The 117818-nt window shown below is 33.3% G+C and overlaps 15 protein-coding genes and 1 pseudogene across 19 annotated transcripts; 9 read left to right on the top strand and 7 right to left on the bottom strand.

The window, feature by feature from the left end:
- The first annotated feature begins 1971 nt into the window (after positions 1–1971).
- LOC122585767 lies at positions 1972–8011 on the top strand. The gene is made up of 10 exons (XM_043757890.1): positions 1972–2039; positions 2275–2509; positions 3920–4027; positions 4202–4371; positions 4505–4638; positions 5128–5305; positions 5404–5962; positions 6782–6894; positions 7254–7494; positions 7596–8011. The coding sequence occupies exons 1-10, from the start codon at positions 1972–1974 to the stop codon at positions 7851–7853; spliced, it is 2064 nt and encodes a 687-aa protein (XP_043613825.1). The 3' UTR covers positions 7854–8011.
- A 1594-nt stretch (positions 8012–9605) lies between these two features.
- On the top strand, positions 9606–14439 carry LOC122584888 (protein RRP6-like 1). Its single transcript, XM_043756962.1, has 13 exons — positions 9606–10243; positions 10882–11037; positions 11253–11411; positions 11495–11578; positions 11665–11744; positions 12205–12255; positions 12335–12443; positions 12547–12629; positions 12756–12801; positions 12900–12987; positions 13325–13494; positions 13581–13706; positions 13866–14439. Exons 1-13 carry the CDS (start codon positions 9620–9622, stop codon positions 14166–14168), a joined length of 2079 nt encoding a protein of 692 aa, XP_043612897.1. The 5' UTR covers positions 9606–9619; the 3' UTR covers positions 14169–14439.
- A 9002-nt stretch (positions 14440–23441) lies between these two features.
- Positions 23442–27179, top strand: LOC122585319 (probable inactive leucine-rich repeat receptor-like protein kinase At3g03770). Its single transcript, XM_043757447.1, has 7 exons — positions 23442–23606; positions 24035–25414; positions 25534–25667; positions 25871–26111; positions 26189–26394; positions 26478–26527; positions 26624–27179. The coding sequence occupies exons 2-7, from the start codon at positions 24064–24066 to the stop codon at positions 26991–26993; spliced, it is 2352 nt and encodes a 783-aa protein (XP_043613382.1). The 5' UTR covers positions 23442–23606; positions 24035–24063; the 3' UTR covers positions 26994–27179.
- A 1098-nt stretch (positions 27180–28277) lies between these two features.
- On the top strand, positions 28278–29176 carry LOC122585321 (LOB domain-containing protein 20-like). The gene is made up of 2 exons (XM_043757449.1): positions 28278–28655; positions 28793–29176. The coding sequence occupies exons 1-2, from the start codon at positions 28278–28280 to the stop codon at positions 29132–29134; spliced, it is 720 nt and encodes a 239-aa protein (XP_043613384.1). The 3' UTR covers positions 29135–29176.
- Positions 29177–29382: 206 nt separating this feature from the next.
- LOC122585320 (probable zinc metalloprotease EGY1, chloroplastic) lies at positions 29383–36083 on the bottom strand. Of its 2 annotated transcripts, XM_043757448.1 has the most exons (10): positions 35307–35965; positions 33923–34384; positions 31971–32111; positions 31641–31742; positions 31334–31545; positions 31154–31204; positions 30459–30528; positions 30286–30354; positions 29749–29799; positions 29383–29610 (listed from the first exon to the last, which is right to left on the bottom strand). In XM_043757448.1, the coding sequence occupies exons 1-10, from the start codon at positions 35715–35717 to the stop codon at positions 29452–29454; spliced, it is 1728 nt and encodes a 575-aa protein (XP_043613383.1). In that variant the 5' UTR covers positions 35718–35965; the 3' UTR covers positions 29383–29451. The 2 variants fall into 2 exon arrangements, 1 of the variants encoding a protein (XP_043613383.1); XR_006321690.1 differs by lacking the exons at positions 29383–29610; positions 29749–29799 and having other exon boundaries at positions 30335–30354; positions 31149–31204; positions 35307–36083.
- Positions 36084–37289: 1206 nt separating this feature from the next.
- On the top strand, positions 37290–42870 carry LOC122580086 (cationic amino acid transporter 4, vacuolar-like). Of its 2 annotated transcripts, XM_043752359.1 has the most exons (14): positions 37312–37706; positions 37803–38004; positions 38549–38633; positions 38730–38864; positions 38970–39088; positions 39178–39274; positions 39361–39533; positions 39619–39685; positions 40136–40294; positions 40425–40626; positions 40730–40838; positions 40907–41019; positions 42353–42428; positions 42560–42870. In XM_043752359.1, exons 1-14 carry the CDS (start codon positions 37556–37558, stop codon positions 42708–42710), a joined length of 1839 nt encoding a protein of 612 aa, XP_043608294.1. In that variant the 5' UTR covers positions 37312–37555; the 3' UTR covers positions 42711–42870. The 2 variants fall into 2 exon arrangements, with proteins under 2 accessions (XP_043608302.1, XP_043608294.1); XM_043752367.1 differs by lacking the exon at positions 42560–42870 and having other exon boundaries at positions 37290–37706; positions 40936–41019.
- Positions 42871–46273: 3403 nt separating this feature from the next.
- Positions 46274–48144, top strand: LOC122583403 (cation/calcium exchanger 1-like). The gene has a single exon (XM_043755812.1). The coding sequence runs from the start codon at positions 46319–46321 to the stop codon at positions 48011–48013; it is 1695 nt and encodes a 564-aa protein (XP_043611747.1). The 5' UTR covers positions 46274–46318; the 3' UTR covers positions 48014–48144.
- Positions 48145–62209: 14065 nt separating this feature from the next.
- Positions 62210–68390, top strand: LOC122595401 (annotated as a pseudogene).
- A 6593-nt stretch (positions 68391–74983) lies between these two features.
- LOC122608275 (THO complex subunit 4A-like) lies at positions 74984–78277 on the bottom strand. 2 transcript variants are annotated; one of them, XM_043781362.1, is made up of 5 exons: positions 77999–78277; positions 77323–77481; positions 75983–76051; positions 75709–75899; positions 74984–75395 (listed from the first exon to the last, which is right to left on the bottom strand). In XM_043781362.1, the coding sequence occupies exons 1-5, from the start codon at positions 78167–78169 to the stop codon at positions 75212–75214; spliced, it is 774 nt and encodes a 257-aa protein (XP_043637297.1). In that variant the 5' UTR covers positions 78170–78277; the 3' UTR covers positions 74984–75211. The 2 variants fall into 2 exon arrangements, with proteins under 2 accessions (XP_043637297.1, XP_043637306.1); XM_043781371.1 differs by having other exon boundaries at positions 77323–77478; positions 77999–78276.
- Positions 78278–79295: 1018 nt separating this feature from the next.
- LOC122595392 (putative receptor-like protein kinase At3g47110) lies at positions 79296–82536 on the bottom strand. The gene is made up of 2 exons (XM_043767746.1): positions 79926–82536; positions 79296–79684 (listed from the first exon to the last, which is right to left on the bottom strand). The coding sequence occupies exons 1-2, from the start codon at positions 82534–82536 to the stop codon at positions 79296–79298; spliced, it is 3000 nt and encodes a 999-aa protein (XP_043623681.1).
- A 6730-nt stretch (positions 82537–89266) lies between these two features.
- On the top strand, positions 89267–92026 carry LOC122583582 (short-chain dehydrogenase TIC 32 B, chloroplastic-like). Its single transcript, XM_043755973.1, has 8 exons — positions 89267–89446; positions 89660–89891; positions 90295–90374; positions 90458–90611; positions 91112–91190; positions 91267–91351; positions 91487–91533; positions 91682–92026. The coding sequence occupies exons 1-8, from the start codon at positions 89329–89331 to the stop codon at positions 91856–91858; spliced, it is 972 nt and encodes a 323-aa protein (XP_043611908.1). The 5' UTR covers positions 89267–89328; the 3' UTR covers positions 91859–92026.
- A 1839-nt stretch (positions 92027–93865) lies between these two features.
- LOC122585180 lies at positions 93866–96247 on the bottom strand. Its single transcript, XM_043757290.1, has 2 exons — positions 95912–96247; positions 93866–94357 (listed from the first exon to the last, which is right to left on the bottom strand). Exons 1-2 carry the CDS (start codon positions 96037–96039, stop codon positions 93940–93942), a joined length of 546 nt encoding a protein of 181 aa, XP_043613225.1. The 5' UTR covers positions 96040–96247; the 3' UTR covers positions 93866–93939.
- A 1362-nt stretch (positions 96248–97609) lies between these two features.
- Positions 97610–98149, bottom strand: LOC122586140. Its single transcript, XM_043758245.1, has one exon. It carries the CDS (start codon positions 98036–98038, stop codon positions 97646–97648), a length of 393 nt encoding a protein of 130 aa, XP_043614180.1. The 5' UTR covers positions 98039–98149; the 3' UTR covers positions 97610–97645.
- Positions 98150–98538: 389 nt separating this feature from the next.
- LOC122600743 (T-complex protein 1 subunit gamma) lies at positions 98539–104343 on the bottom strand. Its single transcript, XM_043773504.1, has 13 exons — positions 104174–104343; positions 103369–103430; positions 102681–102753; positions 102441–102508; positions 102138–102207; positions 101872–101940; positions 101719–101790; positions 101422–101495; positions 100475–101137; positions 99830–99955; positions 99615–99719; positions 99117–99191; positions 98539–99025 (listed from the first exon to the last, which is right to left on the bottom strand). The coding sequence occupies exons 1-13, from the start codon at positions 104196–104198 to the stop codon at positions 98837–98839; spliced, it is 1671 nt and encodes a 556-aa protein (XP_043629439.1). The 5' UTR covers positions 104199–104343; the 3' UTR covers positions 98539–98836.
- A 3273-nt stretch (positions 104344–107616) lies between these two features.
- Positions 107617–112234, top strand: LOC122606355. Of its 2 annotated transcripts, XM_043779298.1 has the most exons (3): positions 107617–108103; positions 110302–110779; positions 111617–112234. In XM_043779298.1, the coding sequence occupies exons 2-3, from the start codon at positions 110312–110314 to the stop codon at positions 112025–112027; spliced, it is 879 nt and encodes a 292-aa protein (XP_043635233.1). In that variant the 5' UTR covers positions 107617–108103; positions 110302–110311; the 3' UTR covers positions 112028–112234. The 2 variants fall into 2 exon arrangements, with proteins under 2 accessions (XP_043635233.1, XP_043635231.1); XM_043779296.1 differs by lacking the exon at positions 107617–108103 and having other exon boundaries at positions 109643–110779.
- Positions 112235–113126: 892 nt separating this feature from the next.
- On the bottom strand, positions 113127–117176 carry LOC122581442. Its single transcript, XM_043753678.1, has 2 exons — positions 116390–117176; positions 113127–113394 (listed from the first exon to the last, which is right to left on the bottom strand). The coding sequence occupies exons 1-2, from the start codon at positions 117064–117066 to the stop codon at positions 113388–113390; spliced, it is 684 nt and encodes a 227-aa protein (XP_043609613.1). The 5' UTR covers positions 117067–117176; the 3' UTR covers positions 113127–113387.
- Between the last annotated feature and the right edge of the window lie 642 nt (positions 117177–117818).

Genomic DNA, 117818 nt, shown 5'->3' with positions numbered 1-117818 from the left:
TCTTGAATTGTAGAATATAAAGTGTTCATTTATTTCTTGAGACAAACATGACATCAACTACATTTTACTTTCACAAAATATGAACAATTGCAAAACTGGAGCAACAAAACTCCATCTCTGACCCTCAATTTTTCATTTAAAAATTCAACCGTCAAATCCACAAATTCAACTTACCAAACCTTAGATCCACCAATCAACAATCTCTAACTCAAGCAATTTAAATCATTGTCAATATGATGATGATCGGAGGACTGGTGGGGTAGCGGCGGCGATGACGGTTGTGGCGAAGTAGTGACAACGATGAGGAGATAAGCAACACCTCAGATTGACGAAAAATGGACAATTTATGGTCGTTGCTATATGAATTCTGTTAGGGCTGTATATATGTTAACATATATATTGTAAGTGCATGTTTTGGTGTACAATTTATGGTCGTTGCTATATATCTGTTAACATATATATTGTAAGTGCATGTTTTTGTGTAAATTTTATGGTCGTTGCTATATGAATTCTGTTAGGGCTGAAATACGACCTCATGGATTTGCGAGGTCGTAATTAACATGCAAAATACGACCTGCATGTATAAATGCGAGGTTGTATAGCTGAAAGCCCAGGAAATTAAGAGCCCAATTCTTGTAGATTAGGGTTTATTGTGTCATATCATTATCAAGGTTGTAAATATCGCTTTTCGGTATCGTCTTGGTCGACCACCGATAAGCGATATATCATTTCGGTAGACCACCGATAAGCGATATATCGGGGATATATCGGTCGAGATAACCGAGATTTACAACCATGATCATTATAAATACTTGTATAGGTCTTAGGTTTGAGTTTGACGAGGTTAGGCAGAATTGGCATAGCAATAGCTATTGTATCGTCCAAGGATAGCAAGGTAGAGATCTATGCCTTGTTACTCTGCCACCATCATGTAATTTTTAATTAAGTCGTCACCATGTTTGTAATCCGTAAACATAGTGATGTAGTCATACGGATTCTATCTTTGTAATCATATGACTTATAATAATAGAGAATTACACTCATTATCATCTCGATTTTGTTGTATTTGTGTGTATATTGTTGCCTCATAATCAATGGGTATTTGTGGATTCCGCACATCTATATCCATAAAGATCTCGTGATTATGATCCTACTGTGACCTTTTCATATATATATATATATATATATATTCAAGATTGTAAATGGATAGAAACAATGATGACAAGAGAGAACGAAAGATAGACTCAAAGAGTGTGTAGGGTGGTCAACTAGAGAGGAAAAAGAACTTTTTAGTGCCTAAAATATAAAAATGGGTGAGCCACTGATGATTTGGGTGAGTCAGCTTCCATGTAAGCTTAAATGATCACGTTTTTAATTAACAAAAATAATAGTTGTAACCGGTTACCTATTTAGTAGGTCATTTGTTACATCAATTAAACTAAATAATAAGTTTATTACATTACATAGACACCCGAGTCAATTATTACATAATATAAACAATCAACCATGGTTCATTACACTTCAAAACACTAAAGCCTCTTGTATTTTATATGCCATGTTTATTGTGGTATTGGTAATGTAATTATTAAAAACAGTAAAACTGTTCAAATTTATGTTATATGTATGCACTTGTGACCTGATAGGTTGCTTCGACCCGTTTTATTTTTTTCTACGTCAACTAAATTGTTAAGGACCTACGTAATTTGAAATTACAACGCTAAAAACAAAAGTTAGGAAGGCTAAAAAAATTGAAATCATGCATGTCCGCCACGTGTTACCAATTTCGTATTACACACACCCACTCCTTCTGCAAACTGATCATCGTTTGCAAAATCTAATCGGTTACAGGATCCAAAATTCAAATATATCAAATCAAATCAAGCCAAACATATTTATGGATCTGTCTATCTAATTGAAATATAAATCGATAAAATTATCTATCTACATATATTCCCTCAACAAAATAATTAAATGGAGAGAACGAAGAAGATGCTTCATTTATCTACAATCGCTGACGATGTTCTCCAACGTTGCGCTCTGTACGTATAATATAACTAACCGATCCACATCTTTTTATAAATTTCAATCTATTTATTTAATACATTTTTGACCTAGCTAGATATATATATGTCTGGTTTCAAAATTTACTGTATTTGTTATATGCATTATACCTAAGCATTTTTAGTGCAAAAGTATATGTTACATGCGTTATAATTAAGTCGGTATTTGTTATATGCGTTATTTTGATTGATTGAAAATAAATTTAATTTACAGGAAACTAGAAAAGCCCGTGAGCGGTTTGGTGGAAGAGTTCGAAAAAGTATCGAAAGGGGAAATAAAAAGAGAAAATTATTCGAGGAAATTAGTGGAATTTTGTTGCTCAAAAACCTTGTATGAAGTTTGTAAAGATGTTGAACAATCGATCAGGGAAGGAACCTTTAGTCGGTTAACATTCGATATGATGCTCGCTTGGGAGACCCCCACTTCCCTCGATGCCCAATCTCATTCGGTACAATATACTACTCTTCAAATATTAGAGTTTATGTTAGTCACCATTTCGTCCAATATATTGTCATCCAATGCCATGTGTAATAGTGAACTGGCATCGCCACATCATAACAAAGTTACTTACATATGCATTTGTGACAGAATAAAAGCTTGTACATTGAAAGGTTACAAAAGATTAGGTTATTACATATAAGGACAATTTGGTGAATGTGCGTTACATCTTGGACCCATTGGTAAGGCCGTAGACCTTGGAGAAATCCATAAGGGTTCGAATCTCACTTCCTACTTTTGTAGGTTTGATTATTTTTGGGGGGGGGGGGGGGGGGTTCGAGAGTCCTGAGTTTCATCCCAGGCAAGCGGGGTTCGACATACTGCCCAATTATGGTGTATCGAATGCTAATTACTAACGACTAACTCGTTTTTCAAAAAACAAAAAAAATAGTTGATCTTTTGAATGATAAACTTTGAAGAATACAAAGTACAAAGTTTCAAAATTGTTGATTGCTTTTTGTTTGACAGTCTATACTAAATTAAACCCCTAAGTATGAGGTTACCGATTGAAGGAATGATGTTATATAGGTATATTGTAGCTAATGATGTTATTGGGAGAGTGGAAGCCCGGAAGGTGTGACTTTTTAGTTTATCACAAATCGAGGAGGAAGGAGGATTTGGTACTGTTGGATTTGATTGACTTTATACGAGTATACTAGTAGTTTGTGTTCTCCTTAACGTTTTTTGGCATCATATATTTTATAAGATATGGAAAGAAAGTTAGGTAAATGCTACTAGTAAACATATACATTAGGGAGCTTTACACTTTGGAGCTAAGATAGTGAATCTCAAAAAAATCATTATAATGGTGGTGAGGCAATGGCAATAAAGATGGTTTTAGCGTGGTTTCAATTCCTGACATGACATGAAAAGAAATGATTGTGGTTAAACTAGTTTGGGTCACAAAAGTGTCCATAGGTCTAATATGTATAATAAATGGAATGTTTTTGGTTGACCTTTATGGCGTGGCTAAAAATGTTTGAATACATCATATCCATCATGTACCTTTGATTATAGTATGTGGTAAACAAGTTAATACAATTAACCTATTTCTTGAATTTTTAACTTTTCTACACAATATACTAAATGGGTTGGATTAGGTTGGGATATCTAAAGTCGAAACCCATCAACATGCGTAGCTGAACTCGTCAACCTAAACATGATATGAAGTGGTCGCCCTAGGTTTTACCCATTTATTATCTTTGACCAACTGTTTTACATGCTTGACCGCTGCATCCTCAATATGTTTATGCTTTTATGTACCATTTAATAGTTTGCCATATTTTTTCTTAACTCATTTCAAATTTCTTTTTCTTTTTTCTTATATGAGTTTTTAACGTTTTCTTTTTCCAATGTCTAGGAATGTGTGGCGAAGGAGAAAGAAGAGAGGAAGCAACATGCAACAGCAAATACGTCAAACAAACAAGATGACATTCCCCTGTTTTATTCAGACATCATGCCCCTCCTTGTAAGACATGTTTTTGCATCCATATTCCACGTAGTGTTTCAAAAATTACTTTATTCATGTATTATATTCCCAACAGACAAGGCCATGTAATAGATGTAGTTGATCCAAGGCTTCCCATTTGCAAGTATCTATATGCATGTTATCCTTTGTAATCTATATATGTTGACTTGGTAGGTCAACAATAAACCGAGTGTTGGAGAACATGCGTTTGTATGGTTGGGATCATTGGTTCCTTTGGTGGCTGATTTTATCAATGGGAGATTTACTTTTGAGACACTAACAGCGTCTACAGAGAACCGCCTTCATTTCCCTGCTTACGACAAATTCCTTCAAGAGATTGACAAGTAATTCATCAACTTGTTGTTTTGATTCCAGATAAACTATTATGTGAAACAATTGGAAATATGCAAATTTGTAACAATGGACTTGATGATTAATGTAAACTTGGTTTTTCAATTTGTCTGGCCTTGTTATCAGATGTGTACAACATTTGCAAAAGCAAGCAACACCAAGGAATGTTGAAATGGCAGATGATGAGTTCATTCTACATGTTGAGGGGACTGCAAGTTCACAGAGAGTGATACGTCATATTGGGAAACAAAGTTGGCCTGGTTTGTGTTGGATTTATATGTTCCCTTTCTCTTTTGGCCCTTCTATATTCTGTTAATGATGTTGGCCCGTTTACTTATGAGGGGTCGATCTGGGTTTCTGTTTTATTTTTAGCAGGTCAATTAGGTGAATAGCAATATTAGCTAAAAGGGAAACGGGTCAAAATGGTAGAAAGTCACTCATCCCAAGTGTATGTTAATGAATACAACCTAGTACCTACGATATCATGTTAATGATTTTTTTAAAAAAAAATATCGTTATTGGATTCATATATTTTTATGATCATATATAACATAAAACTTCTCTGTTGATACTTCTAAATATGACTTGTGTTTCGGGCCAACCTTACCCAACCCAGCCGATAGTTTTTTCTTTTCATATTGCCTGTAGCCGACCTGCCCATTTTCTACCTATACCTCTACATAACTATATACATTTAGAAAGGTGAGATTATACGTCTTGTGCTACTCTCAGATAACTGATATTTGTAGGTAGGCTTACGTTAACAAATTATGCACTGTACTTTGAGGCATCGGGTTCAGTGTCATATGAAGATGCATTCAAACTTGACTTGTCAAAGGACATCAAACAGTCAATTAAACCAGCAGCCACAGGCCCTTTTGGTGCTCCTCTTTTCGACAAAGCCATTGCTTACGAGTCTGCTGAGCTGTGAGAATAGTTACTGCTTCAAACTGAATAATATGAGATTGATTACTTTAACAAAGCATTAACCTCTTGTAATTTTATATTTTCTTGAAATTATTCAGGGAAGACGGCTTCCAGATTGAGTTCCCAGAATTGACTAGCTCAACAAGACGCGACCATTGGCTTGCTCTTGTGAAAGAAATTCTGTTATTGCACAAGTTTTTAGCAAAATTTAAGGTGGAATCTCCCCTACAAGAGTGGGAGATGCATGCAAGGACCATATTAGGGATAATAAGACTCCATGCAGCCCGAGAAATGCTAAGAATTTCTCCACCGACTCCAAAAAGTTTTTTGATCTTTACACTTTTCGATGAGCTGCCTACAGGGAGCCATGTTTTAGAAGAACTCGCCGAGAGCCTAAAAACAGTTAGAAGTGGACACCCATGCAGTGCTAGCTCTATATTACGAAACTTGAATGTCTCGCATGCTTGTATCTCGTGTGCTGAATCAGAAATAGGGCCCGAACAATCTGAAATTGTAAGTAATCAACCCGAGAATATAGAGTCTTTGGAGACAGCTGTTGAACAAGTAAGAGAGGAAGCAAAAGAAATCAATACTGCTAAAGCTACTACCGATGAACTCAAAGATGATGGTATTGGTGACAGTGCTCTTGTATTAATGGTACTAATCTTAAAAATCTTATAATCATAATTCATGGCACTAGAGGTGGCAAAAGGGGTGGGCTAGACAATAGGCAACAAATGTGACATGTTTTTAGTACGGGGAGTTGAGGACGGGTCAAGTCAATCCGCTAACACCTATCTTTTCATTCTTTAAAAATAAATACTAGTAGCAAATATATGTTACTTTTTATTGTTGAAATGACATTATCTCAGTAATAATAGCTAGTTTAGGTGGCTCTATGCACTAATGATAGGATTTAGGCCACATTCAACTTGCCTGACCCATTTGACTTACTTCCGTTCTAGCGGGCCCTTTTGCCTTATTTAACATGATCCGCTTTAAATACAGCACAACCCTGGCTGACTCATTCATTAGTGAATTGGTTGGAGTTGCCTGCTCCACTTTCTAGTGGTTATTAGGTTTTGCTAGAGCATGTTGGCGTGCAAATTAGGTTGCAGTTTTTGTACCGTTTCTTTCTACAAAAAATCTATAACTTCACATCAACTTTCTTACAAACGGGTCAACATAGAGGGATCACTGTTCAGGTTACCCAATGAAAGTGAGCCTTTGACTCTTGACTCTTGAGGTACATGGCCTAACCGGTATTCCTATGGTCGTTTCCAGACTTTCTCCCCGTGGCCATCCCAAGATGTTTACCCTGTGAGGTTCAAACCTGGATCTCTTCTTAGACCATAAGAACGCCTTACCACTAGACCACCTTGGAGATAGTTTAGACATCAATTTCTTTTCCTTGTACATAAATAATGGTTATGTTTTTGAGGCGTTTGATTTTTCAATATAATTTTTGTTTTACAGGAGCTTATTAATCGATTCAAAAGTGTGTTGCCATGGTTTCAAGAGGTTATTGAGTGGGAAAGACCTGTAACCACCATTATGGTACTCGGCACTTCACTTCTCGTTGTCTACAAGTAAGTGACTGCAAGTAAACTCTCTAGAAGCTTAGGTAATGTTTAAAAATGGGCATTTTTTGATCGTGGTGGTTTTTTTTGACCCATAAAAATTATACAGTTCTTTTACTTGTATAAATAATTTGTTGCAAATTATGATTACAAGTTTCAGTGTGAAACTAAATCTATTAATTATATAAATCTTTTAGGAGGTTTATGTGCATTAACGTTACACTTTGGGTTGGTTTGACCCATTTGACTTGTTTCCATGGCCGTTACTTTCTATCTACCTGTTTGACATGCTATAAATAGAGCTTGACCCAAATTGACCGCTTTGTAAGAAAACGTGATTGCAGCTAAATGGTATCTTTTTTTGGCAGAGAGTGGGTTGGGAAGGCCATAGCTGCATCTTTATTGTGGATGGTTTTGAAGATGATTTGGGCAAGAAAAGACGAAGTAGGCAAACAAACCAAGTTTATTGTGCCCACTCCTCCAGACCAGACAACAATGGATAGTATAGTAGCCGCACAACATGCAATCAACAATACTTACAACATTATGCAGTTGATCAACATTTCACTACTCAAAGTATGGTCAATATGGCTTGCCAATGCCCCTAAGGTATAAAAACCACATCAATTAGTGACACACCCCTACTGTTACTTTTATCCAGCACTTTGACCTATTGTATGTGTCTTGCTATTGTATCGGATCCTATGCAGCACACAGATACGGTGATTACCACTATGCTTGGATGTGCAGTCGTATTAGTACTCATTCCTCTCAAATATATCATCATGACAGTTTTATTATCTACCTTTGCAATGACATTGAAATCAGGAGATCGTAGAGACAAGAAAAACAAAATGGGGAACCGGAGATTGAAAGGATGGTGGGACTCTATCCCAGTTATCCCAGTTGAAGTAGTTGTTCAGAAGATGGAAAAACCTCCTGAAGAATCAGAGAAGAAAAATGAGTAACTTTTTTAGTTTTTTCCGTCTAGACTCTAGTCCCACTTTATTTTGGAAATAGATATACTTATTAAGAATATACGGTTGTATTAATAAGGTTAATTAAGTGTAGGCATAGAAAATTGTTAAAAATTATAGGTAATATATTCGCATAATTTGTTTGGAAGTTAGCTTTTGTATATATGTATTGATCGTGTTGATATCTGAAAATGATGTTGTTGGTTGATTTCTTGGTCATTTCTTATGTTATATCATCAAATGTTAGACGGTGCATGACTTGTATATATATGTTTATATGGAATGATATACATACATAATCATTATTATTGCTCACTCACGTAGTCACGTATAATGCCCAATGTTGATGTTGTTTAATTACCAGACGTAGATGAAATCAGTTTTGATTGCTGATAAGGTGGTGATGTCTGTGGAGTCAAAGGGGGTTTCTTCCCCAAACAGAATCCAATCCCTACATAGACAGTTTTGACACTATTCAGAGATAGAGAGACTGTTTCGATCCCCGGCCAAATGATTAAAAAGCATGGGGTGTAAAGAGTTCGCTCAATCCATATATATTTATTTAAAAAATATTATGTTTTTTAATCAGTGTTATGGGTCAAAATATGAGATGCTATTATGCTAACTCTAACATTAGAAGTATATTCATAGCAATGAAACTTAAAAAGAGTACAATTGCTTAGACTCCAATATGGACAACCAACCGGATTAAGATTCTTTAAAGTTATCTCAATCCCAAATAAAGTTTAAGCCCCGGGACATTAGTAAGGCAATTTGAGAATAGTTATATGCCAATTATATTGAATGGTTGAATTGTATAAATAATGTTTGTATATATTAAGTAAAAAATAAGTATCTGACGGTTATTTTTGTTTATTAAATTTGACGTAAAGAATATATCAAGTAATTAATTACTATTAAATATGTTAAGTAAAAAAGAAACAATATCTAAATACAATATATTCACAAAATCAGAGAAGCAAATACATTTAAGTTATCTAAATGAGTTGATATATACCACTTAAAATAATAAATTTAAATATTTTAAATCAGTTTCACTATTTTTTTTTAGAACATTAGTTTCACTATTGATATACGGATTTTTACCTTTCATCTTTCATAATTTTTCACCTTAAATCTTGTCGTGCGTAGTAACTTTTAATCGAGATTTTACCACTTATTTATGGTAAAAAAAAAAAAAATTAACCCAAAATTAATCTATGCCTATCCCTTAAAATAATTGAAAATTAAATAAATTCAGTAACGCAAAACAATTTAACGCGTGATATGGTAAATCTCGAAAAAACTTCTGGCAAAAGGAAACTTACCATAAATATCACGCCTTATCCAAAATAACATGCAATTTAATTTTGAATTAATTGCGGATCAACTGAATTGTTTAGCAAGTTAAGGCAATAGGATACACACAAAATCTACAACTTTAACCAAAAAGTATGAAGTATTTATTGTGGTAAAATCTTTAATTTTCGATAAGTATGTATAAACTTTCATCTACTTTATACGATATTTTTTTACATATGTATACTTTGACTTCCCTATTCAACACATTGTGTTAACACATATTCTTCGTTTATCGAAACACTATAAAAGTCCTAAAACCCTTTCACAATTTTTCTTTTTTATCAATCCAGAAACCCAGTTTCGTTGATCGAAACACTATACACACCTTAAACCTTTTTCTTTCTTTTTTTTTTTTTTTTTATCATCGATCTAAGATTTTTTTAATTTTCTGAGTTATGATGATTTCATCATCGATTCAAGAAACCCATACCCATAATTTACCACTTGATTATAGTGATTATTTTTCAGGGTTCCCATGTAACAATAAGCCATGCAGCAGTTATAAAGATTTAACCTTTTTTCAAGATTTTATAAACCCTGTTCAAGAAAGTTATAAAAAGTCCCAATACGTTGTTGGGTGTGACAATATATGGGCAAATAATCTTCAGAATGATTATTTTGGCAACTTTAAAGATTTTGAATATCCTCCATATGTTTTCCAAACAACTAATTGTGTGTATGACAATACTACACAATTATTTCCAAACAACTATCTTGATAATCATGAAGCTTATAAGTATTGGTTGGCAAACCATATAAATTATAATCATGGGGGGAGTGGTGATCAGTTTGTTAGAAGAGATAAAGAGAAATTCATTAATCACCAAGATTTGGCAGTTGATCAAAATAAGGTTGATGATGATAATAATGGAACACAAAAGGTGAAAATGCCTTATCATATTGGCTCAATTCCAAAGCCACAAGATGAATATAAGATAGTGGTGAATAATGTGAATCAGCCTTTTGAGCATGTTTGGTTGCAAAGGAGTGAGGATGGATCAAGGCTCATACATCCATTGGTTAGTTTATTTTTTTCTTTATTTTGTAATGTGATGCTTTTGCTTTAGTGTTTTTTTTTTTTATGATTTTTAATCTATTAGAACAGCATGGTACAGACAGCGGTCTGGTGGTGGCGACCACGGGTGGTGATGGGTTGACGGTTGGTGCGGGGTTTAGGGTGGAAATTTATTCATTAAGGGCAAAATAGTCATTTTCAATTGGTACATTTTATCATGGGTGAAAAAATTTTATATAGTACTCCGTAGTATAGATGATGGGATGATAGATAATTAGATTAGAAACAAGAAAAAATCAAGAAATTGGTTGAAGTTTAACTTGTTATGTGTGATCAGCTTTGTCTTATCTCATTTACCGCTTCCGTGTAACCCTTAGGCGGTCGAAACACTTTATTGCGAAAGTGTTTATACGATTCAAAGGTTTATCCGGTTCTTCCTAAATCCCATTCACCTACAGAATTGAAGTTAAATATAACTTGTATGGTTTTAGCTTTAAAGATATGTCGATTTCTCGAAATCATGAGAGCAATTTGATGCATGCTTTAGAACAAGTTAAAAGTTGTTCTTTTTTTTTTCTGTGTTTTTGTTCTGTAATATATACATTTCTATATCTATGTTTTACTTTTTTCTGTATTTTATAGGAGAAGTTCTCGGTTTTCCACTTTATTGATAGAAATGTGAGCAAGCTCAAGCCTGTAAAGCCGCCTCCAGTTGAGACTATGCCATTCAAGTTTGTACAAGAAGAAAAAGACTTGAGGGAGCTCGTTCATAAGCTGCGTGTAGTCAATGAATTTGCGGTAATTCTGCTGGTCTGGCTTGTTACATTCAAACACACTACCTTTCTCTCTGAAATTCTGTTTGATTTTGTTATGAAGTCAAAACAATATGAACAATGCTAGAATTAATTAACCAAAATTGTTGTTGATAAATCTGATGGAAGTCATATGAATATTGACTTTGAGGAGTTAAGTTGTCTTGTCTTTGACTTTTATCATATGCTGTTTATTACTAGGTTGATTTGGAACACAACCAATATAGATCTTACCAAGGTTTGACTTGCCTGATGCAAATATCTACAAGAACCGAAGATTTTATTGTTGATACACTAAAACTTCAGGCTCATATTGGTCCATATCTTCGAGACCTTTTCAGAGATCCTACCAAAAGAAAGGTATTCTGCTTAGGAAACATAGCTTATACTATGTCAAATTTTCACCTGTTATAACAGTATCATGATATAGAATTATTTTTCAGGTCATGCATGGAGCAGATAAAGATATTTTGTGGCTCCAACGAGATTTTGGCATATATGTGTGCAACATGTTTGATACGGGACAGGTTTATTTGCACTGACTCTTCACATTTCAATTTGAAATCGCGATAGTTATCTATTCTCTTCATGCTGATTGTGCTTATTGTTTTAGGCATCACGGGTGTTGAAAATGGAGAGAAATTCTTTGGAGTATCTGTTGCTGTACTTTTGCGGGGTGCCTCTCAATAAAGAGTATGCATCTTCCCTCTTTTAAACATAAAGTTAAAGATTATATTCGTGTTCGGTCAATTTAAAATGTGGGACTAAACTCGATGTCAAAGTTTATGGCTCATTCTGTTCACTGTGCATGCACTTTTTGCTAAGAAACCAGATTTGATTACTAAATGTGTCTATGTTTAAAATACACTGCAATTACTAAGGGTGGTAAGATGGGTGGGTTGGGGAACTAGTTAAAATAAGTTTGGATAAAAAGTGTGAATTTTAATACTCACTTTTTCTATTTTTTTTATAAAATCATATGATCACATTAGTAATCTGCACCATTTTATGATATATGGCCATTTTAAGTTAAATTTTGGACACTTAAATCATTAATGATAATAAATATAGCCAAATCAACCTATTTGTATATAATTGGGAGATTAAATCAGTCTGCTACTTGTTTATTTAATTAGGAATTTCTTTGTTGCAGATACCAAAGAGCAGACTGGCGTTTGCGCCCGCTAACAAATGAAATGTTGAGGCACGTCCATCTCGATTCTTACTTGACTAGTTGACCAACATTTGTTTTTTTACTTATCTTTATGTTTCTTTTTTAACAGATATGCAAGAGAAGACACACATTATCTTTTGCATTTATATGATCTTATGAAAAGACGGTTGCTTTCATCGTCAACTGATCCAAAATATCCTGAAGCACTCCTTGTAGAAGTAAGATTAACATTTTATTCTTGGCGTAGATCATGAGAATTTGTCATTTTCTTCATACTTCAATGCTACTTTCAAAATATATTCTGATTATTGCTGCTTTCAGGTGTATCAACGCAGTTATGATGTGTGCATTCAGCTTTATCAGAAAGAAGTTGTTGATCAGTATTCGTATCTCAGTATATACGGGTATGCTGATTACGATAATACAGGAGTATATTTCCTTTTGTGTTATATTGTATATCTCTGTTTTTTTTTTTATAAAAAAAATTATAAAATATACTTATAGGCAACACTTGTCTTATGGTTATGTAGGTTACATGCTGCTGATCTTAGTGCTGAACAACTTTCCGTTGTTGCAGTAAGTCGTTATTCCCTGCAATTGTATAGAAGTTTCATAATCAAGTTATGTGGAAAAGTCTTGTAAATTTTAAGAGTTTTGTTCTAAATTGCATACAGGCCCTTTGTGAATGGAGAGACATTGTGGCACGGGCAGAAGATGAAAGTACCGGTTATGTATTGTCAAACAAATGCCTTATCGAGATTGGTAACTTCATATACATCCTCGTCTTTTTTGGCAGTTGAATTCAATTCTTTGCTAACATTGTTGCTTAAGGTGACAATTTCAACCTGGTTATAGGTAAATGGGCTGATCCAGGATATATTTTGTAATGGTTCTAAGTGTATCTTGACAAAGCATAAAACCTGAAATTTTTTTTTTTTTTTTAAATTGAGGTTGTGAACTTATAAGAATAAATTTTATTAGATCACTAGATTAACTATATATAAAATTCAAGAATAAGAAACGAAAAACAAATTACCTGTCCATTTTGCAATTTAATATAAACTTGTAACTTATATCCCTTTGTTATTATCTTGTGTAGCGAAGCAAATGCCCACTACAATCGGAGAACTGCGTAACCTGTTGAAAGTTTGGAACCCCCCTATTGAGCGCCGCTTTGATTTAATTATTAACATTGTTCAAATTTCTAGAAGAAATGCGGCTGCATTTGAAGCTGTTGCCAGGAAACTTAAACAAGAATGCATGGAAATTGTATGTTTTTCTTTTCATTTTCCTATTCTTTTCATGATAACCGTGAGATATGTCCCTCTAATTAATCTTTATATATCTGTTTTCAGGAAGCTTCACAAATTACAAAGAAAATGCCTGAAGAAGCCTCAAGTATGTCAATTGGTGGCAACAACATTGTCATGAATCAATCTGGAAATGCAGTAGAAAAGAGGAAACTTGGCCTTGATACAATGGTAAAGAATTGAAAAATAGGAATACTTCTTATTGTATTTCATTTTATGCTACACCCTTTTAACGAAATCGTAAGATTCTTGGAATTTTTCAGCATTAAATATGTTATACCTGAGGTTGCGTGTTAATATTCACTCATGATGGGTTTGTTTGGTTTTTAGGCGCCCATGAACATCAAGTTTGGTACTTTCAGCACAGAACCGGGATCACTGCTTCAGACCATGAAAGAACCTGCCAATGCTCGAAAAGTCCCAGATCTTAAAGAACCTAATGCAACATGTTCCAAGCCGTTGAATAGCGTCGTTGTGCAAAAAACTGTATCCACTGCAATGGTAGAAAAAGGAGGACGTGTGGGAGCTGCAAATGAAGGTGAAAAAACCTTGTCGAATCTGTCATCGACCTTCCAAAAGTGCTTACAGACCACTAAAGATCAGAATTTCACGAGCCAGGCTCGGGACTGCTGACCCTAATCGAGCTTTCTAGGACGGGGATCTTGCAGGGACTAGATATGTTTAGCAATAACAAAACTTGCCAGATATATATTTAGAGGAGAATTTTAAACCATTTGACTAAATATATATATTTTCATAAGTGTATGTGTAAAGTTATTGTAACTTTTAAAGTGACTTGCTTAACCAATAGTATTAGGAAATACAGTAATATACTGTAATAACGGATTTAGGATGGGGACACTTGCCCTCGTCCCACAAAGTTTTGAATACTGTAGTTTACATATTTGAATTTTAGTCAGTTTGCCACCATAAAGTATACCATAAGTTATGTGAGGCCCTTCTTATAGATGCGTCCACCCGCGTCCGATGCCAAACCAAAATCAGACGTTATTAGCACTGGGTGTGTCTATCCCGGCGTCCAAATCGTTTGTTCCACTTTTAGTTGGTTTTGTTTTGTAGGTCCAATGCTTGTTCTTTTCAAAACAAATAAGAATTTTGAAAATTAGTGAAAATTTTAAAATTTAAAATTGCATATGGATTCATCTTTTGAAAACAAAACAATTTTAAAATAACAATGAAAATATTTTGGTTTTCTATTTCTAATCTTTTAAAATATGCATATGGAAAGAGTTTTCCATCTTTAAAAAACATATGAAAATTTTAAAAACACGCACAAAATTAGAAAACATATTCTAATATATCTGATTAAGTGAGAGGTTGAGGTGCGGTGGGGCCGGGGGCGATAGATGACGAGGTGCAGGGGCGGGGCGGAGTGTAGCAAAAGAGTTATAATTTGAATTTTTTTTAAAATTTAGAAAATGAAAAGCAGAAAACAATAAAAAGTTAAAGTACTCAAATCTCTGGATCTGCCAATGATCACTACTATTCATCGTCACCACCATCACGCCGCCATTACCACTCTCGCCGCCACATCGTGCGGATATTCGTCTACTTTAATTTCCAATAAGGAAATAATTATATATTTTATGTAATTAATGTCGATAGATTACGAAAGGGAATCCATGTGGGTTCACATGCAATATTCTAAAAGCTATATATTGCATGCAAATGATGTAATGTCGATTGATTACGAAAGGCAATGAAAAAATCGTCCGTGTTGAGTTGTTTGCCACGCAAATAGCTAGTGTTAGTGTTATGAGACCGGACTAGCCGAACCAGGGTTTGATGGTTACAACGGTTTATCGAAGCTAGTTTGCAAATGATATATCCGGCAAACCAAAAGAGCAATTGTGTAAGACTCAATCACGTACAGTATTATAACAAATGGGTCATTTTTATTGTTATCGTGTTACGGGGAAAAAAAACCACTTCCGTATTAAACTTTAGTTCTTCTCTTACCACCCCGCTTTTACCTCGTCACTTCTCGACTCCGCCCCCTATGCCCTTGTCCCTTGCCCCCTGTCACCCCCGCCCCTAAACCCCCTCCCCATTCCATCGTAGATTAAAATATGTAATTTAATATGAAAATCAAATGACAATTATATAGTTTTATGTGATTTTTAAACTTTTCATTTGTTTTATAAAGATAGATACCTTTTCAATTTAAAAAAAAATTAAAATGAAAAATTAAAAAATATTTTCCGTGATTAAACGTGCCCAGTTTTTTATATTAAATGTATATAGTATTATGAATGTCCTTTTATATCGAGAAAGATATAAAATCAACATTATGCATGTACTTTAATATAAAGAAAAAGTCTTGGTAAAATCTAGTATAGTTAGATAGTTGTAGGTTAAAATAATAATGATTGGATATTGTAACTTATTGTATATTAAAATATTAAACTTAAAAATAAATGATTAAAAGGTAATGATGATAAAAAGATGAAACTGGTATCACATGAAAAAATGTAGATAAAATCATGAATAGTAATGATTTTATGGGTTAAGTCTTGTAAGAAATATATAGTTTATAATACGTATAAAATAACTTCCTTGAAAAAATAGTTTATTATCTGAAGAGTTATGACCATCGACTATCTCTTTGCCCGAATTGTGGCCCTATAGACGTTATGCCATTGGACCCACCTTGCTATGTACTTTCGACGAAAACGTTTTCTTATTATTTAAGCTATTTTTTTTTTCCTATGCAAAGTGACGCACACATAAATAAACAAACACACACCATATTTTTTTCTATATGTTTGTTTCGATTCTCAAATTTTTGATAAATGTTAAAAGGGTTAAGTACCTTGAAATAATGTAACTAACTATAATTAAATTTCTATTATAGGAACGAATTAAGGTTTTGAATATTGTATGTTAACAACTTAATAAATTATTCAAATTATGTAATATGACATACATGTCAACCCATATGAGCCGCTACGTGTAAGTTTTTGATTGGTCGGCTCATGCTTTGAACATTTTTACTAAGTTTTTAACACTAGACAATATCCAATCTCATAGTTGGTTCCCACTATAGACATTTTGTTAGTTACATTTAGACGCATTTAAACTAATGATAAAACATCAGTAGATGTTATTCATCATTCATGAACATGCCCAACAAAACTTTGGTTTGCTAAAATCGTTTCATACATCATTAAATTAAAATAAAGTAAGTTACAAATTTCCTCTGTCGTTGGTCAAAAATTACCGTTTTCATTTTTAGGTTTCGCAAGTTACCATTTCAGTCCAAAAAAATTTGTCTGGTCAACCATTTTGGTCCAAATTCCAAACGGATGTTAAAATTACCCATCACATGATCTACACGTGATGGACATTATTTATACCACAAGGACTAAAAACTGTAATGAACTTTTCTAGTAATAAACTTTTTAAATTAATTCCGGCTCATATATGAAAAAGGAAATGGTAATATAAAGCTGTTGGGTATTTAAATTTAGGTGTGGAACACTCGCATATTATTTTTTTAATCCATAAAATCTATAGGGGCCCAAATATTTATTTATTAATCAAAAATATTTAAAAATTTGTATGTGAGGGGTTTCACACCTAAGTTTACTTGTCGAACAACCTTATATTTACTTTTCCCTATGAAAATTATATATGTATATAAAACTGCTGCTGCTGCTATTGTTGCTAGGGTTTCAATTTTTTTTTTCCATCATATATATGTGCTTACAAATTCTGTCTCCTTATACCTTTCTTTTGTAGCTCTAACATCTTCAATATTTTTACTTTAAACAAACCTATTTCACCTCAAATTCATCAAAAATATTCAAACAAGGAATTTTGGAAAGATGAGGAACAAACAGATACATTGTGTGTAAAGTGTGGTGGCGGTAACGGATCTAAGATGGCGGTGGCCGGATATTAACGTGGCAGTACGGGTAGCAGATGTAGGATGGTGGTGGTGAGATCTAGGATGGTAGTGGTCAGATCTAGGATGGTAGTGGCCGGATCTAGGATGGTGATGGTCAGGCGGATCTCGTAGGCATGGATGGTGGCCGGATATGCACCACTATTTTCTTCATGATCATCATCACTATGTATACATACATAGACATGTATTTATGTGTAAGATTGAACAATAAGAGACAAATTGTTCTTTCCTTCGATTGATTAAAAAGTTTTCCTACAATGAAAAGCTTGGATAGAAAAAAGATAAAAACTCATCCATTTTTCTTCAATATCCTTCCATGTATTGCCACGTTAAATGGAATCATCGGTTCCACCATTTTTTCTTCTTCCACTTTTTCTTTGAGTTACACTTATATTTATATGTACTTTTTTTTTTTCTAGAAATTTGTTGTGATTTTTCTTTTGTCAATATTTCATTTCTTTATGTGACTTTGGTTGCTTATAAGTTTCTACCGTAAATGATTGGCTTGTTTGTTTTTATTTGTCAGCAAATAGCTTTTGCTTTGGTTGCTTATTAGTTCATGCACTAAGTTGTTTATTATTAAAGGAATTAAATTTAGAATAGATTAGTTGTCGTGGATTCAAATTGTTTAACTTCTGTGTATGAATGTATGTAGAGATTAGGAGATAAGAATGGAATGAATATGTTGTGCAGGTCAAAAGTAATTACACATTTACCTTGTGGTAAAAAAAAAAGACTAAAATATCCATCATGTATAGGTCACGTGAAGGGTAATTTAACATCCGTTTGGAATTTGGACAAAACCGTTGACGAGGCACATTTACTTGGAATAAAATGCTAATTTACGAAACTAGGGATGAAAACGGTAAATGTTGACCCACTACAGGGACGAAAATTGTAATTTACTCACTAAAATAAAGTAGTTTGTTGATGTCCGCACGGATACGATGTTGCACTCAAGTTTAAAAAACGCACAGAAATCTTTATTATCACAAGGCCCCACTCATCTTTGAGGTGCACTTTCCTTTTTTGTTGTACAATTGGCTACTTTTATTGTACCCTACCAGATGGGTATATGACTCAATATCTATGGCATCCTTTCCCTTTTCGTGTTTGTTGCGTTCTACCTTTCCTGCTATCAAAGAGAAGTTATTTTAAAAAAACATCTTTCACATAAGAAATTTTTTGCAAAGAAATTTTTTGCAAATTATTAGAATATACTCATAATATATTACTCCATAGGGGTAACACTTCGTAAGAACAATTTTAAAATAAGAACGATGAAAACACTTAAAAACATCATTTTGATGCATTAAAAGTTCATAAAACTAACATAGTGCATAACTAATTATCATTATTTAAGTGTTTAACAACACATTGATCCGTCAAAATCGGTAAAATCACGTTTTTTGTTGGATGCATAATTTTGATGAATGTGCATCCAAGATGGATGCACAAAACAAAAAAACATGATTTTCTCGATTTTGACATACCAATATGTTGTTAAACACTTAAATAATGATAATTAATTATACACTGTGTTAGTTTTATGGACTTTTAATGTATCAAAATGCAGTTTTTAAGTGTTCTCACCGGTTCTTATTTTAAAACTGTTTTTATTTGATTGTCCCCCTATATATATATATATATACACATACTATAATTATAAAGCAAATAGCCTTATTTAACATTTTAAGTTTCAACATTTCATCAATAACTTACACTACATCAAAAGAGATGGCTAGTAAGTGGTGGTGGTAGTAGTAGTGGTATAGAGAGACATATAGAAGAAAAGTGGTGGTGGTGGTTTGGCCGGTGGCACCAAGAATGATGAGATCTTATAAAAAAGAAAATGTTGTAATTACTAGATATAGATATTAATGTAGTATAAACTTTGAAAAGATGACAAGTTAAAGTAGAAAAGACTAACATGCCCTCATGCCCTCATGTGAGGGACATGTGATCTAGACTAACAAAGAAAACTGGACGGAATTATCCCAAAGGATGTAACATACAATAAAAGTATGAAATTTGGACCATTTCCACTAAAATTTTTGAAGAATAATGTAAACCACGAAAATATACGAACTACATAGACGAATCCTGCAATTAACTCTTTCTTTTATGAATACTTATATTTAGATAGATCATCGGAGTAATTTTTTCTCTATCATAAAACTCTTTTTTTTTTGACTTAATTCATGGAACTGTAAATTCTATTGGGAGATGATAGGGTCAGCTGGTTCTATCATTTGAAAAAGTGAATTGGATAACAAGCTGTTGTCATTTGTCAATTTGACTATATTATATTTACATAAGAAAAAAAAAAGAAAAATACTAAATGAAACCTTACGGCTTTATTTAACATAAATAAAAAACCTTATATATTTTCATATTAAAAGTTCATCCCTAAATTTAATGATAAATGTACAACTATTTAATGCACTTTAACGAAAGTCCTTATAACTTCGTTTAGCAAAACTCAATATATATATATATATATAAATGTAAACCTTAACGTTACAAATCTGTTATTACCTAAGTAAATTCTTTATATATCTTGGACTTACCTAAGTAAATTCTGTTATTCCATAACACCAACTTTAGGCGAAAAGATAAAATTAAAAAAAGATGTGTTACGTGTGATTGTTGCGTATCATCCGATATTCTTTTCTTCATTAATGCTCTTTGTAATTTAATATTGTCAACTTTTAATTAACCAAATTTTTATACAAGTAAATAATTTATTATAATTTAAAATTAACGTTAAAATTTAGCAATAAAATTCTACACATTATAAAGTTTTCCTATGTAATTACCGCAATTTATAAAGTGTTAGACTTAACGTTATTCAAGATTATCAATCAACCAAGAGATTTTTGTTTCTAACTTTTATTATAAACTTTATAAAAAAAAATTTTTTTTTATTATAAACAAATTATAAATATACTTAGATATTTGTGTGACTTAGAACACGCGAAACTAAGTGACCGTACATAAAAATTTTAAAATAACTATATACATATATTTTCTTGTAAGAACTGTATTATCAAGATGTTTTTTACACATGTTACATTTCTCATATGTTTATTCTTGGGTCAATTTTTGGTTTTTTCTTTAGGGAAAAAATATCTTTAAACAGTACAAAGATGGTCCCGGGTCCGATATATGTTTTATGCCACTCCCTCTTGAACATTTTTGTTTGATATATATCAACTATTCAACTTAGAAGAAAAAAAGCTAAAGATATTTGTTATTTAATATCTATCATGCTAATCAGATTCAACATTTTCTTTACCAAAACTACACACTTAGATGTTTTTTTACTTTTTATACATCAAATCATACATCAAGTGAAGTCATTTGGATTAGGGGTGTTGAAAATAACCAAACCCAAATAACCCGACCCAACCCAAATGGGTTTGGGTGATACGGGTTGGGTTATTTGGTTTGTGGGTCGTCATTTGGGTTAACCCAAATAATCCAAAGCTTAATTGGTTTAGGTTGTGGGTGAAAATGTTATAGTTTGGGTCAACCCAAATAAGATGCTTTTATATATATATATATATATATATACACACTAATATAACACATTAAATTTGTTTAAAGTATATATTATTTGAATATTAAATTTTCATTTATAAACAAAATCAGAAACGTGCAAAGTTAAATAATAATAGATGTTAAAAAATACACTAATAAAAGATGATAAAAATATGAATATAAAAAGAGTTATATATTGTCAAAATTTGTTTATTTAATATTAGTAGTTTCTATATTTTATATAGTTTGTAATTTATTTGTTTTGTCTATGACTTTTATTCTAATAATATTATCATTTTTTCATTCAAGAATTCAAAAAACGCATAATCAAAAGTGTTTCAACACATTTGAAAATAAAGAACTTAGTCTATATAAGTATCACTATTATTCAAGTTTTTGAAATTGAAATTATATTGTTGCAATATTGCGTAACTAATGCACGTAAATTCAATGACATTTTATTTGGGTTAACCAAAACCCGATCCAAAAAACCCGAACCCAAACAACCCAAACCCAAATAACCCAAATATTATTTGGTTTGGGTTACGGGTTAATTTATAATTCTTTGAAACCCGAATAACCCGAACTAAATAACCCAAAACCCAATTAACCCGACCCATCAACACCTCTAATTTGGATCCATAAACGTTTTGGCATATATGATGAACTTATAAACATATCATACACCACTTAATCTTAAAAAGAAAAGGTATGATTATCTACATCTCTACATTCCTAATATTTTTTTCGTAATTGTCTTTGTAAAAATTTAATATTATTAATGTTGTTGTATATTTATATATATATACTAAAAACCATATTACTTTATACGATTTTTTATGCCTAAGTTACAACCATACATGCATATAATTTTTACCTCTTGTTCTTCTAACCCCCTAAACTTTTAATCTTTTATATTTTTTTCAATCTTCACTTATTTACCTTTTAACTCCTAAACTTTTAATCTTTTACATTTTTTGCCATAAACTTTTACATCTACACCTTTTAACCCCTTAAAATTTTATATCTTTTACATTTTTGCATGTTAATAACTATATTTAACTTTGCTTCTTTACGTTTTTATAATAGGTTCTTATGTTTTTATCAAACAAATTTCATTTATATCTAACATGTGTTTGGTGTGAAGTTATTTTTGATCATTCTTTGCCTATATTGTTAGAGTGTCAAATTAATGTATGTTAGGGACTTTATCAAATAAAATTGTCATCTAAAAAAACAATCTACTTGAGTCCCGCTGCAAGGTGTATGATATAATCTGCGACAACGTGTGGAATACACAACTACTACGTTTAAGCTTAATGAACACTTATCCGCGATGTTACTATAAAACCCCGCGGCAACGCGCGGGTGTTTATTTCTAGTTATATGCTAATACTAATGTCTAAGAAAAAAGTATGAGAAAATATAGACAAAAGAGGTGGATAGAACATAGAAAAACATGTCACACTTGACTTGATTATTGAAAGAAAACCTATAGCTGTCCAGATTATGACACCCAAGTCATATATATAATGTACCAACAAAAACATTCTGTCCTAATTTTAACCATTAACTAACATGTAATAAATATACAACAAATAAAACATGAATTATTAAAACAACTAATGAAATGCATGCCTAATGGTCGCTCTTTCTTGACTTTTTAAGTGATGTGAAACTATGTAAAATACACATCCAATTGATCACATAGACTTAGAATATACATGATTGTAACATCAATTGATGTAATGACACATTAATTATACGTAAGTTGTATTCCTTAAAAATATTTTATGTTTTGTTTTGATTATAAATCAAACAACAATAATTACAAAATAGAAAAACCCTGTTCAGAAACAGAGACACATGGATACTTTATACAACCTCTTTATCTTTACAAGTTAAGTTTAAATAAAAACGATATATATTATATACACACACAATGTGTATCTTGCAGCCTTTCTGGAGGTGCATTAAAAACACACACACACACACATGTAGAGGTGAAGGTGGATTTAAAGGTGCAAGAATCTTGAAAATTACACTTTTTTTCTTTCTTTTTTTTTCACCTCTCCCTGCCATCACCATTCCATTACCTCCATTAAAGCTTGCAACTTTTTCAACAATACGTTACTATATATATATTACTTTCTTTTCCATCTTTCTCTACCATAGTCTACATTGAAGATAGATAAAGCTCATAAATTTTTCAAGAATGTCACTATGTGTATGTATTAGTATGTGTGTGAGAGAAAACACTGATTAAAATGTTGAATTTGGAAACCCCAACAAAAGTTTGTCATTTTAGGGTGAAATTGAAGTAAAATAATTGATAATTTGACTTCATTTTTGTAACTTCAATTTAAAGACACCCTGTATACCTTTTTTTACTCCCTCTGTTTTCATATTCTGCTAAGTTGTTATTGTCTTTGTGTGTTTGAGTGAGCACATGAAATCATGTGTGCTTAATTTGGTTTCTATCTTAATCTTCCTAAAAATAGAATTCATATTTTGAGTTGGTCCTGCTAAGCTTCTTCTTCATACTTCATATCTCCATTTGGGAAAAGCTTTGCTTCTTGTACACTCAAATTCAGGAGGTAATCCTTCATTTTAATCTACTTATATTCTATTCATATATATATCTATACGAGTATTTCTTTCTTAAAGTATTTTGCATTTTATCATATTGGTGTTTGGTAATTATCTTGTATATGTCACTATGGTGTATGCTAACTGCTAACTCTTAACTACTAACTCGCTGTTAAACAAAATTATCTTGCATATGTGTTTCAGTGTTTTTGCAAACATCTTGCATATGTTAAATTGTTAATTATTGTTTTATATATGTGCATGATGTTTGACATAAAGTATGAATATTTGACCTTTACAATTTTTGTATATGATAGTTGTATGTAATTTAAAGCTAACCCATTTCATCAATTATTGTTTGTTGAAATGGGTAAGTGTTAAATTCTTTACTTTAATATAAAAATAAGGTTTGATAAAAACTTGTTCTTGTTTTTAGGAACTTGATATGTTTTAAAGACAAAGACAATGGCCTGGACTTCTATTAATTGGCAACTACAAGTTGTAATCTTTGCTGTTCTGTTTTTGCCAATTCTATGTGTCGAACAACATAACGTGTCTCAAGAACAAACCCTTTTAAGAATTCAACATCTTTTGTATTATCCGGTTGTTCTTAGTAGCTGGAACAATGCCACCGATTTCTGCAATGCTGTTCAAAGTTCATCAGTTACTGTTGTCTGCTATGAAGATATAGTAACACAACTTCATATAATCAATAGCGATAAAGCCCCTCCGTTGCCAAAAGATTTCTTGATAGACACGTTTTTTACGACACTTGTGCAGCTTCCGAGCTTGAAAGTCCTCACATTAGTTTCTTTAGGCCTATGGGGAGAGTTACCGGCGACAATAACCCATTTATCGTCACTAGAAATACTTAACATTACATCAAACCACTTCACTGGTGCCATCCCATCTGAAATCACATCTTTGGCTGATCTTCAATCACTTGTACTCGATGACAACAAGTTCACGGGATGGATTCCGAAACGCATGGGTTTCTTGTCCCGTTTGTCGGTTTTGAGTATGAAGAACAATTCACTAAATGGGGTGTTGCCCAAGTCTTTAGGGAGTTTGGTTGATCTCCGGGTTCTTGCGCTTTCTCACAACAATTTGACGGGCCAAGTGCCCGATCTTCATAGTTTGAGTAACCTCCAAGTTCTTGAACTGGAAGATAATTCTCTAGGGACTGAGTTCCCTCGGGTCAGTGGTAGAATCATCTCTATCGTGTTGCGGGATAACAAGTTCACCAATGGTCTACCAGAAGAACTGCATTTATTTTACCAACTTAGAAAGCTAGACATAGCTTTAAACCGATTTGTGGGGCCTTTTCCGACTTCTGTGCTATCTTTACCATCAATAACTCATCTAGATATCGATGGGAATAGGTTTACAGGTATGCTGTCTGAGGATCTTGCTTGCAGTCCGCAGCTTCAGTTTGTTGACTTGTCTGCTAATCTTTTAACTGGGAGATTGCCAAGTTGCCTTGCATCTTCAATGGCCCGAAATGTGGTCTATGAAGACAATTGTTTAATTGCAAATGATGGGAATGAAGTTAAAAGTCAAAAACCAATCTCGTTTTGTAGAACTGAAGCTTTGGCTGTTGGAATCATCCCGAGACATCACCAGACCAGTAAGGGCTCAAAAGCAGCCCTTGTTATTGGGATCACCGGAGGGATCATTGGAGGGATCTTATTGGTTGGTTTAGCATTCTTGATTTTCAGGCATGTACATGCTAAGAAGAGTGTTAAAAGTCCTCTACCAAAGCCTATAGCGGAAAATGCTACCACTTCCTACACTTCAAAGTTGCTTTCAGATGCAAGTAAGTTTTCTCTCTTGACAGAGTGTTTGGTCTTGCGTTTTGTGAAACACATCTTTGTGCTTCGACTGTTAAATCAAACTAATTGTGCGTTGTTTCACGACTAATGTTTTATCTTGAAGGATATGTTACTAGAGTAATGAAGTTAGGAACACTAGGTATTCCACCTTACCGCGCCTTTTCACTGGAGGAACTCGAGGAAGCTACTAATAGCTTTGATTCATCTACCTTTATGGGGGAAGGGTCTCATGGTCAGGTACATTTCATTGCATGAACAATCTTTGTTGTTTCTTTATGGGAAATTTTCCTCGAGAGGAAGTACTTCCCATCGAAATCTATTTCGGGGAACCAAAATCAACTTATAACACAAGTCAAACCATCAAAAGTTCCTTTTATGCGCAGCTTGTTGTTTCTTAAAACAATTTGTTGATTGTCTTGACTTCTTTTTTCGAAGATCAGATGTACAGAGGCCGACTCAAGGATGGATCAAATGTAGCTATACAATGCCTAAAAATGAAAAGAAAACACAGTACACAAACATTTACACATCATATAGAGTTAATCTCAAAACTTAGACACCAGCACTTGGTCAGTGCGCTGGGCCATTGCTTTGAGTTCTACCTGGATGACTCGAGTGTCAGCAGACTATTTCTTGTGTTTGAGTATGTACCAAATGGGACACTTCGAGACTGGATTTCTGGTAAACTTATATAAACTTCTTCTAACCACTTGAACGGAAAAACTCAGATTAAACTGTTGACGTTATACGTCTAATAGGAACTAAAAGCGGAAAATCATTATCATGGAGTCAAAGAATAGCCACTGCAATTGGCATAGTGAAGGGCATCCAGTTCCTTCATACAGGTATAATACCCCGTTTCATCTCAAGCAACCTGAAGATAACAGACATTTTGTTGGATCAAAATTGTGTTGCCAAGCTTAGCTGCTATGATCAGCCATTGTTGGATCAAAACATCAAAGAGGTATGACATTTTTAAGATCAAACAATTTATCACACATCAGGCAGTAGCATGATCATAATGTCAGCTCATTCTGGACTCAACAGGATGGCGTTCAAAGTTATTTCAACAGATCCAAAGAGCCTAATCGTGCAAGGTGAGTCATGAATAACACAAAATTCCTAACTTATAGTTCAGGATGAAGCTATTGAACACACACTGCTTATGATTTATGTTTTTCCCAACTTTGTAGAGTTAGCAAACCAGAGAAAGCTGATGTGTACGATTTTGGGGTTATACTACTAGAACTGATTATTGGGAGACCGCTATGCACACCAAAAGAAATAGAGTCTGTAAAAGAACAATTTCAAACCAGAATGGCAGCCGATGATGGAGCTATAAAGTACATTGTTGATCCAGAAATTCGCAACACATGTGCCTGTCAATCTTTAAAAACAATGGCGGAAATCTGCAGTAGCTGTTTGGTCAACGATCCAGCAGAGAGACCATCTGTGGAGGATATGTTGTGGAATCTGCAATTTGCTGCACAAGTTCAGGATGCCTGGAATAGTAGTGAAGGATCTCCGGTTTTATCTTCACAACCTACAATCATTCAGCATTAGCATTATTTTCGGTACATATCAAAATGAAATTTGATTGTAAAGAACATTAGGGTTGGGTTCTAGCTAATGAGTAGATTATTATCCGGAGAGTAAATAGCTTACTGGTCATGTTATTTTTTGCAACTTTCAGATGCAACAAGAATGTGTAATAATAAATTCTAGTGATAAAAACTCTAGTTGTCAGTATTTCAGTGCATATACAGTTATGCACTAGTCCATGTGTGAGTTTTTCATTACAAAACTCTAAAAATTCTCAATAAAATGTCCAGGAATAAGAACTGTGACATGGAATTCTAAGGGCGTATTTGGATTGTGGAATAAAGAGTATGGCAATGGGTATGAAAAATGTATGATAAAAGGTGTTTGGTTTTGAAAACCCATGATTTGGGCATATCTTAAAACCAAGTGGGATGGTGGGTTTGAAAGCACATTCCCATTCCCACTACAGCTCATCCCCATAGTAAAACCTAAGCGCAATCCAAACACACCCTAAGTTGTGTTTAGATCAGAGATCATTTGCGTTCCGTATAAGCTTGAGAAGTTATGAATTGAGGATAACTCTACAAAGTACCATTATAAGTTGATTAGCAGGCTCTTGGGTCATTGGGGTGTTATAGAGGGTATTATGGCATTGGGCCATTGAGGTAGTATTGTTTACAGAATTCAAGGTGCAGGAAGTTGAATACCATAGCGGTATCCTCTTAGAGTCATATTAAGTTGTTAGATATTGATATTCGTTGTATCTGCTTGTAAAGTATGTTAGCTGTTAAGTGAGTTATTATTAACTTTCATCTTGTTTTTAAGTCGCGTTGGGTGTTATTTCGTTAACTTTATTATTGGGTGACAAATTACACTTGAGTACATGATTTGGCTCCCTCTGTTACTTGGTGTCTTGGTTTAATCTGGTCACATTTTTCATGAGTTATTTTTCAGATTAATTTGTTGGAAATTGGTACTTTGTTATAACATTTTGCACACCTAAGATATCATTAATCTTGTGCTCTCTCATGTGAAAAAACCATGAGGCATGTTCTAGAATTCCTTACTTTAGATGAAAATTGTCATCATTTAAATTTTGTGATGTCACAAAGAGCCAAAGGTATTGATAGAGAGTATTTTCAGACACTTACACTAATGATTAAAAACACATTTGTTGAACTGCTTGTCCATATCAAAACGTTACCCTTCTCTCCTATCTCACGTAACTTTGGTGCCCCCTTCTCTTTTGGCATCCATATATAACCACATTTACTAACAGCTGTTCTTTAGAATCACCTTTGCATCATGGCAGAGCCGAATGATGGCAACATATCATCTGACAGTCGGCAAAGGGTCAAAAGAAAGCGGGCAAGTAGATCTCCTGAAGGGGCACCTGCAGAATCAGGCACAACTAGCGGCATTCCTTGCGGGGCCTGCAAGTTCTTGAGGAGGAAGTGTGTCAACGGGTGCATTTTCACCCCCCACTTTACCACAGAACAAGGTGCCGCGCTGTTTGCTGCAGTGCATAAGGTATTTGGAGCCAGCAATGTGTCAAAACTCTTGATGCACCTTCCATTGCAGCACCGACACCATGCCGTTGAGACCATATCATATGAAGCTCAGGCTAGGTTGTCTGACCCTGTTTACGGTTGTGTGTCGACTATCATTGCTTTGCAACAACAGGTACAAAATTGTAGCCTAAAATGGCTGTTTTCTAAAATACACTTTGCCTATACGAATCACTCACGATATAACCCCTTTTCTGTGCAATTAATAATGAATCATATAGATTTACTAAACATGATATTACAAATTTGTAGGTATTAGCTTTACAGATGGAGCTAGCAATGGTGCAGAACCAGCTGATAAACAAGAGACTTACAGTGGCAAACACATTCCAGAGTACATCACAGCAACCAGAGACAGTGAGCCACCTTGAAATACAGCCAATGTATTTGAATGACTCATCTGCTTCAAATAACAACATAATTAAAATGGACTCCTATGATTCTAGTCTGCAAAATTTTGCAAGTGACCACCAGTGTTTGGTTCATTCACAGCCGAGCATTGATCCTCTTCAACTTTCTCAATTTTGTCAGAGAGACCAGGAAGAAAACGAGGACCCTTTAGCATTTGTGGATCAGATGCTTCAAGCTATATGACGTCCATAGTTCTAATAATTAAAGATGCAATGTTTTCAGCATGTACAAGGTGTTCTTTTGCCATGCCAACAATATGGCAAATCTCCTACTAATAAGTGCAAGCAAGAACTCTTGCGAAAATACATTATAGTTGACATGTATTTGCTTCTTTGATCACATATATCTGTTTTTTTCTCCCCATTGTGGCATATAATTCTATACCTAACGCAGTTTGATCTCTACTAAGGTCTCATGCTTAACAGAAAAAATTGAGAAACTTAACTGCCTTTCAATTAAATTTTAACTTACATTTATGTGACTGATCCTATTCTTATCGTTTAAAATGTGGTCACAAGACCAATACCCAACTCTTCTGCCAACTCATCCCATACTGGTAGAAGTATCAAAACAACTAAGAATATTGCCACCGTCACCGCTGTTCTCCTCCATGTTCCAACCTCTGTTACATCATTCAGGCAAGGTTTTTCTGGTGTCCTCTGCAAAACATAACAACAGATATAATAATTAGCTCATATTGATGCTACAGAGAAGGATAGTTGTAGAAATTACCCCAACCCACAGAATGAATAGTTCATGGAAAAAGTTTTGCATCTAAAGAACATATAAAATCTTACCTGGCATATCAAAACGTACAATCCCCACGGAAGCGATAAGGGTCCACCAAGCTACATTTACGAGAAGATACCAAACAATATTAATACTTGCAGTGTCGTCAATATTTCATTTTTTTTGGCTACATATATGAATCATCAAAAGGCCCGCCTTTAAAGAAGTTAGAAATACATACAGCAAAATCGGTGGGTTGTGTAACGGGTCAAATATGGGTCACTATGGTACTTCTCGGGTTGACCGACATACTTTTGATCCAAAAAACTAAAACTTTGTAATGAAAATAATTAAGAGTGGCAAACACGATTACAAAAACAATATCATTTCAATACTGACTAAATTTTTTGAATAAAAATGCATTAAAAATACACTTAAGCCAACTTTTAACCAATTCAAATCATTTCCTTCTAAACAAATGATCCATTTGACCCCTTACAAAGTTATAAGTATACTATAACCTCAATCAACCCATACATAATTAATGGCTCCAAATTACGGCATTTTAATTAAAAGGGGGCAGCGTTTGAAGGTACAGAGCATACCACTCCAAACCCAAGTAGAGAGTAAGTAGTCAAACCAAATCCAACAAGTGCATCCTTCCCAAACGCTCCCTGTTGAATGTATAATAGTATTATTCTATTAAGGTTACAAACATACAGAGAAGCCATATAAGAATAGTGCAGTCATCAACGGAATCGAGCTTTTAAATACAAACCTGAACCACTCTTCCACCATCAAGGCATCCAACTGGAAGCATATTGAAAGCCGACGTAGTCAACCCACACCTGCAAAGACAATTTTTAATTTTTTATTATAACAAGAAGAAAAACTGATTTTAAATACCCTGCCCTAAATCCTAATATATGAGCATTCTTTTACAGTTTACTCAGTATGTGACAATTAGTCGCGAATCTAAATTCTAAAATAGACCTCAAGAATGCCAAGCAAGTTTGGACCAACACTAATATCATCAATATTTCTTACCGATTGGCAATGTATCGGGAAGTTTATAAATAGACATTACCGAAAACTAGAGTTAGCAAATTGAGCTATTCGGGGCAAGCTAGATATTAGGTCAGCGTATGTATACATCAGGTGGCTGAATCGAAACACTTTTTATCCAAAGTTATTACAATTTTAATATACAATGTTTAAATTATGATTATAAGAATGATAGTATTTCCAATAAATATCCGATTTCAAAACACAACTTTTTTGGAGGTCTTATGCTATAAAAATACACTAGAAACAACTTTTGACCCGTTTCCTTTTAAGCTACTTATTTTGGTTTAGCCACCAGTGATAACATAACACGAATCGACCAATTTGTATGTAGATGGAAAACTGCCACCTCTGCCAAAAATTAAATGCTATATTGAAAAGTAACAACATCCAAGAACAGTACATCACCAGCCAGCAATTACAAGAGGATGGATCGACACTGTGGCTCCATGCATTGCACTGCATAGACAACAATAAAGGTTAAATAACAAGTAGATTAACACTATGAACGTATAATATATAAGATGAAATAAATAGAAGAATTTAGAACTTATAAAAAAATCAACATGGTGACATAGGAAAACTTACGCATAGCCAAGTGTGGCTCGGCTAATGAGCCCGAGAAGTAAAGAGCCCTGGAATAGCGTACTAGGAACCTGCACCATATCGGCGGCAGCATCTGGTTTTGAAGAAAGCAGCAGGCCTACAGCAAACATCGAAAGTGATAGTGCAGCTCCCGCAAAGGGGCCCGCTAGAGAAATGTCGACTTTGGTCTTTCTATCAGGAAGAATCGATTTAAACTGAATGATTCAAGAAAGATACTGTCAACTTAGCTTCGCAGTAATGAAATACAAATATGTCATATTTACTTTCTAGTACTGAAACATGTATGCACCTGAGTAATTGCTCCAAAGCTTCCCAGAGTGATATTGGGAATGAAGAAAGGAATGCTCAACTTCACTTTCTTGGGAAATGCAACAAGAAAATGCCCAACTTCCTGCAGGAAATGAACTAGTAATCAGATACGGAAGTAATAAATATAAACCAAAGAATTAGTAACTTTGGACAAAAAGTACCAAACAAAATGTCTGAATATACATGTTCGCGAATTGTCATAATATTTTTTTTTTTTTCATTTTTGTATGAAATTTGAGCTTTGGACTATCTAGCATACAACATTGAGATAAAGTGAGTATCCAGACATTTGAATTTTGAAGTGCCTTACATGAAACAACTGAACACCCAAAACTCCATATGCCAGTGGCAAAGCTGCGTCTACAAATGGATAAAGCAGTTGCATATCTGGCGGTTCAATGGCATTTGGATCTGTAAAATACTTAACTACCTCAGGAGGAAGACGATTTATCTGTTCAACAGATGATATCAATAACCAAGATGATGTCAGTTTGATTCATCAGAAGGTAGAAATACGGAAACAAAAGTAATTGCAGAAATTTTTTCTTACAAGTTCTCCCAAGAATACCAAATGTCCTTTTTGGGTAAAAATGCAATCAAAGTTCGCTTTTTGGTCTTTAGTAATAATTACAAGATATACCTAAAAATGATATTGGTTCAAAAAAGCCCCTCTGGTTTGCTCTTCCCAAGGGGGTAAAATAGATAAAGTGACAACTGAACTTATGATTTTTTCAAATTGGATACCTCACACACACACACAAAAAAAAGACCTGCTAATAACATTCTCGAAATTTTATTATTTATATCTTTTCCATCCAGTTGAGGTAGGATCCGACAAATCCCATGTTTCGATAGCCTATGTTTAAGCTCACAGCAATAGGCTTATTTCAATGTATTGGCTAATTATACACCTTGCCCAGCATAAGTATGTATTGGCTAATTATACACCTTGCCCAGCACAAGTTATAAGTTGTTAATATGGATGAACAACTAGGATGCACGGGGACGCCTGTTTGGTTGGGGTACCCGTCCCGGGGACGTTTGGGGGACGGGGACGGCTAGGATTCGCCCTGGGAACGTTTCGGATTTGGGGGACGGCGCGGGAAGGGTGCTGGGGACGTTTTGAGGGAATTTGGGGACGTTTCCTAGCCCATTTAGGATTTAAAGTTTGTATTCTAACCGGCCCATGTAAAACCTAAACCCCATTAGATGAACCGGAATTTGGGGACGTTTCCTAGCCCATTTAGGACGTTTCCTAGAGTTTGCTGATCTCTCATTAGATGAACCGGAATATGAAAAGGATTTGTCGATTTGATTGTTGATAATTAATTATTTTTGGAACATGTAGTATGCTTTGAATTTACACTTTACATCAATATCTATCTATTTTTGAGTTTTTTTTAATATATTATTTATTTATATATTTATTATATTGCCGTCCCCGTATCTTGATTTTTTAATTTTTGCCGTTTCCCGTACCCGTATCGTCCCCGTACCCCTTCGCCGTACCCGTCTCGGTGCAACCTAGATGAACAATAAGCAAAAATGGTAATCGTGGTAATCTAAACATGTGATTGACAAATCGTTTCACCACCTAAAATTCTGTAGTCAATTAACTTTGCCCATTGAGAATTAAATTTTGAAGCCTTAACTAAAATCAAACATGCATCCCATATCAAGTATCACATGGTGCATTTATTTCAGGATTGGGGGTGTGATTCAATTGGAGGCAAAATGGGAAGCCTTGGGTAACGGGGGGTTCAAAACGATATGCATCAACATAAGTAATCTTTATTACAAGGAAAACAGGTCAATTAGGTTTGATTGACCAAAATCACTTGTGTCCAAAGTCCAAACATTCTGACAACATTTTTTTATTTTTCAAGTAGTTTGCCAAGCATGATTACAAATTTACAAGAACTACATAAGTTCGATCAACACAAGGATTAGTTATTATGGGGAAAACAGGTCAGGTAGGTTTCACTTGACCCAAAACACTTTTGCCCCAAAACTTTTTTTAATTTGAATTAGTTGTCACATATGATAACAAGAACACAAGTTCAACTATACAATCTAAATTTTGGAATTAAAATAATTTGGAAACTTTAGGCAGCTTTCAGCCCATATATTACTCATCTCCTTTTAACCTATTTCATTTTATTTTTACACTTTCGACCAGTAAGAGTTAACACATAACCAGAATAGCCCCGCAAGTAGCTGCGTGAAAATTGATTTGAAAAGGCATATACAGGAGTAAAATACCTGAGATGCAATTCCAAGCTCCACAGATGAACCAATGGTGAGAACAAACAATAAGAGGGCGATAACATACTGCCAAAGTGTTGTTGGCCCAGGATCCGAGACCTCTTTCCGCAGCATGCCAAAGCTAACCCGCGGGCCACCACGTGGGTCTGGATCTTCCGAGTTGGGTTCCTCTACCATAAAGAGGTTATATTTATCACCCATGATTTCAGCTAACTGACTCTGGAGTTTTGCAAAAACGGCTTCTCTATTTCCCCTAAGATTTCCAAGAAAAAGAATGCCCTCACCCAAGTCTCCAAATGGCTCTTCTTTTGTCACCCAAAAGGTCGAATAGCCAAAAAGTTTGTCCTTTATTAGCTTTACATCAACGGGGTCAACTTTTTCTGGTCCAAGCAGTTCCATAAGTTTAAAAGAGTCCACTTGGAAGTTATTATATGGTTCGAGTGGAGAAATTGTGGGTGGCTGTAGAAGGAAAAAATGTTACATTAGATTCAGTATCTCGTGAATGCATTTTGGTAATGTATCCACTATCTTCATAAACTACAACTCACATTTGTAAAGCAACTTATAACATGCAATTATTCATAATTTTTTTGATATATATATGTAGTGTTCTATAATCATCCGAAAAAATGGAAAAACCTATAGTGTCTTTACAAAACGTCAGCTAAAACAATTTCCCATATAAACCCATATAGAATCTTTCATAATAGTATATCACTCTTTCCTTAATTACCAATTTGTCTTCGGTCATAGACGGTCTCTTTTAACAAGCAAAACATAACATAAAAGGAGAGATTTACTTATTGAAATTTCAAACTAGGTATGCTATTGCAAAATAACCATCCAAATTCCAAAATTTGATTATAGCTTGCACACGTCAAACAATTGGTGGACAAATTCACATGTACAAATGCAGAAATCCACACTCTATCCAAGCTTGCATATTCTTTTGAATATCTTTTTTCTAACGGCCATTTCGCAATGGTCGGAAAATTCAACTGCTTAAAAAAAATTAATGGCACATTGGCATGTAATAGCAACCAACGGTCATTCCACCAGTGTAGTTCTTCTATTGTACCGGTTTATGCTAGTCTTCTAAATTGTGTTCCACCATTTAAAAATAGGTCAGTTATCATTCTTTTCTCTTTTTACTACGTACAACATGCTTTACAAGTACATTGCACAACACAAAACCATCTTTAAAAAACCTAATCCAGCTAAAACTAGTCCTATCCTAGTCCAATGATCTAGAAGGGACAACCAAAGAAGTACAAGGCTATATTATACACGATAAATCCTAAAACGTATACTATACCGGAACACTAGTGAAAGTAAATTACTATACATAAATCTTGATAAAGTAAACAATGTAAAACCTCACCCTAGAAGAAACCGAAGACGGAGGCTGCACCACCTGCTTCTCCGAATCGGCCTCACCTCCAACCACCCTGTCGTCGGGCGAAATGGTTGCCAAATTTGAATCCTTAGCCACATCATTATCCTCACCACCACCATCATTATTATCACCACCACCACCACCACTAGCACAACACTTAAATCCACCAAAATCTAAACCTAAAATTCTCTTGTGCATGTAGTTTTTCAACAGCAATAAATCTCTAACACTACTACTACTACTACTACTACACAAAACATTACTGTGCTTTCTATATAGCTGAAACCGAGCTGCGAAATCGATACGATTATTATTGTTATTATTATTATAATTAGGTCTAACACGAAACCCTAAATTGAGTGTGCTTGTGTAGCTACAGCTAGTGAGTGTACTCATATTCACCAATTTGAATCTGATAATTCAATGTAATTGGTGATGATTTGTGTTGTACATTTAAATACAATACTTGCAAAGATTATTACTTACAACTATCTTTATTTTATGTACAAATATAATTGGTATATGTATGTATAGGTTTTGAATAGAAATGGAAATTGGGGGAAAGTTCTGAGCGAAGAAGGAAACGGATAATAAAATTTTATTTAGGGGAATATATTTTTAAATATTTCTTTTTCTATCTGAAACGATGGGCCCAAATTGTTCACGTGTACCAAAATTTACGAGTAAATAAGCTTTTGTTCAAAGGGCTCGCTCTTCCGGCAAAAATTAATTTACATTCCATGGATGCGTTTGTTTTCATGCGGCAGTAATCGGTGTAAGGTTTGGATATGGTCTACTGCGACTCTCGTTTTTTGTCATTAGATTATCCTAAATAACCAGACTTTATTCGTTGACAGTTAAAAAAGATATGTTTTTAAGAAAACCAAAATCTAGCTAGACAACCGGTTTATGAAAAAATCAACATGTTTGACCCTATGTCAGTCATACTAAAAAAAAGATGCTTACGATACAAGGATCGACTAACTAGGTAGCAAATTAGCAATCTGCTCTTTTGTTTTTAAATATTGTTGTACATGCCACTTTTTTTATTTTCTTAAATGTTATAATTTCGTTTTAGATGTACAATATACTAATAAATAAAGGCTTGTAATCCACATTATACACCAAGCTATCGTCACTATTGATAACAAGATGTAGCACATAATTGTTTGATGGCAACAATTATGTTTGATGGCATATAGCTGGCTCAAGCACCTTATGTTTTAGCATGTTGTTTTAGAAATTCAGTAATTGATTTGCCAATGATTGACAACCATATTATATATATTAAAGTATTGTAAAATTGATCACATACCGAGAATATTCAAATTGTTTTTTAAAGTCATTTAAAAGCGTTTTTCTAAATCCTTTATGATAGCTAATTTGTTTCTTTTGAGTTTTTCAACACTAGCACAGTGCCCGCACGATGCAGCGGCGGCTGTGATTGCAATGATGTGATGGTTGGATGACTTTTGGTGGTGGAGCGACGTTGAGTTGTGTATATAATTGATGTAATGGTTAATGGACATATTTTAAGTGATAAATTAATGTTAAGGGGATTGTGTATGTGAAAGCATTTTAAGGAGTGCTAAATGAAAATATTACATATTTTCAACATTACCAAAAATAAAAAAAGTTATTCTTTTTATAATATAGTATAGATATGCATTATTAGTGTTTAGAATTTTACTTTAATGTTGTTTCAAATATTTAAATCAAGTTATCACCGACGATCGAGATTAAAAGTAAGCTTGATGAAGATGATCAAGCATTAATGGAACTAATAACACGACTCCTTCACATGTAAAACAACATATGAGAATGTGCACGTTAGCACTCAATATGAATATGACGTGTAACTTTAAATTATACGGTAAAAGTTACTGTAATATAATAAGATTAAGAATAAGCAAATTTTCAACAAGACAGAACCAAACACATTGCATAAAAGGAAAGGAAAAGGATAGGATGAGATGAGATGCAGATACCTATCCCATACGTATGTACTACTAAATCATTTCATTTCATTATTATTATACATACAATACAATACAATAAGTAGACTAGCAGTTGTTAACAAATACCTCCACATTTCTCGCTATTTCAGTTGTTACTAGTAATTTTTAATAATCTCCCAACCCAAATAAACTGCTCCTTAAAAAATTACTTTTAATTAGTAATAATAATTAATCCAGCACTTGATAGTAAAATTAAATTGAAAAAATTAAAAGATTATGCAAAAACTTAGCGGTAGCGCAGGGGAATGTTGGGGCGGATTTACGCGATGTTTAATAAGAAGAAAGCCAGTCGATACATCACCAGTCGCTAAAGCTGGTGGATTTCAGTTAGCCAAACGCCTCTCTGTTTTTGATCTCATCGCTATCGGGATATATATTTCATTCATCAATTACTCATCATTATAATTTATATATTATATATATGTATAGTTGTTGATGTGTGTGGAAAGTGTTTGCTGATTAGGAGTTGGAGCAACAATAGGAGCAGGAGTGTATATACTTGTTGGAACAGTTGCTAAAGAACAAACAGGTCCTGCTATAACCCTATCCTTTCTTATTGCTGGAATAGCCGCTGGCCTTTCCGCATTGTGTTATGCCGAACTAGCCTGTCGCTGTCCCTCTGCCGGAAGTGCCTATCACTATTCTTACTTGTGTGTTGGGGAAGGGTAAGATCCATATCTCGTATTCTTTTTCGTTTTTTAATGTTGTTACATCTATTTGCTTAGTGATAAGTGCCTTTTAAATGTATTTGACCGATTTATATGCTGATGTCATATAAGTTGCCAGATCTTAAGCTACGGGATCATGTCACTAGTTTACATGTCATAAGACATCGGATACCTTAAATGATGAAAATTACAAGTTATATAAACGGCCGCCTAGTTGTCAGGCGTCATGATGTCCTCGCAATAGGTCTCAGGTTGGAACCTCCGTATGTAAACATCTTTGGGGTGACTAGGGGAACGGTTGGAAAATCGCGCCTTGGGAATACACTGGTTAGGCTGCATAGCAAATCTCCGAGTAACTCGAACAGGAAATACCTCACACGTTGACATGCTTTTGTGTTTCATGTGAAGATGGATACGTATAAAAACATTTGAGCTATTTACATATCATTAGTTGTTGTATGCTACTTTCTAGAACATGTGACTGAACTTCCGATGATAAGTTATTCTTCCATATTTGGTTTGTTTGGCAAATGGCTTCCAGTGTTGCTTGGTTAATTGGTTGGTCTCTTATATTGGAATACTCACTTGGTGGAGCAGCTGTGGCTCGTGGCATATCCCCAAATATGGTATGTGTGTGTGTTTCTGTATGTGTATAAACATGCATGGACATTTATTATCTATTGAGTAAAGTATAATCTGAATGTATTTCTCACCATGGACAGGCGCTGTTTTTTGGAGGTCAAGATGGGCTGCCGTCTTTCTTGGCTCGTCCAACCATTCTTGGAATTGTAGTTGATCCCTCTGCTGCTGTTCTGGTCTTCATTATTACTGGACTACTGTGCACTGGAATTAAAGAGGTACTCTTTTGGATTTATTTAATAATACGGTTTTTTTTTTTTTTTTTTCTATGTTATCTTAATTGTTCTTGTAATGACATACAATGATAATATGGTTGTTTGTAGAGTTCACTGGCACAAGGCATAATTACAACTATAAATGTTGTAGCCTTGCTTTTCATCATAATAGCGGGTGGATATGTAGGTTGGAAGACTAAGTGGGTTGGATATGAAATTCCTGGCGGGTAATATATGGTCTATCCTTGTGTTTTACAACATTTTTTTAACCTTGGGAAAAATGCTAAACTATAGTAAACATCTTCCGAGTTTTTAGGTATTTCCCTTTTGGGGCTAATGGAGTACTTGCTGGGTCTGCAACAGTCTTTTTCTCATATGTTGGCTTTGATGCGGTCACTAGTACAGCCGAAGAGGTAACCAGTGTGTGCGCGTATGTGTAATTCTTTTTTTCTTTCTAGATAACATGTTTTATTCATGTTGATTCATCTTGTTATGACAGGTAGTGAATCCTCAAAGAGATTTACCTATCGGGATCGGGGTCTCATTGTTTACATGCTGTGTTTTGTATATGCTTGTATCTGCTGTTGTGATTGGCTTGGTTCCCTGTTCTGCATTAGACCCTGACACACCTATTGCCTCTGCTTTTGCTAGTTATGGGATGAATTGGGCAGTGTAAGCATGAAATTTTTCTTAGCTCTCAAAGTTGATTCATGAAAATTATTTTCCATCTTTATTTACACCATTGTCATAATTGTAGATACATTGTAACAATTGGAGCTGTTACTGCATTATGTGCTGCTTTAATTGGGGGGATCCTTCCTCAGGTATTTATGAGTTTCATCTTTTCGGTAATTTTTATTTTTGTATAAAGTATATTTTCTTTCTTATCACTATATCTTCTGGTTATGAAACTATCATCTAGTTGCATAAAACTTAACCATCTCTGTTTTCTCCCATAAAAAGGTAAGAACTCCAAAAAATTGACTTAAGATTATCTACTGGGTTCTAGTCAAAAGGATAACATGATAGCTGACGTGCCGATAACTTTGACAATGTTGACTTTTCTCTTTGTGGCACCTGAAATCGGCTTATGTAGAAGATAATTGTGAATGAAAACACGTTGAGAGTTTGAGCAATTTTGTGTAGTAAGATATCAAATAAAAGTTTGGTTGCCTTTTATGCAGTTTTTCCTGAAGTAAATCCGCAAATCCAGTTGCTTGTAAGCGGTCTTTCATATCTTTTTGCTCATAAATTACTACTGTTGACTTTTTCAGCCGCGGATCCTGATGGCAATGGCTAGGGATGGTTTACTACCGTCATTCTTTTCTGATATAAATAAACGAACTCATGTTCCAGTTAAGAGTACAATTGCAACTGGAATTTTCATTGCATCTCTCGCATTTTCAATGAATGTTGACCAATTAGCAGGCATGGTGAGTTAAAACTGTTTGTTGACTATGTTTGAATATAATAACTTGTAACTATGAATCTGTGTTATGTATCTTAGAGCTTTTTAGTAAAATGAAATAGTAGTTACTAGACATTTTACCACTTGTCCTGCAGGTTAGCGTGGGTACTTTGTTGGCATTTACCGCTGTTGCAGTTTCAATCTTATTACTCAGATATATTCCTCCTGATATCACCTTCGTGCAAGCACCTTCCTCAGAATCGCTTGATTTAGTCTCTTCAGAATTTTGTAATGATATTACAGATATTTATATAAAAAATCACAAAGATCTTGTGGGGCATTATCGTACTCAAAAAGGTGCAGCCAATGTATGCTTCAATTCTCGTACTGAGTTTCCTTTTAATTTTCTATATATGCTACTTGAAAACCTATTACAAGTTTATCCGATTTCACCATATAGATGAAGAACAGGAAGCAAGAAGACGAAAGATTGCTGCTTGGAGCATAGCTATTGTTTGTGTAGGAGTGCTCGTACTTGCATCTGCTGCTTCAGCCAAAAGCATTCCCAAGTATGTCATCATATTGAAGTTGATTATGTTAATTTCATTTTATATATAACTAACCTGAAAATTATCAGTGTTCCTCGCTTCATGTTATGTGGGCTAGGAGGTGCCGCTCTATTGTCAAGTCTGACTATCTTGACCTGCATAGATCAGGATGATGCTAGGCTCACCTTTGGAGAAACCGGAGGTATCATTTTATTTTAGTATTTTAAAATTCATGACGAGTGAAACATTTGTAGTCTTTTCTATATCTATATCTATAACCCTTATAAAGGGTATTGAAATTAAGATTAAGCATTTTTTTTCATTCCCATACTACCCTTCACATTTACTTTATATTTTACCCATCCTATTCCTAACTACCGAAATGACCCTTACAAATAAATTAAATCCACAAAAATAAACTGATCTTTGATTCTAATTTAATTAACATTGATCTTTCTATATGGTTTTAAAACAATCGACAGAATCTCATAATTTATATTTTTGACACATTATGTAACCAATGTGTTCATCCACAAAATTAGTTATAAAATTCTGCCGCAACGCGAGGGTACTATGCTCGTATGTCCAAGGCATTTCAATTGTACTACTTTATATGGCTAGATGTGATATATGCATATTCCTACACAAAGAAATTAACTGTTTGTCAATAGCCAAGATTAACATAACTAGATCGATGTTGAAAAGTCATATGTTGGTTGTTATAATGAAAGAAATATTAAATTGACCCTTATACCTTTCACGGTGTGACCCTCAAACTTCTTTCCCTTCTAATTTTAACCTTAAAATCTTTTTTTGACATTTTTTTTATCAGTTCAGTTTTGAATATGTATATCTCTATAGATATATACAAAGTTTCATATACATCTGGACGTTCATATATAACTATATAAGTTAGCTAAGGTACTACCGTACTAGTGTCCAGGGGAGTACATGTGTATTAGAGGCTCTACCATTCATATTGCTTTCGCCATATAACTAATTGGATCCTTCTATTGGGTGTTTTTTTTTGGGGGGGGGGGGGGGGGGGGGGGGGGGTGTTAGCAATTTGTAAGCATAGGTTTGGGTTATGTAATTTCTCAGACAAGTCAAAGGGAGTTAAAAAAAATAGAATTGGGTAAACAAAAAGGGGTTGAAACTTGAAAGACAACTAAAGGTATCTTTTGGAATAAACCTAGTGAATAGTTTCTCTCCTAAAATAATATTTGAATTGGCGTATCATTGAAATAATTAGTGTGTAATTTATATATGATTAGAAGTCATAGTTATTGGGTCAACTGACCTGCCAGCCCTGTTTTGACCAGTTAATCATTCTGCCTGACCTACCCATTTCGCCACTTCTAGTTCTTTGTTACCATATATTTATAACAGTTGGCTACACTATGTGAATCTTTGTGCTCAAATGCTTGGTTATAAGTCTCCTTTTATATGATTATTTGAACCGTACATAAAATAATATCAAAATGCAAGTTGGAAATTTCACAACAGCTTAACTTATTATCTTACTTTTCTTTCAGGATTTGTCTGCCCATTTGTGCCTTTTTTACCCGTTGCCTGCATTCTTGTGAATACCTACCTTCTTATTAATCTCGGGTAAGCCATGGTGGATCCTGTATGTTTGTTGATGAGGGAACTTCTTTCTTAAAAGCTGTATCTAAAACACTATCAACTATATTATGCGACTCTTCTATAATTTGTTAATTGAAACGTTTATAAACATGCAGACTTGACACTTGGATTCGAGTGTCGGTGTGGCTGGTGATCGGAGTGTTCGTTTATGCATTCTATGGAAGGAAACATAGCCTACTAGTAGATGCCGTGTACATGCCAATTGTGCCTGAAAATGAACACGAAATTCATGATACCATTTCATAGCATTCTGTGTTTGTACAACTTATATCATTATGCTATTTTGACAGGGGTTTTGTTGTAAGCTATGTGAATATTTATTTTGCTGTACTTTGTGTTTACTGAAGTCAGTTTTGTGCTCATATGAATTGGCACTTAAAGAACTTAACCATATTTTTTCTTCAAATTGTTTAGGCAGGGACTGCATTTTTTTGTGCTCCTGAATAAGTATGTTTCCTCAATATAAGTTGAAGATTTAATTTTATATTTTATCAAGAACTTAACTTTTAACAACTAAACCATCTACACCTTAATAGTTAATATCAATCTGGTTTATAACAAGGAATAAGGGCATAACGTTATATTTACAGATCATCCAAATAACATAGTTGTATATCTATTTATTATTTTATTTTAATCTTTTGATCACTTTAAGTACATGGTTACATACAAAGTTTTTAACCTGTCACCACTTATTTTTGTCCTTTTGCGTCGACTCAAACATGTATACTACGAGATTTCTTTAAAACAAACTTAATTTAAAACAATCTTGTTCTCATTACTTTTTACATAAGTTTATGAAATTGTTTTTACTTCATCCAATTTGTCCTAAGTTTACCGACATTGTACAGTTAAACTAATTAAAACGAAGTTGGTTCTACAACAATACTTGAATTAATAACTTGACCTATAGCCTATTTGATCAAAGAGCCAATACATACAAGCACGATACAGAATTTCGTTAGAACATTTGTAAGGGATGGGTGAAAGAAATGGGTGAAAAAAGATGGTGAGTGATTAAGAATGGTAGATGAATCACATTCTCACCTATACATTAATTTTTCTTTCTCCAAAACACACTTAACATCTTCTCTCAATAAGAGTTATCTTCATGTCATCCTCCATAGGAGCGGATGCAGTTAAATAAGACCGGGGCAGTGCCCCCTATATTTCCAGAATGACTTCCAAATTTGAGTATCTTCTTTTTCTTTTTTTTTTAAAAAAAACACAAGCCTTTAAGAAGTTAATAGATATGCCCTCACTCAAAAATCTAAATTATGGATGCCCTCTATTTTTGACTTTTGACTCAATTGCCTCTACTAAATCCCATTTACGCTTCTAATATTAAAAGCCTATGTAGTCACATGTTCATGCGAAACATTCAAATCCAATCTATTTGTTCTAAAAATATTAAAATCTACTATATATGAGAACAAATTTGCTGGTAGTTTTCAAATCGAAATATGTGGTTTCTCTTGAGTTGTTGTATTTTTATGGACCTTTTATTAATACAAGAATGTTATTTTTCTCTAAATATAAAGATATAAGTTTGTGTTTCTAAAATTAGAAAACCGTAGAAGACAATCATAAAATGTTTTTGTATGCTTAAGATACAATTGTTTTGTTGCTTCCCCCTTTTTTTTTCTCTTTAATAAAATACAAGTTAATTTTGTGCTATGAAAAATCATTTTTGTTATATGTTTTGCTCGAATATTTGTAAAACTTATTAGTTATTTTCGATAGCATATATCAAATTATGTTGTTGTACGTTAAGGTAAATTTTCTTGACCCCGACAACTTAATTTCCTAGATTCGTCACTGATCCTTAACATAAATAAATAGTAATAAATATATAAACCCATCAAGCACACACAAATCATCCTGACTCCCGATCCCCTCCTCTTCCTCTCTTCCAAATTTGGACACAAACGATGACAAACCCGATTGACGAGCTCACGCCATTAACATTCTCCAAGAGGAGGAGGACATCCCTTAATGGGAAAGCAACTAGCAAGTAGCAACATACAAGAAAGTGCTAGTTTCTGCATATATGTATAACTTAAAGGGGGCTAAGTGAATAGCTGTCGACATGCAGACATTTTCTATAGATACCCTGAAACGCGAAACGCCTGTCACGTATGAGAAAGTGACATAAGGAACAAAGTTTCGTTTTTTATCAAAAACAACCCTACACTACAGAAATAGAGTTGGGCCCCATGGACATTAGTCCATTTTTAATGAATACTCCAAAACAACTACGAATATTTAATATTTAAATATCCTACTTCTTATTGGATGAATTATATAATTATATAGAAAAAGTCATTTTTTCCCCCAAAAAGATTTCTACTTGAACAATATTTATATTGCGTATAAAATCAATATTAATATCGTGATTTTAGTTTGAAATATCTCTTTTAGGAGTCATGTCTTTAGTTAAACAATGCTCATCAAAACCAGTTTTAATTTTGTCATCTTACTTAAGTTTTGTTCTACCACTTTTCTGCAAATTATTGACAATCGCAACCCATTTTTCTGATTCCCTGGATTTGATATTCTTCTCTTATTAACATATCTAAATTATCTCAACCAATACTCTAATAATCTGTTGATGATATGTGTAAATTAAAAAAAAAAAGTTTGGATAATTTTATTTCTTGACAATAGAATGATAGATCACTTATTTTATTAGCTAAAATCCACGTGGGTTGATTTCATTTATTCTATACATGGGTACGTATTTATTTGAGCGGCAAATAATGTAGGTATGGTTGGTTTCATTGTCTATTATTGCCCTCTTGGCACTTAATTTAGCTAAGATTGGTTTCATTTGCCTTCTTGGTTTTAGAGATTGATGAATATAAAAATAGTCATGGATACTGTTCCGAAACTTATCATGGGAAAAAGAAAATTTCTTGACTTCCTTGCTTATAGAGATGCTGAAATATACTTCCGGTTTTTGTGAATAACGTTTAAATTAACGGAAAAAAAAAAATTTCATCAAAAACAAAGTTGAACAACTTATAAAATTATGTATAAGTTTCTAATAAGAGCATAAGCGGTGGTTAAGGTGGTGGTGGGGTGGCAGCGGCCTAGCAAACCACGCTTATTGCCGGCATCGTTCGTTACAAAATGTCTACCTAATCTTGTGCGTGCACGTTTACCCAAATGGTATTTTATACATTTTAAAAAGGAGTCAAATTATAAAAAAAAATATTATTATTTAATGTAATATAATCGGAGGGGGTGCACAGGTATGAGGCGAGTTTCGGGTATACAGGTTAAGTATGCAATGAATCCTACTAAAATTTTAAAAACCATCCACAGATCCTGCTCTGGACCCGCAAACTTTGTCCCAAACCTAACCCAAAAAGTTAAATTTCGGGTTTTTTTTCATCTCTGCGGGTGTTTTTTCATTCGGTGAGTTGGTGGAGGTGTGATTGTTACCACTACTCTAAGTATGGAATTAATATTTCTTTAAATCAAAGTGTTAATGCCATGATTTAAGAATGAACCCAAGCTGACCTTAAAATGCACCTATTGGGAAAAAAGATACAATACAATGATTACTTGATTAGAATGTTTAGATCCTACATTAATACACTTCTCCAAGCATGAAGGATATAAAATACAAATAATATCACTTTTAGACAGTTGTTCATCAACCCATATGTCGATACAACTTTGTGCCCATGTCATTGGACCATAAAGCCATAAATCCCCCTCCAATAATTCATTGTTATTATACTACTACAAATATAACCTCCAAATCATTGACTTCTTGTGATTCACTACGATCACCTCATATTTCTCCCCTTTAATTAATTATATCACCATCTTTTTTTTTTTTTGAAATGGTGATTTCAACAACATCATCTGTTTTCAAGCCCAAAATCACACTACTCATCCTCTTCACAATCATCCTCTCATTATTCGCAACCACCTCTTTGGCGGACACAACCATAACCGCGACATGCGCGGCCATCCACGAACAAGAGTCCCGTGTCGCAAAATGTCATTATGTCAAAACAAACATTGGATGTGAGCCAGAAGGATACATAAATTACCTCCAACTTTTTTATTGTAACTTTTCGGAATTTCCTCAACTAGGCTTCATTTTGTTACTCATATGGCTAGTCATTCTTTTTTACATTTTAAGCAGTACCGCATCCGAATACTTTTGTCCCTCGGTCGAACACTTATCAAACACATTAAATCTGTCACCGGCTATCGCGGGTACAACTTTGCTTCCATTGGGTAATGGAGCAACCGATGTTTTTTCTAGTGTCATTGCTTTTACTTCAACTAGTGATGGTGGAGATATCGGGCTAAGTAGTATACTAGGCGGGTCGATTTTCATTTCGTGCGTTGTGGTCGGCGTGATCAGTTTGTTAATCGCGTATCAAAAAAAAATCGTCAAGGTAGACAGGCCTAATTTCATTCGAGACGTTGTTTTTCTTCTCATTACTTTATCGAATGTCCTCGTTATCATTGTGGTGGGGAGAATTAATTTATGGATGTCACTTCTTTTTGTTTCGACCTATATTATCTACATTTTGGTGGTTTCATATATGCATTTGCATAGTATGAAAAAACATAAGTTGATACTTGATGCCGAACAATTAGCAGGCTTTAGAGTCCCGTTGATTGGCTACATCGAAGAGGAAAACGTCGTACATCCTGCCGAAGTAGATGAACATTTTGAAGAAAAAACCGCGCCCACTACACACAATCTAAAATGGTGCATCAAAATGTTTTTCTATGTAGTGAAGTTGCCAATTCATCTGCCAAGAAGGCTTACAATACCGGTGATAACTAAAGATAGATGGTCAAAGGCGTATTTAGTGTTTTCGGTGGGATTAGCGCCAATCACGGTGGTGTTGATTTGGAACACACAATTTGGAAATTTGGGATTAAAAGCTACCACGGTGACATACTTTGTGGTTGGGATAATTGGGATAGGGCTAGGAATTTGTACATTTGTTTTCACAACTAGTACTATCCCACCACAAAAGTGTTTGGTGTTTTGGTATGCAAGTGGGTTCCTAATGAGTGTTGCTTGGACATATGTAACATGTAATGAATTGGTGTCTTTGTTAGAATCACTAGGAAATATTATAGGAATGAGCCCTTCAATTATAGGGCTCACTATCCTAGCTTGGGGTAACTCAATTGGGGACCTTGTAGCCAATGTGGCTATAGCTATGTATGGTGGCCCGGACGGGACTCAGATCGCGATGTCGGGTTGTTATGCTGCACCGTTGTTCAATGTGCTTATCGGTTTGGGGTTCTCGTTCGTGTTTGTGTCGTTTTCAAACTATCCTGCTGCATATGTCATTCCAGAAGACCCTTATTCGTGTGAAACGATAGCTTTTCTGATGACCGGTTTGCTCTGGGCTCTCGTGATCTTGCTTAAGAGGGATATGCGACTTGATCATACTCTCGGAGGTGGACTCTTGGTGATATACTCGTGTTTTTTGTTCATAAAGCTTGCAAGGGCTCTTGGATTGCTTAGTACTTATTCTGGAATAGGCTTGCTAAATTATTAATTTGTAAGTATAATAACGTAAATTAATTTTTTTTTTAATATTAATTAGAGGTTTTTCCTTACATTAGTAATAACTGTGTGTAATCAAGATTGTTTCATGAACAAATGGAAAGTGTTGATTGAACTTTAGTATTTAAATGATTAATTATTTCTTACATATGTATCATCATCATCATCATCATATATAAACATGTAGCTTCACATTGAAGGGACACATCTCAAATCCTTAAAAGTGTTTAAAATATCTACTACATTCTCACCGATGCACATTTTATAAATAGTTGAATTAGACAATAGTTTTATTTAGTCAAATTTAATTGTATCACTTTAATCATCTTATTTATAAGTAGGGAGGTTGGCACTTTAACACGAAGTCAAATAAGAAAAAATATGCGTGAGATTCCTTTCTAATTAAAGGAAATACTCCTTATATAAACAAGTTGTTTGAAGTTAATTGATCACGAAAAATAACAATTAAAATTGTTTAAGTTTATTGTATTCCCTTTAAATAATATTGCAGTTATTGATCGACAAAGTAAGATGAAGGCCGGGTATTAAAAATTATCATCAAAAGTTAAATGATGTCCAGGTAAGCAAAATTGGATTAACCAACATGAGCATTGGATTGAATCACGGGAGGATCGTAGCATATAAAAATGATGATATGCAACACTGAAATTTAGGTAGTCTTTGTGGTATTTTATAAGTCAAAAATATGTGTAACCGTGATCTAATTGGATGTTGTTAAAACCATTTATTTATTAAAAGAAAAAGAATTGAATATATATAAGAGCAACAGCGTCTATGGTAAGTGGTGTTGCATTCCGAATCGATAATATACCCATTAATTGAAGAAAAAGAAAAGAGTGCTCGATCTTTGTAGCAAAAAATACAATTAAGTTGAAAAACACAAATTGATTGATTGATTTTGTGTGTGAAGTGTTTTTAGTTGAAGAATATGGGTTAAGCCGAAATGATTGATATCCAATTGTTCATCTAATAATGTAGGCCAAGTACGTGTGCATCAAATCCTTTTGACGTCGTTGATACATAAATAATTTAATTAATATTATATGAGCCAAATCAATTGTGGCCGGGCAATGTGATAAAATTTGTCATCGTCAATAGTACCAAACTTCAAATTGATGTTGGCTATATGATATGATATATTATGATATATACTCGTAAGATAAGTAGCGGACTGTAGCAAAACACCATAATGTCATGGGCTAGCTGGCTCATAAAATGTTTCACCCATACACACACATATACATACTTGTTCACCTTTTTCCATATTTCATTTGTTTTTAATTATGAACAGATAAAGCTAGCTATATATGCATATATCTCATATCTTAATTCAAATAACATCAGTTTTTCTATAATCACCACGTGTTATAGTTATAAACCGATCCAGCTGCATTAGTCTTTATCAACGAGTCTAGCTTACAGCCAACATGAAACAAAATAAATCACATAAGATCAGAGACGGTATTAAGAAAAAATTCCAAAAGGAGCAAACTTAGAAAATTTATGAAAAATAAATCTAAAAGGGAGGAAAATGTTAAAAACCTATAGAAATTTTTTAAAATTTTATAAAAAATTTAAACAAAATTTAAATTTGGAGTAAACCCCTTGCCCCCTGCATAAGATTATTTGAATCTATAACCTTGGCTTTTATAAATATAATTACGACGTGTCATATTAATTATTTGGGCTTCTTTATTTATCTAATACTACTCATTAGTCAACACTAGTAATCGGAAATAATACTCACATGGTTAAATTCTCCAGCATTATAGTTTTGACAATGAACAACTAGCTTAATCCATCAAACATGTACATGACAAACCTCGTCTTGTCGAAAAAAAAAAACAAATAAACATACATCAGTGGTTTGCAAGTCGATATCATTGTCTCTTAACTTTTTGTTGTATCATTAGAATTAAGTTTGTGTTTATGAGGACAATTACGATGGTACCCTTGATTGAACTATACATATGTCATTTGTCAATATCAGCTTGACTGTTAAGAATAAACGAGTATGTCGATCGTATTATCATGATAATAATGAAAGTATAAATGATAGTTCCGATCATCTTATATCTTATATATATATAAAAGTTGTAAAAATGTAATCAATGCTAAACCTTCACCTTAATGATGATATTTATGATTTTAGTGTGATTTAATTAAATTGGTGTAGTAAATTTTGGTGATAATCTTAGAGTTTGATGTTTTATTACATTTACATTATTGATTATAATGTATGATGAATGATTTGTTACATTTACTATATTAATGTATTGATGATAGAAATGTTTCGTATTCCAGCAAGTGGGATAGCTTTCAATATGATGATTATGTCTTTGGTATTCCTACGCTATAAAAAGTTAAAAAAGATGTTACAGCGTTAATTAAGTTTAGTAAAGAAATTGAATGTTTATGAATGTTTAGAAATTGAACTGTCAACCATAACAGATTAGATCTCCTCCTCTCTTCTAAATCTTCATCTCTAACTATATTTACCAATCAAAAATCCATTACGGTATTTTTCTCCCGACCACACATATGCATACGTATATGAAATTATGAACATAAGAAATTAATTTCATTTTTTTTTGGTTAATTACTAATTGGGTGTTTTTATTTTTTATTTGTTGAATTAGTTGCTATATTAGTACTTCTTTAGACTTGACTAATGAGCATACTTATTGACCTTAGTTACTATTGTTTTCTTTCAGATCTTTTGATGTTCAATGGCTTTCATAGATATTTTTGTGGCATTGTGATTAATTTGTGGCAATCAATTTTTCATTAAAGTTACGTTACATGATGAAAGTTTTTGAATTCATCATATATTTTGTCATTCGTCCTTTCTTTAACCATTTAAAACATCACGTTTGCTTTGATTCAATCCTTACAAACCTGAGCCAGACTGCAAGATTCATCACTAGGGTTAGTACTTTGTGAAACTAATCATCACGTAAGTTTCTGTCTTTTTTTCCCCTCTCATATTCGGTTCGAAGTCAAAGCCCGTACACGGTGTTCATGCAATTATTTTGTTTGTTTTTGGACATATATTGAATTAGTTGGGTTAAGCTTTTCAATTCAATCATTTGTTGTGTTTGTTCTGCTACCATTGGACTTAGAGGTAATTTATTTTACTTTCTTATTATTTTAGGGTTCTTATTATTTTCCTCAATTAAGGAGCTTCTAATTTTCAAATTTTGATGTGGCTACTTTTTAAATTTCGGTTAGGTGCCGTTGGAAGTTGAAGATTTGTCAAATGAATATTGGGATAAAGTAGTAAGTATAATTATTCTTAAGAGAGAATTATTAACTGATTGTAGTCTGTGAGTAACCAAATTAGGGACTAAATGGTTCAGGTTTCATACTTTATGACGAGTGTTATCACATTTATTATTATCATTATGTTGAACTTAGTTTGTCGAGGCTGCTCTTCATTGTACTTTGCTTAGTTTACATAAGAAAGGTATGCAACCAATTATGCTTATGCACTAAAAATGCTCAACTCTAGCAACTCGTGTGTCATTAGACAATAATTTAGGAATATTTAGAGTTATTTGGCAATAATTTAGGAATGTTTAGAGTTATTTGACAATAATTTAGGAATGTTTAGAGTTATTTGACAATAATTTAGGAATGTTTAGAGTGACTGTCGGGAAGTACATCCCGCCCCTTATAGATCCAATAATAATGAGTTCCAGAGGAGCTCATTGTTTAAGTTTTCAAAACAATGACTTGAAAGGTCAAATTGGGTAAGATCTTGGTAAAGATCAGGTTGGATCAACTTAACAAACTTTCTGACCCGGTAAGTGTGTCCAATATGACTTCAAAAATAGAATCCTTTCAGTCATAATCTAGACCAGGAGCTATTTCTTTTAAATTGTTAACACACTAACTTAAATAGGTCAAATGTGATAAATGTGACAGGATTGAGACCTGTTAGCACCGCTATTTTACCACTCTTTGGACCGCTATAGCGCCGATATTGGTAAAATAGCGCCGCTAATAGCAGAACCGCTATTTTGACCGCTATTTTACTTGAAGGCCGCTAAGCACTATAGCATCGCTATAGCACGCTATTAACTACATAATATGTTATGCTTCGGTTCATTCTTATGTTTCAATGCCTTCTTGGCAGTTTCTTTAAGATTAGCTACAAGATTTCATTCATGCTAAGGTACAACCCAAGCTACAAGATTTGCCTTTATGAGTTATACATGAATACTCACAAATGTAAAAAACATATTATTTAATTAGAGTATGAGGATATAATGTCATGGAAACATGGTTTCTTGGGTTAGAGCATCATATATAATAAGATAATCTTTAAGAAATATGGGTAATGGGTAACGAGATTTGCATAATTTTGATAAAAACTAAAATGGGTACATATTTCTGATCATCTACGTTTTCTTCATTTTCCGTCTTGATCTAAAGAGGCAATTTTGTTGAAAAAGCTTATTTATCTAAAGAAACGATTATATTTCTTATTATTGTAGGTAGACAAACTTCAGTTGGAATTGCATCTCAAGGTCAACGTGAGCAAGGAAGATCTCGAGCTTGGTAAGTTTAGTACTAACTTTTATTTGTTGATTTAAGATTTGCAGTAGTATTTATATGTATTTGATATTACATTTTCGTTAAAAGAATGATTATTAAATTGTGTTCTAAGTTGCTGGTTGTTGTGAATGCACCACAAAAGAAGAGAAATAGGGTTAATACGAACCATTGGGTCTGTTTAGTTAAAATTCTACTTTTGAGCAGATATATTGCAAGTTAGTTTACTCATGCATAAACTATGTGATGATATGTTGAGGTTTGTCATGAATTTTTTTCATATTATTGATGATGTTGCTCCACATGCACGTGTTTTGAATTGGGCTAAAACTGTTGCAGATATAATATAACTAAATCTTCTCTTTGTATTTTATGTACAATCTTATTTCTTTGGCTTTGGGTGAAAAATGTGAAATCTTGTGGGACCGGCTGTGTTGTTGGTGGGTGACCTTTTGCAGATTCTTATCCATTACATGATAATAATAGGTGAGATTCATGGGTAAGTTTTGTAACTATAGATTTGGAGAGCACATAACCACAAATTTGATTTTCTTCCTGAATACGTAAGTAACTTTAATGTTGTTGTGCGTATCCTATTGTTTTTTACTTATTTCCGATGTGCATTTTGACATTGTAGGGTAAAGATAAACTATTGAATCCTTATAGTATACTCAACGGTATTATGTGCCGTATGAAGCATGTAGAAACACATCTCCTCTTTGTTATAGTATCCATTAAACACAGTTATATCAGCTGCGGGAACTTGGTGGTTATGGAGATGGATGCAACAATCATATTTGTAACACAAATAAGTAGATTTGGTTTATGAAGGAACTTGAAATCAACTTGATGTGATTTTCTTTGGTGAAAAAAGAACTTGGATAATCAAACTTAGTTTTTAAAGGCAAAAGCTCACATCTTAAGATAATGTTATGTGACATATTATAACTTGGATGTCAGTTTATGTTTAAAATTTCAGGCCGAAACTATAAGCAAAACATTAGTTCTATTGACAATATTCAAAATTTTTAATTTGTTAACAGAATAATCAACTGATTGATGTGTTTTGTTGTTGTTGATATGCCCACAAAAGACTTGCTGATGTTCGCAGGGTGAGTTTCCATTATTCCATTCTATAAGGTTCCCATCCTATTACTATTGCTACCGTGTGACTGAATTTTTTATTGCAATTTGTTGCAGATGGCAATAGAGCAAATGCTTCAACTCAAATACGGAATAGCTAAATGAAGGTTTACTGGGTTGAAAGGCTCCTATGTGTTTTTCATAAATAACAAACATTTGTTTTATATTTTATTTTATTTTATTTGTATTGTAAGCGTCAAAGTAAGGGTGTTCCTTGCTTCACTCATGCGTTTTGTTTTTCCCAGTTGTGTGCGTCAGGTAAGCGTCATGAGGTCGGCCAAATCTGTGGTTGGGGAGCAACAAAAGATATATATACGGTGGGCATAGGGAGTAGGGACATAGGATTAATGATCGACATGGGTTTTTGTTTAATGTCATGTATTGGTTTCACAGTTCACAGGACACCTCACCAGATGCGCCCATACTGTTGCTTGCTTTGGAAGCCCTGATTGGCACCAAACACATCTTTGAGATCAAGAGTCATACTTATTACCATTGTGGTGAGTACGGAAGTTTCAATGCCATGAAGGTTTTTGCGCCTGCAATAGACGGTGATGCTTTGCAAGTGGTCAATCCACTTGAGAATGTCGCCACCGGCAATGCGTCCTCCTGGAGTGTGTTGAAGCAGGTTTCATCCCTTGATACCCCAACAACGGATTCTATCCCCAAGTTGCATGTAAGTTGTGTGTGTTGGTTTGTTTGTGCGTGTACGTACATAATTTATATTATGTCGTGTGTATTCAAATAATAAAATGTTTTTGCAGTCTATGTTATGTGCTATAAGATTGTGCGATAACATATGATTCATGATGTGTGGTTTCAGCTGTGTTGAAGAGTCGGGTTATGAGGATTTAGCTGCCGATGGTGCGGGTGACAGTGTGGGTCCTCACGATGAACAAAGGTGTTGTTAATATAGCTAAGTTTTATACTTTTATACAACATCCCACTCTGGCAATATCCATGGTCTGTTATAACCTACATCATAGCCGTCTATGACTATAGATACTTATTTGCTACCCAAATGATTCTTATTTTTGATGTCTACTACCAGCATATCTCGACTCAATTTATCAATTATATTTTTTAAAGACATTCATAAATAATACGGTCTAAGGCAATCTCATGGTCGGTCGTATAGATTGTTCTCATCCATATGATATTATTATGTAAATTTGTTGTTTTTACACCCACTAAACAGTGTCATATAACTTACATGTTCATAATTAAAGCCATGTCGATGTCATGCTCCGACATGCAGTCTCTCCAACCACGATTCTCATATTGGGCATATATGCTAATTACATTTTCAATTTAGATATCATTTTGGTAGAAATTTCGAACAATTTACTGTGGAAAAGCCTTTTTGCATACCATATTATGAGAAGTAAATCACATGACATCTTCAACAGCGTCACAAACTCAAATATACAATAGCAGCAAGCATAACAAAGGGTAAAGGGTAAAGACGCTACATGGCTCGATGTAGTATCTTGGCATGATTTTATGTCGTTCTTAATGCTTTTGTTATAATCAGTAAATTGTAAGTTTCATTACATATATAAAAAACCGGCAACAAAATGCATGCGAACAACAAGTTTAAAACTCGACGTGGGGCTTTTAAGCCCTCGTCATGTTTAATTTTGTACTAATGGCAATAATGTCGTTCTTTCATTTAATTAACTGCACATTTTAGATTAATGTTTTCAGTAAGAAAACGTTGGAAGATACCATATGGCGTAAGGGCGTAGTGTGTGTAAATAACTTATTTACATGACCAAGTTTTAAATTGTTACTAATCAATGACAAATGAGTGATTGTATGGCTTGAATATATATATAGCTCAATCTGGCAATTAGTTATTGATGTTCACTTTACAACTGGAAAAATAAAGGGTTGAAAGTTGAAACTCGCCCATACTTATAAATTGTGCTATTAGCCTATCACTATAGATGGCCTTATCCCAATATTATAAAAACGAGATATATCATCCGGGCATTGCCCCGGGAGACATTATATTTCTTAACGATTTAATAAAAAAATCTATTCAAGAGATAAGGTGCCATAAACTTTTTGAAGAAAACATGTATTATTCAAATTATTAAAAACTGACATTTGTCAGTTAAAAAATGAACTGTAAAAGTTTTGTGTGAAAGTGAAAGTCGTTCACATAAAAGTGTAAGAGACTTAAATGTTGTGATGAAAGTAAAAGAAAATCAAAAAGTATAAAAATTTAGTGCTAAAAGTATTAGGGGTTAAAATGTTGTGATGAAAATAAAATGAATAGAAAGTTTATTATTCTTTACAAGTCTTACCGTACATTTCTTTCTAATATATGTGTTATAAAGTTTGTTGCTAAAGTATAAGAGGTTAAAATGTTGTAGTTAAAATAAAAGATTATCAAAAAGTAGAAAAATTTAGTGTTAAAAGTGTAATTAGTTAAGATATTGTGGTGAAAATAAAAAGATTAAAAAGTTTACTAAGAATTATAAAAGTTTTGTTCTAAAAGTGTAAAGAGTGAAATTACTGTGGTGAAAAAATATATATATATATATATACTATTTTATACACGCTTTCCCGTACCTTAAAATAAAAGAAAATTAAAAATTATGAAAGTTTAGTGCTAAAAGTGTAAAGAGTTAAATTATTGTGGTGAAAATAAAAAAAATACAAAGTTTACTAAAAAATATTGTAGTTTAGTGCTAAAAGTGTAAAGATTGAAAATTTTGTGTTTAAAATAAAAAGAATAAAAAGTTTACTAAAAAGTACTTTTATAGTTTAGTGCTAAAAGTATAAAGATTGAAAGTTTTGTGGTGAAAATAAATAGAACAAAAAGTTTACTAAAAAGTATTATAGTTTAGTGCTAAAAATGTAAAGATTGAAACTTATGTGGTGAAAATAAAAAAATATACTATTCTTTACGCGCTAAGAAGTTTACTAAAAAGTATTATAGTTTAGTGCTAAAAGTGTAAAGATTGAAATTTCTGTGGTGAAAGTAAAAATAATAAAAAGTATACTATTACTTAAAAATATTATAGTTTAGTGCTTAAAGTGTAAAGATTGAAACTTATGTGATAAAAATAAATAGAACAAAAAGTTTACTAAAAATTGTTATAGTTTAGTGCTAAAAATGTAAAGATCGAAACTTATACGATGAAAATAAAAAAAATTGAAAATATATTATTCTTTACACGTTTTTCGATATTTTATTTTTAATATATATATATATATATATTATTATAATATTTATGCATGTTGCCTTGCAATATGTATTAGACAGACATGGAACCATAACTTGTCTTTCGCCCATGCTCATACCTATAAAACGCTTTCCTTAATTGGTTGATACATGATGTTTTTATGAGTGATATACTGATATGTGTCCCTTGATAAACTTTTGATACTATATTATAAAAAAATAGCCTTTTTTATTTTTGGTAACGTTGAAAATATGTAATATTTTCACTTAACACCCTTAAAATACTTTCATATAAACTATCTTCTTAACATTAATGATTAAATTACACTGTCAGTCCTTTATCATTTAAAATATGTTCATTAACCTTTTACATCAATTATATACACAACTCACCGCCGCTCCACCACCAACAGTCGTCCAACCATCACATCGTCGCTGCCACGACCACCGCCGCATAGCGCAGGTACCGTGCTAGTAACTCCTAATTAATATTATATTATATAAAAATTTATCAAATAATAATAATTATTATTATTATGGATTTGGATAACATGTGCATGCTAAAAGGGGTTATTACTCGTCAATTATAAAAACATAAAACGAATATAAATTTGAGATATGACTTATCTAATGTCATGAATTTTTATTTTTTTTATAAAAAAACTCATACTCATTAAATGGTATTATTTTTGTTTAGTGTATTGATACTTTATAATTCATGTTTGTAATATGCGAAAAGTAACCATTTATTTATCTTATATCTATCTTCTAATTACTTTATAATGCATGTGGCTTATGTCTTAAAATTTGAAAATTTTAAAACTTTCATATAAGATAAGTAATTAATACAAAATAAGGGATATGTTATTTCAAATGTGTATAGCATGTGCTCAATTTTTTTTGGCCCAGTCAAAGAATATAACAAAAAAAAGTTTACATTCATTTATATTATTCATGAAAGTTTATTTCAAACGATTTGTGGTTTTAGTAAAAATTAACCAACATCAATATAAAAACATCTTCAAGTGTAAAATCCGTTGCATTGTACGACTATTTTTCTAGTAATATATATATATATTCAGAGACGGATGCAAGATTTTGTTTAATTGGGAGCAAAAAAAAGGTATGTTGGGGATAAGTTATCAATAACGAACAAAACAGGATATATAATTCAATCTCCGAAGGCGTGTGTAACACTATCAGATTGAATCAATTCGGTGGTTCACCCCAAATTACTCAATCGGATACAATCAGAGATTCGAGAACGTTCTATGTGTTTTGTTTGAGAGAGTATGTGTGAAAACAGGAAGAATTCTCAGAAAATTCGTATGTTTTCTATGTTCAAAATAATGACCCAATAACTGTTTTGTAGACAGTTTTCTAAGGGTTTTGAATTTGACATTTTTGGTCCCTTAAGTTCCGAAAATTAAATTTTCGGAGGGATTTTCAATATAGCAATATGTCGACCCCAGCCAGGGGCTCTGCCACTTGGAACCTGCCAGGGGCTGCCGCCCCTTGGACCCCGCTTCCGAACCCCCATTCCTTAGGGGCACTGCCCCCGAACCTCTGTTACTTAGGGGCTCCTAAGATCATAATAAATTCATATAAGCGTGCTCTCCACACTACCAAACTTATATGATGTATTATTATGACTTAAATAAACAATTAACCCAATTACACTAAAATACCAACAAGGTATCTGATGAGTCCCATGATAGTCTTGAATAAGGGCGGATATTCACTGGGGCCCCAATTTCTCTCGTTTTTCCACTCAGTAGTGTTGTTTTAAATGTATCTCATTTGATAATTTAAAATTATCAAGCATACCGAAGACGGTTATTCATATCATCTATTATAATAGACGTCACAAAAGTAGGGGCCCAGTGCCGTCCCTGAGAATTTACAGACCTCGGACGAGTCATAAAAAAGACCCCTAAGTTAGACTTTATATTACTAATTTTATTGAGGTTATTAAGTTGTTGAGTATGAATTTATGGAGGTTCTATCTACATAAACTATTTTTATAAAATGATGAAAAAAGTTTTAGTATATTAATAAACATAACAAAAGTTATTCTCAATGACATGCGAAAAAATTTAAAAAAATACTATTAAAAAAGAGATTTAGTAGAATCCATATTTCATCACTTTGTAGTTTTATGAGGATTATTAAGATAATCTTTAAAAATATGTATCATTTTACAAGTTATATTTAACGGAACAAAAAAATATTACAGTTCAATACATTCATTATATAAGTTGGATATACTTATACACTCTATACATTAAATCAAAAGATGTAATAGCATTTTATATTGTTACTTTATTAAAGAGTAATCTAGGTCTACAAGGATATTAGAATAGCTTGTGACTACATTCCAAGATTGAAATATATAACTTTTTTCATCCGTAAAAAGGTGTGTAAGTGAGCTTTTTTTTTATGTAAGTTAAATTATATGGTTTAGTTTTTGATTAATTGTTATAATTTGTAATGAGCTAAGTTAATTACATATATATTATTATATATATAAAAAAAAAAAAATCAGGCCTCGACCCGTCGTCCATTTTGTCCACCTCTATAACCGGCCTTGCTGTAGGGCAATATTATCTTTCCTTGAAGATTCATCACCAATATCACTAAATGATAATGAAGTCACGAAGACGGTTTTTTTTTTTTTTCATAAAAAAAAAATCTTTCTATTTGTCTAAAAAAATTATTATAAAATCATTTACATATTCTAAACAAACAACTATTTCTACTACAACAAGTACACATTATAATCAAACTAATATGAAATACATAATTAGCAAATGCAACAGCAACAACTAATAAAATATTTTCCACTACACAATTGTAACAAATAAATTATTTTTTATTAAGGTTTATAAACTTGTAAGTCAAATTGAGAATTTTGTTTACCTTATCTAAAAGTCTATAATATCAAGGTTTGCAAAGAAGAATGAAAATGTCGAGCAGCATAAGAGGAGGATTGAAAATACTCTTTTAGAACCGAACAAGGAAAAACACTTTTGGTCATTTTTAATTTTTATACGAGTATGGTATCCGTGTAATGCAGCGATGGTAGTGGGGAAGACGGTCTAGTGGTGTCGGTAATGGTACTATTAGTGGTGGTGGTGGTTCTAACTGCTAAGTGATGTAGGTTGATGTAATTATGATAGTGGAAACTTTTAAAAGATAGGGCTTAAAGTGTTAATTATTAAAATAAAGGTTTAGAGTGTAAATTATACGGAGTAATTCATTAGGGACAAAACATAAAAAGTCAAGGACAATTCTGGTAATTCAAATGTTGAATATTACCTAAAATTATGAAGAGCTATTTGATTTATAAGAGAGTAAAGAAAAGATTAAGATAATTAGAAAACTCACGTTTCATTTTTCCATATTTGTATATATTTAAGTTTGGGCTGAGTGCATTGAGAATTTGGGCTGAGGGCACTTAACTACTTTTGAGAATTGGTGACAGAATTTTGTATTAGATGTATATGTTATTTGGGCAGTCTATAGGGGGCATTACCCACACTGAATATTATGTACATCTGCCCCTAGTATATTTAACCATACCTATGTCAAATGAATGTTGATTTGTTGTCTTGTTGGAGACGTACACAAAATCCTTAACACAAGTTCTATCACATACTGCCACAGTGAGCTAAATATATCAGCGTATTTTAGCTAGGTTGCAGTGGCTACATGTATTGGGCTTACGTAGTTGAAAATGACCACCTCTAATATTGGGCTTTTAAGTTTGGGTGATGTATAGTCTTCTTAAGCCTGTGTAATCATGCATAACTGGGTTACAAACGGTAGATAGTGACGTGGTTCGTGTAGGTCTCTAGGATGAGGTCAAATTCTCCCCTTCAAACTCAAAAAGGGCCTAATTTGTAATTCCACAATTTTCAAAGGGTGGTTATCACATCTTCCCCTACTCCTTAAACCCTCAAATTAATTAATTAAACAAACAACAACAACAAGACCCAATTCCTACGCGGGGTATGGGGAGTTAAGTTGTAAACAGTCTTACCTCTACATAAAGGTAGAGAGACTGCTTCCATAGGGACCTCCAGCCACAAATGAGTGCAAGGCGGAAAATGAGAAATGTTTAGAAAATCATACCTGTCTGCCGAGAATTTGAAAAGAAGAAATACCTGTCTGTTAGGTCCGGCTACTATACAGATCGAACGTTTATCAATCATGCGTCCTACCAATATCTTAAAAACATATTTGACAATACAAATACGAAAGCAACCATGTTGGGCATATTAAACAAAACACACACACGGAGAGTAACCATGGATCAATCTCATAAGTGTCACCGTACTCGCCAGTCCGGTCCTTCCGCCAGAAAAAAATTCGATACTGATAAGAAGGCGCGTGACATCACTCAAGATAAAAAAACATAACCCCAAGGTTTTTTGAATAAATTAATATTAAGTATTTCTCAAAATACTTTTTATTGTAAATGTGATTTTATGTATAGACAAGTATTGTTTATTATTATATTGTTTTTATAAGTTTGAGATTTTTGAAAAATAAAGTAAATATATATATATGGAATTTTGTGCAGGCATTTGCGTTAAATTCAACTGTGAAAGCTAAAAGATTACAATCACAGGCTTGGAAAAGGATCATATACCGACGATTGATCGTAACATTGGCGAACCGGTTCCTTATGTTATTGTTGTACATGGTCCTCCCAAGGTTCCTAAATTATATTACCTTAGCTTAATATATTCATATAGTAATTTACATAGAAATAGAGCAAGTAAAAGGTCCAGTGACTATTGTTTCAGGTATTATGTGTATTAGAAATTATGATGCAATTTTGGGGATTTGGTAGCGTTTTCGTGAAATTTTAAGCTTGTCCTTTTTCTTTCGCGTTAGGTAAGCAAAGGCGGTTACAGTTTGTTGAGTGCTCGAATGATATTAATGGTATGATTGATGCTGCCAAATTTGCTGATCTTGCATTAATGCTTATCGATGGTAGCTATGGTTTTGAAATGGTTAGTCTTTTATTCTAATATTTGGGTGAATTCTTATTTTAAGAATCGTTTTACATTTGGCGTGTAGAATTTTAGATTGAAGTTAATAGGGAACACATTTTGCAGGAAACATTTGAGTTCCTTAACATTATGCAAGTTCATGGATTTCCCAAGGTTATGGGTGTTCTTACACATCTTGATAAGTTTAAGGATGTTAAGAAACTTAAAAAGACAAAGCAGCAACCTAAGCATCGGTTTTGGACCGAAATTTATGACGGAGTCAGGTTATTTTATTTATCTGGTCTTATTGATGAAAAGTGAGTGGCTTGTCTGCTAACCATATGTTGCATTTTTTTCAATGAACTAGTTCTGGCAGTTTTGACCTTTTCAATTGGTAAACAGGTATATCAAACGTGAGGTTCATAATCTTGCAAGATTCATTTCTGTCATGAAGTTTCATCCTCTATCTTGGAGAACGTCTCATCCTTATGTTCTAGTAGATCGTTTTGAAGACGTCACACCTCCAGATAAAGTGCCCACAAATAAAAAGTGTGATAGAAACGTGATATTATATGGTTATTTGCGTGGCTGCAACATGAAGAAAGGAACTAAGGTGCATATTGCTGGTGTGGGTGATTATAATGTCGCTGGTTTAACAGGTTTAGCGGATCCTTGCCCTTTACCTTCAACTGCAAAAAAGAAGGGGTTACGTGACAAAGAGAAGCTAATTTATGCACCTATGTCTGGTATTGGGGATCTTGAGTATGATAAAGGTGCTGTTCACATAAACATCAATGATCGCTTTGTGCAGTTTTCTAAAGTTGGTGATGAAGATGATATCTCACGAAAAGGTTCATATTTATTTTGATGAAGTACACATGAAATGTGAAATAACTGACACTGCTAAGGATGAACTAATATCACTTTCTTTGCAGGAACTGAGAGGGATGTAGGCAAGGTTCTTGTGAAATCACTTCAAAACATAAAATGTCCCATCGATGAGAAGTTGAATCAAAGTTCTATCAATTTTTTCAGTCAAGAAAACAACGATTCAAGAGAAATTACAAATGGTGACAATGAGGACCGTCTGAATCATACTGACTTGATAGAACCTATGGAGGAACTTGATTCTGACGAGGAAAGTGATGATGAAGATTTAGACGACTCAGAAGAAGCAGAAAATACTAAAGTAGAGAATAATACTAACATAGAGAATAATAAAAATAACATTAAGGAAGAAATTGAGTTCCATAAGGGAAGAACGTGAAGAAAGGCAGTCTTTGGAAATGAAAGTGAGTTTGATGATCAAGAGGTAATGTGATCCATAGTCCATACACACACTTAAACATATATATTACATCATAGTTATATTTGTTTTTGGGTAAAGGGTTATCCCGACAACTTTGTATACTGATTCATTTATGTGACATCACCTCATAAATGTTAACAAATTAAATCTAGTGAATCAAAGCCAAAAACCAATCTACCTATATGCTAATACCAATTCACATAACATACAAAATAGATAAAACCAAAAGATGGAGTAGATCACGATCAGCCATTCATGAAGAGCGAATCACCACAGATACCTATCTGTGTCTTCTGGCATTCCCATGTTTAATTGTCTTATAAAAGTTTTGCATAGTTGCAGGTCACTGATGAAGATAATAATTCAGATGATGAATCATCGCGTTATTCAGATTATTCTGATGATGAAGAGGAAGAGAATAATAACGTTGAAGGTATACTTGCACATTTCCTTTTATACATAGTTGCAAGGTGTTCATACAGTGGTGGATCCAGAAAGTAACCATGGTGGGGCCTAAGTTTTCGTTTTAAAAACAAAAGATTACAAAAGATGTTTCTAGCATTATTTAAATTGCTGCAAAAATGTACATAAACAGTACTATGAAGTATCAAAACACCTAAACAGTTTGTGAACAGTTCAAACAGCACCTAAACACCTTAATAGAGAAAATTATTTATAAGAACTTATAAAATCTCTAAACACCACTTAAAATACTTTAATGGTACAAATGGCTTTAAAATAGTATTTAAACAGCAACAGAGTGTAGCCACTAAACATGTATACTTAATGAACAAAGAAAAACAAGTTGAAATTTAATAATCAATATCAACAAGTTCAAATTTTGATCAAACCATTTTCGCAAAAACTAGAGCTACCTTGTTTATTTTTATAGCAACTTCTACAACGATACTCAATCCAGCCAGTGATTCGAGATAGAATTATGTTTTAACAAGAGGGGTACCCCGTGTGGGAGTATGTGTGTCTGTGGAGGCGGTGTGGTGGTGGCACATATGGGTGTATGTGCGGGAGGAGATGTATTGGGTTTTAAGTTTAAAAGAAAGGGTTTTTGTTTAGAGGGGTAGTATTTAGTTTTAACTTTATTTAAGCCGGTGACGCCTAGAATTGTAAATAAATTATAAGGGTATTTTGGGGTTATCGAAATCGTATGTTGAAAAAAAAAGTCGGGGGTGGGGTTGGGGGGTGTAAATGCATCGTAAGGGGGTATATATATCAAGTAAAATTTACTTTTGTTAAATAAAGTTGAATAAATTCGGAGTTAGAACTAAATTTGGGGATTTATATCACCTTTCAAATTGGACGTGGATATCAAAAAGGATGACAAACACTGTGATGTGAAGCTAATCAAATAACTGGCGTTGTGGATGGTTTCATGTAATCCCCTTGGACGCCAATGACTGTTGACTTTGGGAACATGGGCTTGATTTTTCTTTTAAAGTCGATGGCTGAAAGAGTAGAAAGGCTTTGCCAAGCTTCGTTTGGGGCCCGACCAAAAATATGTGAAATATTGACACCATAGAAAACAAAAAAAGTTGACACCTATGAATGAGATACGTCAAACTTAATGTCAGTTGAATTGGGTCCCACCCCCTGGCTTGAACACCAAATCCATCCCTGCATTCATATCTATGCAATATTATGCCGAAGTTTGTGTAAGGTTCTCGCTATCTAACTTCTCTTAAATGCTATCTGTTGCTTACTGCAGAGAATTTGGGGAATGATTCCAAGTGGAAAGAATTATTGGTTGAGAGGACAATATCAAGGCAGAAGACTAATCTTATGCAACTTGTGTACGGAAAAGCTGAAACAAAACCAAATGATTCTTATAAGGAAGGCACCGATGCTAATGAAAGCAATGATGATGAGTTTTTCAAGCCGAAAGGCGAAGGAAATAAGGTTTGGTGCTATTTGTGTGATTCATTTATCAAGTTTACTCATTGATTTTGTTAACCTGGTGACTTGATCTTATGATTTGTTCCAGAAATTAACTAAAGGATTGGAGGGAGATCAAGTAAATTCCGAAGATAGTTCAAAGTTCACTAATTATGCTAACTCAACAGACTGGAAAAATGGAGAAACAATTGAAGGCATTCGTGATCGTTTTGTAAATGGAGATTGGTCAAAGGCTGCTCGCAGAGGGAAAGTAGCTGAGGTGGATAGTGAGAATGATGATGATGATGATGATGATGCTTATGGTGAGTTTGAAGACTTGGAGACTGGTGAGAAGCATGTAGGTGATAAGACAGGCGATGATAACAAGGATCCTGACCCGATTGTTGAAGAAAGGAGGCTTAAAAAGCTTGCTCTCCATGCAAAATTTGAAGCTCAATATCCTTAACAGTGATTCTTTAAATGGATCGTAGGTCGTAGATTTTTGTGGTAGCAAAATGGGTGGGGTGGGCATCGAATTCAGGTTGCAAAGGCTTGTTTTTGGTGCTATTGCAAATGAGTTAGGTCGTGCTGGGTTGCCCTATAAATTTAATGTTCATTTTACTCATTTTTTATGTTTTGTTTATGCTTTAAAATTGATCCGATAAACTGTTTTACAACGAAGTTTTCAACTAAAATGATTTAGGGACCTATAGACCATACAAAATACAATTTGGCGCACTATGAACCTATTTAACCTGCATCTTTTTTATTGAACAGCATCCTTTTACCAACATTTCTAATTTGACCCATGATGACCCGTTCACAAGTAAATAGCTTGAAACCTGCTTAGTCTCTAATGGTTCTTCACATTCTTGTGTATTTATCATCTTGTTTTTATCATGTTGTATGGTGTTTCATCTTGAGAAGTTGTTTCGTATATGATAGTTTTATATCCTTAATTCCTATATACATACAATGGGTCTGAATCTCCTGATGAAGATGATGACATAAACCGCAAAGGCAAAGATACCACCAGCCAAGTGAATGAAGGTGGTTTTCTTGACAAGGTAATATATTGTTCTCAAATAGCTCTCATTCAAATTTTACGCGCTATTATTGATGATTGGCTCTTGTAGTTGAAGAAGGAGGCTGAACTTCAAAGACAAAGGAATATAGCTGAACTAAATGATCTAGATGAGGCCACACGGATAGACATAGAGGGTTATCGCAATGGAACTTACCTGAGATTGGAGTTTCACGATGTTCCCTATGAAATGATTGAACATTATGATCCCTGCCATCCTATACTTGTTGGTGGATTCGGCCTCACAGAGGAAAATGTTGGATAGATGCAGGTTATTTAATCTATTAAATGTTTCTAGTTAATTAATACTTCTATGTTATTTGTAACCAATTTCACATTCTCACATGGTGGGTTGATTATTTTTTTTCCAGACTAGATTCAAGCGTCATAGATGGCACAAAAAGGTTTTAAAGACTAAAGATCCTATAATTGTTTCTATTGGATGGAGACGATACCAAACTCTACCTATATATGCCATTGAAGAAGTTAATGGGCGTCACCGTATGCTCAAATATACCCCTGAACACATGCATTGTCTTGCCATGTTTTGGGGCCCACTTGCACCCCCAAACACCGGGGTTGTGGCTGTTCAAAATTTGTCAAACAATCAGGTTAGGTAACTTCTTGTGATCTAAAAGGCATGTTGATAGTTGACCTTGGATTGTGTTCAGTGCTAAAATTGTAATTATTTTTCAGGCGTCATTTAGAATTACAGCAACGGCAGCTGTATTGGAGTTTAACCCTGCTGCAAAAATTGTTAAGAAAATAAAACTAGTGGGTGAACCCTGCAAGATATACAAGAAAACAGCATTAATGACAAAGATGTTTACTTCTGATCTTGAAGTAGCTAGGTTTGAAGGTGCGGCCATTCGTACAGTTAGTGGAATTCGTGGGCAGGTCAAGAAGGTGTGTTTGATTGTTTTCCTAATCAAATGATTAAATATCTTCACTTGTTTACGAAATATTTTTTAGTTACAAACTTAGAATGTGAACAGATTGGAATGGTTGAGCTCGTTAATAAGCCTAAAAAGAAGGGAGGGCAAGTTGAAGAAGGAATAGCGCGCTGCACCTTTGAGGATAAAATTTTGACGAGTGATATCGTTTTTCTGCGAGCTTGGACTCAAGTGGAAGTCCCGTCCTTTTACAACCCTTTGACAACTGCCTTACAATCCCGCGGTGATACGTGGCGTGGCGTTAGAACAGTAGGGGAGTTAAGGAGAAAATACAATCTTCCTATTCCCGTCAACAAAGATTCTCACTACAAGGTAATATATGCTAGAGGTGGCTAACTGGGTGAGTCGGATGACCCCCTGACAGGTCAAAACATATTACTTGGTTGGGTTGACCTGGGTTGCTTCTGTCCAATATATTTGAAACCTTTTGTTGAAAAGCAGTCAGTGCATCATATATGATTATAAAGAGTATACCAAGTACTTTGGTTCCCGCACACCTGGGCTATTCCTTTTGGAAGCAGTCTCTTAACCCAAGGGTAGGGGTAAGAGTCACCTTCTCCATAGCCTACTAATGGTGGGATTGGGTATCATTGAAATTTCAATCCTCGTGACCCGTTCACTTTCAAGTTCTTAGTTCTCTTTTTAAATAATACGAGTATACTTTTAGACCTGCAGGCGCAGAAGATATGATGCAAGGAAATTAAATCATTCATAAGTAAATACATCTGAATTTAGACCTCTATAATTTGTTTATCTTCCGATTCTTAATTTATCTGCTAGTCACATTTTAATCTCGTCCTTGCTCAGAAACTTACAAGCTCTTTTTTATATATTATTGTTCTGACAGCCGATAGAAAGGCCGCTAAAGAAGTTCAACCCGATTGTCGTTCCCAAGTCATTGCAAAGTGCACTTCCGTTCCGTTCAAAACCCAAGGAGACAGAGTCAAAGAAGGATAGAAGAGCAGTTGTACCCGAACCACATGAGCGAGATGTACATAAAATTGTCCAGCACTTGCAATTGATTAGGCATAACAAGGTATACTTTCTACTCTTAGTCAATGGAATGTTTTGCTTGGAATCGCTGGCATTACTGCCATCCCCTTGTTGTAGGGTTCAACTTGAGTTTATCTGCATAATAAACTTCAAGGTTTATAAGAGACCTTGCCTCATAGTACTTGAGTGTTTCGATTGTGGGTTTGGAAAAAAAATTATTTGAGTAAAAAAATAATCAGAATAAGATAATGAGCTGTAATAATTTGAATGGTAGAAAATAGTGTTTTGACTGTTTTCCTTTTGCCATATGCGTAGAGGCTGAGGTGTTTTGCGTTTAGTGGTGGTCAGTAATTTGAGCTGCAACGGGTGCTGTGTTTTTAGGGTCTATAACAATGGGATAATATCAAAAATGAGATAGGATCAAAATCATAATTTAAGGTCATAGGCTGAATGACACAACTTTTTGGTTTGATCAAGTTAAATATGCTGGAAATACTTTATACACGTGTAAGGGGACTTGAGTTTTCAATTTAGAAATATAGTATCATTACATTACATTATTTACATGATTAATGGAAATGTATTCCAAAGAAATTTAAAGTCTAGATTGAACTTGCAATATAGTATCATTACGCTACATGTTTTCAATTTCTGTTTGAACTATAGCGAGACAGTTGAAGATCACTCTAAATCTATATATATATATACTAATCTTAATACACGTACGATGTACGGATTATTTTATGTTTGATGATACAATCTTTTATAGTTTTATATTATACTAAAGCACACTTGCTCTAAAAACTTATCGACCAATCATAGCTCTCGATTTCTTAATGTTGACTTTTATTTTCAATTTTGACTTGAATTTACACTTTTTTATTTTCCATCACAAATTTACACTTTTTACTCAATAGTTTTAATATAATGAATAAATAATAATAGCTAATATATATCCGATGGAATAATAACTAATATTTATCCAATAAAATAATAATTAATATATATCCAATAATATGTTCTATTTTATATATATATATATACACTAGTACTAAACTACTAATATCCGTGCATGATGCATGAATCATTAAATTTATTATATTGTAAAACTAGATTATTTTCCTGCGTAATACGCGAAATAAATATATTAGATTTACATAATAACTTATGGGTTATTATTTTAATATGTGTTCACAAGACACATGTTTAGAAAAGGTACATGAACTGAAATTCCCTATAAATAAAAATATATATATTTAATAATCATTAATGAAGTATGAAATTTACCATTTTATGATTAAGATTTTCGTATATTATGAAATATAAACGTCATTTAATCCTTCTAAACATGTACAATGTGGACACAGGTTAGAATAACTCATGACATAAGGAATGAGTAGTTATAGATAAGTCATATTGAAATATGATAATTCATTATTTAATAAGTATTTATGTACCGAGAATGGTCAATAAGATATGTGTTATATCTTTGTAGAATGACATTGTAAAGTTAAATATTATTCTCTATATTTACCAATGTCAAATATCAAATTATAGGTAATAAAGATTGCTATGAGGTAATCATTATTAAAAATTTTCCGATGTGGCATAATTGTGGCTTTCTATAGTTCACACTTTCCATATAAAAAAAAAATATTATAACATAATTTATTTGTTTTTAATGAATAAAATCATTATCAAGTTTTAGCGTCTTATATACAAATAATTATTAACATTAACATCTTTAAAAGTGAACATAATTCCTTACGGAGTAATAAAAAGACAGCTTAATAAATTTATGGTTACATAATTATCGATATCGATGTGCGTATTACTAATGGTTTCTATCAATATATTTTAACTTATAATAACAAATTTGATTAGTGTTAGGAAACTAAAAATTATTAGAATTAAAATATATATATTAAAAGGGGCACATGTCAGTTAAATATTACGCCATGTGTTGACTAAAAGATGTTACAAACCTGTTTTAGTTTATTGGTAGATATAATCAATTAAAAATAAATTAAATTTTGAGTTAAGTCGAGAAAATCTGTGACAAGAATGAGAAGACAAAAAACATTATAACAAATTTTGTCTATAAAGAAGTTTTTCAAATGATGAAGGAAGGTGTGTGTTTACAATATTCTTTTATTACATTAGTTTTCTTTCTATTAGCTTAACATTCTTGGCATTTAAATTAAACACTTAGTATCCACTTATATCTTCAACTTTGAACTTAGAACATCCACAACGGTTGTTTTTTAAAAGCTTTTTCTTCAATGGTAAAACACTAAAAAAAAAGTCTTTGAAAGTTTAGAAGAAAGAGAGTGTTTATCTTCTGAAATGACTTGAAATTTATCAAGTCATTGTATAAAAAGTCTTTACTCCAATTGATCAAAGCTTTTTTTAAAGCTTGATGTAATAGTAAAAAGCTTTTATCAACCTCTCCATTGGAGATATTCTTATAAGCTTTTTATGAGTTACATGTATTAATATTTAATATTAATAATGTTGTAAGTCTCGTGTCCAGTGTTGGACACATGTGTAAAATCTAGTATATTTATATAGAGAGTAAAGAATATGTAGCTGTTAAATACCTAAGTTTGGATATAGATTCTTTCACATATTATATTAAATTGCACGATGTTGGTGCATTTCCGGGTGACAACATCATTATAGAAGTTTATCTTGAGTCTATTGAATATGTACTTGTAATAAACGTTAAGTTTTCGCGTATAATAAAGTCAACCTTGACTGTTGACCAAGTCAAGCTCGACCTTTGACCAGGTCGAGCTCGACCTTTGACCTGGTCGAGGTCAAGGTCAAGTCAAGGCTTTGGCCCGGTCCATGTTTAGGCCTAATGTAAGGTTTAGGTTTCAGGAGTGAGTTAGAGAGTGAGAGAAGGAGAGTGTTTGAGTTGCAACTCATTAATCTTATAGCTTTTGTTTTCATTCATATTCTTGCACTTCGGGACTTGGTATTTACTTGTAATTGCATTTACTGAAGTAATATACGGTTCCAGTTTATTCATATTCGTGTTCGTATTGATATATTGTTGTTGATTGCTTTTGTATAAGATTTTCCGCACTTATACATTAGATACTTAATCTTGTTAGATCCGGTGGCAAAGAGACTTACACACGAATTGTATAATATATTTGTTTAACTAGATGTTTAAAACTTAGCATATATCTTATTTTTTAAGATAGTTTATTCCGTATTGATATTAACATTATTAATTTTTTTAATAAATCATATATATGGAAACTTAATATATAATTAGATATATATATATATACAAGGTTTTTTACCCGCACGATGTGCAGATATTAAATTTATTTTTTAAAAGTTTTAATATTGACATTGAAATCAATAATATATATAATGTTCAACATTTAAATACCAAAAAAAAATTAAACTTAGTTGAACATATTTAGAAACCTAATGGTGTTGTGCTACTTGGATAGTGAAAATTAATTTAAATGAGATTGACAGTATCTTGTGGCTGCATATTTGCTCTAAATATCGTATTTGATCAGGAATAATTGTAATTACAACCCATGTTTTTATTAAAACAATTGCTACCCATGAAAGAAATGAACCTGCATAACCCGTAACTTCAATGAATCAAATTGTGATATCATTATCTAGTTAGAAATATTTAAATTCCTATAATGAAACGATTTTGATAATATACGATTTGATTAAATGAATCCAAGATCAAAAAAGTTAGATAAAGAATATTGTTTTTACAGGGAAAAAAAAAGATATATAGAAAATTTAAACTCATATTTAAGTTTATACGGTTTTAGTTTTCTTTTTTGCATATGGGATTTGTTTCTTAAATATAAGGGATTTGGTTTCTTAAGTTTGTGTATAAATATCTTTTTTATTTAATATTTAATGGATAAATATTGTCAAAAAAATGTGATAATGACACATAGGATAAAAATCTATGTGGCAAATTTTAAAAATAGCTTTATATTGAGGAGGGCCTTAAAAAGTTAGGATTCCTATTGTTTTATTAAATATATAGATATAGATATTTATTAAAACAATAGGAATCCTAACTTTTTAAAACTCTCCTCAATATAAAACTATCTTTAAAATTTGCCACATAGGTTTTTATCATATGTGTCATTATCACATTTTTTTGACAATATTTATCCATTAAATATTAAATAAAAAAGATATTTATACACAAACTTAAGAAACCAAATCCCTTATATTTAAGAAACAAATCTCATATGCAAAAAAGAAAACTAAAACCCTATAAACTTAAATATGAGTTTAAATTTTCTATATATCTTTTTTTTCCCTGTAAAAACAATATTCTTTATCTAACTTTTTTGATCTTTGATTCATTTAATCAAATCGTATATTATCAAAATCGTTTCATTATAGGAATTTAAATATTTCTAACTAGATAATGATATCACAATTTGATTCATTGAAGTTACGGGTTATGCAGGTTCATTTCTTTCATGGGTAGCAATTGTTTTAATAAAAACATGGGTTGTAATTATAATTATTCCTGATCAAATACGATATTTAGAACAAATATGCAGCCACAAGATACTGTCAATCTCATTTAAACTAATTTTCATTATCCAAGTAGCACAACACCATTAAGTTTCTAAATATGTTCAACTAAGTTTAATTTTTTTTTGGTATTTAAATGTTGAACATTATATATATTATTGATTTCAATGTCATTATGAAAACTTTTAAAAAATAAATTTAATATTTGCACATCGTGCGGGTAAAAAAACCTTGTATATATATATATATATATTAAATCTAAAGATTAGTATTTGAGTACAATTAGGTAATTATAAATTAAGAATCTTTTTTTAGTTACACCAAATTAAATGACACATGTCGTGCAAGAATGCGCAAGTGTCGATCATATTTTTTATATTTAATATAAAGAAAGATTAACATTTGATTACAATTAGGTATTTATGAACTATGAATCTTTTTTAATTACACCAAAAATGACACATGTCGTGTAAGGAATGCGTCAAGTGTCGATCATAAATAATGTCATATCATTAACTTAATACATCATAGTTAGCAATAACTTGACTCAGGTTAAAATTTTGCTTTAAATAATTTATGTAATGTATCTCTTCCTCTATTAATCTCATTTCTCCTCTAAATACAAATATGTTTTTCCCTTTCAACAAACAAATCGAATACTTGTAACCCAATAGCCAAATTGTTTGATTGCTTTCATATTTCAGTTATCTAATTTTTTAGGCTTTTCCAATAATGTAACTTTTTTTCATGAGTTGTTGGGATTTTTATGAGTTATGACATTACAACCTGGTTCCTTTTTTATGATAATTGGTTTTTTTCAGTTCTCTTACCATATATCAAATTGTATTTTTCTAAATAGATCAACTAAAAAGTTGTTAAGGCATATGGATACATAATGCATGTCATGATGTCAAATAACATTTTAATATTAATAATATAATTTACTCTTCTATATCTAAAACAACTTGAATTAATTTTAATTTCACATGAATACATTTTCAAAAATAAAAAACTGCCCAAAATTTACAATCAATGTTTCATCACCACATTTTCAAAAGTTTTTTGTGAAATTCTTTTAACCTTAAATTTATAGCCCATGCTCTTTTGTTTTTCCGGCAGCCAAATTACATAACCCCGTTGATCTTCACACGACTTATCTTTGTTACCACTACTCTTGCCATCAAATAACCTCTGTTTTTTTTAGTCATTAAATATTGAATATATTAAATAATTGAATGCATAAATAATGTTTGTATATACCAGCTGTCACTCTCTTGGAGAAACCCAGGTTCAAATTCTGTCAAAGGCACGATTAAATTATGACTGAATTACATTGACATTATTCTTGCTGAAGTTATGTGAGTACCAAAAATGTGCATGTCAAGGTTCTCATCAATTTACCCTTATATCAAATAAAAAATAAGCAATTGATAGTTATTTTTGTTTATCTATCAATGTATACAAATAGGGTCTTAAAATCACCCCTAATTAAATAAGGACCATTAAAATAAATTTTAAAAAGTTTCCATTCGTTCGATTGACTGTATTTTGTCATGATTCTTTTAAACTTTAATATGGAATTGTCCCGTATTTATATTTTTACTTTATATATCTAAATAAGGAATGTTATTAACTTAACTAAATTCTAACGTGCACATTGTTAGGACTTAGGAGCTTCATATAATAAATATTATGGGCAGGCAAATTGTTAACTATTAGTTAGATCAAATGGCGATTGGTGTTAGTATCCTATGCTAAACCTAGGTTCAAAGCCCGGGTAATACATTATTTTTTTAACTTATAAGTCGAAAGCATAATTAATACATGTGGCAAAACGATACGAAGATGCTACGTAGGAAAAAGATGACGTAGGGAGTAAAGAAATATGCCACATCATCCAAGGCTAACGCATTATTTTTTTAATTTACAAGTCAAAAGCATAATTAATATATGTGGCAAAACGATATGAAGATGTCACGTAAAAAAAAGATGACATGGCGAGTAAAGAGGTATGCCACATCATCACTTGGAGATCGATAATTACATATATAGAGACCTAGAGAAGAGATTTGGAAAGAAAAATTAAGATCCAGCAGGAAGATTTTTATGAGGATGTAATAAGAAGAAAAATCACTTGGTATTTTATGGTCACAAAAGATTATGATTTCATGTGTTATAATGACAATAAAATGTATCTCTAGCAATATTTAAAACCAAAAAAAGGATTCATGCTAGCCTTCTAGGCTACATCTTTTCTTTCACAAAACTATATTCCAATAATAAGAAGTAATCATTCTAATAAATAAAACATTCAGCATATCAAACATTACATTCTCATGAACATTGTCCTAATGCGGAAGACAAATAAAAACGCATCTGTTTTCACATATGGTTCTGTAAGCAAAAAAGGAAAGAAAAAACCCCCAGAAATACAAACAGTTCTCCATCCATCACTTGGAAACACCAGACCCCCATCTCACCAATGTATCGAGGTTCTTCTTAATCTGTTTGCATAGCTCCGGCATGATACTTCTCCAAATCTGCGTCAAGATCTTTAGCAGACACCTTCTCACCACGTTCCCCCCCGCGGCCCCTTCCCCTGCCCCTACCACCACCACCACCGCCTCCTCCCTGTGGCCTCATTGTTCGAGCACCACCTCTAAGTCTCCCCATAACACCACCTCTGTTTTGATGGTTACAAGACAATAAGTTATAAGTAAAGATAATAACATCGAAAGATACTAACGTGCCAAGTCCTATGGAGCAACATAATGTGGGTTGTTTGGAAGTGCAAACTGATTATTGGTTTTCTATGTCCAGGTAAGTGGTTCATACACAAGAAATCTGGTCATTAAAATAAAAACTTAAAAGTGCATCTTCAACCCTTCTATCAACCCATTTTCGAATGTTCTTCACTATCATGTAATCACTTTCAAAACGCCCACCCAGCCATTCCCGAGAAGCATAACTAGTAAAGCACAAGTTTACGATAATACCTTCTGGGTGCAACACTTTGGTTCCCGTACATCATACCGGCAGCATTTGGTACAGCACCACCACCATTGTTTCCCATATTTGTTCCTACTAACTCAAGCTTCATGGGCTTTCCATCTAATTGAACATGATCATACTTCTTGATAGCCATCTCCGCATCCCTGCGTCGTGAAAACACTACTTCTGCCGTTCCCTATGAAAAGAACTTACTAATAACTATGAAAGGCAACATAATTTCTGGAAAGGGTGAGATTATTCCCGAACTCGAGTGAGTACCTTTGATCTGCCACTCCTATCGTAATGTACCATTGCCCGTTTCATGTCACCAACCTCTGCAAATAGCTCCTGTAAAAAATCACTCTCCTATAAGCATGAAATTCTGCTACATGGTCACTGAGTCATGTTTCAGTCCACTATTAAACAGTTTAACCAACTTTTATTACGAAAAACTTTGATTTGTCTAAGACCTTGCATCATGGTACTCTTATACTCTTGGTCTCCTATAAGATTTATTTATGACCACAAAACATATTGTAGACTTGCAAAAAAATACAAGTTCAACGAAGGTCCACATTATGTGCAAATATAATTCTATATTAACCGAGTGCTTTGAGTATTTAGCTATGTGCATAGTAATTTGTATACTAAGTCTGAAACCAATCCTGAGCAATCCTGAGCGTGCAGAAGTTTATTAAAATTTAAGAGCTTATCTCATCATTCTAAAGAGTTTTATAAACCAATAACCAATAGCTCAGGCTAAATTAGAGATCCAGGTATTCAAGGCATGCAATACCTAACATACAAAGCGTTAACCAAACATTATCATGACATTTAGCTTCTTACTTAGAATCTTTATACCCATGAAACTCCATTCTCGATATCCCATGGCCTGCTACTAATGTGCAGCTGGAAGTTTGAGTAAACGACGAGATCACGAGAATTAACTTTAACTAAAAGGGATAACCAAGTCCACAGCACAAAACTTTACTAACTCCAAAATCTTAATTACCTTTTTCATATTTTTGCAGAATTTAGTTGCATGAGGGGTGGCCTGACCATAAAAATAGGTAGTACTTTTGCTTAATAAGGTACTCCCAAAAGGCACTTAGCTGAACTAGGAGGTTGAATAAACTTCTAGCATGGCATTGCTTAGGTGGGGCTATATAGGTGCCTAGATGCTTGACATGATAACTGCTTATATATTAGGATTCCCTATTCTTCATTAGGCCGTCCCACATATGATTCCCGCTATCTGAGTGAGGATACTTCTAACTCACACTTTTACATTCCTCTTGGAAGAAAACACTGACTTGAACCCAATTATGAAGGTACACTTCAAGGCTTCACCATTGTACAATATAATTAGATAAAGTTTCAATAAACTGTTGCAAAGACCAAGCATTAAGCCCATGGTTCTGTGACAATTCCCACAAGAATTCTATATGGTGACCCTTAAAATATCATATAAAACCACAGGCATCGGACTTTCTAATGTTCCAACTCTAGTGTCTATCATTGACCACAATGCAACTTCCTAAAGGTGTAGACAATAACATATAAACATTTGGCACACATCATACGTTAAACAAGACCGTCATATAATCCAACAAGTTTACCTTGATATCCTCATTGGAAACACCATAATCCAAGTTAGTTATAAGAAGCTTTGTGCCTGTCTCGATTCCAAAAGACCCCCTGTTTGATCTTGCAGGGTGTGCTGCACCATGACCTTCATACATGTCGTGCCCCCATGTTGTATCCGGTGCTTCAACCTGCTACATTTAATAAACACCATGACGTAAATCAATCAACAATCTTCCCAATTTATAACATCAACTCACAAACACGCCAAAACATGTACAAATTAGTAGATAACACAATCAATTTTCATCATGTACCAATGAATGCAACTAAGTCGATGACTATCAGTAGCAAAGTAACGCAGTGCATGTTTAAACTCGGTCTGTTCGATAAACACAACCAACTTTCACCTCAACGACACAACCTATATATCAGTTCGAAACATAGCTGCATTGATTGGTAAAAAAATAAGGGCTGATATCATATCATAGCAACCTATATATATCCACAATCTCCTATTTCCGACCCGTTTCGATATCTAAATTTTGTTGCCACTTTCAGTTTAATTGTGTATCTAATCATTAATACTTTTTTCTACACTATAATTACAATTTCAAAAACTTGTAACTGATTTTAAATAAGTACTAATTTAATAAGATGTACAATAACTCTATTGCAGTAAAAATCGTGTGATACAGATACAAAATTTACCTTTTGAGCACCATATGGTGTTGATCGATTGGAGGCTCGATTGGGTAAGCGGCGAGAAGGGCCAGGACCCGAATTACGAGATCTGGATCTTGATTGGTTATCGGAATTACTTGCTCTTGATTTCTTGTTTTGTTTTATCATATCATCGAGTGACATATCCAAATTCGACATCCTTTTTTATTGAAAAAGCAAACCCTAATAGAGATTCTCTTTATATTTATCGGGGGTGTGTATGTTTTATTTAGGGTTTATAGCTCTGCAAGATAAAAGCCCTGATATTTTTCTTTTATTTATATATACGAGTAATTTACTATAACTCCTATGGCGGTTCTTTTATTACCAGAGTTAAAATTAAAATGATTCGATTTTTCTCTACCCCATATAAACACTCGAGGAAAATAAGAGAGATATTTAATGATTTTGATTATCAATTCGGTATTTTTTACTCGTAAAAATTTCCTCTTTTTCACTCGCCTTTCAAACCAGATATCTGATATTATATATTTTTCACTCGCCTTTCAAACCAGATATCTGATATTATATAATTTATAATTATAATTATATATAATTTTTTATTGTATAAATATAGTAATGTATTAATATTAATATATTAAGCTAAAAATAACTATAACTATTAAAATAAAATAACATTTGTTATTTTTGGTTATTAAAAGCATATAAAATAGTAATGTTTAAAAAATGAAAAATAAAATTTTGCGACTCGTCACTCGGAACATGACTCGGACCAAGTCTAGTGCAAAGTCCAGTCATCCATCGATTCGTTTCGTTTTCACTTGATTTTGACTCCAACTCGTGACTCGTACGAGTTTGTGGTAATATATCAAGTCTCACCTATAAAAAGCAATAGCTACTTTACCCCATTTGCTACCCGATTTTGCTACATATATAATATGATTAATTAGGAATAAGTAGTTGGAATGAGAGTTCATAGCTAGTTGGAATGAGAGTTCATAGCTAGAGGCATGACTCTTTTGTATGCCGACGTGTTATACATAGTTGTATAATCGTATAACTTACATCACTGTAGCCCAAAAGTTTATTGGGTCACTCCATTAGTTTTGGCACGTGTCTCAACTCTTAATCTAGTTTGAACCATTTGTTGAGCATACTTAGGATTTAGAAGGCATCTTGGGCATAGAAACTATTTCTCTTAAAAACTGATATGAAATTAACTCAATATTTTTTGTTTAGAATATGAAGATATATTTTAAGATAAGACTTGTTATTGGTTTGTGAAAATCTATACAACACAAATTGTAATCTCATCTTGTCTTGTCTAATCATCATTTTTTAAGCAAACAACTTTTAATGGGCTGGACTTATAAAACATATTATGAACACTCTTAAGTTGGCGAAGAGCCTCAGTTATAGTCATTCGTCTCTCAGGATTAGCATTGGTGCAAGAAACCGCGACTCCAATGATCTTTGTGAGGCAATCAAGTACTGTTTTGAGGCTCATGGATTGACCATTCGGTTCTTGGAGCATGTTAGGATCCAACACTTGATCTAACTTATTAGGGAAAGCGGCCTGCACCCATGTCTTAAGGCTTAGACCGTCCACAAAGTTCTCGTTTGTTGGTCTTTTTCCTGTAAAGATTACCATCAACATAATGCCATAACTGTAGACATCTCCTTTGGTAGACGGCTTTGCTCCAATACCATACTCTGCAATTGATGTGTAAAGTCATTATAAAATAAACTAATTCTATCAATGTAATTCAATCAAATCGCAAGGTATTAGTCTAATATGTTGAATCTTCACAGTTTGAGTAAAAGTGTATATACTTAGACATTAGTCAAACCTTATGGGTCTAAACCAGTAAGTCAAGAAATTTTAAGTGTATGAATATGTTTATATAAAATATGTTGAAGAATTCAATAGTTTTGCACACTGCTATAAGCTAACCTGGAGGTATGAAACCCATGGAACCTCTAAGAACATGGCTAGAGCTAAAAGAATGGTCTTTCTCACCCAACATGGTGGCCAGCCCAAAGTCCCCTATTTTTGCAGTCATATCTTCATCAAGTAAAACATTACTTGGCTTTAGATCACAATGCACCACAGGAGCCACTACACATTCATGGTGTAGGTAACTTAATCCACACGCTACATCAATCGCCACATTTAATCCATCTAGCAACACCATTCCATTCCTGATCCAGCTCTCCAGATTGCCATTTTTTACAAACTCATACACCAGTGATAAAAATGTCTTGTTCTTTTTATCCAAACTGGAACATGAAGTGACCAGCTTGACGAGATTCCTATGCCGGAGATGCCTTAATGTTTCACATTCAGCTAAGAAGCAAGAAAATGAGTGTGTGGTGTCCGTATCAAAAACCTTCACAGCGACTTCATGGACTAGTCCTTGCAGATTAAGACATCCTCGGTAGACAGACCCAAAACTCCCACGTCCGACCAGCTTTTTTTCGTTGAAGTTCATGGTTGCTGAACATATATTGTTATACGTCACCATATGATATTGGCCTTTGAAGGAATCAGGAATGTCCGTAATCATAACCATCTCATTGTTTTTACGGAAGTAGAAAGACCAAGCAATTAGTATGACGATTGCTAAAACAAAGCTGATAACCACAACTGAGATCATAACTCCTTTGTAATTTTGGGTAATGTCACAATTTTTGCATAGCTTTGGGTTGCCTTCAAGATGAACACTTGTATGATTTGGAAAAACTGGAACTTTCCCTTCCAAGTTGTTGTAAGAAAGGTTTAGAAGTTGGAGGGTATTCAAGTTTTGAAGCTCGATAGGGACTAAACCGGAGAGTTGATTGGAGGAAAGATCAAGAGTTTCTAAACCTCTTAGTTCACCCAGACTATTTGGAATGCTACCCGAAAAAGAATTTCTGGAGATGATGAGCTTCTCCAAGCTCTTACAATTTTGGATAGAACTTGGTATGTTGCCAGAAAAATGATTGTTAGAGAGGTCAATGGCGACCACTGTTTTAAGATTCTCGATTTCTTGAGGCAACAAGCCAGATAACAAGTTACTCGAAAGGTTGAAGATGGTCGTTAAACTTGAGAGATCAAAGATTTCTCTAGGTATACTTCCACTGAGCTTGTTCATGGACAAGTCCATGAATATCAGCCTTTCAAGACTTCTAAAACTGATAGGTATGCTTCCTGTCAATTCATTGCTTGACAAATCGATTTGCGTTAACTTTGGAAGATCACCCAATGAATTTGGGATATTAGAAGCTAACCTATTTTTGCCAAGATTAAGCTCTTGCAAGTTCTTTAACTGGCCTATTTCTGGTGGGATTTCACCGGAAATCAAGTTGTGGCTAACATCCAATAAAGCTAAACCTTTTAGTTGACTAATTGTGGGCGGGATGCGTCCAGAAATCTGGTTTGACCCCATGTACAAAATCCTTAGTTGTTTAGAAAGATTGCCTATGGGCTCTGGAATGACACCATTAAAATGATTACCATTAATAGCTAAAAAATTAAGCTTTGTGTTATTTACTAGTGAATTTAAGAAACCGAGGCCCTCGCCCTGTGAACTAAAAATATTATTGTATCTAATATTGTATGTTTCTAGCTCATGAAGCTTACCTAATCCTGGTGGTACCGTCCCGTGCAATTGATTATATGCAACACGAATAATTCTAATATTTGTAAGGTTATGTAATGAACCCGGAATTGTCCCTGTGAATCTGTTCATGCAAAAGCAGAAAACTAGAAGATTTGGGAGAGTATCTCCAACGTTGTAGGGTATATCGCCCGACAGATGGTTAGAAGCAAGAACTAGCGACTCAAGCAAAGACATGTTGTAAATGGATGGAGGAAATATCCCACTGAGATTATTGATGCTTAGATCAAGAGTTTTTAGGCTCAGAAGACGGGACAAGTCACCAGGAACCGGGCCACTAAGTGAATTAGTACCGAGGTTTAAGGTGGACAGGGAAGAAAGGTTAGCAATAGAAGGTGGAATAGAACCTGAAAGATAGTTTTTTGCCAAATTCAAAGTTGTGAGATTCATGAGAAGAGTGAGGCCTTCAGGAATGGAACCATAAAGTTTGTTTTGCATGAAATCGACAACCCTGAGGTTAACGCATCGACTTATGTTAGTCGGGATTGTTCCATGGATGTTGTTGGTGCTAATGTTGAGAACTTGAAGGTGAAAAAGATTGGTGATTGTTTCAGGAAGTATAGTGTCAAACAGGTTATCTTGGAGTTGTAGTGAACTAAGAAACGATAGGTTCCCGATATGGGTGCTAACTTGACCAGATATTTGAAGCCCGGAGAGGTCAAGACCGACAACTCTTCGGCCCGAATCATCACACGAGACTCGCGTCCAGTTGCACAGAGACAAGTAGTTTTGATCCCAAGTGGCTAAAGCATCTGGGGGTTGGGTGATTGTTTGAGATTTTATGAGAACTAAAAAATCTTTATCAGTGTCAAGATTTGGAGAAGCTGCATATAGGTTTTGAACATAACAACAGAACACAAAGATGTCAATATAGATTATGCAAAGGTGAGTGATTGATGAAGCCATGATGTTTTTTTGTGCGTATACACTGTCCAAACAAGTACATACATACATACATACATACTACTTATAAGTTATAACTTCATTCTAATTTTATTTAAGATAATAATATGGTGATAGCATGACCATGTCAACTAATGAAATCAAATAAAACTACTTGAGTGGAAATTTTCTCCTAATTACTATGAGTACTTATTTTTCAGACTGACTAGGACAATTACATTACACTAACTACTAACTGCTACCTTTTACTTCTATTTTTATATTTATAACAAATAATAGTTAAATATTACCAAAACACAAATAAAGCTAATGTTTGTGATCGTACGTGTTATGTTCGGGTTAACATGTTAAGGGTTGATGAATCTTCATTCCAAGCCCATCAAATGATTTGTCCAAGCCCATCAAATGATTTGTGTCGAGATGTTAGACGGAAACTCAACTCATGAATAAACCGATGAGACGTGTTGAAAAGTATAAGTACATGATACAAAAGATTTAATTAAGAGACTCAATATTTTTAATGCATGCGATCATTTTCATGACAAAACTAAATTATTTTTTAACTTACACATTAAATTATACTGGACAAATAAATTTTTTATGATTGTTTTGTAAATAATAACAAATAATACTGGATTAGTAATGGGTTTTTCTCTCATCGGGTATTTGAAATAGACATTTCTACTTCGAGTAAGCTCTCTAGCGTGAACCCGGTTAAGACAACGTATACTAAACCTCCCGTTGTCGAATCGCAACACAAATTTTTCAGCGAAATTCATCTTTAAAAAAAATATAAAAAAACTCAATAGACAACTTTAGAAAGGTGGATGAACTGTAAACGAGTTTGAAAGACCAATTCAATCCCAAACCATTTATTAAACATGGCAGTCGTGGTCATCTTATTTTATATATAACTAGTCTTGTACCCGCACGATGTGGTGGGGCATAGGAAAAAAACGCTGGTTAATTAGCGGTATCCGCTCGATTATTGGATCACCGTACCTATGGCTATGTGTGTTTTAGACAGCGGAAACGACGACGGTTTTTGGGGGCGGTGGCTATGTGTGTTTTAGAGGGAGGCGATTCTAAGGGGATGTATGTGTGTATTTTGTTTCGGGGGATGTATGGGTGTGTTTTTTGGTATAATATGTGAGCAGCTTCAAAGAAGGTAAGGGAGGCAAATTGGGCGTAAGGGTATTTTTGATATTTCAGGATTAAAGTGTTTGGTGGTAGTGTAAATTAAAAGGGTAAAATAGGGAATTTAAAGGTAGGATATTTAATTTGGAGATGGGTAGTTTGTTTATATAGGGAATATAGATAAAAATGGTAAGAAATATAATCAATTCTAAAATCAAAATTTATGATGATAATTAATGAAATAATTATAGTTTAGTGAACTTAATAATTTGTTTTAATGAAATTAGCATTGTTTGTGTTATTATGTTTTTACTTTACTACGTAAAATTGATTTATAAATTGATGAGGGTAATTAATAATGATAGTATATATTGTTTAGTTATAGATGCTTTATTGTTATGGATTTTGTTAAACGAAGCCTTAAAGGCTTTCATTAAGGTGCATTAATCAGTTGTATACTTACCATAAAATTCAGGGGGTGAGTTTTTAATATGAAAATGTACACTCTTTTAATGCACGTAAAGTAAACCCTAAGAACTACATTTAACATTTTCTATAGTTACCTATATTTTAACATCTATATTTTTTATGCAAATTTTATTTCGCTTGAAACTTCGCGTCTCGATTTGACTGCGAGAAGTCTAACATACGTTGTATTAACCGGGTCCGCGCTCGAGCTCTCTCGAAGTAGAAATGTCTATTTTAAATACTCAATGAGAGAGAAAACCCTATATTAATCCGTCCGAAATGTCTTACATGTATATATGTGAAGATAACATTACGAAGGGTTTGGAATGCAAAGGATAAATATTTATGTGTTTATAAATTTTGGTCATTAAATTTGTTGTCTTTAAGCTTCTGTGAGTTACAATGTATTTAATAAGTATAAGAAATAAAACATGAATGATCACTATTATCATATAAGGAATCCTTGCGATTGTAATTTCGGAATTGTATACACATGTTTGTGTTTATTTTTGGTTTAGAGCGATTGAAGCTTGAAAATAAATCCGATGGAGCAAAAGATAAACGAATAGCAGTGATTCATGATAGTTTTTGTCTAAAGCTGAACATAATCAATAGAAAAGGTGCATTATTATTATTGTTATGACTCTTTTCTTTTTCAGTTAATTACGTTTCAATTAGAGAGGTATAAGGATGAATATTATTATATATTAATGTAATAAGTTTGGAAGATATGAATGTAATAAGTAGAGTGTAGAAAAATGGTTGGTACCTAAATTGTGAAGTTGGTGTGTTAAATCACTATTACCCTTATGGTGTAAAGGTCCAAAATTATATATTCAAGGGAAACTGTTATTCAATCTGCACATACAGGTATACAATTATCTCTTTAAATAACCATATGTCAATTTGTATCTGTTGAAATGTTTATATGCTGGTGGATTTGATTTTCGAATGGCTAGTGAAAGCTTCTTTTTTTTTTATCATAATAAAAGACTAAATATCGGTTGGGGTTCCTTTGTTAGGCGAACCACGTTATTCGTCCTGAAACAATTTATTTGTTTTCTACCGATTATTATAGTATATTTTTTTTATTTAAAAGACGATGAATAATATGGTTTTACGAAACAACTTTCATTACCTATTTAAAAAACGGGAAACAAAGTACATGCAAACAATATATTTAAACCACGACGTGCGTAGCACGGGTATTTAAGTCCTCGTTTAATATGTAAAGATTTGTATTTTCCTAAAATTAAATAAACCTTTTTGTTCTAATATTAAAAAATCAAATATTTACTCTTTTTTTTAAACATATTATTCAACCAATTTTTAGTCTATTTATTAAAGTCCAATAACCACTGCCAGATTTCAAGCACAAGGCACGTTAACTACACGTACATGATATTTGTTTCATTTATTACGTGCCGATGTGGTTGGTGAGAAGAACTTGCTAGGTATTCATTATGTTTTTTCTTTAAAAGTAATTTTTATTCATATCAACCACTCCAGGAGGGCAAAAAACAATCATAACAAATTTACAAGAACATTAGATAACTATACATTTTTATAAATAAAAATAATTATTTTTAAATAAAGATGACCCAACTGGTAAATATAAACCTTTTTTTAATAGTCGTACGTGCCATTACAAAATTTGTTTAGCTTATTAATGTTCCAATAATATGAATAGTTTCATGAACAAAATATTTCCCAAATATACTAAATCAACAAAGATCATTTTTTTTAAAGCAGTTGATAAGATCAATAAATGATGATTATTACATTATGCCATTTAAAGCCCAACAAACTATGTCACGCATAATTCTAAGTATAACCAAGCCCCATACAATACTTGGTCATAAATAATAAATGCAAACAAAAGGAAAAATAAAAAATACTAAAATAATTAATACTCAGTAATTTGCAAACCCTTTTTATGCTAATTCATCATGTGAAAAACTGTCTCCAATTTTTCAATATTTGATTCACATTTTAACTCAAAACTTTAGTTCAACTTTCTCCAAATAACAATCCATTTTGATCGAGGCATGAATTAGTTACTTTTCTCGCAATAAAGGATTAATTAAAAGATTCATTAGTTTAATCATTTCTCCTTTTAGAAACAAATTGTGAAATCATATTATATTACCACACATACAATATTTATTTTGCTTCTCGTGTACGTGGTATTAGTTGGTGTCGACGATATTGATAGAGTGATAGCAATTCAGTAACGATGGAAAGAGAATGTTGTATGTGTTAATTAGGTATCACGAGAATGTTACCCGCGCAATGTGGCGGTGGTGGTGGGGACAGAGACGGAGTCAGAAATTTTTATTCGAGGGGTCAATTTTAAAAATTGTTTTTTATACTTAGAAGAGTCGTATTCGAGAATATAAAAAAAATGGACCCTAGCTTGAGAAAAAAAAGGACCCTCAAATAAATTTATTCACCACACTAGGTGTAACACTCATATTTAAAAATACCAATTTTTTTAAATAAATAAAGATCACACATGTCGGAAAAGGTCTTATTAAATGAAAACCCATTCAACAATAATGTACGAAACCGAAATAATATACCTTTTTAGGAAATAACTAGCTTGTAAAATATCTTTTCTACATAATTATTATGATTATCGTTATTAGTTGTTTATGATAAATATATATAATAATTTGAAAGAAAAATATGTTTTTCACAAATAGCTACACTATTAATGTATTACACATTTACATATTCAGATTAAGAAAACTTTTTTTTTAACCTTTCTTCATTCTTTCTAATAAAAATTAAAACAACTCAAGTTTTTTATTCTCATAATGAAAAGATCTATCTCAAAATTAATGTTTTGATGACCACTTTCAAAGAATAAGCTTATGACAATGAATATAACATTTGTATTTATTTCATACTTATTTTTTTTTACTTTTAGAAAATAACTACAAATATACCATTTAAATTGTGAAAAATTACATTATACTAAAATTGGAGTGGGGGCAGGTGATCCCACTGCCCCCAAGTTGCCTCCGTCCATGAGTGGGGAAGGCAGTCTAGTGGTGTCGGTGATGTTATTATTGGTGGTGTTGGCGGCGTCAAGTGGTGTAGATTAATGTAATTGTGATAGTGGAAATTTTTTAGAAGATTAGGACTTAAAGTGTTAATTATTAAAATAAAGGTTTAGAGTGTAAATTAATTCATTAATGGGCAAATTTGGTATTTTATAAAAACTTTTTTCATAGTGGGTGTTTATTAAGAGTAATTTAATAATTTCGTATGTAATTATTGTGTAACTATTTTTAAAAAAATGAAGGGTGTGATTATTTTATAAAGGAGTACTAGCATTGTACCCGCGTGATGTGGCGGTGGTCGTGACGGCGACGGTGTGGTGGTGGAGGCGAGTGTTGGTGGTGGATGCGACGTCGAGTGCCGTAGATAATTCATATAAAAGTAATTGATTTAAAAGGTTAATGGAGATATTTTAGAATAATAAAGGATTGATAGTGTAATTTAATTATTAATGTTAAGAGAATAGTGTATGTGAAGATATTTTAAAGGGTTGTAGCCTTATAGGTGAAAATATTACATAGGAGGGCATTTTAGACATTTTCAACTTTCAACATGGGGGGTATTTTTTTAATATAGAGTATAGATAGAGATAACTCACTTTTGGACTTTTGGTGTTAGTTAGAGCGGGGACAGATCGTATCACACCATATGAATGCTGATTTTATTAGATACGAGTACTAAAAATAGTAAAATGTTACGTGGTAGATCATCGTTCATATCAGGTTAATTGATACCCCATCAGAAAGCATGTTTATAGAACGTAATGCTCATGACTAAAATAAATGAAAATAATAGTTAAATTAAAATAATAGTAATAGTAATAAAAATTATAAAGACATATGACCGGATTTAGTACTCTCGTTACTCGTAAGTCTTCTTCAATATGCACACCATATACACGAACGATTATGCACATAGTAAAAATGATTTATCATCGATCATTCATATTAGACTATTAGGATCATATACACTCTTTTAAAAAGGTAAGTTTGTAAAATTAACGGCCAGGTGATTAATAACGCGAGTATGCGACTTTTCCTTCTCATCGAAAATATCACATTAATTAACAAGAAAGATTTGAATAATATGAGATCTTTTATGAGGATCAATATGATCGAGTCGTCATTGGGGTGTTAGCCCAGTGGTCAGAGGGAATCCATAAAGTGGTTATTTCTTGGAGGGTCTCAAGTTCAAATACAATACAATCGAGTCATTAAGACTATCGAGACATTAATTGGAAACCCTTTTTAAGGGCGTCTTGCGACATGTGACAGCTCAGTCATCAAAGGGCTTCCCTTTTAATTTTGTTGGACTGAGGCTTCCATTGAAAGTAGGGATGTGTACAGGTCTAAAACCGGCCCGATCCGGACCGGACCGAACCAAAAGGGATTCTGGCCAAACACTATTGATGAACCAGTCAAATAAATCCATTTCAAAAATTCCTGACCAGGAACCGAAAGTGCAAGAAAAGTGGAACCGAGAACCAAGCTATTGACCCTCGAACGGGTCGGTTCGGGTCTGGAATTTACCGGGTTGGACTCGGTTTATAAGGGTGAGCCGAAAATGAATTTTGAGACTTTAATAAAATTTGGTAGTTATGAAATTGAATTTATTTTTTAAAGTATTTAGTTGTTTAAAAGTACTCATTTGGTCGATGGAAACTATTCATTATTTAATTTGTTGGAAACTTTATTCTTTGGGGGGATGAAAAAATTTTAATTTCATTCGAATCTTCAAAGATGAAAAATTAAAAATAAAAATCATAGCATCAAATTTTACTTTTTCTTTTATTTTTCAGTCAAATTCCATCTTTAAAAAAACATTATGTCCAAGCAAACATATTCATAAATATCTAGTGAATGGTAACGTTTTCTTCTTAATTTATGTTTTTAAAACAAGATTACTAGACGCACAATATATATAAAATTAATCAACATTGTGAACCATTAATTTTCCATCTGTAAATCATGGTGACTACATAAATGCACCGCTTATTGAAGGTACGTCGTAGATATACCCACAGCTAGCTAATTACCTTTTGCTTTTATATATATCAATCAAACTCCCAAATTATATCCTTAAAAAACACATCCATCTCTTTCACTTCATTACATCCAAAAGAAAATGGCAATAATTCGGTTGATAACAGGATGGCCAGGTCCTAGCGGCTTCGGATCAGCCACCACTGCTGAACAAGTCACTGCCGGTATTGATGCTTCCGGTTTAACTGTCATCATTACAGGTATACGTACATACATTATGCCATCCACTCCTAGTCCCCTTACCATATACTCATATAAATTAAATGATTATTTGTTTATATTAAAAAAAGTTTAATCGAGGATACAACTTTGTTAAATTGCTAATTAGATGATTAGTTATTAAAAAATGTTACAGTAAGATGAATTGATCTAGATATTAAAAAGTGTGAAATATATATGTATGTATATTACAGGAGGAGCAAGTGGGATTGGGTTAGAGACATCAAGAGTGCTAGCGCTAAGAGGAGCTCATGTGATAATAGCAGCAAGAAACATGAAGGCTGCAAATGAAGCGAAACAGACCATCTACGAAAGCAATGAAAACGCTAAAGTTGATGTTCTCCAGCTTGATCTTTCTTGTCTCAAGTCGGTCAAGGCCTGTGCAGATAGCTTCTTGGCTCTTAACCTTCCCCTCAACATTCTAATGTATGACCCGGCCCTTGATCTCTTTCTTTCTCTCTTCTACATTTACTTCCAAAACTATATGTATGAATGAGTCAATTCTAGTATTGTTTTATCTTTAATGGGTCAACCGGGTGAGTCAAAAAGTTAGCGGGAAAGGAAACGGATACTAATTAGTTGACTTGCTAATTATTTATTTGAAGGTTAATTGCAACATTTGGAAAAAAAGAGTTGACTTGACGTAGACCACTGATAACAACCCTTTGTCACTTCTTAAATGCCGATTTCTCCACAAACCAGATTTTAAATGATAGCAGTTACAATGTTTAACTCTTCTTTTGCTCTTGGAAAACTTGATTTTCTTGCAGTATCAGTCTTGTATGCATGTATCTCTCTTGTCTAATCAGAAAAGATATTGACATTGTAGAAACAATGCTGGTATTATGTTCTGCCCCTACCAACTCTCACAAGATGGGATAGAGATGCAATTCGCCACAAATCATCTAGGTACATCATCCTTTTGTGTCATATACAGCATAAATTTGAGAAAATGCAGAGGTTTTTTTTTTCTTCATCATGATCATTTTCAGGTCACTTTTACTTGACAAACTTACTCATTGAAAAGATGAAGGACACTGCTTCAAATACTGGTATTGAGGGTAGAATTATTAACTTGTCATCTATAGCTCATCTACGCACTTATGAAGAAGGGATCAGATTTGATGCGGTTAATGATGAAACAAGGTAATGGTCAAGATTTTTTGTTTTAACAGTTTGACATCATTTGATTTAGCATACAAAACTATATCTGGTACCCTATAATGAGGATTAATTAGAGGTAGCATTTTGGATGATTTTACTTATGAATAGGTCTATTCGAGTTATGTATTAAACGGGAGATATCGTTATTATGCTTACTCTGTACACCCAGTGCTAATAGTAGAAAATGGGTCAAACGTTTCCCAAGAAAGAAAAAAAAGGGTAAATGTGTGTGCATATCATCATTACTGAAATAATGTAGCTTATGTAGTCATATTCGATACACCAATAACTTATACAAAATGAGAAGTGAAATTTGGGGTAAAAGGTATTTTTAATCAACCCGGCCTGATTTGGCATGCACATATTACACACTTGACTTGTTAGTCACTTAGTTGTTACCCGGACCCAATCCACCCAACGTGCCTCCTCTATGATCAACAATGTTATTTCAGACATTCGTCCTAACATGTATCCTACATCAGCTACTCGGATAAAAAAGCATATGGGCAATCAAAGTTAGCAAGCATATTACATGCAAACGAGCTCTCCCGACGCTTAAAGGTTGTTTTTGCTTTTCACCTTTTCTATTTATTGTTTTTGTGTTGGGGATTTTAAATTTACCTGTTTGGAAGTGCAGGAAGAGGGTGCAAATATTACGGTTAACTCTGTACACCCAGGGCTAATAATGACGAATCTCATGAAATATTCGCTGAACTTTATGAGTAAGTGTGTGTGTGTGTGTGTGTGTGCTCGATCAGATTAGTATTTTACATGCCTTTCTTAAAACAATGTGACGTTATGAACTGCGTATGTAGAAGATTCTTAATTTGTAAGTTTTTTTCTATAATTTCTGGCAGGATTTATGAAGCTGCTCACTTTTCTATTCTGGAAAAATGTCCCACAGGTAATGATTGTTACAATAGGGTATACGAACCTCCTAATCGAATTATTCACACACAAAAAAAGGAAAAATAGATTGAAACTGAAATAATACATCCCCTATAATCAGATTAGACAGACTACTTATTATGTGAAAATATTATGATAAATAGGGTGCGGCAACAACGTGCTATGTAGCAGTGCATCCAGATATGAAAGGGTTGAGTGGCAAGTACTTTCTAGATTGCAATGAATGGCCTGCAAGTGATTTTGCAAGAGATCCTAAGATGGCTAAGAAGCTCTGGGACTATAGCAACCACCTACTTGATACTGTTCTTAGACAACCGTAATTTACAAATGACTGTACCATCAATGTTATATATGGATTTGAAGTATTCTATTTGTCATTTGTGGATTGGAGAAGGATTTGGCTCTGTTTTTTCCTTCACGTTCATGTCATATTTGTAATGGTTGAATGTCGTTAGAGATTGACTTAAACAAAAAAATATATTTATTTATTTGATCTGTCTGATTTGACGAATTACTTGGAGCATCCTTAGATGAGAATTCCGGTGTGGTCCAATACTTGTTCAAAATGGTGTCTTCAAGGTGTTGCCATTCACGCCGTTGAACTTTCTTCTTTTTGAGTGTATTATATTGGTTGTTATGTCTCCTGATTCGACAATCTTTCTAATGTAGTAATTGTTATGTCTGCTGATAAGTCTAAGATGTGTGATACTGTTATATTTCTAAACTTGTAATTGTACTTTTGGAGACTAACGTCTTGTTAATGGTTACAATTAGGCAATTAGCTACATCTCCTTGCTGTACGGTTGTACAGTTACACCTCTTCCGTCACCGTTGAAAACCACACAAATATAATAAGGGGTTAACTTAGCTGTTGTTAACATCATATAACTCGTCCTGTTGCCCTCACATTCAGAGGGAATATTTATGTATTCAATCACGTTCCAGAATCGAAGAAAAAGTTTGTGAGAGTAACAGCACTGCTGTTAACAGCATATTATAAACACAAGAAAAATGTCGAAATCTGTTTTAACACCAGGATATACCTCTTCGGATGTGTGTGGGCCGTGTTATCGCACCCTAAGTCACCAGGAGTGCATTCAGGTTTCAACCGCTAGCATATTGTCCGCTTGAATGTCACGGTTAGGGTTCGAACCACTAACAACTAATAACACGTCGTTCTAAAAGAAAAAAAAGAAAAAAACTTAGCAAGAAATTACATAATAACAAAATACAAGGTTAACAAATTCAATTGTAGGTTAAATAATATATTCCAATCTATTGGGCTTTAATTACATCTTTTTATCCCCTGTTAATTAACTAAGTGAAAGATCGAAAGAAAACATTAACCTACCTTCTTGGAGATATCTTGAAAATTAGTAGCATTCGGAAGAAATCTGATTGGGCGAAGTTTCTCGCTTCGTTGAAAACTAAACTATGAAACAGATATGCGGTACAAATATCTTGCGGGGACCAAGGCTAGCTATAATTATAGGGCATGTTCACGAGCTAATGAGCAATATCAACACATAATAACAAGAATTATCTATACTCAATGTTAAAGATTATTGAGTGGTGTTCTAAAAGTTTATAAATACGAGACATACGAATTTACTTATTTGTCCTTATACATATAAAGTTATTGTATACATGAAATGCTCCGTCAATGATATCAGCCGCAACGTGCGGCTGCCATGCTCGTAAACGAGTAATAATCACAGTTAATTGTGGAATTTTTCCGCTGCCATGATAATTGCATGTATGTTTAATATGTTTATATATTAGCACATATAACCAACATCGATATGATCTTGTTGGCAAACAATCTCAAGAAAACTAATTAACAAAAAAAAAAAAAGTAAGCGGGTGTCTCATATTCTTAGTAAGATCGTGATTCACCATCCTTAGACATTCGTGGAACATTCACCATCCTTAGACATTCATGGTAGTTCCACTTTGTCTTTACAAGTTTCAAACTAAGGGTTTAGTATCTGAAAATGTATGAAACTTTTACACTTTTCTTATTGTATGAATATAAATTAGATTTGGTATATTGTAGGAAGAAACTTTATAAAACTGTTCAAATAATGTAAAAGTGTATACATGACAAATTCTATGAGCTAGTACGTGTAATTTTTCGATTGGTGCATGTCAAATGTTACATTATTTGAACAGTTTTACAAAGTTTTTTCCTACAATGCACCAAATGTAAGTTTCATTCATACAATAGAAAAAGTGTAAAAGTTCATTACACTTCTAAATACTAAACCCTCAAACTTATGACATTTAATCAGTGAGCCCTTGTGATCATAGGGTGACGGTACCACTTATTTTCGCGATTGTCATGTAATTAACGATTAACATTCTTCACACTACAAACTAATGAATATTACTCAATTCATCATTAGTAATTCAACAAACTAATGAAAATAGACGAGTAGAAGTTGAACCATGCATTATTGACATTATGTTGTGTTCTAGCATGACAAGAACCATAATGAATGTTGAAGACTTGATCATTCATCTGCTCTTCAAAGATTGGCACATCGTCGAGTATTGCTCTAATCTTCAAGTCTTTCCCGTATCGATTGTATTCTTTGATAATAAAAGCAAGATCCTCATCCGACGTAATGAGAATTAACAAGCCAAGATCGTCGCCGGGCAAGCTACACCTCAAACGCATGGATTGTCTACATCTGTCCCATAACTTGATAATCAACTCCGTGCAAGTGATATCGCGATCAACTGCTAGAATCCCATTGGTGTTGCCAACGTACCGAAGCTCGTTGCCGTTGCTCCCCCACACAATCTTTCCACCATAGCTGTAATGAAATTTAATCTTTTTCTTGGAAGCCATATTGAATGAGGGTTTTAATATCTTTTTGTTATTATATCAAAATCTATCAGTATACGAGTATATAGTTAGCGTTTTACAAAAAACGATTATATTGACTATATATCCACTTACCATATATTATATATGTTCGACTTTATTTAAAAGTTAATTTTATTTAGATTTCGTAATTAGCCCCATTAAATCTTAATCTTTTCTTTTATTATATTAAAATACAGTTGCTCTAATAGCTTATTGACCAATCACAGTTCACGATTTTTTCATTTTTTTAATTTTGACTTTCATTGACTTTTATTATATAGATAAAGATAAATATATTTACAAATATAGATATAGACTACTTCAATCACTTAGATAAATATCAGATTATTAAAAATATTAAAGATTACCTATAAATGTCGAGTGATGGTGTAACTAAAAATTCATTCCATGTCCGTATAATATTAGATTAGATCATTATCTAACTATAAGGATAAATATTTAATATTTAATATAAAGAAAATACACAATACAAACTTTAGAAATCCCAAACACAATAAAACCATCTTATTTTAATATTAATCTTAATCTTAATATATATTATAAGACAGTTGAACTAATAACGTATTTACCAACTAAATCGTTTAATTTTATCAAATTGACTTTCGCTTATGTCATCATTTAATTTAATTATAAATTAAAAATCCTTATAATCATTATCCAAATATATTATTATATTAGTGTTTATAGAAAATATCTCATTTATTTACATTTTTTTGTTTTTTATCAATAATTTACACTTATTAGCCCCGAATACTTAATTTATATTTATTTTTAGCCATCAATTTGAGACCATTTTTTAAAAAGTTTTTAAATACTTAATTATAAGTATATTTATATGTTAATTCATAATTATCATAAGTATATTTATATTTTAAGCCTTTATGAAAGTGGGCTACCTCTAAACTAGGAATTAAAGGTAAACTATTTTGTTTTCTTCTATTTAAAAAACCCTATTTTCAAAACTTTTCTAATAAAGGTATCTTGTTAGTTTTAACAGTCGCTCGTTAAGTACTACGTTACTGATGCCACATCATCAGATTTGCTGATGTGGCAGTTGACTTTGATTAACTTTTATATATATATATATATATATATATAAGTGTTAAGGCATCATACAGATCATACCAAAAGCAAAACAACAAAACTTATATACACACATCTGGACATTTGGTACACCGATTGGCGATAGCACTCCAACAAAAATCAAAGCTTTATGCATTTCATAAAGCAAATCGCTGCTTAATTCATTGTTAAACCCGTTAATTAATTATATTTTGCATATATCACAATAATTGCAAATTTGCAACTATTTATAAGTTTTATATATACAATTATCATTTCATATACATTTACTCAACTAATCTATTATATATGGTTCAGACCCTCAAGTAATAATAACATAAAATAAAACTTACTTTCAAACATCTAAAACAAAGTTTTTTTTTTCTCCAAAGAAAAAAAATAAATTGTTAGAATTGACCTTCTAAGGATTCCGTTGACCACGACGACGAGATGATCGGCGGATGAAAGATTGGATTCATCACAACTGAGTACATTTTCGCCGACAACGACCGTCTCCGACGAACATATATCACCGCCGTTATTCATCTTGTAAACGACGCCGTTTTCAGTGAAATGAATGAATGTTATTATAATTTATTAATTCAACACTAAAATTAGATGATAAACTGATAATTATTGAATTGTTATTATGATTATGATATACTGTAAAACATGATGATGAATTGATTATATTAATTTGGAAAATAGAGTATATGAAATAATTTACTTATAATTTTTATATAAAAAATGATATAATAATCACATTTGAGATAGACAGTGTAATTTATAAACTATGGAAGTGAATTATTGGGAGGATGATGATGAAGACATGTAGAGTGTAGACGACGGAAAGATATGTCAGGTGGGGGTGGTTAGTTAGGATGTTATTAGGCTTCTTTTAACGGATGTCTTCTGTAAAAAACTAACGAGATATCGATATCTTTTATTACGAAGTATTTAGAAATAGGGACAAAAACAAAGGATTTTTCCCCAAATTTAATGATCTCATTGACTAAATTAATATATGGATTATGGAGTAAATCTTAAAGCATCTTTTTGTTATGTCGGTAGTATTTGTAACGTATAAAATTAAGGGTGGCAATTATCATGAAAACTCCACACACAAAATTAATATTAATAATACTTAGGAAAAACGGATCAAAGAAATCTAAAATATTATAATATTTTTCTTTGAGTTTTTTCTAAAATAGACAATTATTTTGGCATAAATATAAACATTTGAACTTTTATAAACATATAAACATAAGTATTAAGTCTTGTTCAAATATATATACAAAGCTAGGGTTGTTATGTAATTCCTAATAATAATTAACAAAAGTATGATACAAATAAAAAATAACATAATATGGTAAGATAATTCCCAAAAATTGACATTAAGATGCATGGTACGTAAGATCGATATATTGATATCCTAAAAGCATATATAATTAATTGTTAGATTGTACGTATCTAACGTAATGATATTGATACTACTAAAAAGGAAGTTATTAAACAGAAAAAGAAATTACAAAAAATAATTAGCTTATTAAAGTTTGATTTTGCATGCATAATAAAAAAGAAAAAGAAATTACAAAAAATCAAAATTTGATTATGCGTACAAAATAAAACAAAAAGGGAAAAGAGTGAAATTAAAAAATTCCATCGGCTTTACTAACATTATAAAAAACTAAAACAATATATTATTTAATCAAATTATATTGATTACATAACAACCCGATATACTAATTATTTTTAAATTGAAAATCTAGTTACATAACAAATCACAGGAACGGTTATAGCATGTAACTCAAAGGAGTTTTTAGTCCGAACCTGAATCGTAAAGTGAATGCATGGACAAACAAAAGTAGGAAATACGATATGTCGATATTCTATCCAAATGATCGATAACTGTACGTATATAAAAATATGTATTAATAATTACTAATTAGGCTTAAAGTAGCTGAACCGTAATAATTGAATGAATTTCTTTTCTGTTGTAATGACGTCTTTCTCACATACAAACGCGAGAAAGTGTTAGTATTAATTTGCTATTTACAATAAACATATAATTTAAACCATATCAAAAAAAAAAAAAAAAAAACGGTATAACAATTGATTGTACGTGTTTGGATACGATTAAATCTGTGTGTCGTCATTGAGCCTCTAGATCATCATCCACCTCCCACAAACCGAAAGCTCGGACCAAACATGCCGAGGCAGCCACAACGATCGCAGCAAAGATGGGTGGCACCATCAAATCCATCTTGGACTTCTTGAACATTTCGGCTGGAAGACAAAAGAACTCAGAGGGAACATCAAAAGGGACCCTCACCAATATGCTTTCTGATTCCTTTTGATCTTGACGACATACTCGAGAGAAGGAGGAAGTTGGTGTTATGGCCCATACAAACGCCAGTTCCGGAGCAAAGGATGTCAGTGCCACGGTAACAGTGAGAACGGCGGTCCAAGTGGTCGCATACACCAATAATGGCCAACGCCTTGACAACCCATGTAAGAATGTATTGAAGCAAGACACAATTATCATATCTTTTTTCTAGCTAGATCGATGGCGTGTAATGATTTCTAGCTAGCTAGGACGGAATATGTGAACATGTACACATGTATGTATGTATATATATGTATTTATTGGAGGAAGATAAGCTGATGAACCAATCCAACAACTTATGAAACATATTTTAGTTGTTGAGGTGGGATAAGTAGACAACTACCCTTTGGGAAGTGACTATTCACAATTGGTTAAACATTAGTTGGGAATAGGGACGTGAAAGAAAAACACAGTTGACTTTAATTTTCCTAATTATACTTTTACCTAACTTCAGCTTAAAAGTACTACAGATTTAAGATCTCTCATATAGTATAAGAGGCATCACAACACGCATTACAAGTTATAAACCTTGGTCTTTCTCACATTATGGTCGTCAGTATCCAGCCTTCAAGAGAATAGCTGGAAAAGCTGCAATAAAGCCATACATACAACTTTTTTACCCTTGATCAATCTTAGTCAAAAAACTCGACATCAAGACGAAAAGAAACCGCATACATGCGTTTGCATTATCATTGTTTCAGAACATTGAAACCCACGTAATATGGAATACAAATTGCTAGCACTAACCTAATATACAATGTCAATTGTCAAACAGTACAAATGAAATGCAAACACCGAGATTCAAGCGGTCAAAAGAAAAAAGAAGAAAAGTACAGCACCCCCTAGCGCAAAATAATGAACAAAATTTTGGATAGCCATAATACAAAAGATTGCTAATGATCCAAGTGAAAAACGTGCCCACAAAGCTAAAACAACTTTTAATGGGGATCATTTTTTTCACTCAGGAATCATCTGCTCATTATCAGCATCCCCTTCTGTCTCAATAGTGGGTTTAGATGGTTGGCTGGACCCAGGAGCCTGCCTCTTTTTTATTCCACTGACAATATCGTCAATTCTAAGAAGCATACAAGCAGCCTCAATGGCCGTTTTGAAGGTTTGTGCCTTCACGTTATAAGCATCCCAAATCTACAAAAATATAAACGCAAAGCCACAAAAAAAAATCAGAAAAAAAACATCCAGAAAAAGTGAACAAAGGGGATTGAGACAGATGGTAGACCTTTAATTCTTTCATATCAGCAATTTCACCTGTATTCCCGTCAATCCCTATCCAGGCATTTTCACCATTTGCATGCTAAAACAAAATAAGAAGCAAAATTGTCATGAGCAGAAAAATAAGATACAAAATGTATCTCAACATTATCCAAACATCTTTTGCACTAAAAAGCCCACCTTAATAAAAATGAATTCTAGGAGATTTAATATTTTTAGAAAAGTAAACAGCTTTGGTCTTAATATTGTTTTGGATCATCAACTTCATTAATGTGGGGTAATCTTCAACCTTGTCAGCAAACTAGACCAAAGTTTGTTACATATTCATGTAGAAATGTTTCAAACTTCAATGGAGGCTTTACATATAGAAAACTCAGGTAGAGGAAATTAAGTTTTAAACATCAATTCACGTTTGTGTCTACTTTATGAAATGGCACTTTCATGCAATTGTTAGCAAAAGTAAACCTTTTCAAAATAGAAAGAAAGTATACAAACAGGTACTTGCCTTGCCCTGAAGAGCAGTCATTGTCCGAATAACATTGACACCACAGTTCTGGGCCAATGTTCGTGCTATAGCCTCGAATGCTACACCTGCAGCTTCATATGGCCACTGTTTTAACAGAAAAAGAGATTAACACCAACATTAGATGATATAAGCACAACTTATAATGTGGCAATAAAATAGAACGATTTGGGTCAAAATGCAAAAAACTATGTTACCTTTTCAATGCCTTCAATCGATGAACTCTTCTGCTTCAAAGTAGCAGAAACTGTCAGCTCAGTTGCACCACCACCAGGAACAAGTTTTGGATGCTTCAGGATGTTTCTAGCAACCGACATTGCATCCTATCAACGAAAACATTTTTTAAAAACGCAATTGAAGTGTAGTAGAATGCAAAGCATTGGAGAAATGTACAGTTTATATGGATTCGAAAACAGGTCAAATAATGTAACTTTTAATAGGAATCGTACCTTCTCTTAATAAACAAAATCTAATTTATAGAATCAACTGATACAAGATGTTTTGCATATTAAATCTACACTCTGGGATCCTCTCTACCCATTCAACCCATTTGACTTGTTTGGCTCAACAACTTTTATATTACATGTTTGCCCCTTCAGCCGATTAGGCTTGTTTCCTCTTTAGCTAATTAGCATTTACCCTTCAAATGATTTAAGCAGTAAAACATTGTGGATCTTAGCTTTTTTGGATTTTAACCACTTGCTGCCTTCAACCATTTGACCCGTTTATGTTTAGCTGTATATATTTGTTTTACCCAGTAAAGATTAAAAAAAACAAATTGACCCATTCATTGGTGAATGGGTCAAAATAGCCACCACTAAGCATTACACTAACATATTTACCTGCAAGTTTCGCTCAACTTCATTTAGAAGATCCTTGCTAGCACCTCGAAGCAGAACTGTGCAGGCTTTGGGGTCTTTGCAGTCGACAATGTATGCAAAGAACTCGTCACCAATCTTTTTAACCTCAAATAGCCCAGCTCCAGTCCCAACATCCGACTCTTGAAGTTCATCGGGCCTATTAACAATAACGGCTCCACATGCCTTGGCAATCCTATTATTATCTGTTTTCCTTAATCTCCTAATAGCACTGACACCAGCTTTGCTGAAATAATGGCATGCCAAGTCACTAAGCCCCTTCTCAGTGATTACCAAATCAGGCTTGAACTTAAGTATTTGTACACAGAGGTTTTCTATGTACTCTTCTTCCATTTTTAACAGTACGGCCCAATCCTCTTCTCTGACCAACTCTGCATTTGTTTGATTCTCCCCCTTTTTGTACTCCAGAGGGCAATCTAGTAAGATGATACGGGGGTTTATGATTTTCCTTTTCATTTTACCTGGGACGACTACATCTTTGTTGAACATAACACCTTTGAGGACCTTAGAATCCTCCAACTGACCACCAGGAATTTTTTCAACTTTAATGTATTTTTTGATATCCACTTCTTTTATTCCCTGGCCTAGATCAACACCAACTGTGGTTGTTGCTTCAAGTGCTAGATCCTATAAGATTACATAGGACATAGTTAGGAAATACAAGGGAAAAAAAAAGAATGATGATCACAAGCAACCTAAAATAACCTTACCTGAAACAGTCTATTATACACTTAAAACAATACAGGAACTATAATATTAGAACAATAGAAACAAAAAATAAAAACGAAGCCTCGTAGAGCAAGACCCTGTATATTGATATAGCAGCATTTACATCCAAGATAGTAAATTTCTTCAAGTCTAAAAAGGAGGGAGGGGTGAGAGATAAAAATGGGCAAGAATAAGATACTTACAGCAATTAGATCCCCAAATTGGCTGGTAAATTTTGTGCCGATACAGCTCTTTACCAAACCCAGCATCATTGAACCTGTGCATAGAAAGCAAATAAGCCCGTTCAATCATATTTCACTATAATGAATCATACAATCGTAGTTTCTATAGTACTGATGAAACATGTGAACATTCTAGGAGATACCTTCAAATTGCACTTGTATATACTATCCAAGTTCAAATGATAGACAAAATTTCAAGCAATAGAATACATATGAATACGAATGAGATACAAAAAGGAGCAGTATTAGAGAGCTTACGATCATTCACATCAATCGACATGGAGATCTTTTCCAACACAGCAAGAGCATCTTCAAGAGCCTTGTTGTAAGCTGCAAAGGTATAATTTCTTACATATTATCTTGCAAGTTTTGCAGCGTTTAAATTATCATTTGAACATTAATGAAGGATACCTCGGCAAATAACTGTAGGATGATACTTCTTGTCAATGAACGCTTCCGAAACATGAAGCATCTCACCAGCTAAAAATTAATTTTCACAATAACAGATTAGAGAAAAAAACAGCATATAATACCGAAGTAATTTCAAATGTAACTTTGTTAAATTAAGGATAAAAAAGAGGCCATTTATTTAGTTTTAGGTCCACTGCTGGTTTTTGCACACCCCTACAAAGTACAAACAACATTATGTATCAAGAAAAATCACTTCACAAACATACCAAGAACAATGACGGATGTAGTTCCATCACCAACTTCCTCATCCTGTGTGCGACTAAGTTCAATCATGGACTGAAAATTAAGAAAAAAAGCAAGTGTTTAAAAAAACGAGAAGATTCAGACTGCCTAAATACAAAAATTAACAAAAAAAAAGTAAGAGAAAATTAGATAAACTTAAACATCCCAATTAATCTACCAAACAATCTGTTTTGACCAGACGGGATATCCCGTTTTGAGATTAAAGATTACTTATCAATGATGATTTAATCAAGCGTATTGTAAATGAAAACCATCAGCAGCAATACCTTTGCAGCTGGGTGAGCAATATCCAATTCTCGCAAAATGGCATTCCCATCATTAGTGACAACAATTCCTACAAAAAAAAAATACATATGGTAGCCACCAAAAGTTATATTCATACATTGACACACAATGGTTAACATTTACACACAGATCCATGTCATATACGCAGATCTAGTACACAAACAACCACACACACAAATATACACAAACAGTTCTAAGTCATATATTCAAAAGGTAAGCACCTCCTGAAGCATCAAGAAGCATCTTTAGCATGGACCTTGGGCCCAAGGTTGTGCGGATAATATCAGCCACGGCCTGTGCACAAAGATAAAACAAATAATTTCATGGTTACATGAGAGACTTAAGCGTTAAAACTGAAATAGCAGCCACGAAGAAGATTCATTTAGTAGTGATCCAGTTGTCCCATATAACGTTTACTATAACTTGTATAGAAGACAATTATTCGATTTCAAAATATTTGATCAAGACTTATCAAGTGTCTCAACTACCAAAATAAGTTTTTTTACCCCTGCACCATTTTAAATAGTTCAAGAATCAACATGAAACATGGTAGATAGGCCAGTGAGCCCATTCAAAATCCATTTGCTTATGAATCAAGTAAATGCTCTATTGTGGTTTATGTCATGACATGTAGTGGTCCACTGCTAGTGAAAAGCACATGACTTTGCCTATGAAGAGGTCAGCAACAATGCAATTTTTAAAGCAACATAACAAAAAAAGAACAGCCAATGCAAGAATCGGCTAATAAGACACCATGGGAAAATGTAAACATCTGAAAATTTAGTTTCCTTTACATGGACAAACAAAAAGTTACACATTTGGGGAAAAAAAAAAGTCTTAATAAGTTCCGCAACAAAAGAATCTTTTACGCTTAAACTTTCTATTTTACAGAAGTGAATTTATACCCACCTTAGAGGCTTGGATGTTTGCATGATGAACCTTAGTTCCAGATTCACGATTGACTGAATCCTCTGCACATTTCAACAAGTATACACATGAGTCAGCCTTACAAAGCAACATAACACATACCTGCCTAAGAAAGCTAGTATGACAATAACATTGTCGGAACATTATTCTCACTAACAGAGACACACGAGGCTTTGGATCTGTTATTCACATGACAATGTAACATTTCAATATTTCCGTTCTATGCAGGTATTTCCTTTAAGTGATGCTCTTCTGTTACAACACGTTTCCAACACAAATTCTTTTACTTTAATTGCTAACGATAAAAACTCACCTTTTCTGAAATTGAGCCATACATTTATAGCCAATAACACTGAATGATTTGAAACCTATTGTAACGTTGATAGCCGGCAAAAAGAATGAAACATACATGTTTTTAGGGACGGAAGCCAAGGATACACATACAATTCAAAAATCAGAAGGAATGCTTTGCAAATTTACTCTCATAAGCATATCATCTCACAAACTAAACTTAAATACTAACAAAATACAGTATACAACAAGAAAAAACTAACAAAAAAATTAAACTATTAATGTAGTTAAAACCGCTTTCGAGTTCTCTAGACACCAAACCTAATAATTTAAATGTGAAAGCACTGCAAACCTAGATCGATGTAAACTAACATAAACACAATCATTATACGTAATAAATCATCAGATCAAAGAGTTTAATCTTCGATATATATATATATATATATTAGATACATATATGTGTGTGTGTGATTGAGTGTGAGAAAGAGAGACATACTGAGAACGAAAACCGGAGATTGCATGGCCGTAGAAGAAAAAGAGTGAAAATGGAGGCGTATGGCGAGATCAGTGAATCGAATGAAGATGGGTGAGTGAGTTAGGGTTTCTCTGTGTTTTTTGGAGATTGAAAATTAGAAAGTGCCAGAAGAAGCGGTAGCAGCGCTTAAAACTGGTGTTATTCTTTCACTTATTTGTGTGTATGACTTATTATATGACACTCGAATTCACAACTGGGCTGTAAGTTTGGGCTTTCAAATGAGCAAAGCCCACTCAATTATATTTACTAGGATTTTATATTTACTTGGATTTAGGTTTAATTTTTTACTCTAACGTACTAGAGGTGTTCGTAGTCCGGTTTGGTCCGGATTTGACTAAATCTTAAATCAAACCAGGATTCGCGGTTTCAACATATTTTAAACCAAACCAAACCAAGTGTGTTGTCTAACCGGACCAAACCAAACCATGTAAGCCGATCCGGTTTGACCGGTTCAACGGTTTCATGATCATTTTTTCTTTTCATTTTTATCTCCAAATAACTTTATGCATATATTCCGTATATATATTTTTTTTCTTTCTTTTATTACACAAATAGATATCACGAACATCATGATCTTAACATTATTAATAAAAGCACTAATTAAGTTACAATTATATTGTGTTTTATACTAATAAAATATGAAATATTAAAGGGAATAAAGGACTCGAGGCTTATAATTTTAATCTTTGAATGAAAAAATATGGAGTAATGAAGATGAAAAAATAAAAAAAATAAATTAAAAATAGGAAAGAATGAAAGTAAAAATAGATTTATATAATATAAATAAATGTTTAATAGAATATTTTATAATTGTCTACCAAAAAGTCTTTTACAATATATCTGAACTAAAATACCTGGTAATATATTGCGCATACTACTAATATGTAAATGTTAAATAGAATATCTTTGGTAAAAGTTGATGAATATGTGAAGTAAATATATATTATATATATATATATATATATATATATATATATATGTTTTGGTCCGGTCTGGTTTTTGACGGTTTACGTTTTGCTCAAACCGTAACCGGACCAAGGAACCCGGTTTTTCAAAACTTAAAACGTCAGACCAGACTTTAACAACTTAAACCGACCAAACCAATCTAAATACCCCGGTTTGGTCCGGTTTTCACGGTTTGACAGTTTGATGAACACCCCTACGTACTACTACTACCATATCAATATCTTCTATATCTACTAGCACGTTACCCGCGCAATGCGGCGGTAGTCGTGGCGGCGACGATGTGGTGGTAGATGCGACTATTTGTGGTAGATGAGACGTCGATTGATGTAGATTATTAATGGGGATATTTTAAAAAATAAAGGATTGATAGTATAACTTAATCATTAATGTTAATAGGTAGTGTAAGTAAAAATATTACATATTTTAAGGGCATGAAAATATTACATGGAAGGGCATTTTAGACATTTCCCCCCATGTAACTTTAACATGGGGGGTATTTTCTTTAATAAGTAGTATAGATATTACATAATAAAAAAATAGCCCCGTGTTGAAAGTTACATGGAGGAAAATGTCTAAACTACCATCTACAAGAAAACTCCCCCCTTTTCATTTGTAGTCATTCATACAAACGCAATTTTATCTCAATATCTCTTTCTTTCTTTCATTTGCATCCTGTTAATGATATTCCCGCTGCAACGTGCGGGTACGATGCTAGTAATTCATTAAAACCATTCCAATCTTTTTCAATTTACTTTTTTTAACAGCAATGGTGATTGCACTCAGCGACATGCATCTTCATCGTCTGGTAGAGATCGACCACATCACCAGCACTAGGGATGTTCATTTGGTCGGGTTTTGGGTGAATAGAGTTATTTGGTTTGGGTTATTCGGTTTTTTAAGAATGAGAAAACCACCCAATACCCAATCCATATATATGAGCACCCAATCCAAACCACTCAAATAAAGTTCGGGTTATTTGGTCAGTTTCAGGATTACCCAAATAAAAAATGCTATTCAAAATTTTATTTTATATATTTAAATAATCATGCAATTCGAATGTCAATTTAGATCATTTTATTTATTCATGTAAGGTTATTCAACTAACTATATGCTTTTAGATGTGTAGAACAACGTATTTAAATAATTAGAGCCGTATTCATATCATTTAAATTAGGTTATTATAATTTTTATTAAACGTTAAATGCTTAATCGGGTTTTGGTTGGGCCCCATTTAAAATTTTTAAAACCAAAACCAAACCGTTTAACAACTTTCTTATTCGGTTTCACCCAAACACCAAACCAAATCCAAATAATACAAATGTCAAATGGATTGGGTGGATTATTTAGTTAATTCGAATAATGAACACCCCTAACCAACACAGTCAATCCGAGAGCATGATTGGCAGTGGAAGTCCCTCTACCGTTTTGGAGGGAAACCAGCTAAATGCTAGAAAAAACTTTCATGTCCCACCTCATTGACAAGTACTTCTCAATATGCATTTCAATGGTTTATAACCCGTGACCAACATTTGGCTAAAAGACATTAAGGGCATTAAATGTCCAATTGAGCTAAATCCCAAGAACATTTATTTCTACACCATAAAAGCTTACACATTGCTCCATCTCCCACTCATCCTTTGTCTGTCCTCCAATACAACACCGTTGGCCCAGATGTGTCCTTGGTTCATCTTTTGTCCGTCTGTCCCCTCAAAGATGGTAGTCTTGTTTTTTTTTATTTTTTTTATATCTTTTGTATAGTATGACCTTTACTAGTCTTGGTATTTGTGGTGTTTTGAGGTGGCACGTCCTTGAAAGCCAAAAAAAAAAAAAAAAAAACACTTATGTGGCGCCGATATATGTGTCTGGCGTTGTGTAGACTCTAAGAAGCCAATAGCTTTGACATCAAAAAAAAACTTTGTCGCTACAAAAACCTTTTCGTTCATAACCTTCCAACAACACCTAACGAATATTATACCTGTGAAATCCTTCAAAAAAAAAATTTCTTTCCCAATCCAACTTTGTCATAAATTCTAATAAGCACACCTAACCGATTAGAAAAAAATGCGTTCTAACTTTTTAGTATATACCATTTTGATTCCAAACGGCCTTTAAACACGAATAGTAACAAATCAAGTGATCTATATCTATAGTCATCTGTGTCTCACATAGCCTGCATAAAGTCGACCCGACACACAATTTCGAATCTCACGCGTCTTGTAAGTAGGAACCTGATCAAGAGCAGGACGGCAAACAAAAATGTTAGGAAAAAAAAAAGAAGATATACAACACAATGAAGAACTCCACATGACAAAAGGGGTGTAATTGCAAAATATTTCCAAAAATACACACGCACCTTATCCATTCTGTATTTTTATACACACAACACAAATATCTCTTAGTTTCTCTTTGCTTTCCAAATATAGATATACATCATCTCAAGATCACCACTCCCCCAAAATCATTCATGTCCCGTCTCTAATAATAAATTTCCATCTCAATTCAGCGATCAATCGCATCGATCACACTATTTTGGGTTTGTTTGGTGATCAATTATTATTAATCTCTTTCTTTCTTTCTAAAATAATAATAATAATAATAATCAGGGTTTGAAGAGCATCGGACAATGCAATCGGTGCCTTCAATCGAATTATTATCAACACAACGACCTTCTTATATTATCAACAACAGTAATAATAATAATAATGGTTTTAATAATCGTTTAAAACATCTTAATCATCATTATTGTATTATTAATAATAGTGATCGTCGTGGTGGTAATCTTAGCCAACAATTAATCACCTTCAACCTTATATCATTATCGATTTTATATACTGCAAATTTTTATCGGTTTCTTCTTCATTTTTAAAGCTCTCGTGGTTCCCCATTCGTTAAGTTTGTGTTTGGATATATCTCGAAAAAAAGAAGGTAACATTCAACTATCCTCCATTTTGTGAATTTATAAATGCATTGTTTATCTTTGTATGGATTACGGAGCTTGTTGTAACTTTATATGCATAGTTTATGTATCTAGTCGAGTCGATAGGTGTAATGATTTATGTATTAGTAGGACGGAATCGATTCGTTATCCAGTAAACCAAGATTATTTTGAATTACTTCAATCATTGGGACTGCTATTCGATTTTGTACAAAACATTATGAAGTGATATGTACATATGAATTGGGGAGCTCCATTCTAAGAGAATGAAAACATGTTTATTTATAAGTTAACTTTCCGTTAAATCATTATGGTTATGATGGTGCCATGTGCTTCACTGCTACGTAAATTGCTTGAGCTTTTTCTGTTATAAGACTTGAATGTTGCAGTAACAAGCTAATATATGATATGTAAAATTCACTTGAAGTTTGCTTCTATATATTTATGTACGCAGCACTTCATGTCGTTTCTGTTAAATAAAAGGGAAGAGCTCAGCTTTTTTGCAATCTTTAGCTCTAAAAATTTAGCAACTAATTTAATCACTGAACTGCTTCATTTTTGAGCTACTGGTTAAAAATATGTTTGCATTGGTGGTATTAGAACTCATGATATAGGCTTTAGGGGTTACTGGTATCCTCCAAATAGGTATTGATATTTGTCAATTCTAGAAAGCCATAATAAACATATATATAGTAGCATGGCATGGACTATTGCTTTTAGCACCAAAATAGCATTTTACGTATGCGTACGTAAGTATGTAATAGACAACTCTAAGTGAAATTGAGGTGAACCACTACCTCTTCACCACCGTGGTGAAATATGCCCCGATTGTATATAATAACCTTGCCCAAATTGGGCATTGTTTTTTACGTATTGATGCAACAATCATGACCCTGACATCAGGCCCAATTTTGTCTATATCTTATTAGTGCAATTATAGATGACACTTTATGATCCAATTATGTGGTATGAAGATGTTGTTAGCTTAATTAATGATTCATTTAAAGATCAAACCCTTTCTTTTTCTAGATTTATCCATTTTGTACATGTGTAGCATAATATGCCAGATTGGTAATCAACTAGATTTTGTTGTTTCTCTTACGGTGCATGTGGAATGATGGTTATCATGATTATGAAAGAATTTAATGAAGGTGTATGGTAGCAGGTTATTTCAACTTTTTTAACTTCTATATTCCGTTTGTTTTGGATATAGTTGAGTGTGTAAACGATTCTATTCCAGAATTGGTATACTTTGAAATTGCAGATAAGGATGAATTATTATATAAGAAATCAGCTCCCTCATTCCCGCTTTGTTGTTTATAGTTATTTCAACTATGTAAGTCTGTACATATGTTCTTATTATTTTATATTTCAATTTCCCGCCTAACAAAAAGTCTGAAATTGTGATCATTTTGTCATTTTGATTAAGATAGATGTATCACTGTAAATGAGACATAGATTATTGGTATTTATGAAAGAAGGGTAGTAGTATCTTTCGTTAATGATACTTCTTTTACTTAACTAGTGATTTTTTTACCGTTATCTAATTTCACATTTGATGATATCATTCATAAGATTCAACTTTTTCTTTGTCCATGGATGCAAGGGGTTGTCTTGGTCTACATAATTTAAAATGCATTTCTATTAAAGGATTCATGAGGCAACTGGATTAATCAACTAATGTGCTAGCCAGTGTAGCACATTGAGTTTTCGTTGCCAATATTGGTGCATGTGTGAGCCATATGTGCTTGGATGTGTGGTTTATACAGTTTATGCACTAACATGTTCATATATAAGCCTGATTTCGCATATGAATATCCATATATATGTATTGATACCGACGATGCCTTCAAGAACCCTGGAGGCAGGATCGTGCGAACCAGTGGACCGGGATGGTTGGTGCATGTCCTCGGGTTCTGTCGGTCAAACAAAGCCTTTGGATTTGGCAGGTCAAGCAAGGGTAAAGATGTGTATATACCGGAGACGTGTGGATTTTTTTTTGGGACCAGATATATGTATGTATCTGTTATGCAAATCTGAAAAGATATAAATAGGCAGACCTTAAAAAAATCCCAAGAGAGTCTCGGCCCAACCGGACGCCTAGGCTAAGACTAATGTGTCATTCAACTTCTTACTTTGGTGTAGTGTGTACCTTTTTGGATTCACAATTATTACATTTCTTTTGCAGTTTAATTTTGATGCAAATGGACATTTGCTCTCACATTGGTATGCCAGTAAATGATGTTAGTAGCCTTCATGGGTACTATATGGATGTTGACACCCTTGAATCCAGTTGTAGGCTCATGGGTGATTTTTCGGTGGATGAACTTGCATATGACGCAGCCAAGTTTCTAAATATTCACGATGATGTAGAAGTGGGTTCGGCTTCCATACCAACTCATGAGCATGTAATATCTCAGATAAAAGATGAGTGCGAAGAGGCTCATCTCAGTAGCATAATCACCGAGGCCCGTGAGAATCTTTTTAATAAATGTGCTACATTCTCTTGTTCAAGCAAGATGTTGTCCTCTTCTGCAGCATTTGTAGGAGGGGAGCTTAAGGGGGGAATGAATGATGCTGATGACGTTATAACCCGTGAAGTCTCAACACATGATGATAATGCTGAATCTATTGATCCTCACTGCTCGAGTACGCAATCTCTACCTGTAAGTATCAACTTTTTGTCTTTGGATTTTAGTGCATTGTTCCTTGAGGTTACAAACTGGGCAGGCCTAGTACTGCTCAAAATGGGTTGGCGGGTTTGATCGGCTTAAAACACTGTTTTGTCTGATATTTCAGTTAATTTTTATAAATAATTTGTGTGTTGAACATAAATACTAAAGAGTATATTGTTACAAACTAATCTGGTTTTCTGAAAGTGGTGATATAAGGCGTATGCATTACCATACTCTTTGGTTGACTTAACCACTAGGTAATAGCCTAGTGGCCACCAGCCGCCACTTTCCAGGAGAGGTCATGGGTTCGAGTCTTGCCAAAGGCAAACTTGAGATGATCATGGGATTATTAAGTGGTTGAGATTCACCTTGACACTAGCCTGGCTGGGGGATTAGTGGGTACCAAATGATACATGGGATCAAGGGGTTTCCATCCAATTACCTTTTTTTTTTTTTTACTCTTTGGATGACTTCAGACGAACATAACCCAAATCGACCCAATCATAACTCATAAGTGAATGGATCTAAATTGCTATCTATTTGTATCTTACTTTTATGTATACTTAATTACTACTAATGCTATAAATATCGGATTTGTTGACTAACATTCGCTGCTGATCCTATATAAACTTGAAAATTGTAATTCTTACACTAGTTGGGTTTATTTTCCCCTTTTGGTTTCTGCATTACATATGGATATTCTGCATTTTAATTTTGGGATTTCCGCCAGAAGTTCAATTCCGCCTTTTTACTATGTAAAAGAAAGTGCAAATATTACATATGCTGACTGTTGAACTCTAACGAGCGAGCATTTATAAATTGTTACAGAATCCTATGAAGCCTGTATCCGCCATGAAAGGTAGTCGTGAGAAACGTGGAGCGGCTCCACCCAATAAGCTGACCGTGAAGTGGGCCCCAGACGTCTATGATCCAATTCCCGCCCCATCCTTACACACGTCAATTAACAGGCCTCATAAGCAGGGTAAGAAGAAGTACAAGATTAAGCAGAAAAACGGAAGTAAATCATCACGAGGAAGTAAAGGTAAAGACAAAAAACAAGTTCATAAAAGTATGGGATTCAAGTTATTTGAACACAAACAGGAAGTAATCCATGTTTCAGAGATCCAGACAAGTGCTATCGACTTCCATCTGGGGATGCCAGATCTTTTTTGTGGGGGTACTTTTGTCGATCGATATGGTGCGAGCTTCCACCTGTCATCAACTGCAGAGGCCACCTAGCTTAGCTTTCTGCACGTGTATTCTTTTCTTACAATCTTTATATAAACAAGAAAATTATAGAAGTTTTGTTGATTGATAAAGGTTGAAAGTGGAGGGAAAAACACATCTTATCTGGCATTGATATCTCTTGGTTCTTGTAGATACATCTAGGTGGAAGTTGTATTTACTTGGTTATCCAATGAAACCACCTATATATTTGTTGTGCTATGCTTTCTGTTTTGCCAACATGACCAACTGTTTTATGCAAATTTTGGTAAAATCTGGTACATTTTGTTCGTTTTGGTCTGGTTCTGCTTTGTTTGATATTGCCTGAAGGATAATTAAAGGTTTGAATTCAACAATTTCCAGTTAAATTCCAGTCGAACCAAATGAACGAAAGAGTGACTTGGAATCCAAATTTCACTTGGTCCATTGAAGATATTCTGATGATGAAATTATTACATAGATCTTTGTATGACTTTTATCAAATGTGTTCTATTCTTAAACTCTTACCATAACATAAATAAATACTGGTCAACTATCATGCTAGATATTTTCTAAATACGTTGTGTTAGCAAAAATAACAGTTCATAATTTATGTTAACACAACGTATAATCCAGATTCTAAAAACAAATGATAGTAACATTTTATATTGCATCATTATAATTAGAGTCACTAACCAAAGTACCACACCAATGTAATCAAATATTTACAGATGAAAAGAGTAAAAGTTATTAAAAATAACTGTTATTTTAGAACATCTTTCAGGCAGATGCAAAATATAATTGATGACACTAGTCGGATATTATTACTAATAACCCAAGTCTACATCATTCTTTGTTAAACTCACAATGAACTTCCAAATATTAATCACAATGAGAGATCAATGAAATATTTTGATCAAATGAGATCGGAAAGATCATTTGGCAAGCCAGAATATAACTGAATCTCAGTAGTCAGGAAGTTGAAGCCAGAGCCTTTTACCAAACAACAGTAAGTAATGATACATTGACGTGCATTTCATTTGCACGCTCCATGCATTGTTCTGATATTGATTATAAAGAAACCTTTAAACAGTGCAATTTTGACTAGAGTCACTCATAAGCAAAACTCAAATGATTAACAAACAAAGCTTCCATTTATAACAACGATAAAAGGGACGACTCCATTGAGCATTTTGAGTACTGTAAAATGTGTTTATGGACATAGAATAAAATATCATCTGCTCGGGATACATCAAAATCTTGATCTTGCTCTAAGAACCTACGTTGGAGGAATGTTATTCGAACACCAGATCTGCGATGGAAGATGGTCTCCACAAAGATCAGAGCATACGATAATAGAAGGGAATCCTCACTGTCCCTTATACAAGCTGACTGCCTAGACTCTGCCAATCGTACAAAAAGTTAGAATGCAAGTTATAGCTGTGATATCAACTGCAACCACTAAATGTAAACATATTCATTATAGTATAGTGTAAATAGGCAGTAAACAAGCACAATTTTCAAGCTGCTTTGAGATGATCTAAATGAGATTGTAGATATTCAATTAACTTCGCAGGTTAAACTCATTATTGCTTTTTCTACCGAAATACGAATGCACGTTAGCATATAGAGCATATACCAAATGATGTCAGTTGAAGCAAAAAAATTCTTCCAAAAGAAAAGAATTTCCTCCCAATAAAAGTTGCAGCTGTTAAATTTGTGTACATCCAATGAGAAAACATAGCTATGAGATATCATAAGAGCTACAAGAAGCAAATCCTCGTAAAATATAGCCAAGATTTCTATCTAACAATACCATAAAATTTTGTAACCCATTAGAGCTACAAGGCGTATATCATCAATTGCATCTCAAGCAAGAATAATATCTAACTCCCCAAATATTATTGCACTAATTGCATATTAAGCATGCTTTCCTAATAAGCCAAGGAAAATATCAAACCAGGCAATCACAAAAAGCGTGATCAAGAAAAGGCCTAGTAAGTTAAAGAATTTCTTAGAACACTCTTTAACAAGATACTATATGGATGCCCAAGTTACTAATAAATGTGAAAGTGAATTACTTTCTAAAAACATAAAACTAAATTAATACTGTCATGGTTGCAAGAATCAATAACTATGACAAAATGTCAAAAACTAATGGCTAATAAGACACCATAGTAGCAAAGCAGTGGTCATCTTTTCTCCAAACTGTACTTGCTTAGTAAAGTAGAAAGCCAAATGAGATTATGAGATTACTTGAATAAAATTTTGGAATTATTCAAAACAACCTCGAAGACCCAGCCTTCATCTTGCCTTTAATAAGCTCTACTTATATTTTTTTAAAATCGCACGAATTAAAAGTTTTTTATTTGGATTTTTATGCTGCAAATATTATCAGAGGAAAAAAAGTTCATGCATCAATTACACAGGTTACTTTTAGAAGTAATAGTGGTTTTAAACCTATCATCATAAGGGTTTTATGATGGTTGTCACTCATAGGTTTGACTTTATGACTCTTATTCATATGACGTGACAACAATTTAAAATAAAAACAGAACATATGAAACTAATCAAGTTTTCGTTGATCTCTGTCACTCGCTGAGTCAGTGGCCACTGGCCACCAACTCTTTCCTGAGTTATACTTCTTTCTGGGATAAAAACCAAAAATTTCATGCACAAAGAGCCATAAGACCTATACTTTCCCTTTCCTCTTTTAACCAAAATAATAAAACAAGCATAAACGCTGGACAAACAAAAGACATGTATGCATCAAAGCATGTGTCCCTTTAAAAAGGGATAACTTCTATAATTTCAAGTATACTTCATTGTATCATCAATCTTCTCCATGACATTTAGTATCAAAACAACTTCTATTTGCTTTTTCTACACTTTTTCCTTTTGGTAGACTTGAAGTTTGGTCTTTTAACTTAAAACCACACGCAATGACGACTGTAGATGATTATTGATAAAATTCTTCCAAAAGAAACAATCCGCTCAATCCTTTTATAGCTGCAATCATCTTTACTAGAAGTTTCATGAGACTACGGAACTTCTGTTTTAGAAAGAATTAAAATAGAATTTGCGTATTTGCCCATTATCAAGATCACAGAAAGCTTGATGGTATGGATTTGGGTAAGAGGGTCCAAAAGAGTACTTTATGTTTGTTCTACAGATGTATATATCACATATTTGGCAAAGACGTTTTAGTTGAACAATGTAATTATTACATTACAATTTACGAGACAGAGAGAGGACCATTTGATATATATGATCAAGAAATTCTACTTCAAGAAAATATTATAAAAAGTGGTGACAGTAAATTACTGTTCTTGTTTACTGAACACTTTATGTAACACATAAACTGTTCTTGTTTGCTTTACATGAGAATGTTATTAGAACATCTAAGCATACTCACATTTAGAGAAAGCGTTAAATTGAAAGATACATTCACAGTTACAAATCACGCCAACCTGATTGAAATATTGCTAAGATTAGTAATGATCGGTAACCCATTAGAGCCACATTTCGGAAACAGAGTTCTATCATGCTTAAACCAATACTGATTACATAATAAGGACATAAAACTTACATAGAGCAATATCATGCTTAAACTAATTAACTATAAGCATCACTTGACCACATCCTCAAAAACATGCTCCCAGAGTATCTACTATCAAACTTAGAAGCCTAACCGAAGCAGTTCACCTACTAATTACCATCCAGATGAACCAAACAGCACACATTTCATGATTAACAGATATCAAATACACCAAAGAAAAACATCTAAGAGCACAAAAATCATGAGATCCAAAGAACAATCTGTAACAAGACTATATGCTCAAAGTCACTCATCTATATGAAAAGGTTAGACCAACCAAAACCTTGGCCTCTCATTACAGTCTTACAGGTCAGTAACAAAAATCACCATGAATTGTAAGAACCAATAAATTTGACCAAAACGTAAACATAGGGTCGGCTTAAAGCTTTTTGGTGGCCCTGAGCAAAACCTATTTTGGAGGCCTTTTTCTGAAGTCTCTAACAACCCTCCTCCCTTTTCTGGACTTCAAACCCTATATTTGTTATTAAACCTATTGTTAAAAGACTTTACCCGGACCTCAAACTCTCATTTTTTGCAAGTGCTAGTTAGAAAACGTAAACATAAGTCCAAAACTGAAGATATCCAAGCTCGATAGCTGGAAAAACTCAATACCTTTATAAAGTGGAGGCCGAACACCTAGCTCACATATATGGTAGAGCCGGCCATACGTAAACATATAAAAGTAACCTATAAAATACTTTATACTTGACCAGTTGGCATACTTTCATGAAATCAATAACTTATTGGCAAAACAAAAATCAAAATTCTTAAGAACAAAAGATTAGGATTGTCAGGATAACCTTGATGACCCGGCATTCATGTTACGATGAAGAATCCGACCCGACCCAGACTCTTCACTCGACCCAATCAACTCCTTCAACCCAAAGTTCACATTTTTCTCATCCTTATCATCAACATCATCATCCCCATTAACCACTTTCTCATCATCTTTCTTCACATTCACATTCACATTCAAATTCACATTTCCTCTCAATCTCTCAAAATAATTCCCATAAATATACTCAGGGTTATACCCATTCTCATCATCAAACAACATAATATGCCCATGCCATTCCCAAACCCGGTACTCGGATCCTTGTTCGACATGATACCCAACACAAATATGATGCTCATGTTCCCCGACCGTAACCGCCTGACCCGAATTCGGCTTCAAAGTTTCCTCACTCTTTCCACTCAAAATAATCTTGATAACTTCTTTTTCAAGCTTAGATTCTTCTTTTGCCAACTGGGTCCTACCCCTTTTGTCAGTATCATCATCAACATCAGAATCTTGATCATCTGAAATATTGTTAATTGTATCTAATAAAAGATCCTCTAGGGTTTGATTAAAAAGTTGTGATGTTGGTTGTTGTGGTTGTAATGGATTATTTTGTTGTGGCCTTATTTGAAGCCTTCCCATTAAAGTTTGTAGAAATAAATTGTTTTCGAAATTTGGTGAATTTGTGAAAGAATTCATCTTTTTTTTTTTTAATTTCTTTCTTTCTTGAAAATAAATTAAAAGGTTTGTTTTTGTTTGTTTGGATTAGGGTTTTTGAGGGAGAAAAAGAGGGTTTATCAGGTTTTATGTAATCTGAGTTTTTACGCTGAATCTTTGAACATATCTTGTGAATTTTATATATACGGTCCTTTAGTTATTCTTATGTGTATATCTTTTGACCTTTAAGTTTGAGATGCTTGTGATAATTTATTCCATGGGTTATTGGATGAAATTTGGTTCCTTCATTCTCTAAAATTTTAAGAAAACAAAAAACATTCTATCAAATTTCATTCTTTTGGAATCTAATTCCGTTGATAGATTCCATTCTTTATAAAAAAATATTCAGTGAACCAAACGCGCCCTTAGAGAGTGACAGTTGGTGGTCATCTCATAAAAATGAGATGATTAATGGGTATGGATTTTAGAAAAAAAATGTACGATTTTTATAATGTTGTTTAACTTAATATAACTATATGGGTTCTAAAAGAAAAATATTAGAATTATATATTGGTTCGACTTCAAAAGTCTGTTATCTTTTGAATTAAAATCAAAGATCATGATTTCAAATATATTATAGAATCCTAATCTTTATATTTAATCTAAAATTTGAGATTAACTAGTCAAATTGAAGAATTTGTGGAGATGTTAATCCCAAAATATACGCATCACGATTTTAGGTATTAAATTCAAAATTTCAAACGTATGAAACTCATTCTCATACTAAACAAAAT

Source organism: Erigeron canadensis, chromosome 1 (assembly GCF_010389155.1).
Source record: "Erigeron canadensis isolate Cc75 chromosome 1, C_canadensis_v1, whole genome shotgun sequence".
Taxonomy (NCBI): domain Eukaryota; kingdom Viridiplantae; phylum Streptophyta; class Magnoliopsida; order Asterales; family Asteraceae; genus Erigeron; species Erigeron canadensis.
Note: the sequence above shows the minus strand (reverse complement) of the source record. Positions and strands in the feature narration are given on the sequence as shown.

Bases quoted from the DNA above. Each gene is read 5' to 3' on its own strand.
- LOC122585767 (XM_043757890.1), top strand. From the start codon at position 1,972: ATGGAGAGAACGAAGAAGATGCTTCATTTATCTACAATCGCTGACGAT. The intron at 5,963-6,781 runs GTACTAATCTTA...TTTGTTTTACAG, and splicing joins ACAGTGCTCTTGTATTAATG to GAGCTTATTAATCGATTCAA. The intron at 7,495-7,595 runs GTATAAAAACCA...GATCCTATGCAG, and splicing joins GGCTTGCCAATGCCCCTAAG to CACACAGATACGGTGATTAC.
- LOC122584888 (XM_043756962.1), top strand. From the start codon at position 9,620: ATGATGATTTCATCATCGATTCAAGAAACCCATACCCATAATTTACCA. The intron at 10,244-10,881 runs GTTAGTTTATTT...TGTATTTTATAG, and splicing joins CAAGGCTCATACATCCATTG to GAGAAGTTCTCGGTTTTCCA. The intron at 13,495-13,580 runs GTATGTTTTTCT...ATCTGTTTTCAG, and splicing joins AACAAGAATGCATGGAAATT to GAAGCTTCACAAATTACAAA.
- LOC122585319 (XM_043757447.1), top strand. From the start codon at position 24,064: ATGGCCTGGACTTCTATTAATTGGCAACTACAAGTTGTAATCTTTGCT. The intron at 26,112-26,188 runs GTAAACTTATAT...TACGTCTAATAG, and splicing joins ACTTCGAGACTGGATTTCTG to GAACTAAAAGCGGAAAATCA. The intron at 26,528-26,623 runs GTGAGTCATGAA...CCAACTTTGTAG, and splicing joins AAAGAGCCTAATCGTGCAAG to AGTTAGCAAACCAGAGAAAG.
- LOC122585321 (XM_043757449.1), top strand. From the start codon at position 28,278: ATGGCAGAGCCGAATGATGGCAACATATCATCTGACAGTCGGCAAAGG. The intron at 28,656-28,792 runs GTACAAAATTGT...ACAAATTTGTAG, and splicing joins TCATTGCTTTGCAACAACAG to GTATTAGCTTTACAGATGGA.
- LOC122585320 (XM_043757448.1), bottom strand. From the start codon at position 35,717: ATGAGTACACTCACTAGCTGTAGCTACACAAGCACACTCAATTTAGGG. The intron at 34,385-35,306 runs GTGAGGTTTTAC...TTCCTTCTACAG, and splicing joins CGTCTTCGGTTTCTTCTAGG to CCACCCACAATTTCTCCACT. The intron at 30,355-30,458 runs GTTTGTATTTAA...TACATTCAACAG, and splicing joins ATGGTGGAAGAGTGGTTCAG to GGAGCGTTTGGGAAGGATGC.
- LOC122580086 (XM_043752359.1), top strand. From the start codon at position 37,556: ATGCAAAAACTTAGCGGTAGCGCAGGGGAATGTTGGGGCGGATTTACG. The intron at 39,275-39,360 runs GTAACCAGTGTG...TTGTTATGACAG, and splicing joins TCACTAGTACAGCCGAAGAG to GTAGTGAATCCTCAAAGAGA. The intron at 40,627-40,729 runs GTGCAGCCAATG...TTCACCATATAG, and splicing joins GCATTATCGTACTCAAAAAG to ATGAAGAACAGGAAGCAAGA.
- LOC122583403 (XM_043755812.1), top strand. From the start codon at position 46,319: ATGGTGATTTCAACAACATCATCTGTTTTCAAGCCCAAAATCACACTA.
- LOC122608275 (XM_043781362.1), bottom strand. From the start codon at position 78,169: ATGTCGAATTTGGATATGTCACTCGATGATATGATAAAACAAAACAAG. The intron at 77,482-77,998 runs GTAAATTTTGTA...TATTAAATGTAG, and splicing joins CACCATATGGTGCTCAAAAG to CAGGTTGAAGCACCGGATAC. The intron at 75,396-75,708 runs GTATTATCGTAA...CCATCAAAACAG, and splicing joins CAAAGTGTTGCACCCAGAAG to AGGTGGTGTTATGGGGAGAC.
- LOC122595392 (XM_043767746.1), bottom strand. From the start codon at position 82,536: ATGGCTTCATCAATCACTCACCTTTGCATAATCTATATTGACATCTTT. The intron at 79,685-79,925 runs GTTAGCTTATAG...CATCAATTGCAG, and splicing joins CATGGGTTTCATACCTCCAG to AGTATGGTATTGGAGCAAAG.
- LOC122583582 (XM_043755973.1), top strand. From the start codon at position 89,329: ATGGCAATAATTCGGTTGATAACAGGATGGCCAGGTCCTAGCGGCTTC. The intron at 90,375-90,457 runs GTACATCATCCT...GATCATTTTCAG, and splicing joins ATTCGCCACAAATCATCTAG to GTCACTTTTACTTGACAAAC. The intron at 91,534-91,681 runs GTAATGATTGTT...TATGATAAATAG, and splicing joins TCTGGAAAAATGTCCCACAG to GGTGCGGCAACAACGTGCTA.
- LOC122585180 (XM_043757290.1), bottom strand. From the start codon at position 96,039: ATGAATAACGGCGGTGATATATGTTCGTCGGAGACGGTCGTTGTCGGC. The intron at 94,358-95,911 runs GTCAATTCTAAC...ATTTCATTACAG, and splicing joins GTCAACGGAATCCTTAGAAG to CTATGGTGGAAAGATTGTGT.
- LOC122586140 (XM_043758245.1), bottom strand. From the start codon at position 98,038: ATGATAATTGTGTCTTGCTTCAATACATTCTTACATGGGTTGTCAAGG.
- LOC122600743 (XM_043773504.1), bottom strand. From the start codon at position 104,198: ATGCAATCTCCGGTTTTCGTTCTCA. The intron at 101,791-101,871 runs GTATCCTTCATT...ATACCTTTGCAG, and splicing joins TCCTACAGTTATTTGCCGAG to CTTACAACAAGGCTCTTGAA. The intron at 99,956-100,474 runs GTAAATATGTTA...TTTCGTTGATAG, and splicing joins AAGTTGAGCGAAACTTGCAG to GATGCAATGTCGGTTGCTAG.
- LOC122606355 (XM_043779296.1), top strand. From the start codon at position 110,228: ATGTGTCATTCAACTTCTTACTTTGGTGTAGTGTGTACCTTTTTGGAT. The intron at 110,780-111,616 runs GTAAGTATCAAC...AAATTGTTACAG, and splicing joins CGAGTACGCAATCTCTACCT to AATCCTATGAAGCCTGTATC.
- LOC122581442 (XM_043753678.1), bottom strand. From the start codon at position 117,066: ATGAATTCTTTCACAAATTCACCAAATTTCGAAAACAATTTATTTCTA.